This window comes from Taurulus bubalis (genome assembly GCF_910589615.1).
Source record: "Taurulus bubalis genome assembly, chromosome: 21".
NCBI classification, from domain to species: domain Eukaryota; kingdom Metazoa; phylum Chordata; class Actinopteri; order Perciformes; family Cottidae; genus Taurulus; species Taurulus bubalis.
Window position 1 is genome coordinate 9,913,389 of NC_136609.1, and position 139,840 is coordinate 10,053,228.

The 139,840-nt window shown below is 45.2% G+C and overlaps 15 protein-coding genes across 21 annotated transcripts in view; 4 read left to right on the forward strand and 11 right to left on the reverse strand.

Moving 5' to 3' along the window:
- Positions 1–525: 525 nt before the first annotated feature.
- On the reverse strand, positions 526–27,962 carry LOC306752829 (mitogen-activated protein kinase kinase kinase kinase 4-like; the record flags this gene model as incomplete). Of its 6 annotated transcripts, none has more annotated exons than XM_079236639.1 (32): positions 526–954; positions 1,066–1,205; positions 1,304–1,463; positions 1,550–1,699; positions 1,794–1,894; positions 2,029–2,163; positions 2,311–2,454; positions 2,604–2,774; positions 3,139–3,256; positions 4,494–4,772; positions 5,135–5,243; positions 5,417–5,595; positions 6,650–6,744; positions 6,890–7,029; positions 7,160–7,260; positions 7,853–8,125; positions 8,741–8,893; positions 10,072–10,503; positions 10,979–11,065; positions 11,286–11,447; positions 11,553–11,763; positions 11,868–11,940; positions 12,056–12,231; positions 13,029–13,107; positions 13,202–13,256; positions 13,333–13,463; positions 13,554–13,644; positions 13,727–13,837; positions 14,066–14,191; positions 17,464–17,520; positions 27,486–27,551; positions 27,906–27,962. In XM_079236639.1, the coding sequence occupies 32 exons, from the start codon at positions 27,960–27,962 to the stop codon at positions 871–873; spliced, it is 4,446 nt and encodes a 1,481-aa protein (XP_079092765.1). In that variant the 3' UTR covers positions 526–870. The 6 variants fall into 6 exon arrangements, with proteins under 6 accessions (XP_079092765.1, XP_079092764.1, XP_079092767.1 ...); XM_079236638.1 differs by having other exon boundaries at positions 5,135–5,264; XM_079236641.1 differs by lacking the exon at positions 10,072–10,503 and having other exon boundaries at positions 6,902–7,029.
- Positions 27,963–31,497: 3,535 nt separating this feature from the next.
- Positions 31,498–34,543, reverse strand: chst10 (carbohydrate sulfotransferase 10). The gene is made up of 6 exons (XM_079236964.1): positions 34,491–34,543; positions 34,030–34,173; positions 33,837–33,946; positions 33,512–33,737; positions 33,325–33,430; positions 31,498–33,224 (listed from the first exon to the last, which is right to left on the reverse strand). Exons 2-6 carry the CDS (start codon positions 34,121–34,123, stop codon positions 32,672–32,674), a joined length of 1,089 nt encoding a protein of 362 aa, XP_079093090.1. The 5' UTR covers positions 34,124–34,173; positions 34,491–34,543; the 3' UTR covers positions 31,498–32,671.
- Positions 34,544–35,305: 762 nt separating this feature from the next.
- Positions 35,306–37,255, reverse strand: rpl31 (ribosomal protein L31). Its single transcript, XM_079236902.1, has 5 exons — positions 37,227–37,255; positions 36,573–36,676; positions 36,255–36,380; positions 35,455–35,567; positions 35,306–35,366 (listed from the first exon to the last, which is right to left on the reverse strand). The coding sequence occupies exons 2-5, from the start codon at positions 36,674–36,676 to the stop codon at positions 35,335–35,337; spliced, it is 375 nt and encodes a 124-aa protein (XP_079093028.1). The 5' UTR covers positions 37,227–37,255; the 3' UTR covers positions 35,306–35,334.
- An 856-nt stretch (positions 37,256–38,111) lies between these two features.
- zc3h13 (zinc finger CCCH-type containing 13) lies at positions 38,112–48,731 on the reverse strand. Its single transcript, XM_079236549.1, has 20 exons — positions 48,613–48,731; positions 47,666–47,842; positions 47,337–47,440; positions 47,038–47,152; positions 46,686–46,797; positions 46,345–46,511; positions 46,054–46,202; positions 45,728–45,928; positions 45,469–45,636; positions 45,027–45,373; positions 44,173–44,679; positions 43,794–44,042; positions 43,152–43,653; positions 42,847–43,043; positions 41,394–42,608; positions 40,612–41,277; positions 40,387–40,530; positions 40,056–40,256; positions 39,711–39,874; positions 38,112–39,573 (listed from the first exon to the last, which is right to left on the reverse strand). The coding sequence occupies exons 2-20, from the start codon at positions 47,831–47,833 to the stop codon at positions 39,373–39,375; spliced, it is 5,577 nt and encodes a 1,858-aa protein (XP_079092675.1). The 5' UTR covers positions 47,834–47,842; positions 48,613–48,731; the 3' UTR covers positions 38,112–39,372.
- A 4,998-nt stretch (positions 48,732–53,729) lies between these two features.
- Positions 53,730–56,388, reverse strand: cpb2 (carboxypeptidase B2 (plasma); the record flags this gene model as incomplete). The annotated part of the gene is made up of 11 exons (XM_079236965.1): positions 53,730–53,944; positions 54,046–54,130; positions 54,218–54,420; positions 54,537–54,627; positions 54,701–54,811; positions 54,930–55,034; positions 55,241–55,342; positions 55,525–55,633; positions 55,711–55,835; positions 55,919–55,994; positions 56,312–56,388. 11 exons carry the CDS (start codon positions 56,386–56,388, stop codon positions 53,730–53,732), a joined length of 1,299 nt encoding a protein of 432 aa, XP_079093091.1.
- Positions 56,389–56,736: 348 nt separating this feature from the next.
- alg11 (ALG11 alpha-1,2-mannosyltransferase) lies at positions 56,737–59,988 on the forward strand. Its single transcript, XM_079237029.1, has 5 exons — positions 56,737–56,826; positions 57,302–57,523; positions 57,810–58,181; positions 58,461–59,026; positions 59,124–59,988. Exons 1-5 carry the CDS (start codon positions 56,780–56,782, stop codon positions 59,405–59,407), a joined length of 1,491 nt encoding a protein of 496 aa, XP_079093155.1. The 5' UTR covers positions 56,737–56,779; the 3' UTR covers positions 59,408–59,988.
- Positions 59,989–60,491: 503 nt separating this feature from the next.
- On the forward strand, positions 60,492–62,113 carry spp2 (secreted phosphoprotein 2; the record flags this gene model as incomplete). Its single annotated transcript, XM_079236854.1, has 5 exons — positions 60,492–60,543; positions 60,617–60,738; positions 60,900–61,022; positions 61,354–61,464; positions 62,036–62,113. 5 exons carry the CDS (start codon positions 60,492–60,494, stop codon positions 62,111–62,113), a joined length of 486 nt encoding a protein of 161 aa, XP_079092980.1.
- A 419-nt stretch (positions 62,114–62,532) lies between these two features.
- Positions 62,533–78,680, reverse strand: raph1b (Ras association (RalGDS/AF-6) and pleckstrin homology domains 1b; the record flags this gene model as incomplete). Its single annotated transcript, XM_079236855.1, is given in 17 exon segments — positions 62,533–66,610; positions 66,612–67,129; positions 67,228–67,364; positions 67,682–67,802; positions 67,893–67,991; positions 68,442–68,552; positions 69,192–69,335; positions 69,431–69,496; positions 69,801–69,922; positions 70,197–70,356; positions 72,082–72,159; positions 75,626–75,700; positions 76,193–76,264; positions 76,845–77,272; positions 77,831–78,013; positions 78,108–78,213; positions 78,561–78,680. Coding segments are annotated over 17 exon segments (4,791 nt in total). The 3' UTR covers positions 62,533–64,359.
- A 21,265-nt stretch (positions 78,681–99,945) lies between these two features.
- On the forward strand, positions 99,946–101,905 carry LOC306753025 (uncharacterized protein; the record flags this gene model as incomplete). Its single annotated transcript, XM_079236856.1, has 4 exons — positions 99,946–100,078; positions 100,811–101,140; positions 101,231–101,367; positions 101,683–101,905. 4 exons carry the CDS (start codon positions 99,946–99,948, stop codon positions 101,794–101,796), a joined length of 714 nt encoding a protein of 237 aa, XP_079092982.1. The 3' UTR covers positions 101,797–101,905.
- A 799-nt stretch (positions 101,906–102,704) lies between these two features.
- On the reverse strand, positions 102,705–106,958 carry fastkd2 (FAST kinase domains 2; the record flags this gene model as incomplete). Its single annotated transcript, XM_079236858.1, has 11 exons — positions 102,705–102,944; positions 103,084–103,198; positions 104,061–104,157; positions 104,309–104,545; positions 104,633–104,796; positions 104,937–105,109; positions 105,259–105,398; positions 105,544–105,667; positions 105,890–105,998; positions 106,142–106,245; positions 106,347–106,958. 11 exons carry the CDS (start codon positions 106,956–106,958, stop codon positions 102,804–102,806), a joined length of 2,016 nt encoding a protein of 671 aa, XP_079092984.1. The 3' UTR covers positions 102,705–102,803.
- A 692-nt stretch (positions 106,959–107,650) lies between these two features.
- mdh1b (malate dehydrogenase 1B, NAD (soluble)) lies at positions 107,651–110,080 on the forward strand (the record flags this gene model as incomplete). Its single annotated transcript, XM_079236576.1, is given in 11 exon segments — positions 107,651–107,672; positions 107,764–107,876; positions 107,983–108,117; positions 108,203–108,345; positions 108,419–108,587; positions 108,662–108,995; positions 109,080–109,226; positions 109,399–109,461; positions 109,464–109,646; positions 109,724–109,863; positions 109,972–110,080. Coding segments are annotated over 11 exon segments (1,506 nt in total). The 3' UTR covers positions 110,029–110,080.
- Positions 110,081–112,114: 2,034 nt separating this feature from the next.
- On the reverse strand, positions 112,115–116,532 carry retreg2 (reticulophagy regulator family member 2; the record flags this gene model as incomplete). The annotated part of the gene is made up of 9 exons (XM_079236575.1): positions 112,115–112,951; positions 113,166–113,301; positions 113,488–113,576; positions 114,022–114,159; positions 114,464–114,548; positions 114,731–114,860; positions 115,292–115,322; positions 115,708–115,811; positions 116,279–116,532. 9 exons carry the CDS (start codon positions 116,530–116,532, stop codon positions 112,158–112,160), a joined length of 1,761 nt encoding a protein of 586 aa, XP_079092701.1. The 3' UTR covers positions 112,115–112,157.
- A 742-nt stretch (positions 116,533–117,274) lies between these two features.
- On the reverse strand, positions 117,275–119,969 carry prkag3a (protein kinase, AMP-activated, gamma 3a non-catalytic subunit). 2 transcript variants are annotated; one of them, XM_079236685.1, is made up of 12 exons: positions 119,722–119,969; positions 119,499–119,617; positions 119,328–119,409; positions 119,184–119,242; positions 118,936–118,981; positions 118,777–118,831; positions 118,561–118,687; positions 118,306–118,471; positions 118,150–118,187; positions 117,846–117,992; positions 117,551–117,735; positions 117,275–117,458 (listed from the first exon to the last, which is right to left on the reverse strand). In XM_079236685.1, exons 1-11 carry the CDS (start codon positions 119,741–119,743, stop codon positions 117,619–117,621), a joined length of 978 nt encoding a protein of 325 aa, XP_079092811.1. In that variant the 5' UTR covers positions 119,744–119,969; the 3' UTR covers positions 117,275–117,458; positions 117,551–117,618. The 2 variants fall into 2 exon arrangements, with proteins under 2 accessions (XP_079092811.1, XP_079092810.1); XM_079236684.1 differs by having other exon boundaries at positions 118,921–118,981.
- Positions 119,970–120,449: 480 nt separating this feature from the next.
- Positions 120,450–124,292, reverse strand: cnppd1 (cyclin Pas1/PHO80 domain containing 1; the record flags this gene model as incomplete). Its single annotated transcript, XM_079236891.1, has 8 exons — positions 120,450–122,433; positions 122,591–122,708; positions 122,796–122,857; positions 122,951–123,079; positions 123,252–123,372; positions 123,481–123,562; positions 123,825–123,927; positions 124,209–124,292. The coding sequence occupies 8 exons, from the start codon at positions 124,290–124,292 to the stop codon at positions 121,789–121,791; spliced, it is 1,344 nt and encodes a 447-aa protein (XP_079093017.1). The 3' UTR covers positions 120,450–121,788.
- A 9,643-nt stretch (positions 124,293–133,935) lies between these two features.
- The window catches only part of LOC306752734 (radixin), an 18,488-nt gene continuing 12,583 nt past the window's right edge, over positions 133,936–139,840 (reverse strand). The window contains exons 11-16 of the mRNA XM_079236528.1: positions 139,033–139,163; positions 138,651–138,811; positions 138,367–138,459; positions 138,006–138,242; positions 136,267–136,573; positions 133,936–134,728 (exon numbers count right to left, since the gene is read on the reverse strand). Coding sequence (XP_079092654.1) covers positions 136,409–136,573; positions 138,006–138,242; positions 138,367–138,459; positions 138,651–138,811; positions 139,033–139,163 — 787 coding nt within the window. The 3' untranslated portion in view covers positions 133,936–134,728; positions 136,267–136,408. The remainder of the gene's footprint in view (positions 134,729–136,266; positions 136,574–138,005; positions 138,243–138,366; positions 138,460–138,650; positions 138,812–139,032; positions 139,164–139,840) is intronic.

Sequence of the window (139,840 nt, forward strand, 5' to 3'; positions counted from 1 at the left end):
AAGTCGAGATAGTGTCTGTAAAACCTGGGAGAGTCTGAAGCCTACAAGGTAGATGTAGTTAGTTTGTACACGCTGATATCCAGTACCCTGTATTTAATGGATATATCAAGAAGGTCCCTTAAAAAAAAATCTTCACTTTAATTAAGGAAGAGAAGGCAAAAAAAGTGAAGATACAGAGGCAGATTTACATGTCAAGCGTTATCTATGTGGCGGTGAACTTGTGTTTAATGGCATGCTTGACGTGGAAATCTACCGTGGTGGGAGTAGGGAGTTAATTTCACCTGAACAGGACTAAACTACAGCTACAGACGGCGACACTCGAGGTGTGGCACATAAAGTATTCGCCTTCTTTGATACAGTGACAGCCGCGTTGAGCCTCTAATCGTCCCTTCAGTCATTCACATGCTCAGTGTCTCCTCCATTCACACACATACACGATGCAAAGTTTTACTATGACACATAAAGATTTACCATCAACTGGCAACAGATCCCGCGTCCCGCAGTGGAAGAGGAGGAGGAGGAGGAGGAGGGGATCGGCTCAAAGGTTGGGTGAGGGAAAACCTGGAGGCTTCGAGGGGGAGGAGGGCGGGTTTCTGTTGTTGTAATATAGTTTACTAGTACACTCAGTGGACACGAACAGAACGCGCCTCCTCGCCTCCAAACACACGCCGGTCCCTAGCTTCTTTTCATGATTACAGTCCAATCCGTTGTTTGTTTTTTCGCCCGAGCGGCTGAGAGGAAGCCGCTCCCTCCATCGAAGACGCTCGAGGATTCTTCTTCTTCGTCGTCGTCGGTCGTAGTCACAATCGTCATCTGTTGGTCACTGCTTAGGTGTGGTCGTCGTGTGGGCTGGTGTGGTTGGGATGTCGACTACCAGCTCATGAGGGAAGTGCGTCCCAGGGTCATGAAGTACACCTGGCTGGCACCTCCAGCGCGCACGGAGGCGAAGAAGACCTGGTGGACAGCGGACGAAGGGGACACATGTCAGCCTCAACATTTTCTTTGACAACCACTTGCCATAGTTAGAAACCAGAAAAAGCAGGAAGGAAAGAGTGGTGTTCTCACCTTGTCGTTCCTCTCACAAAGGAACTTGAGTCTTTGGGCTCTCTTGTGCATGAAGACGCCGTCCAGGTGGCCCGTCTCCACTGAGCGGATCTCTATGGCCTTCTCACCCCAGCCCATGATCTGGTTTGACCTAATGTAGGCTGCTCGGACACAGAGGGGGAGGGATTCATGAGGCAAAACGTCCCTCGTTAGCACTCAATGTGCACAGTGAAGAATCGCTACAATGTCTCCCACTTACCCACTGAAGTCGGCATTTCTCCCCACTGCAGCACCACGTCCTTGGTGATGCGCCCGTAGGTGTTGACGTAGACGCCTTCGTCCTCGTAACACACCAGCAGCTCGATGCCGTCGGTGTTGGGCAAGATGATGATGGCGTGGCACAGAATGCTGGTCTGGATCTGAGGGAGAAAAGTGGCGAGGGAAGAGTTAGGAGAGCGGGGAGCAGGGGAAACCGAGGTGGGACCAGACTGCGCTCAGCGCTCACATGTGTGGGCAGGTAGATGTCATAGACGGCACCGGAGTCCACGTCCACAGCATGGAAGCCTGAACAGGAGCCGTAGATGACCTTTAACCTCTGTCCTTCCTCCACCGTCAGGTCAACCAGCAGAGGCTTGTGCACCAGATCACCAAAAGACTGAAGACAATCATGGAGAGATGAGTTAGTAGAGTCAACTCGCATCTTTGAGAAGGGGGGGGGGGGTACTATATAACAGAATGACAACGCTTACCTTAAAGGCCATGAATTTGTGGTAAGGTTTGGGTGCCCAGGCGTACACCTCCACAGCGTTCTTCAAGGCCAGCACCAAGAACTTAATCCTCTCATATTTCACTGGAATGAGAAGGGAGTCATTCATGAGTTATGGTGTTGCTTAAAGTAGGCCGTATCAACAAATCGTGGTCAGTTTTAAACCCCCTTTTTTTTGGTTTTATTCATTTGAGGTTCAGGAATCTTTGTAGACGTACCGACTTTGTAGTGGACGCAACCCTCCAGTTCGCCTACATTAACCCAACCCTGCTTCTTCTCCACCTCAGGGTCGTTGTGCAAAATCTTGTTTCTCAGCCACGACAGGTAGTACACTCGCAGCTTGTTCTTTTTGCCTGTTGGAGGAGAGAAAGAAATGTCACAAATAATACAATGCAGACTGCATTTAACCTGGAGGTTTAGACAGTGAGATTGACATGATTGAGAATGAATCAAAAGCCAATATCTGAGTTCAGTGGCCAAAGGCAGAGCTTGCACTGTACCCGATATGGTGACCAGGACGTTGAGTCCCTCCAGGACGTCCATCTGCTGGATGCGTCTCCGGTTGATCAGAGGGTAGACCTTCCCCTGGCCGCTCCGGTCCAGCAGCATCAGACCGCTCTCCGTTCCCACCAGCAGGTTGACTCCTGGAGAAAAACACGTGAATGAAACAGCCAGAGTTAGTAGCGCTTTGATGGGTACCAGAGTAGAATAATTAAGTTTAACAAGCGACCGCCCTCGATGAGGTGTTTCTGAGCAACACCATGATTACCGCGGCTGAAAGAAGCACACTTACCCCAGAGCGCAGCACACAGGATCTCAGAGTTGAACCTCTTCTTGTACTTGCGAATCTCTGGCGTGTCGCTCGGCGGGCGCGTGTTGACCGGGTTGACGTTGACCACCGAGCCTTTACGGGACGGGTCGGCTTTCAGCGGGTCGGCAAGCCGTCCGTCCGGCCCAAAAGCTGCTGGAGGGGGCACATAGAGGTCAGGCTGGATGCCATCGTGTATTCAAATTATTATTGAACAACCCGCGGCCTGGTTTGAACACACGGTGCCGTGTCTGTTCATCTTCACCCATCTCTTCAGTTTCATTCTTGTAGATATTACAAGTATACGGGTTGATACTGACAATCCCCCCCATGCATAACACTGGACTGTGTCGAACTCGACTCATCGCTTCAGCGCAGATGTTTCAGCATAATTTCTTTATCAGTGCGGTAAAAAATGTTGTGGGAGAAGCTATTGCTTATAAACTCCCTCAAGGGAAACTGAGGCGGTTCAACCGTTTTTAATTACTGAGCTTGCATCATAAACCCATTCGCTACCTACCCATGTTGTTGAGGGAGCTGCCGCTGGATGGAGAGATCTGGAGAAGACGAGGGTCGATGAAGGGAGTGAAGGAGGAGGAAGACTTGTGTTTGGACATGGAGTTGCTTTCTGACTGGGACTGAATGAGATTTAGAGACATTTAGAAAACGTTCAACTTAACCTGCATAGAAAGCAATGGTACTTGTTTGCTGAGTAAACTGTATTTAATCATGAAAGTAATCTTAGGGCCTTATCTCTGATTTGCCCTAACAAAATCAGAGATAAGGCCCATAAATTCTTGTTACACTGATTTGCTTGATTGCGGGCCTTGAGTTACACCCTCTCGGGTCTCAAAAAACTGACACAAACAACTGCGATTTTAATTGGTTGGCACTGCAATTCAAATTTATGACAAATCAAATGAAGAAAAAAAGAGATGACGTGCAGTTATGTTAGTTGTTTTGAAGCCAACGAAGACAGAAATGTTTGAGAGTGGGAAAACAACATGTGCGACAAGAAGAAATGTGTTGAGGGAGACGAGAAACCATCCACCGGCTGGCTGCTGTGAAGTGTTAGAGGAAAGATCTGCTCCTATTAAAGCACAGAGGAAGATTGTAATTCCACCACCAGAGATGCGTGTTGTTAGCAATGCATGTGTCACACCACGAAAGAGGCGGTAATCTATGACAATAAAGATTAAAAATAAATGAGATTTCTTCTCTGTATGTAGGTCATGTGTGCTTGAGGACTTGCAGTCCAATACATATTTAAAAACCTAAATATATAGCCCCATTTCACCCCTACCATCACACCAGGCATGCCATCACCCAACACTGCTAGGACTACTCCAAGAGGTCAATCCACTGCTAAGCGATGCTTGTTCATAGTTTAGTTTCCTCAATGCCACGACCATGCTCTACCACCAGGAGGCACCAGTGTTAGCAGCGACACGGTGCGATGCAGTGAATTGCAGGAGGGAAGCAGGTTGCAGATCGGAGGTGTCAGCCAAGCCAGAAGGGGGCAGAGGCGAGCCAGAGTGAAGGCAGGAGGACACAGCGTAGACCCAGAGAGGCTCCGACCAACAATAGAGGACGGGACGGCGAGGTGTGTACAGGCTTTGAGATGGAGAAGTGTTTGCAATCCTGCACAAAATAGCTAGATGAAAAGGAGCATTTGCTACTAATTTATTGTACCGAGCTTCACATCAAAGGAGAGGACGGCCATTTAAAAAATCTCCTCTATAGTAGTGCTGGAGCAGTAACTCCTCTAGACAACTGCTATTTGAGTAAATCCGCTTTGCCGCATGTCGAAGCCTGTAGCACCCTGCGACAATCCATTCCTCAGTCGTTTGTCTCGCTGATGTGAGGGTGACATACCTCTATGGCAGTGAGCTCGTCCAGAGGGTTCTGTGGGGACATGGCCGGACTGGCATAGCTAGATGATGAGGGGAAGGAGGAAGAGGAGGAGGAGGAAGGGATGGTTGTGGAAGAGGAAGGCGAGTGATGGCTCTGCTGGATAAGGTCTGGTAGGTGGTGTATGCGGCCGGCAAAGCCGTTTTTCTCGGCGAGGCTGGGGGTTTGGGGCTGGCCGTGGACGTGAACAAGGCCAGCCGAGGGAGAGGAGAGATTGACCAACTGCTTTATGTCAACGGTGCTCTGGAAGCAAGAACAGGCACACTTGGGCTCGAGCAAGCAGGTGGAGAGGCGCATGTTTGGCTGCTAGTCTGCTGCTTCGTATCAAGATTTTACTATTCGTTCGATTCATCTTTGGAGATCATCGTGTGCATGTTAAATGCAACCTATAACAATCTGAGGTGTTAGATCTGTAAATGTGAAACGAGAAGCAGCAAGTCTGTAATGACTAAAACATAAAAAAGGCATGGTAATATACAGTAGCACAGAAGAAATGATGGAGAATGTGTGGATAAACAACACCGACACTGGACAAAGACAGATGAAAATGACATTTCTAACAACTATATACAAGCAAGTAGATATTCTCATTTTCCCCTTCTTACCTGTCTGATGACCAGCGTGCCATCCTTGGAGGGCGTGATGGCTTGGTCGCTCTCAGAGTCTTCCAGCAGCATGGTCTTAGCCGACTCCGTCTCCCCGTTGCTCATCCTCCTGCGGAAGCCATGGGAAAATCTGACGTCCGTAACCAGACCAGTGTTATCACCCATGCAGAAAAGCCATGCAGCACTTGAGAAGTGACTGAATGTTGTTTTTTGTTGCAAAGAAAGATGAAGGCAACAGACAGTAAGGACTGTGGGCCAACACATCATTGCAGGTCGACCTACCCAGCCCTGGAGTCCTCAGCTCCCGAGGTGGACTCCTCTCCCGCCTCCTGGTCCACCTCCTCATCGTCTTCCTCGTCGGTGGTGCCCGAATCCTCGCTGGAGGAGGAATAGTCGGTGACCTTGTGGGGAGGCCTCACGTCGTCTACCGCACGAAGCTCCTTGGCCAGAGCGGTCAGATCCTAAGAGGGACAGTAAGGAAGACATAAGTAGGGTATCTTGGTGAAACTCTAGAATTATGCCAATTTAAAAATGTGTGCACTGACGAAATCAAAAAGCTTTCAATCCGAACAGCATGTGAGCAAATTTGATGCCACGCTTTTACAAACTTTAAAATGAAATAACCCATCTTAGGTATAACACTGGGGATTCCCAGTGTACGTGTTTTGCTAACCAAATAGCTGTCCTTTAGTTGACATGTTTCAAAACTATGTGAGCCCTGGGCTAAGATCCCAGTTACTCTAAGTTCTGGGATGTGGTGAGTTAAGCGGCATATTGTTTGGATAAATCAGATCAAGTTTTCTGATTTCCTTGATTAGTGTTACATCCTCTAAAGTGCATGTCTTGTAACCCTGTTGCCCTCGGCTTGTTCCTTGCAGACTCTTAAAAATGCAGTCTTGTAAGGTCAGAGACAAGCAAGAAGAAGGAGGAGGGACACTTCTCAGGCATGCTCAACAAAGCCAATGTGCCACATTTTATCCAACAACAACGCAATGTGAGATTGGGAGCAACTCTGGGAGTTACAAGGGAACAGGAGGAGTGTGGTTGCATTCAAATCAAGGCTGGGGAAGCTGCTGCGGAGGGTTAACCCTTCTTTTGCAACGTGTCGACTGCAAGCAATAAAGTGAGAAAGAACTGTGCAGGCACGAGGAAAGAGGCCAGCAGGAGGCAAACAAATCACAGGCACAACGCACAGTATCCAGTGACAGAGGTAAGACTTATTGCATTAATCCTCACAGAGGAGAGACAGCTCTTTTAGCACAAGCCGCTATCACATAATGCAATGAATGGGGCAAGGATGCAAGCATAGCATAGGTGTGATTATGTAATCTCGTTTAATAGGCTTACCGCATCACCCTAAGAGGTTCCCCAACAATCACGAACCATCGGATTCATGAGCAGTTGCACCAGGTGATTGAATAATTAAAGTAGTAGAAAGTAGAGAAAAACACAAAACGGTTTTCACCTATTCAGCATTAAACAAGTTCAACCAGCACTTGGTAACAGTGGACTTACAGCTGGTCGAGTTGGCCGGGCAAGGTTCTTTTCATCTTGTTTTTTGGGAACATTTTCAGGCCGCTGGAGAGGCGATCCTTCAGATTTGGAGGAAGCTTTGAGGGAACAAAAGGAGGTTGAGTTAGTGAGGGGGAAACCGAGAGCTGGCTCTCAAACGATCTTCAATCGTTTAAAACGTATTGGAGCAGATAGCATTCTAACAAGAATGGTGTTATTATAGTATGTAGCCGAGTACAGTACCGGGTGACTCACAGCGTGGTCGGAAGCGGTCACCGGGACTGGCCTGGGCGCTGGAGTTGGAGGACCCGGAAGAGCTGCCGCTGCCCGGCCGAGGCTGCAGCTTCTCCACTCGGTCCCACAGCGGCCGCTGCTCCACATTACTGCCACAGAGAACAACGCCGCATTAACGAGCATTACTCCTATAATACACTTAGATAATTTAAACGTGTGCAACTGCCTCTCAACCTTAGAAATCCAGGTCTCTCTCTCTCTCTCTCTCTCTCTACTTACCCTCCAGCGCTCCTCTGTCCACCCGGGATGCCGGGCTGAGATGGCAGAGGTGACTCTCGGCGCGACAGTACCGGAGACCTGGATGTTGTCCTCACCGGGACCTGGAGGAAACAGAGTCAAAAGGTCCTCACATGGTGGCAGGTTTGTGTGTGACATCAATTTCTTAGGTATTAAAAGAATTATAGTTGAACTCAAATTGAAAATCCAATATGAGAAAACAGTTTTATGTCAAATAAAAAAAGACAGAAACCAGAGAGGAGCAACATATCCGCTATAATTGCATAAACCCAATAATGCGTGTATGGACATCATCTTTGAATTGATGTATCAAAACCCGAGATGGAAATACAGGACAAAAACATCTCTTTACCCACAACAACTGAGTGCTCAGTGAAAGCTGGACAGGGGATTTCCAGCACCAGCAGCCCCACTAGGCCCGGTCGCTTATTGATATATTAAATCATTACTCAATGTGCAAAGTAATTTCAAGGCCGAGAAGTGCGACGTTTCCTCGTTTTTACACAACCAGTACGACACAGTGGTCAATGTTGATGAAAAAGAGACTGAACACATCAAGGCCAACACAAACAGACAGCATGACAAGTGAAGTGAGTGGCATGAAGAGGAAGTGAATGAGGGAGTTAAGGGCAGGAAGGGGATGGGGAGGTAGGGGGGCCCTCATCAGCTCCTTACCTTGGGAGGTGCCTCCTCGCCGCTGGCCCTATTGTGGGCCTGAGGGTGGTGGAGGGGAGGTTGGGGATCAGTGCGTGCGGGCGATGGGTGGTGATGGTGGGGGTCCTGGGAACGCAGGTGGAGTTGTGCAAAGTTAGAGGTCACGCCGCCGGGCTCGCTGAAGGACTGGGAGCGAGAGACCACGGGCGGAGGAGGAGGAGGAAGAGGAGGAGGAGGAGGAGAGGGGGCGGCGCTGTTGCTGCTTTTTAGAGCAGCCAGGTGGGACCACTGGACCTTTTAGGGGGTGAGGGAGGAGGAAGGAAAGGGAGGAGGAGGAGGAGGAGGAGGGAAGGAGGTGAAACAAGCAGACAACACAGTGAGACATGAGGGAAGATGCGTGTGGTTTTGCACATACATGTGCTGAGATACATAGCATATACATGCATGCAGCAGACAACGCACAACACTACATGATGATGTGATTCACTGTCTGGGCTGTGGGTTGATGCAACGGCTTAAAGGAACAGTTCAACATTTGGGGAAATAGGTCTATTTAGTTCCAGAAGATCGCTATCATGTCGCTAAATATGAAGCCACAACTTAGCTTAATATTTAAGTAATGATATGAGAGTGGTAGTGAAAAAGCAGATCTCCTATAAACCCTTCCTTTAACATGACTAATGGATGTAGTTGCAGAAAATTCTTCTGTTTCCGTGCAGATGACTTGCTCCGCCTCCGACTGTCTCTGTCCAGAAGGAAGATGAACACACTTCACCGCCCTTCTGACCAGGAACTGACCCCGCTGTTACTCCACTGATTCACAAAACCGTGCGAGTACACAAACTTAGCAGTGAGGGAGGAAGAGAGAGAGTCGGGAAGGAGAGGAACAGGCGAGGGTGGGGGAGTTACCTGAGGCTCCATGGGCCGGTGCATGGCGGCGGCCTCGGAGGAGGAGCCGCCATTGGAGAACGGTTCAGAGGAGCGGGGAGGCAGAGGGGGCTGCTTGGAAGGAGGGGCAATCTGAGGGGAGCCCTGAATGTTCTTACGGTACCGCTCGTCGGCCTGGGATGAGGGAATCGTACAGGACAGACACGGAATGAGGGTCAGGGGAAATGTTTCAATGATTGACCAAACAGAAATTAATAAAAATCAAGCAGAAGGGAACCACAAAAGAAAGAGTGACGGATAAAAATGTGTGCATAGAAAAATGGTTCCCGTCTGCTTGTTTTTTTTTCTAATTCTACTGTCTGTTAAGAGTCTTCTTCAGATGTGACGGACAAACATCTGATGACATCGAACATGCTTGAAGCCCATTTGAGGCAGCCGTACAGACACGGGTATATGTGCACAGACAGAGGTGGAGACTGGACTGTTTCCAACAAATACATCTTTGTAATTACGCTTGCATGATAAATGATGGGAAAAAAATCATTGTTAATGACGGAACAGCTCTGTTGACGACAAAAGACACTGCTTGGGGTGTCCTGCATGTTAGTCTGGGCCTCAGCCATCCACATGCAACGGCCCTGATACACACACATTGAGAGTCAAAACAGCATTGTTGAAGAATTTCACAGGTGGCCATCCAAGATCAAGAGAAATTCCTATATCTTGTTGGTCTGAGGAAAAATACCCTCAAAGAGAAAAGGATGAAAGGAGTACTTGGACTCAAATGAAAGAAGATAAAAGTAAAAAATATATATATATCAAAGATGTAAGCATGAAATTAATCATCTTTGTCTTTATGGGGAAATGAAAAAAACATGATTTGAAAATGGAGTCGTGCTTATTTTTCCAACAAATTGATTATTTCTCTTTCCCTTGCTCAGCCTGTGAAAATGAAGACACAAATATGTCAGACATCCTGACGGTTTTAGTAGTCAAGGAGACTAGCAGTGCCAAGAGAGTGGAGGAGAACAGCTCCGTTTTATTCGGGACATAAAAAGACCGGTTGCTGCCAGCCTGTGAGTTTCTATTCTCTCTCTTCCCCTCCCAAACTCCCTCACACTTGTTGAATTCAAAAGGTCTGGCTGAGAGGGCCTGTGTTGTAACTAATTAGCTATTGCTTTGGAATAACACCACCGCTTCCAAAACAGACGGTGCCAAATACATGTAACTATTTGGGCTAAAGGAAACCATGATTTGCTGCTCGCACCACCTCTGTTATTATGGTCACTGAGTCTGTGTGAGGATAAGCAAGAAGAAGCTGGAAAGAGCAGACAGCAGGGTAGGAGGTTCACCTCTCTGATAGGCTGAGGAGGATCGCTGACAGGCTCCGAACTTTCTGCCTGGGGAGGTTCAGAGTCAGTGGGGGTTTCAGTCTGTGGGGGGTCGGGGGCGTTTGAGAGCTGGCTGGGACGGGTTTCATCAGAGTCAGACTTCTCTGGCGCTGCTGGCTGGGTTTTATGGCTGTCTGAGGGGACTGTCTGAAGGGCTCTGGAGGAAACGGTGCTTTCAAGGACCTGCGCTATAGGGGTTGCTGTGAGGACCATGCCGGGGGGCAGGGTGGAGGTCTGTGGAGGTGTGCTATAGTCTGACGGGAGTTTGGTCTTGTTGCCAGGCGGCTGTTTGGATTCGTGCTGGAGCGACAGCAGGTAGGCCTGCTCCTGCTGCAGGCGCTTATGGAGTCGCTCGGCCTTGCGCTGCTCCTCGAGCTCCCGCCACTTCAACTCCTATTGCAGAGCGTGGGGTTGATTTAAGGTGGAGAGAAGAGACGGGAGAGCTGGCAGCCTGACTAACAGACTAAAAATGAGTGCCATCCTTTATATAGGCAGGCGTTGGCAGCATTTGCTGTTGGCATTTACCAGTTTAATCCTTATTACAAGGAGAATACACTGCAGACGGAATGAAATATAACAAAATGCAGAAGAAGAGTTTAGAGTTCAAATCATTTGGCAAATTATTGATTTGGTTAACATTACAAAATGAGTGCAAAATGAAAAAGAAAGAGAGGATGCATTAACAACATGACACAATGGAGGAACACAACATTTCTTTGTCATGTAAATGATTTGATGATCTGAAGATGACTCTAAAAAGTCAATTAACAACACACCTGAAATCATTCTTGCAACTTGGATGCACAAGTTGCTGTTAAATACTTTGTTTACTGTAACGGGCAGCATGTGGTGCATGTGTGTGACTGACCAGCAGCATGGCCTGTTCACGGAGCAGCTGCTCCTGCAGCATCTCCAGGTGTCTCTGCTCCTCCTCCAGCTGACGCCTGATGTACTCCTGTCAATCGAAGAAAAGAAAAACAAGCCAATGTGGTAAGTGGGCGTCGACAGAGTGGAAATAAAATGTCCAGCTTCACGTCCAGTAAGTTGTCTCTAATCAGATTTTTATTCAGCTCCCAATCGTAGGAGTCTCAAATTGGTTCGCCAGAGCCGTAAGCGAGGCCTCACTTGATCCATGCATTGAAGACATTCTACGTAAAATAGGTTTTAAAGCTGACCTGTTCGCGATCGTTCCTCCTCTTCTCATCGTCAGCCCGCCGGCGTTCCTCCTCTTCTTTACGTCTACGATCCATTTCTTCGACGCGCCTCTTGTCCTCTTGTTCGCGCCGGCGCTGCTCGCGCTCCTGCTGCCTCCTCATCTCCCGTTCACGGCGCTGTTGCTGTGGGGGCAGAAGACAGAGAAATGTCAACATTTCCCAACAAAAACTCATGTCTTCGGAGCTCGATGACAGAAAAAAAAATAAAAAATCAATCAATCATCCTACCTCCTCCAGCCGCCTCCTCTGCTCCTTCTGTTGCTCAATGCGTTTCTGCCTCTCGGCCAGTAGTTGGCGCTTGTACTCCTCCTGCTCCCGGAGCTGCTGCTCCTGGAGGAGCTGCTGGCGGCGGAGCGCCTCCGATCGCTCCTTGTTCTCCTGCTGCAGGCGGATGAAGTCGCGCCGCAGCGTCGACTCACCTGGCACATTGACGATGGAGCTGGACGATGGGAGGAATCCGGACACAACGGTTAGATGAGAGAGACACTGGGTTTGGATTGTTATGCTTTCCAATAAGTTACACTGGTTTTTAAGTAGTCATACCTTGGCTCTCCCTCCTGCTCTGGAGGATCCTCTTCCTCCTCCTCGCTGCCACTGTACTCATACTCCGTCTCATCTATATGTGATAAAATGAAGTCAGAATCACATCAGAAACTGGCTTGAGAAATGACATTGTCTCTCTTTTTTGTCTTCACTTTGCCTATTCACAGAAATGAGACAGACAGACGTACCTTTCTCCCCCCTCTTCTTCTTGGTACGGTCGATGTGGTCTTTGAGCTGGATGCGGACTTGCCTCTCGTTGGGCTGGTCTCGGATAAAGGGGTGCTTCAGCAGCTGGTCTGTCGGGGGGCGCTGTGTGTAGTTCTTCACCAGACAGCCCTCGATGAAACTGAAAAACTTTTTGGACCTGTGGGGATTGTGGAGAACGCGCACGGGAGAAGAGTCAACAGAGAGAAGCGGTGCATGACAGAGAGGGTGGCGCATAAGAAGAGACAGCAGGTGCCAGAGATATATTTCAGCCATTAGAGCAAAGATCCTAAGTAAAACCGACATTTCTGAAAACAAGCTTAGATTACAATTTACCCATCAGTCCTTGCAACACTCCCTCAAGTTATGTCTTGGGAACACAACAGCCTCAGTGTAAATTGAGGTTTATACATGTGGACAGGTAGCAGCAACCCTTTCATCACAGATATGCCATGAAAGCTCTGATATACGGGACACAGTACAATTAAATTATCATCACCATTGCAGCTGCTGCCATTAAGAGGTGGGTTCAATTAACTTCCAATTAAACAGCAAAACAACCATTTATACTATTTATTATTGAATGCAAGATGGGATCCATAATCGTGTCGAGGCCCAGCCATACCACAACGTATGTTAAAAAAAGGGACTAATTCATCTCAGCTCTAGTGCCAGAAAAAGAAAGTGCACTGCAGTGCGTTCAGAGCGGCGCTGCAGTGCGTGCCAGAGAGGCTGAGCCTGCCGGAGCAGGTGTACCACAGATGTTCAACTCGGCAGCGAAGCACAGAGGAAAAGGCCAATTCAAGCCTCTGTGGCTGCCTGGTCAGAGATAAAATAAAAACACACTAAAGTACTCACAAAGGGACCAGGAAGGAAATCTACAATAATCCTGCATCCATAAATAGGATTGAATGGGATAGAAATGCACAAAGAACATCCTTTCTGGGTGGTACTCACCATTTTTTAGACTTGAGCCTGGGCGGAGGGTTTCTTGGAATGAGGAAGAGCGCACGCATTGGGTGCATGTCACAAAGTGCTGGAAGAAAATGCACACATGCAGAGCATCAATAAGAATTCAAGGGATTGAACCGGCGTGAAAATCACTGATATTAAGAAAAGCTGGCACTCACGTGGTGCTCCTTCAGCCATTTCAATAGCTGTGATTCCACAAGACCACAGATCACTCTGCAAGGAAAGGCGGCCATTAATCACAGCACACACACAAATCAATCAACGCACCTTTTGCAGCGGTGGCTCTTACTCTGTAATCATATGTAGCGTCTGGGTTCTCGTCACAAGCAATGACCTCAGGGGCCATCCAATAAGGGGTCCCGATGAAGGTGTTTCTCCTCCCCACTGTCCGGTCGAGCTGAGCACTCACGCCGAAGTCGACTAGAGAGAGAAAGGTGACCAGTCAACAAGGTGTTGTACGCCTCAGACATCGATCTGAGGAAAAGTTAGCAAACCTGTGTTGCAACTCACCTAGTTTGACTTCGGCATTCTCCGTCAACAGGACGTTCTGGCCCTTGATGTCACGGTGGATGACGTGGTGGGCATGAAGGTGGGCCAGACCCTGAGGAGGAGGAGGAGAAACACAGGACATGAGTGACTGTTGAGATAGGAGAGGAGACAAGGAGGAGAGGAGAGGAACTCACCCTGAGGATCTCTCTGGAGATGTAGCCGATCCAGTCTTCCTTCAGCTGGTTCCCCTTGGTGTTCTTCACCAAGTCTGTGATTGAACCAGCTCCACAGAACTCCATCACCAACTAGAAACAGGTACGAATCATCAGAGGATAAGTTTGTGATATTTGAGGAACACATGGCCCTTGTAAACATTGCACAAATGTAAATGAAAATACCACAGAGCTATCAGAAGATCATAGAGTTTAGGATGACTGAAAAGGGAAAGTTGGTGTATGAAATAATAATGGCAACTACATATTTCTCGCAGTTCTTTGTCAACCTTAATATCTTTAATGGATTTGGGGACTTACCCATAGCTGGTCATCGTGCCCCGGGGGGCTCTTCTTAATGAAAGCACCGTAGTAGGTGGCTATGTTTCTGTGGTGGGAATACTTCTTCAGCATATTGATCTCCAGTTTAATTTCCTCTTCTTCATCCTAGCCACACAAACACACACATGTTACAGAGGTATAAACAGACAAGAGGGTGATTGTCCTTCATTTAAACAATAATGACTGTGTGGCAACGGCCTTAAATCATCATTTGGCCTTGAGTGACATTTCATTTCAGATGAATTCACTTTCATACTTAGGAGTAAGTGTCGCGCTATGTGACGACGCCCTGGTTTTATTTCAGCCTGGCCTCATTCATCTTTCGGCTGGGACTCGGCTATGAAACAATGCAGAAGCAGTCGTCCGTCTACTGCCAAATGATTCCTTTGTTTAGGGATTAATTATGCATGAGTGAGTCTAATAGTGATCTGATGAGTACAGTAGCCCTTATTGCTAATCCTGTGTAAAAACTAAAACAAACTAAAACTAAATATACATTAGATCAATGGATAATCCCTGACAGTTAATCCATAAGTATCAGGCAGACATTATCCTGAATAGAGTTGCTTAGAGCTGTGAAGAAAGCTAAGGCTCCATTGACCTGCAAAAACACTGTAAACATCATGCATAATTTGTGTAAAATCACTTGATGGAAGAGTATTAAATCCGCAGGAAATGAATGCCTTTTAAACATACAATACAACCTAGAAAACAGACATGATCATGACACAAAGACCATGTAGATACAGAACACCAACGGGAAATCAGTGAGTTTAAGAAAAGCTCATTCAACTGCCAGATGCAGCTCTAATGCCGTGTTTATAGTCTCTGTTGGAAGTGGCCTTTAGTGGAAGACAGAAGCAAACCTGTCCAGTGTCACATCTTGATGAATAAAAAAAAATAAAAAGGTCAACTAGCAAAAGCGCTAACTCTCTGCTTGCACCCAGTAGCATCTTGACAATGATTAACAGTGACACACTAATTGAACACATGCAGGGGTTAGCCCGCGAGTGCTTTGCTTTATGGTTGCATGGCCTCTCCTATAGAAAGTACAGTGGGAGGAGGGGGACAGAAACAACAGCAGTATCACTGCAGACTGTGCCTTGTTATACGAATAGTGATTTTAATAAATGATCACAAGGCTGCATAGCGCCACAATATGGTGAAATCAAGAGAAATGTGATGCTATGTGTGCATATTTCTCCACTGTGTCGTGCATGACCTATAGCAAAATGGCAGTTGGCTGCCTGTGCAGGCGGCCATACTGCTGCTGCATGACTCGTTTGAGTTGACGTAAGCCTTTCTGTTGTGCGCAACCCCCCTCCAGCCCTCCCTCTCCTGTCAACCCCCCTCTCTGCCGTGCAGCTGTTGGATTATCAGACTGCCGACTGCGAAGGCCTCGCTGCCACAAGTCACAGGGTGATGGAAAGACTGACACAATCACATGGTGATGAGTGAGAGACCGAGAGGAGAGGAGGACTGGAGGTTTGTCAAATGACAGCACGGAGGATTTGAGGGGAAACCATGTCTCAAAGTACAATCTACAAACAAGGGAGTGTCGTACTAGGTCATGCATAACATTCCAACATTGTGCTTGAAGATACAACTCAAGACGATATAATACAAGGCATGAATATTGTTCTTTAAGTCGTGGACTGTTTGGAATTTTTATAGTCCAGCAAATGGAAGAAAATCTGTTTGCTTTCATGTCTTTTCCAACATTACAATTTTAAACAAATCGATTTAATACAGTCCAGATAGACAAAGACAGCATTATGCTGCTACACGAGAACAAAGCCACTATCTGCCCAAATCCCCCCAGTCAGGTCTATACCAGGATGATTGGAAATGCTTTTTAATCATGTAAAGCCAAAGTAGAAAAGGCGTCCATTTTTATCTCCGAGGCTATAAGGCAGCACAGAAAGAGCAGTTGAGGAGTGCTTGGATTTGAGAATGTGGAGCAGGGAGGAGAATGTGGGTCAGAGTGACACGGGACAGGCCGCCGTGCCTGTGGATGAGCTCTCCAGCCGGGGCGGAGGAGAGAGTGCAACATGGCCTCCCTAAACCACAGGGAAGATGATCAGGTAACCGAGGAAGATGAGGAAGACCACTTGCTTTCTTCTCGTGAGAGACTGTGATTAAGATAAAGTGACGTCAAGTCCAAAACCAGGTACTTCCTTTTAAGGAGTGCCCATGAGGTTTAGGCCTGCAACCAACAATTGTCTTGTTATGACTAATGATTTGCTTGATTGATGTAATTGTCGTTTGGGCTAAATAATTGCATTAGCACACTGTGCACAAATTAAAATCACATCAGATTAATGCTGGAGACAATACACGTTGAATCAGGCAATTGTGTGCAGGTCATAAAAACCTGGTTTATGATCACATACTTGCAGCACAAGCAGGTGAGTAAAACAGGTTAAGCCTCAGCGTGCACCTGCTTCATGTGAAAATCTATCCGTTCAGCGTAGTTTTCTATAAGCCCCGACATGTCTAGAAGGCACACCTACAGTAGCGTCCTGCCACACGGAACGGGAAACGGTTGAGCAATGTTCTCTACACCAGGAACACATGATAACACAAGTGTGTCACTCATGACTCATCGTGACATCGGCTGATGCGAGGAGCGGCAGCAGGCAAGTCGGGGCACACGGGCTCTCTGCTGCTGCATCAGTAGCCTCTCAGGGTTTGTGTATGTGGCACTCAAATAGCGGTAAATGTGTCCTTATATAAAAAAGGTAGGGATGCTTGGGTGTAATCCAGCTGATGACTTTAGACTTTGCTCCCCCAGGGGAAGGCGATGGACGCCGCAAGTGCGACTCATTCAACAGAATTCGCCAGCAAAGCCTGTTATTGGTGCAACTTGCGTGTACGGTATCATTACACCAGTATTCCTCCGTCATCATTATGTCCGTGTGGGTGGTTGGCCCGGCTGGCCTTCGCTGGGACTCTGAAACCTTCTGCTTTGTGTTTCAGCAAATGTGCATGTGTGGTTGTGTGCGTTCTCTCATCTGCAGACGGGACCTCCCAGGGCTGAGGGCAGCCCGCTGGCCGCCAAATGACGCACTTCACTCAATAAGCATCCTGTTGCCTCTACCCCACCCCTGCTGTTTATTATTTGGGGTGGAGGGAGGACTCATTACAGAGCGTGACATTTTCTCCCCTGCAAGCTCAAAAACATTTCGACGTCAGATCCAAAGGAATGTCGACTGATTTAAATATTAACCAGACAATGAGAGCAAACACACAAATACATCCAACTTCTTTGGTACACTTTAGTTCATTTTGTAGCGAGCATGTCATCGCTATGACTACTAACTGCACATGATTGCATTGGGATGTCGAAGCTGAAACAATATCACGGTGAGCCTTACCTCCGTGACATCCATGACTTTGATGGCAGCCAGCTGTCCAGTCTTGACATGTCGTCCCTGCGAAGAGACAAAACAACAAGGTGAGCATCCACTCATTGCACTCTTATTATCAAGTGGGTGATGATTAAGGAAATACAGAAGTGTGTGGACGTGTGTGACTGATAAAAACACAAAATACAATACGAATTGACACATTTATAGAGACCTGGAACAAATTACTTAAGATTTTGCTGTTCAAAATCAGCACCAGGTCTCGGCTGTCATCTGCATGTCAAATCCTAATAATTGATTAATCACGTTTCCAGTAAAAATGCCAAACATTCGGTGGTTCCAGCTCCTAAAATGTGATCCTTTTCATGTCATTGTAATATGAATAACTCTGGGTTTTGGACTGCAATCAATTAACTGCAATGAAGTTGTTCCCATGAAAGATTACAATTTCAAGACGGACACATAAATACATCTACTGTATACAGTGCGAACCGCAGATGAGCATTTTATTCCCAAGCTATATCGTCCCAACATTCCCAGACTTCTCTGCTCTCCTAACACCCCACTGCCACTCCTTACATAAACAAAGGACCAAAATAGAGGCCTCTGTACGACCCCTCCCTCCCACCCTCAACCCAGAGAGGAGATAAAACACGGGACATTTTTGGGAGCTGGCCCAGTTGGGTATTCCCCTTCTGGCTCTTTAGGATCCCACTGCAGTGATAGTGTTGCAGAGCCTCTGCTGGTCAACGCAGTGTGGGAGGGACACGCACATCGACACGCTGTACAGGCCTCATGCACGGTTACAGGTCAAGTAAAGGCACATATGGACACAACCGCCAGCAACACATCATCATCTTAGCCAGTGCATTCCATAGTCAATTGAAACTGTATGGATTATGACAATAAAAGCCATGCAGGCTTAGGGGCCCTCTCTTTTCACTGGGCAAGAGTAAGGGGGGTGGGGGGGGGGGGGGCACTTTACAATGCCTTTAATCCTCTCCACTTTGATCCCAGGGGTCACCACTACAAAAAAAACAGTGACGCTGACATTATGGCCGCCAGCTCCCCGTGTTCTAGCTGCTAGCGCTGATGAGTCCTGCTTTACTGGGTCCACTGGTCACAGGTGTTACCAGGAGAAACTCATGCCTTCATCCCTTCGCCTTAAATGCGCTTGTATTGTTCGTCAGTAGAAAGTCGACTAGGATTTATGAATTAAACAAAGCAATAAGTCGATCTAGAAGAGGAAAATGTTTCTTGAAGTATTCAGGGTAATATCTTAAAGTCTGGTGCTAAAACAGACCAAAGCATGATGTGAATTAGGTGATGCAACAGTGTATGATAACATGTATGTGATTATAGTTAAATTACTATTGAGCTTCAACGATTAAGTCATTTAATTGATCGACTGGTTGAACGATAATTCATATACAAGCGAGACGATGTAACTATTTGAAGGAAGAAATATACCATTCTTCCTCTTACAGATAACAGTGAGAGTTCAAAGGCAATAAAACACCTCCCCGCTTATTTCTATGCACTCACTGAACGTTTATTACAGAATAACTAATGTTAGAATTTGAGGAAGGTTTGCAAATTCTAAGCAACATGTAACTGCATTAATCACCATTTGGTTTACACCTACAATCCCCAAACAGAGTCAACGCTGACTCTCTTATTACAGGAAGCATTGTGGTTTAAAGCCCTCCAGATGTAAACACTCCACCTGCAGAGGGTAGATGATGTCAATATATGATGACTGCTTTCTCTTTCTCAGTCTTCCAAATCAGCAGAAAGAAAAGAGGTTGGGAATTAAAGAATAAAGACTCCAATTGTGTCTCAGCGCTCCAGAAAGCCTCCTCTATTAGCATGACAGCTGACTCTGAATTTAATACTTTTTTGAGACAATGCTTGCTTTGATCCAAGGATACAGTTACAGAGAGGCCATCCATTTAGTTGTGGGACAGCCACTTCAACAACAATGCCTCTTTTTGGCTGATAACAAACTAAAGCTGTTAATTCTTACAATTGTACAGCTGACAGTGCCGAGATAAATGTGTGTAGAACTATGACAGCCTAAGAAAAATGGCTGTTTGGTTTATTAATGATTTAAAGACGTGATTTTGGAAGTGACACCAGGAGGTGAGGATTTGAACGTGAGCCTGAAGAATTTATGGCCATATAAACCAAAACATCTCTCAGCTCGTGGGTGGAGATAATGTTATGTAGGCCACATGGTAATTGCACTTTGATATCACAAAACAACTGGGTTGGTTGCGCAGCATTAGCATACGAGTACCGATGAGTTTGATCTCCTTATTGCATACATCCTTTGTCCTTGAAACAAGGAAACTGAGCAATTACTTTGGGGTTGACACTAAACTGGCATCACTACAAATGAAAAGTTTTTTTGGAAGCTGTATTTAGAGAATGGATGCTGTCAAATATGCTCAATAGATCTTAGAAATCTACAATTACCTAGATTATTCAAAGAAAGACTGGCGAACAAAATGATGGAGGGCGGCAAAATCAAGAGATTCAGCATATTTAAAAAGCTACAGCAACGGCTGTAGATTACCGCTATGACGGTTATTTCCATTATCCATAAATATGCAGGATATTAAGCAGCTAGCCAAGTGATGCTTAGTATTTTAGCATGAAATGTCACATAAATGACACAGCTTTGGCTCCAAATGTAGTTTTGTATGCTTTTAGTCTTAAAGTCTTTTCATGTTGATTATTATTACGCATCCTTTTGTTTACAATACAAAATACCGATATTAGAGTTTAACTAATCCAATAGTGTGTGTCCAATATCAAAACATTTTTGTAGTGCAATAAAAAATAGTTATATAATGGCGGACATAACTGTCTTATCTGTGATTAGCTCAAATTAGCGATGACAGCATCATGAATACTGGATTTTTGAGGCCGATTCCAAGAAAATATTATTCAATATTATTAACAAACACAATCATTAAACATGATACTTTAATAAGGATTCATTTATACTATTACTACTTTTTTAGAAAGGCCAGCTGTTCTATTTTAGGCTTCAAATAATGATTATATAATTTTTTGATATTGATTCTTTTTACAATTATCTGAGCAATAGTTTAGTCTAAAAATGAGAAATGTTTAGTTCAAAGAGCCAAAGAACCAGGTCTTTAAATGTCTTGTTTTGTCCAAAACAAATCACATTATTTGCAATTATATTAAACAGAAAAGATTTTCCTTGATAAGCAACTTAAACAATTATCAATTATAAAACTGTTTTATTTGTTTTACATTTTCGGACGATGGACTAATTGCTAATGGACTGATGGTTTTAGCGCTAGTCCTGTGGTTGGGCCCCTGGTACAAGTCTGGGTTGATCACAGGAGGGCCGCGGCCCTAAAGGGCCCCTTGAAGCGGCCAGCTAGGCGTGGCAGTGGAGGGGTTATCCGAGGCACTGAGCGATCACTCAGCCCTCCCTGGCCTCCATCTCCACTCCTCCATCGCAGCTCCTCTTAACCATGGCCAGATGTGCTGCTGGCCTCTCTCCAGCTCAGCACTAAACCACTGACTGACTTACTGCCTTTAGAGCCAGAGACATTAAGTCAAAATCTACCCTAAAACAAGATACACCAGTCTGTTGACACCGCAGTGGAGACGTAAATCTCACCCAGCGCTAGACACTCGATAAGCGAGGCTCTAACCGGCTGTTCTGCCGACATAATGCGGATGAAATGAGAATTATTTCATTACCAATCACATCGGCTCAAGATCACCGTTAGGAAACTCAATGAATTGGGTTTTAGGGTGGATTTTCACTTAACAGAAGTGAGCAGTAATGCTCAGCAGTCGGTGTGGAGCATGGGGGAGTGCAGCTTCCCATACACTCTTCACAAAGCTCTGCATCCTGACTGACCAGAACACAAAGGACCTCCCTACACCGCTCACATTAATGTAAGATCAATCCCACTTAGCGGCTATTTCAAAATGCCGGCTGGCTTTGTAACCAGGTCGACCACACCGACAACAACATTGCACAACATAGTGCTGAAATTGAGTGACATGCTTTTTAACTAGCCATGTAGATGCAAAGGAAACTCGGTTTCATATTATTAGTTCACACAGCGAGGGAGGGAGGGAACTGCTGGGTGCCATGGTTTGGTTCTTCAAAAGGTCACTGGTAGAGCTGTGGTAATGAGGGTCACGTGACGATCTAAGGCGACATTTGAACTGGCAGAGTGAGTAGGTGGGTCGACATCTACCTCCATCTGCCTTGGGAAGTCCTGTGTACACGCATGAGATACACACTTCTGCCCACGACTTCCCTGACACGTATCAGATGAATGCAGAGGGAAGAAATGATCAATCAGCAGTAAACAGCAGCGCATGACATTCAGGGCGATGCCTCTGCCTCGCTGGGCTCTTCCACTTTACACTGCTGCTGCATACCACCACACTGACCCAATTCACACACACATGCACACACACACACTCTGCCTTGCTGCCTCCACTCTCCAGAGAAGTAAGGATTGATGGCAAAGACAGATAAAGAAACAGTGGTGTGCCTGTACGTCTATTGATCACAGTGCAGTAGTTGGCTGCTGTAAGGGATCAAAGCTGCTTGGTGGAGACTTTGCACAGGTCTAAACAGGAATTTTAATACTACACTTGAAGAGTGTAAAAGCACAAAATCAGCCAGAGACGAAATGCCAGAAAGTATAGCTGTATATTCTGTAAAGTATGTCTACTTTACTTGCTAGTTTGCTGGTTTTTAAAAGATGGGAAAGATGCACATGGGATTCTAGATGTGAGAAAACAGCCCTGGTGTGATGTCATTAAAATAACATAAAAACCAGAGGATGAGCTGCTGTGTCGGAAATGTATTTTGCCTGCATGTGGTAGGAATGAGAGCGAAGTTGAGTGGGTCTTAAAAAAATAATTGGAATTTACTCTGAAGAAAATCCCATCCCTGATTTGGACTGGGAAATGAGAGAATCTACTCGTCCCAGCGCATTAAAACAAGAAGTGTCTTGAGGAGATGTGGTCTGCAAGAGGAAAGCACCGTCAAGTGAAGGCAGCGGCGCGGCGGAAGAGACAGGCAAGACACTGTCTCGTCAGCCGGCGCCTTTGTGTCTCATCTCAACACCACTCGGGTAATGAGGTTTCTCAATGAGCTTCACACAGACAGTTGCATGAACGACCAGACACACACACACACACACACACGGACACACACACACGGACACAGAGAGGTCTGTTCAGGCAGCGTGGCCAGTCAGGGGACGTTGTGGGTCTTGTGACACCCATTAGGGAGACGGTCACTGTGGAGGACAAAAGAGATGCCCACTGTCGGTTAGAGAGGATGCAGAGTGGAGGAGTGTGCGTTTGCTTCGACTTTAGCTCGAAAAAAAATCACGCGCACCTTTCAGCCATTTAGTAACGAGCGCAAACGAATGCACTTGCTGGCCTGCATGCTGACACAGCGTGTGGTTTAAAGATAAAGGAGCGAGAGAGTGACACGTTCCACAAAGCTGCAGAGCCAATCAGCACGCAGCACCTTTAGCAATGATCTCTACACAAGAGTCGTTCTTACAAACCTGGCAATGGCGTCTAATCCTCTTCATGTAACAAGTCAGAAATATATATTCATGAAAGACAATTTCCTGCTTCTGCGTGGTTCGACAATTAGGATCTTTTATTGGGGAGCAATTTTTTCACTTTCGCCTTTTCCACCCACATGTTCAACTACGGTCGTCAATGCAGATTTCATTTTTAATATTAAAGCGATGCCAACATCTTACAAATGGTCTTTTTGGAAACACGAAACCACTGAATTGCACATAACCTCGGCTCACGGCATTGAATCGTACAAAAACATTAAGTAGGTGCTAAGTTCAGCGCAATTTCTCCCACATGGTCCGTAAATCTGTCAAAGTGTGACCAAATTAAGTTGCAGCAGCCGTTCCAAATATATCATTTATTGCAACTCTGATAACGTTCATTGTTCAACTGTAAAAAATCTGCTAAATAAAAACCAAACTAGAGGGATCCATGCCGAAAATGTTTGTTTTGTGCACTTCCAATATTGATAACGAGTTCACTGATGTAATAACCTTGTATTAGTCGCGCTGTGCCACATGACTGAGGCCCGATACTCTGCAGGCAGTGGCATGGGGGTCCATGTGCATTAAACTGAAGTCAGACAACATCTCCCGCCTCGTCTCCGGTGAGCCAAGCGCCCTACATGGCATCACCGATTCAAAGTGCCACCCGGAAGCGTTTTTAACTTGTTTGCAAACTGCATTCATAATCCGCCACCCGCTTATTTTATAAAATCCACAGCTTCAACAAACAATCGGAGCACCTCCGCTGCTTTGGTCGCTGGCAACCACTGCTCTGAGGTAAAGAACAGTCTCGCCCGGCACCATATGGCGCTGGTGGGCATTTGACAGATTGTACCAGCTTTCTCTGCAGCTGCGGCTCCCATCGGGCATAGCTAGCACCCCGAGGAGGGAGCTTCTTGTCCTGAGGGCAGGGGCGAGGCTGCCCCCGAAGGCTGGAGGAGAAAACAAAAAGGAAGGAGATGGAGGACAGCGCTGAAGCTAAGCTGCTCCTGAATTGTCTTGTTTGAGGAAATTTGTCGTTAGCATATGATATCACCGGATGGGAAGTAAGGCAACGAGTTAAAGAAGAAGTAAAATCATCTTTCCATTTGGTGCTCTGGTGAGGACTCAGCCACATGACCTTGCTAGTGATTATAAGTAAGTGCACCAAATTGACCACTGGACATACACACATGAAACACAGGGACGTGACGGTTGAAAGCACTAGTGGCACAGCCGTGGCACACCCATGGATGCATAGCAGGCAGGGAGCAGGTCAGCAGGGGCTCTGCTGCCTCAGGCCTGACTATATAAGGCCATTCTGTAGAGCAGAGGGAATCTTCCCCGCATACCACGCACAATTTGAGGAATTATGTCCTTTCCTATGTTATCATTACTCGCTCTCTCCCTTTTTTTTTATTTTGTATTCCTATATCCACAGTGAGGCACCTGAGATGGTCTCCAGAGCCAGCTGGTTCAGTGCCAACTGATAACGAGTGAAGAAGCAGGGAGCGTCTCTTGTGCGAGAGCCGAGTGATGACACAAACACATTATTATAAAATACCTTCAGACCAAGTGTACGTGGCAAACATACACAACGTCATCTTCTACCCAATAGTTACTTGCAAAAAACTCAACAAAGAGCATCTGCTGGTTTATAACGCAACATAATGTTGTTAAAACACTGGTAGAGGTTGCAATCAATTCTCTTTGCAGCCCATTTCTTTTTAGCATTTAACGACAATACTTCTCACATCCATTAATCATTTGATGATAATGCTGCACAAGTGTGTTCAATCTGCATATAGACCCAGGATTACATCAAGCCAGCTGGCTAAAGCTAAATGAAATGATTTAAAAAGAGGGCTTTTTAGCCATAGCATAATTTTCATTATGGGCGTCAGTCAAATTGTGCTGTGCTGTGTTTTCAGAAGTTGACTGTAATCTGGCACCTCTCCAGGGGCAACGGCTGCCCTCTTGGCAGAGAGCGCAGTAAGAACGCCTGCAGCACAGCATGGCCACAAGAACCTTGACATGGCATTTTGGGTCTTGAGAACAGCTTGGTTCTTTAATTTTCTGTAAATCTGCAAGTAGTGCAACACAGAAAAGGTATGGAAATAGACTTTTGGTGGGATCTGATCATAACCCAGCAGCGATTGGTCTTAATCAGGTCTGTCATTGAGTGTTGGAATATTTTTTTGACAAACCTCTTTGCTAAAATTGTTATTATAATATAATACATGTAAATTATAGTATAAATCAGGAACACATCAAAGAATAAGACGCCCAATCTGACCAGGCATTCAAAGGCAACTTCTGGTGCTTGCCAGGTCCAAGAAGCAGGGAAATGTATCATTGCACTCTGTTGTGTTTTTAAATCATTTTCAAACAGAGAGCAATGCACCAAAAACTATTTGGAGCACAAATCAGCGAAAAGCTCGCAAAACAAACATAGCGTTATAGCGAGTAATAAACGCAAGAACAGCACTAATACACTTGACATTTGTTGCGGAAATGCAACTTTAAAGTCAACATCCAACCAGATCACAAAAACAGCCAAAAGGAAAACGTCTCAAAGGGAATCAAAAGTCACCACAAATCAAAGAGCAGAGCAGCTCGGCCACATTGTGTGATCTTAAAAGGGCCTCGCACTCTGTGACCAAGTGCTTGACAAAGCAGAAAAGGCCTCAGAGGGAGAAGAAACTCCACCCCGTTTTCGGTTGGGGGGCTTTTGGGATTATTCACTCGGTTGGCGTTTGAAACCCTGCAGACAAACTCCTCCTTTCTGTGGACCCAACCGACGGACGCACTGAGGGACCCCAAAGAGCGAGGAAACAAACTCAGCTTTGTGAGAGCGGTGGGCAGGGTCCGTCTGGAACTGGGCAGCTGCTTCTTCTGCCAGTTGCAGCCGACCCGCTCCCCCCCTCCGCCCCCCGCCCCCCGCCCCCCCCCCAACCCAACCCCATCAGGCCACATGCTCATTCAACTGGTTAACATGACAGTCAATGCAGCGACCGACAGCTGATCGAAAAAGGAGGCTACTGCATCGGGCTCCGGCTTCGCTGCAGACAGTTGGGCTTATCTCGTGCAGGCTGTGAGGACCGTGTCTTTGTGTTGACTGCAGGCTAATCTGACAGCCCGCTCTCGTACAAGCTCCATTCCCACACAGCAGCGCTCGCAAATAGAATTAGCACTGGACAGTGAATGGAAACAGAGATTTAAAAAGGGACAAAAAAAAAAAGAAGGGAGAAGCGGTAATTCTCTGTCCCATGCGCCCCGACTCGAAACCCATCTGGTGGCAAGATAGCAAGCGGGCGTTACACTTCCCCATGACAGCCATCCGCTTCACCCCCCTCACACACACACACACACACACACTGCTGATTTCAGGTGTGGCAGTCAGGCAAGCACATGCACACATGTGGGTTCGCTCTGTGAGTTTTTAGGAGAGAGGGGGGAGATCTTGGAAGTTCACCGCACTAGGGGATTGAATGCAGGTCACTGGAGCACTGTGGGCTGTCAGAACTAAATACTCAGCTAAGCTTGCTGCTCCGTGCACGAGCAAATTTATGTTTTTTGTTTGTTTTTGGGGCTAGCCTGCTACCGCCAGCTTATTAACAGCCATGCTTAGGAAACTAGAGGTCTGCTTAACATATAGGCATGTGGTTAAATGTCATCCTTCAGTGTAGCAGCAGGGAACAAAATGGAGCCTTGCTAGCTGCAGCGACAACAACACAAGGAGGCCCATTGCAACACTGCTAGGACAGATGTGCCTCCAATCCAAGGCCATCCCTGCATCAAAACACGGCGAGCACATCCCCGACTTCAACGCCGTCCCCCTCTCCCTCCTTGGCCGTGTCTTTCAACAGCCGCAATGTTCATTTTCAACGGAGAAATGTGACACCAAGAGCAGATGGCCCACAGAGTGGGATTCCCATCCAGTGAACTGAGGGGTGGGGGGGGAACAATCCTGATTTTAAACAGGATATGAAATCTGGTTTTGTTAAAAATAACCAATGAGCTCTGCAGACGGAGACGTGAGGTCAGCAGGATGAGACTTGTGACAGCGATTCTCCATCCTCGCCTCCTCACCCACTCTTTCAGGAAGGCAGGTGATGCAAGATAGGTGATGCATCAGACTGCAGACGGTCTGATTCACTCTTCACACACACCTCCCAGCGGAACAATGAACTGTGATCACACTGATAATCAGAAGCAAACTAGCACTAGAAACTCTGAGCATTGCATTTTGTTTAGCTTAGTCATCCATGATGTGGCCTGATAGCCAGGATCTGAACAGGATGTTTTTTTTCCTTTTATTCCCAGGTTTGGTTCGTGGGGGAGAAAAGCAAAAGGAGAAAAACACACATGATCTATGCTGAGCAGTCACAGTGAAAACAGGACAGGCCATGCACTGCGCCTCCCACCACCAACCTTGTATACTTGTCCATAGGTGCCATTTCCAACTACCTCCACCAATTCAAAAATCCCAGCTGGATCCTGAAAAGAACAAGACAGAAAGGCGAGTCAGTGAGAAGGAACAGCAATGTTATTATTATTTTTATTTCACACACAAACACAACAGGGTCCAGTGTGAGCCAGCTGTTGCGCCCTGGTCTCCCCTACATGCCAAATGCATCTCGAACAAAGGAAAACCAGACACTGGCAACACCTCGCTGTGGCTCAGCGGTCATTTTCTATACTTCAGCTCCGACAACAAGAGGGGCATTAGTTTAAACTCGGACTGGAGGACGTGTGTTTTGGTCGAGCGACGTGAAATAAAAGATAAGCTACAACAACGTAAGAAAAAAATAAAATAAAAAAAAAACATGGGTTCGGTTCGGCAGCACTCACCCGCAACGAAGCCAAGTCTATGTCTACTAGACTTTTAGCTGGGGAGTCGTTCGCCATCTTTCAAATAAAAGCCGAGCTTTCCTGCGCGTTTACGAAAGAAATGTCGCTGCTGTCTCATTTGCGGGGACTTCGGCGGATGAATTAAACAGAGGCCGTCGCGTATTCCTCTCTGTGGGATCCGCTTCTTAGCAGTACGCGCTGGGGGTCTCGCTACTCCATGTTGAGGTGGCAGCAGCGGGCTCCCTGTCCGCTCTCTCTGAGCTCGTGCCACTGGCATCAAGCTTCGCTCAAACGCGAGGCTTCCGGTTCGGAGTTTCAAAGTAAAAGCCCAGTGGATACTGATTCATGTTTTTATTGTTTTCGACCAAAATCAGAATATTACATTAAAGTAAATCTGCATTTAAACAATATAATGATGGTTATATTGCCAGTTTATACTCAGATTCCATTTATTTCATGGTTGATAAGGTATTAATGTTGTAATTACTGCACGCTTTTCGACCACATTCAATTCTATATAATTTTATGTTATATTGTATCCTTATATGTCAACTTATGCACTATGCTATGTCATTAAATCTTTTTTCTTAATACCGTAAAAGTCGGGTTACAAGCCGCTTCTACCTCCGGTGGGTGTACCCGCTGTAGCAAGCTAGCAGCAAGCGCGAGCTAGCAGCTGCTGCTGCTACTGCCCGTGTCCCCTCTGCCCGAGTCGGGTGTCGAGTCGGGGCTGGTCCCGCTACCTTCGGTGGTTGTCGGGGAACTAGCAAGAGCGCTAGCGGGATCGCTAGCTGGCTACAGCGGGGAGCTAACAGGGACACTGACCGAAGGTAGTAGCGGCTTGTAACCCGACTTTTACGATATACATAATTATTGGAACATTATTAGACGGAGCCTGAGATCCAAGAGTTGCATTGCCAACGGCTGCTTCTCTGTAATATTTGTGCATATGATAATGCATAACTATAACCTTCACAGGCCTATGTTTGGCCATGGGTCTTATCAAAGTGTGCTTACATTAGCCAATGGTTGAAGAAGTATAATCAGATCTTCAACCTAAGTAGAGGTAGCAATACTGGAGTGTAAACATAATCTTGTAAGTAAAGTAAGTAAAAGTCCAGCAAAAGAACTTTGTAGGAAGAAATACCCATTCATAAACAGTACAAATAATCCACAATAGCACTATTATAGTGCTATTGTGGATAATTTGTTACTGTTTTACTGTTTACTTATATGTATTACTTGCTGTAATCCTGCAATTTCCCCAATGCAGGACTAATAAAGGATCATTTTATCTTATTTTATGTACATTATGATGCTCAATAATCTGCTTTCCTTGTAAAACATTTGTTTAAATAAAATTACGTCATTCAGTTATTACCTAGTTGTGTTTTCTACAACTTGATATGTTTTATCTTTTATGTTGAAGGAAAAGTCGACTCATTTCCGTTTTTGTCCTGCCTGCTTCTGTCTAACTTGACGCAGTCTCTGCTCGAGAACCGCACAAACACAGGAAGCCGGTCGGCTTCACACAGAAAGAAAAGGGCTGGGCCTCAAAACGTCGAGCATGGATGGTTTTTAATGCACTGTGCACACACACTCGAGTTACCACGCTTATAACAACCTGCATGTTTGCATATAAACAGTTCACACGAGCAGGTGCGATAGAGGCCGAGAGGAGCGGAGCCCCATCCCGCCCCACCACACAGCATCCTTGTGGACATGCGCATGATCGAGTGTCAATATTGGTAATCATGGGTGTGGCAAGTGAGCAATCTCAGGAGTGATGCTGGGTATTTAATGCATGGTTCCTAAAGCAAACATGAGGGACACACAGCATTACTTCATTATAAATGTATCACACTGGCTTTTAAAATCAGAGGTCTTACTCCCTTCTTCAAATATATACTGTATCGCTACATAACAGTACTTCATTACGTCATGGTTCTCAATTGAGTGTTGTGACAGTGATGTTTGGCAGAGTCAACCTCTGTAATGGTTTTTGGTAATTACCTCCTTTTAAATATGTAATTTGTTAGAGTTCAGTCAACGCAGGCGGTCTGTATTCTGCCTGTAGTCGTGTATATGCTGAACCCTTAAAGGCCTGTGCACTCAAAGGTGGTGCTACTACTTCATCGTTCTGTACGCAGATTTAAGTTGAATATAAAGCAGCTACATAGTGGAATAAATGCAAAAAAAAATACACTAGTTACATTAATGCACACTTTCATAAATATATATTGATACTACTCGATATGGATCTTCACTATCAATACCAAAATTAGAGAAAGTGTGTCAATTGGGTTGCGTTAAATTATTATTATTAAGTCCACTGCAGAGAGGACAGACGTTCAGCTGTAGCTTTCCAGTTATCCATCACAAACCCACAATGAATCTTCCAAAACAGAAAAGATAAGCTTTTGGTTAAACAGACTTCGACTCAACGTTTAAACAACGGGGCAAGACGAACCAGTCCGACAGGGTGAGAGAGGCCACCTGGCGTGGGGAGTCACTTATATATATATATATACATACATATAGAGAATATACATACATACATACATACATATATACACTACCATTCAAAAGTTTGGGGTCACTTAGAAATTTCCTTATTTTTCAAAGAAAAACACTGTTTTTTTCAATGAAGATAACATTCAATTAATCAGAAATACACTATACATTGTTAATGTGGTAAATGACTATTCTAGGTGGAAACGTCTGGTTTTTAATGAAATATCTACATAGGTGTATAGAAGCCCATTTCCAGCAACTATCACTCAGTGTTCTAATGGTACATTGTGTTTGTTCATTGCATAGAAGACTAATGGATGATTAGAAAACCTTTGTGCATTATGTTAGCACAGCTTAAAACAGTTATGCTGGTGAGAAGCTATACAACTGGCCTTACTATGAGCTAGTTGAGTATCTGGAGAATCACATTTGTGGGTTCGATTATACTCTCAAAATGGCCAGAAAAAGAGAACTTTCATGTGAAACTCTCCAGTCTGTTCTTGTTCTTAGAGATGAAGGCTATTCCATGCAGGAAATTGCGAAGAAACTGAAAATTTGTCTGGGTGACCCCAAACTTTTAAACGGTTGTGTACATACATGCATATGTATGTATGTATGTATATATACACACATACACATACCAAGCCAGATTCACAGTTAAGACACTTAGCTAATGCTTATGCGCCGTAAAGCAAATTAAATCCCTCTGACAAGGTAAGCTTGAGCGGAGGACACCGATACTGTAAACACTGCTCCACCCCGCACTGTCTTGAGATGTTTGTTGCCGACATATGGCTATGAAGTCATTGTTTTGCCCTGATTCCCATGGTTCAACGGTCAATATCAACAACCCTGTGTGGTGGAGACATTCATTTCTTAACTAAGCAGTCAAATGGGAGATGTTGTACTGCCCCCTTGTGGATATTTTATAGTATTGCAGCAACAAACAGAACATGTGGACCACATCCAGATGCCTGACTTGATGGTAAACTGCTTTCTCAGTTTGTGTGACACACACACACACGCACGCATGCACACGCACACACAGTCTTAGAATTGAGACACTGTCGCCTTCAGATTAATAATGATGTATTATAAATAGCAACATGTAGTACAAATGTTGAGTTGCAAGACATGTTAAGAACATTTACACAGTACATTTCTGATAGAAAAATTATCCTCTAAAATCCAGTGCCAATTTTCCTTCAATGTCCCAGTACGGTTAACAGCTGAATAAATGAAAAACATTGGATATCTTTCATGAGTTTCAGCAAAGGCAGAAGAACCAAAACAAATGGACACACTGAGGACTGGAGCCTTTATTTCAGTGTGCAAGTATTTTCATGATATTTGAAAAGTAATTTCCTGTCTTTCAAGACATTTAATGGATAGTTTGGGTGTATGGCGTGTCCACCATCATCTACTGTGGGTAATAAACTGACCATGAACCCAAAACACCCAAACTATCCATTTCATATGCCTTTAATATGCTTTTGCAGGTAAAAATATATAAAAAGGTAACACTGATTTGTAGCTCTTGTCAATGAAAAATACTGAAATAGTTTGTCAAATATTCTTAGCGTTCACACTCCTTGTCCAAAAAGTTAGAATCCCTGATACAGACTAGCTTCGCCTACGTTTAGCATGATAGCGAGAGGTACAGAAAAGACAGAACATGTCAAAACGCATAGCATTGTCTATAGCCTTCCTTTGAACCGGTGCCCCATACGGTGCAGTGCAGTAGCTACAATACAGGGTAACAGGCCTGTGTCCCTGGCATTACAGAGAACGCCTCTCTCTCTGAGGATAAGTCATTCATGGACATTAAATAGAAGATAGCAAATGGGTTCTGTACCTGTATTTCATCTTCATATTGACTTTTTCCCTCCCACACAAAATTATAAATTCTGTCATTACGTGATACTACGTTGCCTGTTCTCACATCCTTCTTTTGCAGCGACACTTTCTTTTCTCTTTACTGTATTTTGAGACGCCGGGTTTGCGGACACCCACTTGCCTGTCTCAGCTCCTCCATTCAAAAAAAATAGTTAAATACATGACCATTAGGCAGCACCTTTCAATCACAACCTTTCAGTTATTTCTAAAATAAGAATATTACAGCGTGTCTCCTGCGTACCAGGCTTTGAGGTCTGCCAGTGAGGTCAGCTACAATACACCCCTGTCTCAGTAAACCAAGGATGTTGAGAGGATTTCATATGAAAACATGTCTTTTAGTCAGTGTTAATCATTATTTAGTTCAGTAGAAAGTCTGGGCTTGGGTACCCAAACAGCTGAAAGTCCCCCTGGTATCGTGCGTAGAGGCGCCGGACGTCCCGCTTGCTGAGGCCTGAGAAGTATTGCTCCACCTTGGTCCTGTTGTAGCGGGTGATGCCTGGAGGAATGGCCGGGTAGGACACCTTATGGTCGATGCCTGCTGCTTTGAGGATGTGGGGTGCGTCCTGCTCCAGTGTCTCATGGTGGCCCACCACACTGTAGTGTATTTCACACGGCGCGCATAAATCTGCATAAGTCACCCAGTGGATGATGTGCTCACCGAACTGCCGGTCCACGCTGTGGCGGCCGTCCACGTCACCCAGGTAACGGACAAAGTCCTCAAAGTGCAGGCCAGAGGCGGCGTGGTCGCTGTCGCGGTGGAACTTGCGGTACTTACGGATGATGGCTGGGGCGATGTCATGCTTGTACCAAGGCTCGAAGCGCGGGTTCTTCACAAACTTGTCCTTGAAGGCGGAAATGAGGCGCTCAAAGGGGTCTCTCACGATGAAAAATTTAAAGTACGTGTTTAATCTGTTGAGACAAACAAGGGATTAGGGGAAAAAACGGTTGTGAGGGTGGATCCTGCTCCCTGCAGACAGGTCTGTATTCATCACAGTGAGTCTTAACCAACCTGTGAGTAATCTCTTGCGGCGTGAGTGAGGAGAGACGGGGGAGGCCGTTCTTCTCGTGGTCATGAACAAGGTTTTCTGGGATCTCCTCCACAGTGGGGAACGCTCCTGCCAATGTTGATAACACAAGTCATCGACTGAAGGAATAATAGTAAACACCGTTATTACCCTCAAGCAACCCACACTCACCATTGAGCACAATGAGGACCTTCTTCCATTGTGTGTTGCCCACTTTGGGCGTCTGGCAGAACAAGATCTTCTGCTTGTCGCAGACAAAGATGCGGTCCAGGACAAACTTGCTGATGGCGACGTGAGTCAAATTCCTGAGGCTGCTGTTATTGCACACAGTTGAGAGCAACTCGCTTCGCCTGTCCACGACTGACTGCCAATCGGTCACTGTAGGTCCCGCTGAGGTCTGACACACACAACACTAATGTGACTGATAGACTTTTTAATGACAGTGTTATTACAGAGCAAAACATGTGTATGTTTAGTAATCAGCTGCTCTCGTCACCTGATCGTATGGCTTTGGGGCTGGTTTCACTGGGCTGGAGACAGGAATGGGTTTCACCCCCTTGGTGCCCGGCACTGTCCAGCTCTGACCACCGACCCTCTCTCCATAGTCTAAAGAACACATGTAAAAGAGGGTTGATCACATTCAACCCTGTAACTGCCTGTAGTAATCAATACCAGGCATGACAGCTTACCATCTACAGCTCTGAAGCTGATGAACTTGCTGACAAACATCAGGATGAGCAGCACCCAGCCGCAAGCCCCGAGGAGCAGCCAGTGGTGCCGCATCGCTTCGCCCGTCAGCTGACGGCCATGGAAACACAGAGCGACGCTCCCACCTGGACACACGGAAGAGCCGTTAGCTTGAATATGTGTTGGCAACACGGCTGCTGAGACTAAAAGGTGTTGCAAGTGAACGACCCCTGTTGTCGGAAGTGACGTTGACCCTTCTAGCTGGAGGAGTCTCTATTATTGTTATAGGTAGCGTAGTTAGTTGCTAGCTAGTTAGCTTGTCAGTTAGCTAGCTTGTCGGTTGGTTAGCCAAACAGCTAGCCACACCTGTCCCTCCCAGATATGAAGCAGACAACTGGATCCATTCTCGTCTTTCTTCCAATGTCACAAACTGAGAGAGCACCAGAGCCGCCTCGCGTCTTACCTTCTTATTGAGTTACAGCAACTTCACAAACTCTGGAGGAAATGTAATGCGACGCCATCGTCTCTCGCCTGCTGCGTCCCTGTTCGTCACAACATCCGACTGCTAATAAACAAGTAGCTCCCTCTAGTGGCAGCATGGCGCTCATGCTTATTTACTGCTGCCATCGGTTTTCATTTCATGTATACATCGGTTTTAATTTGGGGATTTTATCCAGTCCAATATATAAGGAATAATGGATCTATTAAGAAATATTACCATTTCTGCAGTCTTAAGTTTCATTGCTGTTTCACTTTGCATGAAGCAGCTGTATGTGTAGCGCTTAATGTTTTTAACCTTAAATGCATTATTTTAACAGCCAGCATATCCACGTAGAATTTTTACTAACATTTAACTATGACTCAATTTAATGAGTACTGACTAAATTGTATACTACACAAAGGGATATTGTTTAGTGTCTTGTTGAACAGAGTCAGGCCTGACTGGTTTTGTGTCATCTGTATTACCGGGCTTTTTAATAAACATACAAATGGGTTGGTAGCAAAAGGTTCCTTGTCGCTGAGATGCTATGGATAGAAAGGGACATGGTTTGTCTGTATATTAGACACTATGCTCTTTACTGTTAAAAAAAAAAAAGATAGTTGCAGTCCAGTGAGCCTTCTTACAAAGCATGGAATAACAATTTACCTTTTTAAGAATACTAGTTTAGTACAATATTTACAGAAATAAATTATAAACATTAACGCAAATCTAAAAACACTCCAAATATAAGATTCAGTTAAGTGCAGAAACAAAAAAAAACACAAGACAAGAGGTCGTTTTATTTTATTTATTCGACTCGCAGAGTTTAGTTCTCATCAACGTTGACTGTCTGCAGACCTGTTGAGAAAAAGAGAGGGAAAAGATTAATTAAATGTCTTTACTGCTTTAGTAGGCGAATGGCAGTGTCAGCTAGTGGCGTATTTACCTTTGCATGTAGTGACAGGAACGTATGTGACCAGGGTGTACAGTTTGTTCGGGGAGTCCTCGTCCTCGTTACGTTTCCTGGACAGTCGCACGCGCATCCTGTAGGGCACATTTCTGCACAGCACACACACAACATGAAGTTACCATCTTAACTAAATCCAATCTAACTCATATGTTGACACAAAGCAGATGTTTCATGGCCTTGTATCAGAGAAGAGCGACTACAACTCCTGCAATAATCTTGTATATTCATTTTACACAGCGTTCAGAGTATGTTGACTTTTTAAAACCACTCTGACGTCTCAGTCCTTGGTACAAAAGGCACTTCTTGTCTGAGCTGACAGAAGGGTGGAGAAATCAGCATTTTACAAATTTCTTTTTTGCAAGATAGATCAAATCGAACTGCCTGTCGTTGGCAAAAAGAGCCCGTAAAAACATTGTGAGAATTATGCAATATTTAGAATTACAATGACATAAGTTCTCAGCAATTATTTTGTTGTGTCTTTTAACATATGTCCCCTTGATGAAATTCAAGCCGGTGGCGGACACTTGAACACTAATTGAACACTTCAAGTAGTAGTCAGACAAAAACACACCCTTTTCCTTTTCTATATTATGCAGTCTCACAGAAACCCTATACAAACTGTGCCCTTTCCCTGCACCACAAACTAACACGAGCAAGAGAATGCAAAGTGAGAGTAGGTGTGATGAAAAAAATAAACAGGTCTATCACAAATTGTTTTTACCAAGTTTGCTGTGCATTTTTGCTCAGACGTGAGTATCAACAGAGTATCAGCTCACCTGATACCCTTGCTCCACACTGCCTTGTTGAGGCGAGTGTCAATGCGGACATCAGGGGTTCCCATCTCCTTCATGGCGAACTTGCGGATCTCCTTGATGGCGCGGGGAGCCCTCTTCTTGAAACCACTGAAGAGGAGATGACACCATTGATCAAATCCAATACATTCCAGTTTTACAGTTGAATGTATCTGGGTAAACAATGTTTAGGCTTGCAAAATGTGATGGGCATGTGCCATAATACAACAAACGCCAACTGCTGTGCACAAGTGTCAGTTAAACACACATTTCCAGGGCCTAATGTGTCTTTGCAGTACTCACATTCCATGGATGCGCTTGTGGACATTGATGGTGTACTCTCTGGTCACTACCTCGTTGATGGCTGAACGCCCCTTCTTTTTCTCTCCTTTCTTGGTTGGGGCCATCTAGAAACAACATACAAGGATCACTGCGTTAGCATATGAATGCTACATTAATTGTGAACGTTACAAAGACTTAAATACATTGGAGGAACAGCACAGCTTAACTTAAAAGGTGTTTTGGAAGACTTTAGCTCTGCATTTATTTCATAACTCATTGAAGTGTCTAACGTTAGCATAGAGCTAGCTTGCTCTCATTTACGTAACTTTACGTCAGCTGGCCTGCAGGCTAAAGGGGAGATGAACAGCATTTACGCTACAAAAGCAATGTAAATAACTACCAGTGCTTTGAGCGAGAAACAGTATCACACTGTTTCTAGCGCCAAGTGGGCGCTGGACAGGCAGGCTAACTGAAGCCAATACGGTCGAAATCAACGCTGTAACGTTCTTCGGCTTTAAATGTATTTAAATACGTTAATCCACATAAAAAAACACACACAAAAAGGACAACCCACGGCTAATGTGTATATTTGGGGGAAATACGCGGTCAGATTTGTCTTTATTGGCCCAGGATGGTGATAGATTGTAGAAATAAAATTTCCGAAAAAATACTCACTTCGGCTTGTAGTTGAGGCGGAAGTCGGAAGGACGGACCAAAAGCAGAGAATTGTGGGTAAAGGAAATCGGTCCGTTTTATATGATGTTCGTGTACAACAAATGTAGGACTAAAGGTTCCGAGTTAGACGTGAGCGGTTCATGAAGATATTTGAGATAATGAAGACAAGGGGATGTAAATCTTTGTATTATCAGACTTTATAAAGAAACATGGAATATAACATGTTTATGTTCTCCATAAATATTATACTTATGTCACGTATAGAATTTATGCAACAAATGTTTTTCTTTTGAACAAGAATGTCAGCTTCCCTCAGTGTGGTATTATAGTGAATAACATAAACACACGTACAAGGCTTGGAATCAGTTAAGAACAGAAAATAAGACCATTCACAAAAAAATAGATGCTTTATTTTGTGCGTGAGGCTTTTCAGGTCTGCAACCAGCTATGAGACACCTGCTCTATTCTTGTCTCAAGTCTTCGTAAAAACACGTGTAATAAACCTTAAAGATAACACAAGTGTAAAAGTTATAAAATTGTGCATTTCCTCAGACTGTCAAAATGTAGGCAAAAAACAGCAACCGTAAGAGGATGTGGTCATATGTTAAATTCAGCACTTACCTCAAAATGCAAAAGATTGCATCTCTAGCTGCCCTCGTAGCTCACTGGGGTAATATATTGTTACACTCCTGATAAACTTGCTCTACATTTATGTCCTCCAGGTCCAAAATTGCCCTCATTTGGTAATATGTCATTACAATGTGAAAACGTCATTCTACATTTATTTTTCAGTAAAAAAAAAACAAAAATACAGCGTTAAATCAGATATCACTTTCACATCTCAAAATGTACCTTCTACCTTAGACAAAATAAATATGCAGTAGGAAAAGAGTTAAGGTCAGACTTAAGACAGGGGGCTACTTCAGACCCCACTCTCTCCATGTCTGTAGTGTCACTTTCAAGTCACAGTTGCATGGCCGGGAGGAGGTGTCATGTTGAATCCAGGTCTCTAAGATAACAGCGTTTCCCCGTTCCAATTATGTTCTTTAAGCTGTTCAGTGAAACACTGAAGCTGGTTCGTCCATTGATTTGTATCCAAGCACTCAAAGCATGCATGACCTGCACTTTTCAAGTGTCAATTGTGGAACTAAGAGTGATGATACAATCACACTCCAGGGGTTCAGCTTATCCACCTGTAAGTCTTTTTATTGTGACTCTGGCTGGTCAACAGCTGGAAAAACAGAAACGTGACGTGAAACTCAAACTATTTATGCTTTCTTAAAAAAAATTAAGCAGTCTAGTGTCTTTTCCTATCGGGGGCCATTTTGGCTGCTTTTTTTTGATGGTGTGGGCTGGTGAACGTTATGGAGAGGAAATCCACATGGCAGTGTTGGAGGTCTGGAACGCTGCAGTCTATAGTGTACGCTGCACTCACTTCAGTTCATAGGTAGACATTGCCAAACCATTCAAAACAAATACATCAAGCAAAAAACAATAATGTCTCCCAAGACTAACATTTGTAACAAATTACATTCAATAAAGGAATAGTTTGGCAGTGCTTATTTGTGAGAAACGTTCATTCAAGTCCCTGCAGGATGTTTCAGTGTTGTTGGTCAGTAACACTCTGCAGCAAACGCTTTAGATTTGCTCTGCAGATATTTTGTTATTACGACCTAAACAAAAATAGTAATACATCAAGCGTCACATGATTTGAAGGCTGAACAGTCACTTCATACAAAGCAAAAGACCCGTTCCAAAAATCAACATCTAACCATTTTAATGCACAGTCGTAGTAACCAATGCACAATAAACAAAAACAAAATAGTCATTCGAACTTGGTTAGGCAGGTGAAACTGACAGTTAAAAAGCTGCTCTAAAACATTGCAATGCACAAAAAGCTAAGTCATTTTAGGTGGGTTTTATGCCTCTGATACATGGTTCATGACACAGATCCATAGGCTTGAAGGTCCAGTAGTCTATGGCACAGTACTTGCAGATCATCCAAAACATGTAAAGCATAATGGAGTAAGATTCACAATTTTGCCGTTGTCTTTTATTTCCTCATGACTAAAAATGCTATGTATGAAATGGGACAGAGTCAGACCTGTTCACTTTCATGTGTTTGACTAATAAAAAAACATTTCTCCTAGGACACACACACCTCAGGCTGTGCCGCGCTGAGCTTACTACTACCAGCTGGAGCGACCACGGCCGCTGGTGCCGACCCACTTTCGGGCCGCTCTGGGCCCGCGGGTGGGCCGGCCATGGTCCTTCTGAAGAGACGCATGCTCATCTGCAGCAGCTCGGTGTCTACCACGGGCGCAGCGGGGTACTGCTTGGTCAGGCCCTGAGGAAGGAGAAGCAGATTAAAAACACATCTCTCTCTCAACAATGCAGTTGTATAAATGACGTCCAGACCAACGCCATGCCGATTGACACAAAGTAACCGCAGGATCCGTTGTCCCGTCAGTGATTGACATCTACCTTGTCATTTTTTAACAGCTGCCGGCGGATGGCGAAGTCCCTGCGGGCACACAGGGCCTTGCAGCAGGGCCCGAGGTTTCTCAGCAAACCTGCCCTCTCCACCCGCCTGTTCAGGGCCGCCATATTCAGAGCCCCCAGATCATGCTCAAACAGCTTGTCTGCATCTGGCAGGACGGAGTTAAAAAAATGGTTGAGGCGAATAGATCACACAATGATGTCTGTTATCATTAATAATAAGTTGTGATCTTAGAAAACTTCCCGTGTCCAATTTCAAATAAAAGGAACATAAGCAAGGCAGAAACAATAAGCATTGTTGTCACATGCTAAAGATGTCTAAACTCTCACCTTTGGGGTCGTCCAGCTCAGACTTGCACACCTCTCTGACTTGCTCCAGGAGCTCAGGCCCAGCGAGACGCTTGGAGATTCCCGCCCGAAGAAGCACGGCGCCTGGGGTGAACCGGAGCAACGCTGCTCCTGCTGCCCGGGGTTCCGGCTTCGTTTTGGGCATCAGGCTGGACCAGTCCACATCAATTACATCCAGAGGACCTGTCGACAAATGGCATTGATTTAAAAAGGAGTAGTGTACTTACCAAATAAATCGGTAAAGCAGAAATAAATAAACACATTTTCAAATTTAATAAAAGGACGGACAAAACATTTGTGCGTTTCCTGGTACCTGTAATTTTTTCATCGTCCTGCTGATCCTCTTTTTTCTGGCTGTCAGCCAAGATTTCATCCAGCTCATCGTCACTGATTGGTTCATACTCCTCTCCCACAGATGCAACTGACTGGCCATCGTCTTCTTTCCCATCATCGTCTCCTGAAAACACAAACATTCCATTAAATCCATGTTGGAAATTCAGAAAGAAAGGGACAAAATAAAGAATAAGTGTCTTCTTACCATCGACGCTGTCAGTCTTCTCCAGCTCCCGTTGCTCTCCCGTGAGATGGTGACTGTTGCTTGGTTTCTCCGGCTCTGGAGGGCTGAAGGCTTCTCTTGGCAGCAGAGGCTCATATTCGCTCCTCTCCGGTCTCATCATGTCCCCTCGCAGGTCTCCCCTCATGTCGCCCCTCAGGTCACCTCGTCCTGGGGCCCTGGGGTCCCCGTGGGGCGGCAGGTCCATCATCATTATCCTCTCCCTCTCTCGGTCACCTCGACTGTCTCTCTCCCGCTCCCTCTCTCGCTCTCTTTCCCGCTCCCGCTCGTGCTGCTGGATGAGTCCTTCAGGGAGTAAGCGTTCCCTGTCCCTGATGTCCCGCTCCCTCAGGAGAGGTTCCCGGCCAGGACGCATCAGTAGGGGCTCCCGTCCCCTGCTAGGCCAGTCCCTAGGTTCAGGCTCCCAATCTCTCTGCTGTTGGAGGGGCTGTTGGAGGAGCAGGGGCTGCTGCTGCTGCGGTTGCTGCTGCGGAGGCCGGAGGTCCTTTCGGTCTCGTTCCCGCTCAAACGGCTCCCTGTCTCTCTCCCGTTCTCGACTGTCGTAGGAGCCGGCGCGGGACCCTGACTTAGCCTGCCTCTCAGAGTCGGGGGAGCTACGCCTGGAGCTGTGGCTGCGGGAATCCTGCCGGTCTGTAAGACAGCAGAGACAGATATGAGTTAAACTGGGATCAGACTTCAGTGTTATAATTAAGCATGATCCTGTCAGTAGCATTTAGTTAAATGTAGTGTCAAGAGTGTTTTTCTACCTGAGGAGGTGCTGCGGCTCGGCTCTCCTCTTCTCAACTGGTCAATTCGAGACTTCCTCTCGGCCCCAGGAGGCTCAGTCACGACCGGCCTCTCTCTTTCCCTCTCTCGGTCCCGAGAGTTGGCGCCCTGCAGCCTGCCCCGGCGGGGTCGTGGACCTTGGGGGTCATCTCGGTGGGCCGGCTCGTTGGAGGGTGATCGCAGGCGTCTGGATGATGTGCGGCTCTGGTTGCTCCCCATGCTGCTGCTGCGCGTCTGCTCCGGGGGAAGTTTGCGGAGCAGCGGCTGGGACATGAGGGGCTGCGGAGTCAGAGACGGCAGCAGCATCGGGGGGTCTTGGGGGAGCAGAGGGGCGATGGGAAGAGGGTGGCACCGCTCCCTGTCTCTGCCCACTCTGGGACCACCACCTCTCTTAAGAGGCTCAGCCGGAACAAGGGGAGCTTGCGTTTCCAGTGGTGCTGCTCGGTCTGTGACATCATCATCTGACCAGTCACTGAAGTTGTCCATTTTGGACTGAGGAGGGGGATCTGTGTTGGCTCCAGTACCACGATGATCCGGCCTCATTGACGGCGGTGGCGTCCTGGGCCCTCGCTTCTTCTTATTAAGAGGCTGAGGGGCAGATAAATCCTCATCGGACACATCTGATTCTCCTTCTCGGGAGCGTTTCCTCTTTCGTTCAAGCGCCTTCTTCTTGGCTCCTTTCTTGGGCGAGTGTATGGGTGGAGGTCCCTCTATCGCACCGCTGGTTGGGGGCTCGGACTTGAAACGATCTCCCGCAGCTGCCAGAACGTTGCCACCGCCAACCTCTTCCTTACGACCCTTCTTCAGTCCCTTCCTCTGCAACTTTGTCTTCTTTTTACCCTCCTCATGGGACTGGGAACCAGCAGTGTCTCTGTCTTCGCTGCCAGTGGAAAGAGCTGAAGGAGGGGGGGGCGGAGTAGGCGGCGGAGGCGTGGACTCTCGCTGGTCTCTGACTCTGCTACGGGAGTCGGACGGGGTTTCTGCAAGGGGCTCTCCTCGTCTGTCGCCTGCTCTGCTCCGTTCCACGCGAGGCTCCAGGTCCTCATGGCGGCTGCGTGCTTCCCTTTTGTCCCCGGCTCCTCGGCGCTCCTCATCCTTCTTGGGCTTCTCATCGGTTGGCGCAGCCCTCGGCGGAGAACGCAACAAGAGCTCCTGGGGCCGCACCACCTGGCTCAGCATGCGGTTTTTGTCAGCACCTGCATATGAACAGTCACATGCCACGCTCAGTACTTTTCAAGCATTAAAGCAATCATTCTCATATCAGCTTTGACAACAGGCCTTTTTTCTGTGGCTACCATTTGATGGTCTTCATTGGAGGCAACTGCCATAACATGATGAACAGTTTGTTTCCATTGACTTATTATTTTTTGGTACTTGCAGTATCTGAGCAGTGCAATAAACACGAGTGTGTCCTCGCAAAATTAATTCCCTTACTGTCAGGTGGATGCAGACACACTGGGCTGGGGAGGAGAGGCTGGGGGTGGAGCTTGGCCGGCCCTCGGCCAATCGGGCGCTCACTTTTCTCTTCTGCACTGTTGTACCCGTCGCTGTCTGCAGGACTGAGGTCCCGAGTCGCTCGCTTAGGCGAGGCTCTGGGGCTCGGGCTGCTCTCCACCCTGGGCCTCTTGCGACTAAAAGGGAGAAAGGAGGAGAATTATCACCAAAAAACTGCATACAACCTGGTATTGGAGAAGCACAGTAAAGAGCAACACTAATAAATTGTGTAGGCTTCTACTTGCCTCGTCTTGCGGTCATCCCGGGTGTCTCTGACGGTCCGGTCGTCCCTGGTGTCATCTCTCCTCTCCCGCCTTTCCTCTCGTCCTCTCTCTCTCTCCCGCTCCTCCCATTCCCGCTGCCTCTCTCTCTCCCGCTGCTCGCGCTGCTCCCTCTCTCGCTCTCTCTCCCTTTCCCTCTCTCGCTCCTTCCTCTCCCGCTCCCTCTCCCGTTCCTCCCTCTCTCGCTCCCTCTCCTCCCGCTCCCTTTCCCTCTCTCGTTCTCTCTCCCTCTCTCGTTCCCGCTCCCTCTCCCTGGCCCGCTCCCTCTCCGCCTCCTTCTCTCGCTCCTTTTCCCTCTCCCTCTCCCTCTCCTTCTCCTTCTCCCTTTCCCTCTCTCGCTCCCGGTCACGGGTCCTGTCATCTCTTCTCTCCTCGGGTCTATCTGTCCTGCGGTCCTCCCTCCTCTCTTCCCTCTCAGACTCCTCTGATCTCCCCTGGTGTCTATTTGGAGAAGCTGCTCGTTGATCTGGGAAAACAGAAAGTAAAAAAAGCTTAGCCCCCAAAAATGTTTATAAAAAAAAAAAAAAAAAAAAACTGTACAACTAAAACATTCAACATGTTTTTTATTTTGCGCAGGCTTATTATAAAACAAATCCTCACCGCCACCTCGCTCTCGGTTGTCTCTGCGATCGCGCTCTGCGTGCCCTCCTCTCCTGTCGTATGAGGAGTCTCTGGCCTGCTCTCCTCTCCGGTCACCCTCGTAGCGATCTCTGTCTGAGCCCCTCTCAGAGCTCCTTTCGGTAGCACTGCGATCGGTGCTCCTCTCTACACTCCGCTCACGCACCGCGCTGCTACGCGACTCCCAGTTGTCATGGCTGCTCTCCAGTTGGGAACCCCGGGAGTTCCTGTTTGAGCCTTAAAGGAAATAAAAAAATGTCTTCAAAAAGGAAAAGAGACAGGAACTTGTGCTGTAAAGATTACCTTTGTCCATACTAAACATTTCCTTATGACCACAAACAAAACACAGTACGGAAATAAACCTTACCTTTATCAGAAGTTTCATTAGCACGCCCTCTCCCTCGTCCGTTTCTCTCAGTTCTGTCTGTCCTGTTCTCCGTCCTTACTTCAGCTCTCCCTCCATCTTCCCGTCCATGACCTCTCCCATAACTCCTGTCCTCCTGAGCCGGTTCCTCCTTCCTGTGGGTGTCAGTCCTCTCCCTCTCCTTTTCTCGCTCTCTGTCCTTCTCCTTCTCCCTCTCCTTTTCCTTCTCCCTCTCCTTCTCCCGGTCCCTCTCTCGTTCCCGTTCGCGGTCACGACGCTCCAGCGACTCTCGACTGGAGCGGGTCTCCGCTCTGCTCTCTCTGGAGTCCTTTAAGTCCCTGGTGTCTCGATGGTCACGAGAGTCTCGGGTCGTTTCCCTTCCTCGTTCGCGAGCGTCCCGTCGCTCACGAGCCTCTCTGGTCTCCCGGTCATCGCGACCGTCCCGTGATGAAACCTGTTCAGAGTCATAGTCCCGATCATCGCGCTCTTTTTCTCGCTTGCTGCGGCTTTCTGTTTGTAAGAGAGACAAAGTTGAACAACTGATGAAAGAAATAATTTGCAATGCAATTGCTTAATAGATCAGAATGGTTGCAGTTTAGTTTTTCATTTTCTGGGAGGATGTGAAAGGTAATAATCCAAGTTTGATTATTTATATTTTTACCTTTATTCACTAACAGACACTTAACACTAAATAAAAATCACAATGAAGTTTGATAACGCATAGTTAACCATTACCTATTATAACCGTATTTCATAAGAAACCTTGTGTTCAAAGTGTTAACTTGATGTTAAATATGGTAAAAAAAAGATCAACTATGAGAGAAACCAGAGAACACAGTACTAGAACATAAAGTTACCATCTCTGCGCTCCTGCCTGCGCTCCTGAGCAGGTGGACTTCTCTCTCTTTCGCCGCGGCTCCTCTCGCGGCCCCTGGAGTGGCGCTGGCTGGGGCTCGATCGGTCAGATCGGCGGTGGGGAGAGGAGGCGCTTTGGGAGGCGAGGGGTGATCGGGAGCGCCGGGAGCTCGGAGGAGAGGAGGCAGACGCCGGGGCCGCCGCGCTGCTCCGGTGGTAGGTGGGAGAGGACGAGCGGCGGCGGCGAGGAGACGAAGAGTGCCTCTGGGCAGAGGAACCCGAGTGGGAGGAGGGGGAGTGGTGGCGTGGAGGGGTGGGGGTGCGCTGGTGCCGTGGAGGAGAGGGTGACCTGAAGTGACAAAGGATCGTTATTTACCGAATAAATACTGTTATGATCATTACCAAACAATAACGACACACAGCAAAATAAAAAGGTGTGCTTACCTGCGAGGAGGGGAGACCAGTGTGGGGGTCTTATGGGACGAAGCTTTAGGAGAAGTGGATTTCTTCCTGGCGGGGGGTGAAGTGCACCTGGAGGGAGATGACATGCTACCGGAACGCTCCTCAGATGTCAACGACCGCTTGGCCTTGTGGGAACTGTCGGATCGGTCCCTGTGTTCAAGAAGAGGAATCCTGAGATAAATGGCCGCCCAGAACACTCATAAGAAGATTTAGCTTAATGTTGATTACACCATTACTTTACCTGCGTTTCTCCTTCTTCTCTTTGTGTTTTTCTGTATCTCGCCCCCGATCTTTCGCCTCCTTCTGCTTCTCCTCAGATTTCTCCTTGTTCTTGTGCTTGCCTTTGTGTTTCTTCCCAACCACAGGAATATCTAGAGGGACTGGGGGAGGAGGACTGGGGGTCCTGGGCCCTTTCTTCTTACTGTGGCTCCCTTTTGAAGGCCTGGACGTAAGAGGATAGAATAATTCTCAATCAGTTCTTGCTTCCCAAATGTCAGTAAAAAAAATTGTGGAGTCGTTTATGAGACATCCGTGAATCTAAAAAACAAGTGCAACCCAGACTCTTACCTGGTAGATTCTGCAACGGGTGAGGGCACTAGTGCCTTCTTCTCTTTCTTCCCAGAGCCTGGGCCTTTGGTTCCACTTTTGTGTTTTGGGGATCCACTTGACTTCCTGGATGAGGGTGAGTCTTGCTTGCTTAACGGCTCCGGGGAGGCCTGAGGGACAGATTCGACAAGACCAAATTCAAACCAGAGTCCATCCTACACTCAGCTGCTCTCCTGGAAGTAGACATCCTTAAAATAAAATTAAAAATGATCTTCTTTGAATTTCAAAGAAAGGCAGAAACAAGTTATTTACTTTAGGCATGGCGGCGGCTCTTGTTTTGGTGGGGGTCTCTTCTTTCTTTATGACAATCTCCTCCCTCTTATCCAAGTTCTCCTGCTCCAATTTCATCAGCTCCCGCTGAATCTTCTGTCGCTTCATCTCGAGGGATAACTCGTAGTCGTAGTCACCGATATCAGAGTCTTTTTAAGTCAAACAAAGAAAACAGAGGTTTCTGTAGAAAACTCTCAATCTTAGAACCTGTCATGTCAAAGCCCACGTTGATAATAATTACTTCATTTCGAATGTGAAAATCAAACGGAAATTACCAAATCCTCAGGCCACTTGTTCTTAAAACTTGAACAAAACAAGCTAACCTTCGCGGTTGGTTTCCCACTCTGTGGGCTCTTCTTCACTGGCTGGGGTGCGCTCCTTTGTGATCTTTATATCCTCCTTTTCCCGGTGTCGGCCTCTGGAGGAGTCTCTCTGCTGTAGATAGATATGGACACGGATGTTAGAACGACACCCACATGTTGCGTCACTTCCTGTGCTTATTCTATACGGGCACTGTGTGTTGTAGTTCCAGGTTCAAATTCCAAGTCAAAAACAGCTTCAGAATCAGGGTCCGTGGTGGCACCAGAACCTTTTACTTTATTTTATCATCATTTACACAGTTTGACAATATATTACTTCTTAAAATATTAGAGACTGAAGGAGCAGAGAACTCACTCTCGCTGTGGGGGATGTGGGCTCGTCTAGATCTCGCTTCAAGTTTTCTGGGTCAACATCCTGTCTTTTATTCTTCATCCTCTCCCGCAGATCACCTGTGGGTCTCTCGGCTGACCTGCTCCGTTAAGACATACACAGACATAAATGCACAACGTATGCGTCAACAACACTATGGATAATAAGACTTTTGTTTTTACGCGAGCAAGACCAAAAAGTAACAGCAATAAGATTGAATAGGGTCTCAAAACTAACATCCTGATAGTCATACACCAAAGTAAATTTAAAACAAGCCACCTTACCGGCTGAAGCTAAATCCTTTGCCTCGTGGCTGAGTTCCATGTGTGTAGCGACAAGTGTTGCCGTAACTGCAATTACCGGTCTTCAGCCAATTTCTGCAGTGACTCTGAAAGACACATACAAATGAGCCTGATGAGATACAGGAACATCTACTGAAACGAGACAAACATCCCAGCAGGGATACGAAGTTCAGTAAAACACATATTTCATGAGGCTGTTAAAAAGGTGCTTAAGTGGTCCCTAAGCGGGCAAGTGGATCACAATCTCTGCAAAAGGAGCACAGGTTTGTCCCAATGAAGTATTATGCTCATAAGTATGAGGTGACACATACATCAGCAGCATTACTCCCAGTGCTGGGGCCAAGTCTTTCAAACACACTGGGCCGGCGGGACGGGGCGGCGGGGTTGCTGGTGCTGCTGGTCGTGGTACTGCTGCTGCTGCTGCTATCAGATATGGTTTTTGAATTCTCCACTGTTACCTTCCGCCTGATCTTGGACATTCTGCAGGACTGGAAAAAATGACAAACAATGCTTTATGAAATGTCAATGATTAATCATCTGCATCAAAACTACACAGAATAAATAAGTATGTAACATTGTATAAAGAGTTAATGAGCTCATGGAGTAAAATCCAAGCAGAATAAATCAGTGTCCCATATTTAATAACAGTTATTGATCTCGAGCCTATTAAGGATATATCACAGTTAAAAACAAATGACAATTATCTTTTTTTTTAAATACAACTTTGCTCCACCAAAATATATTTGCAGTGTGACTACACTTCCTAGTCTGATTTCATTCATTCTGCATCAGGTATAACATTTAATATGTTAGCAACGTAAATTGCCCACCAATAATCCCTGTACGAGTGTAATACACACGTGGCGCCCTGCAGTTATACTATAGGTGGCAACACATTCAAAACATAAACACATGCAAATGTCTTGGCCTCTTGACGTCTGTGCAGCTGCTTCTCGCTTCCTTCTAACGAGTCTTGCTGTTAGCTTAATGTTAGCTCTAAGTTTCTCGCGAACTACACTTTTGTTTAAATGTTTTACATTCAAAAACGTGTGTGTGAGAGATTTGACTGCTTCGCCCGTTAAAGACTGACTACCTCATGCTGAAAAAACACTCAAATGAAGGAAGGCTAATGATAAAGTTAGGTTAGTTAACTAACGAAGAGCTAATGACTTAATGTTGCATCTTAGCGCGAGGCCTTCAAACGAGCTTCAGTCGCGTGCTTGATGGATATTATAGCAACAAAAAAAAGCCGTCTCACCCAAGATATTTATTTGGCGTCGCATCTACTTAAGTCCAGGAAGTGGATTCAGCCCTTGTAGAAATAGCAAGGCTTATTCTTTAAAGGCAGAGGCAGAAACTGCCATTGGTCCCTTCATGGTGGCGGAGGGTGAGCGTTTGTCTTTCTTCTTCGGTGGTTTTTTTGAGACGTTCGCACTCCAGGGTGTTGTTGCATTACCGCCATTCACCGAACGTTCGCCGTCTTCTTCTTCTTTGGGGTTAATTGGCGGTTGACAAACAACGAATCGGTGCATTACCGCCACCAATTGGTGTGGAGTATGAACTAGGACTAGGACATCTGGTACTTACATTATTAAAACTAAATAAAAACACAAAATATGAGTTAGTCTAAGATACTGAAATAGTAACTGATAACATCTTCTTTAGAAGTTATTTCAAGCCGTACAGTTTGGATAACTGAGTCTATATTAAGACCAAACACACTATCAACATCATCAATAACATTACTATGACCTTATATCCACTCACCAAGAATAAGAGCAACCATTATTAATATTTGTGTATGTATATATGCATGATGGTGTAGTTTGTGTGCAATTTTTTTTTATTAAACCTGCCGGGGCGTGAATCTAAGCTCCAGTCTTACTTCAATCTCTGTTGCTGTTAATCCAGATCTTTTATTGACATGCTTAAAACAAACAAAATACAGATTCAAAGTAACAACTTCAAACCACAAAAATAGGAAAATGTAATGACTAAAGACTGAAATTAATTGCAGTTACTGATCAGAATCAGAATCAACTTTATTTACACACACGTGGAATTAGGACCGATATACAAACATAAACTAGACAGAATATTGGAAACATCTGTCTACATGTGGAATGTTATGTTGATGTTATGTGGTTCATGGAGGTGGCAGGACACCGTCTGCCTTGTAGAGCAGGGGTTCTTAGCCTTTTGGACCTAATTGATCTCACTCTGTTTGATTGGTATTTAATAACTAAAATCAAATACACCTTCAGTTTAAAAAGCAAAGACAGTGTCAAATAGATCACATGATACAATGTGATTTTCACAAAGACGTTTATTTATCATGTGTATATAAACCTGCCCATACAACCAAACACCCAACAGGCTAACAATTTATGGAACAAGAACAATACAATTACTCATTTAAAAAGGGTTAAGTCAGGAGTATTAACCCAAAAATAACTAATAATTAGATTTGACAACAAAAACAAAAGAGGGGCTCTAAAAAAAATTAACAATGATTGGTCAGCTATTAGTGTTCAGAATTATTATACAACCATCTGAAAAACGAAAATGTTCTTGTTTTTTTGTTAAAGTGGAAAATAATAAACAAACTCAAAATGTACAAACAAACATTTGACAGTTCAAAAACAGAAATTCGTGACCAATATAGCCACCCTTCTTGTTAATATCAGCAATAAGCCTCTGTTCATGGATTCTGTCGGTTTCCTGATCTGTTTACGATCTATTGTTCTTGCACAGCCTCCCAGACTCTGTTCAGAGAGCTGGACTGTTCTCCTTCCCCGTAAACATCCGATTTAAGAAGGGCCCACAAGTCCTCAGTGGGGTTTATGTCAGGTGAGGAAGGGGCCATGTCATGATTCTTCCATCTTTACTGGCTAGACATGCAGGGGAGGACTTCTATGCATGCGATGGAGCATTGTCCTGTATACAAATCACGGCCTTCTTGAAAGATGCAGCATTTTCCCTGGACCACCGCTTCAACCCTAAAACGTCCAGCTGGCCCATGCCTGTAACCCACCTCCCCCTTGCTGGCGTCTTGGCCCGGTCTCGACGTTTCAACTTGTGGGTCTTGTTCCGTGGTGGTCGGGGTTCATCCTTCTTCGCCGTGGTAATGTCTCTGAGCACTGAACACCTCGTGCTCCTGGGCACTCCAGGTAGGCTGCAGTTCTGGAATACAACAGCACTGGAGGATGACGGGTTTCTGGAAGCTTCACCTGTGACTCCGGGTCTCTTTAACTCTTTGGAAGGTCTTTTTACCTCAACACGTTTCTTGCGTTGACCATTTGCAATGAAATGTTTGATGGTTCTGTGATCACGTCCCAATATCTTAGAAATTTCAAGAGGGCTGGATCCCTCTGAAAGACACTTCATAATTTGTGACTTTTCAGAGTCAGTTAAATCTCTTTTCTGGCCCATTTTGCCTGAGGAAAAGAAGCGGCCTATTACTTACGCACACCTTGATATAGGGTTTTGATCTCCTTAGGCCAAATATAAAAATCACAGTTGGAGTTGCCAGTCAGTTACACGACAGACCTTTTCAGCATCTGTAGTCCATTTTCCTTTCTCTTTGGAAAAAAAACACCGGCGAGCGCTGGATGTTTGGTTTCTAGATGCCGCTTTTGTTCTGACGCCTTCGGTGCTGCGTTAGCTAGCGAGGCTAGCGTTAGCACACACTCCACACACGGCTCTGCCTCGTCACCCCCTTTCACAAAGCCCAACTTAATGAAGTCAGGATTATACTTGCACGACCACTTATACGTTTGGGGGAGTTCGGCACCACTTTCGTCTTCACGTCTTCGCTTTAAATACTTCTCTATAACTTTAGCTACATGCTAGAGTCTGGCTGAGTGTCTTCTTCTGCCTATTGGATACTTGTTAACTGACTGACGCATTACCGCCACCAAGTGGTGGCAAGCTATATTGTAACTGAGCGTCTCATTGATACCAGCAATGTCTCTGGGGCGGTCCCGCGGCCCACAGGTGAAACACGGAAAGTTGTTTGCGGTCCTCTAGGTTAGTAATAGATAGTAATTAATATGAACTGGAACAGGCTGGTTATAAATACATAAAATCACGAGATGTACACTCTACGGTGATTCTTAACCTAGAGGGCCGCAAAAAACTTTTCGTGTTTCACCTGTGGGCCGCGGGACCGCCCCAGAGACATTGCTGGTATCAATGAGACGCTCAGTTACAATATAGCTTCCCACCACTTGGTGGCGGTAATGCGTCAGTCAGTTTTTAACAAGTATCCAATAGGCAGAAGAAGACACTCAGCCAGACTCTAGCATGTAGCGAAAGTTATAGAGAAGTATTTAAAGCGAAGACGTGAAGACCAAAGTGGTGCCGAACCCCCCCAAACGTATAACGTTAAGTGGTCGTGCAAGTATAATCCTGATTTTAAGTTGGGTTTTGTGAACGGAGGTGACGAGGCAGAGCCGAGAGCCGTGTGTGCTAACGCTAGCCTCGCTAGCTAACGCAGCACCGAAGGCTTCAGGACAAAAGCGGCATCTAGAAACCAAACATCCAGCGCTCGTACGAAAGCCGGTGGGATTTTTTTCAAGAGAAAGGAAAATTAACTACAGACGCAGAAAAGGTCTGTCGTGTAACTGACTGGCAACTCCAAATGTGCTTTTTAAATTTGGCCTAAGGAGATCAAAAACCAGTTATATCAAGGTGTGCGTAAGTAATAGGCCGCTTCTTTTCCTCAGGCAAAATGGGCCAAAAAATAGATTTAACTGACTCTGAAAAGTCACAAATTATAAAGTGTCTTTCAGAGGGATCCAGCCCTCTGAAAATTTCTAAGATATTGGGGCGTGATCACAGAACCATCAAACATTTCATTGCAAAAGGTCAACGCAAGAAACGTGTTGAGGTAAAAAGACGCAAATTAACTGCCAAAGAGTTAAAGAGAATCAAAGGTGAAGCTACCAGGAACCCGTCATCCTCCAGTGCTGTTGTATTCCAGAACTGCAGCCTACCTGGAGTGCCCAGGAGCACGAGGTGTTCAGTGCTCAGAGACATTGCCACGGCGAAGAAGGATGAACCCCGACCACCACGGAACAAGACCCACAAGTTGAAACGTCGAGACCGGGCCAAGGCGCCAGCAAGGGGGAGGTGGGTTACTGGCATGGGCCAGCTGGACGTTTTAGGGTTGAAGATGGACTCAAAACCAACTCCCAAACCTACTGCTCGTTTTTAGAAGATACTTTCTTCAAGCAGTGGTCCAGGAAAAAGTCTGCATCTTTTTCAAGAAGACCATGATTTGTATGCAGGACAATACTCCATCATGCATGGAAGTCCTCCCCTGCAGGTTTAGCCAGTAAAGGCCTTAAAGATGGAAGAATCATGACATGGCCCCTTCCTCACCTGACATAAACCCCACTGAGGACTTGTGGGCCCTTACATGGGATGTTTATGGGGAAGGAGAACAGTCCAGCTCTCTGAACAGACTGTGCAAGAACAATAGATTGTCAACAGATCAGGAAACCCTATTGCTGTTATTAACAAGAAGGGTGGCTATATTGGTCACGGATTTTGAGTTTGTTTATTATTCTCACTTCAACAGATAAAAAAGTGAGATGGGAACGTTTTCGTTTTTTGTTGTATAATAATTCTGAACACTAATAGTTGACCAATCATTGTTAATTTTTTAGAGCTCCTCTTTTGTTTTTCTAGTCAAATCTAATTATTAGTTATTTTTGTGTGTATTTTTTTTTAGCCTTTAAATTAGTTATTGTACTAGCTTGATTTGTTCCATGAATTGTTAGCCTGTTGGGTGTCTTTTTGTATGGGCAGGTTTATATACACGTGATAAATAAATATATTTGTGATGATCACATTGTGTCATGTCATTTATTTGACACGGTTTTTGCTTCTTAAACTTCCTTGCAGACGGTGTCCTGCCACCTCCATGAACAACATAACATTCCACATGTAGACAGATGTTTCCAATATTCTGTCTAGTTTATGTTTGTATATCGGCCGTGGACTTGATATTCACAGAGAAAGTTTATTTTGTTTACTTTTTATTTATCTTCAATGCAGAGCTGCTGTATTAGATTGCATTACATCGTACATGGGTTCACATTGTTTGGATAACTGAATGACACAATATGACTACAACCATAATATTGATATCTACAAGAATAATTTAAATCAATGTATTATCTTCGTGATGGTATATCTTTCATTTGAGCTACTTTCTAACATACACTACATGTGCTCAGTAAGTAACAAATAAACAGAAGAAAGACATTGACACTTCATCTTTTTTTTAATACAGTTTTTATGTCCTCATGTAGTTATGTTCACTAAAAGGACTTTAAATATTGAGCTCTCAGCTTTAATTGTAACTGCTCAGTCAGTTTGACCTGGACTTGTTGAAGCTTCGGTTTTCTTAATAACCTTGAGAGCAATGGTCTTCACAGCAATCAGAGCTTCGTTGCAGGCCCTGGAAATGTGCGATGGCGGCAGGAGGAAGCCATAACGCCCGCGGTCCTGGAGCTCAAACGTGAAGGAGTATTTGATGCCAAGGTCGTACGCCCAATCGTCAGAACCGCCAGGAGCCAAGTCTGGAGAACGGACAAAGACATCCAAACCTTGTGAGTGACTGAATCAAGCTAAGCAGATTTTGCTCTCTTTTTATTTTATTTTTTAAAGAAGCCTTTCTTACATATAGTCTTTGCTCCAGAACCATATGTGTAGGTGTTCCTGTAATGTCTTCTGATTACATGGGCAGCTTCTTGTACCATCTCAAGCTTTAAAAAAAAAACACATAAGAGTTTCTATGATTGATCTGAAATGACAGAATCTGATCCTTTCTGTGGAAACGACTGTCCACTCACCAGGTCTTGGTGGTTCTCTGCTTCATCTAGAGTGCAGGAGTACGGGAAGAGCAGCATCTGAGAGTAAGAGTGCATGCTGAAGTAGAGCTGAACCGAGTCCTTGTGACTTCGCAGGAAGTCAGCCACGGCCCGCGTCTCTGGTTCCGACTCCGGAAACGCACCGCAGTAGATCTCAGTGCAGGGCTCATTAGAGGCCCCCTCCGCTGGAAGATACAGAATCACTTCACCTTACAGATGCTACCGAGACTCATATGACAGAAGAAAGAGTTCAATGTGTTCCTCAGAAAGAAGGAGACTGTGATGCCAGAGGAAGACTTACTGCACCAGTTGGCATCAAAGTTTCTGTTGAGGTCGACCCCGATGCAGTTGCTGCTCTTGCTCACGGAGCGGTTTTTCCTCCACATCCGGTCCTGAGAGAAATAAATCAATGGAAATCACGAATCCAGTAGAAATTGCTATCTTTACAAAAAGATGTATTCTTACTGTTGCCCATGTGTAATGGTATCCATCAGGGTTCATAACAGGCAGGATGTAGACATCTATGTTGTCCAGGATGTGTGTAATTTCTTGGTTTACCTTGTAAAATGACAACGCCTGTGCAAGAAGGGACATTGATTTTAGTGCTAGACCAGTCTCAAACTGACCTGACAGAAAGCAAACAAACCCATGTACTATAAGACATTCACACACTATTGATACTAAATGTACTCACATATTGCACAAACCATAAGCAGAAAGCAGGAGCGATCCACTCTCTGGCATGGATCCCACAGTCAATCCACATTGCTGTCTTATTCATACTGTTATTTAGAGACAACTGAGAGAGAGTTGGAGTGTGACTGTTAAAAAAATCATTGAATTTATCTCACATGTCAGCTCTATGACTGGAAAACAAAAGTCTTTCAACACTTTTCAGATGAAATTCTAAAGGGGGAAAATGCTGATTAGCTTGTGATTAATGCGTGCCACACATACAATAATCTTTATCCTCATTGCAGCATATTAGCTGATGGATTGGTGTACCTTCATAACGTAGAGTGGTCGCTTCTCATATGAGGAGCCAATGAGAATGGCTTTAACTGTGTCCGGGTTGTCCTGTTGGGTCTTGTTTATCCAATGGTAGATCTACAAAGGACACATGTTTGGATGTAAACTGTGGTATTTACATGAAGTGCAATACAGCAATACACAAATAGTCCTGCAATAAAGCCTGTCTGTGAAGCTTAAGATGGGAAATCTGACACAAAATCAACAAAAACTGAATGTTATGAAGGTGGAATCCGACAGTTAAAAGAGGAAAAGCATACATCCTCAAGACTGTGATATCTCTCGTAGAAATTTGAGCTGCTTCGTGGGTCAGTGGAGTCGTTCCTCGTTTGCATTTCAATCAACTCGTTGGGGTTGGCCAGTAACACCCTAAAATAAACATACAAGTCATTTAAAAAAAAGCACCAAACTAATTGCACGACTCTGTTTTCAGACGAGCCACATACGTGTGTATTATGCCGTGCTTCTGCAGCAGAGCCTTGACGGTCTGTGAGCTGTTTGAAGGAACAAACAGGTGGACCTCGGTTTCTTCTTTGATGTAGTGGGATGACACAGGCTGCCATAAAGCTGTCTGGGAGAAAATGGAACGCGTTGATTCACAGACAATATAAATAGAGGGATGCAATCACTGGTTGAACAAAATCCTACTTCTACCTCATATTGAGTGGAAATAGTCTTCAAGATGTCCACTTGTTTCTGTGTTTTCGGGGTGATTGTTAGAATTTGGTCTCTTGATGAAAGGAAAACAAGACATTAGTCAAATTCAGTGTCTCCAGTGAACGATGCATATTCCTCTGGTCGAAACATAGACATGTCACAACGTTGCCATCTTTATTATTGACAGTGCCAGAATACAAAGGTGAGGTGTGTACATTTTCCGACACTTTGCTCAAATTGTGTTAATGACCTGTAGAGTTTACATCTGTGTTCAGGCACCACAACATACATGGTAGGAGGGTGCGTGTTTGCATAACTGTGTCATAACCTATTTGAGGAAAACCATAACCTCACAGGTAACAAATACTTTTTTTTTTTAAATGTACTTACTGGGTTTCTTTGCAGTGTCCTGTCTTCAGGAGTTTGTCCAAATTCATTAAAAAAAACAAAAGCAAAAGAGCCCTCATGTTGTCAGGATAAAACTGAAATGGCCGAGGTTTATTCCAACCATGGGGGTTAGGACACGATATTGATTAGAACCGTGTTTATTTAGAAGTTAAACATTACTTTATTTTTAAAGATAAAGAGCATAGATCAAACATAGTGGCCGAGAGGGAGCAGGTTAGTATACTTCTGGTGCCATGAAGCCAGCAGTTGAAATATTGGTATAGTTTACAAAAGACTAAATTCATATTTAAGCTTTACAATACGACTCTTCATCCATAGAAGCTGGAAAATGTAGTGCAGTAATACCTCCTCACCGGCAGGTGGAGCCACATAAACGACAGTTGGACAAACGGGGAGGAGAGCGACGACTGGGAAGAAGTCGATGTGTTGTTAGATTTCTCTCGAGGCAAGATGTCGGGCCACGATCAGCTGGTCCTCTGTTTGTGTGAATTAACGAGGTAAGACGTTGTACTAGGCTTCTAACTTAGTATTTCAGAAATAAATAATATTTGTATTTAAAATCTTGAAAGCGTGGTGAGCTTTTTTCGTTTCCTTTATGATGGCTGCGCCTCTGGTGACGTATTAATGATACAGCACTCACTTCCTTAGTCCTAGTCTGTAGTCTAACTATATATTGTAATGTTATTCTTACAATATGTGTCTTTAGTTAATGTTCATTAAAACCTGGGCTAATGTACATAAGTCACAACAATGTTCCTGTAACTCTACACATAATAACCTTTAATCTTCACAGTACAGACTCTGTGCACATCTTTACAAAGCATCAATTAGTTTCCTTTCCTTTTATGAGTTGTTTCTTAATTAATCCCACTAGCTTGTATACACTCTCTCCCCCTTTCTCGTTGTATTCTTCCTCAGAAAACTGCCGTATTAATATAATCTGCTTGATCAACTCTCTGTGTTGTGCCTCAGGTTGCTGTGGAAGTTGCTGCTGCCCCTGGTGTTTCTGTGTGTGCTGCTGATCGCTGTCCTGGTCCTGCTGGTGCTGGCCGTGCGCTTCTGGCTTCAAAGCAGCAGGAACGCTCGGAGGGCGAGGGACGGCCGTCCCACGGTGGCCTTCTTCCACCCCTACTGCAACGCTGGTGGTGGGGGAGAACGGGTGCTGTGGTGTGCCATCAGGGCGCTGCAGAGCAGGTAAAGCTGATTTAATAAGTTTGTTACAAAGTTGCATTAGTTGCCAGTTTCGCGTGTCAACTTTCCCTAACCTATGTGCTTCCTAGTTACATATTTACTGCATTTTCCAAGATGTAGTCACAATTAAAACGGTGTCTTTTCATACAAATTTCTTTTGACAGCATTATATGCAGCTAAATAGTCAACCATACTGACTTAGAGTGGAAAAGGAAATGTGAGTCAGGAATACAATCAAAACAACATGTCACGTAGGTAAAACTTCAGCATTTAATCTACTTCTGCTCAGGTACGTGGACATCAACTTCGTGGTGTACACAGGGGACCTGGGTGTGACGGGACAGCAGATTCTGGATGGGGCGCGACGGCGTTTCAACATCGCGCTCCCCCGCCCGGTTCAGTTTGTGTTCCTGAGGCACAGACTGCTTGTTGAGCCCGGCCTTTTTCCTCACTTCACCCTGCTGGGACAGAGTGTGGGCTCCATCTTCCTGGGATGGGAGGCGCTGACGGAGTTTGTCCCAGACCTTTACATCGACTCCATGGGCTACACCTTCACGCTGCCCCTTTTCCGCTTCTTGGGAGGCTGCAGCGTGGGGAGTTACGTTCACTACCCCACCATCAGCACTGACATGCTGTCTATAGTGAGAGAGAGGAACCCCAGGTAATGACTGTCTTTACCAAATAGATGTGTCACAATGGCTATGTGGAGAACATAGCATTCCGGGTATTTAAAAAAATCTTAAAAATACCCCAGTGAATAATATAACATTCCATGCACATGCATATAGAAAAGGCAATGTAGAATGACCTTTATTGACCTCTATTGGTGACCAGAAGTAACTGTAGCAACATTTACAGACCAGCGATTGACTGGTCATTGGATTCTTAACTAAAACCTGCTCTTTGCTAACCCCTCAAATAACAAACTGTACTGTCCTAGGATCAACAACCCAGATTACGTCTCCAACAGTCTCTTCCTGAGTGCCTTCAAGGTGGTCTACTACTGTCTCCTCGCCCTTCTCTACGGCATGGCCGGCTCCTGCAGCGACCTCATCATGGTCAACTCCACCTGGACCCTGGATCATATTCTGTCACTGTGGCGCGCTCCCAACCGCACCAGTGTGGTGTACCCGCCCTGCGACGTCAGCGCGTTCTTGGATGTACCGCTGGAGGAGGACGGGGACAGGAAGTGCCACTCGATCGTTTCCATCGGGCAGTTCAGGCCGGAGAAGGACCACCGGCTGCAGATCAGGGCTTTCAAGAAAGTGTTAGACAGGAGGAGGGAGGGGGCCGGGGGCAGGGAGGCGCTGAAGCTGGTTCTGATTGGCGGATGCAGGAACCAGGAAGACGAGGACAGGGTGCTCATGTTGAGGGGGCTGTGCCAGGAGCTGGGTGTGGCCGACAGAGTGGCGTTTAAACTGAACGTGCCCTTCGAGGAGCTGAAGACAGAGATAGCAGAAGCCACCATCGGACTGCATACCATGTGGAACGAACACTTTGGAATAGGTAATTCATCTGAGTGAGGTTTTGTTTAGATTGTCTAATTTGATTTCTATGATTTTAAAAGTGCATCTTGGCTTTTCTTCCCCCCCCACCCCTGTAGGCATTGTGGAGTGTATGGCAGCAGGGAAGGTCATTCTGGCGCACAAGTCCGGCGGACCCAAGCTGGACATTGTGGTGCCTTTCGAGGGAGGCCAGACCGGCTTCCTGGCTGATGACGAGGACAGTTACGCGGAGGCCATAGAGAGGATCCTGGCGCTGCCGCCCGCCAGCCGGCTGCACATCAGACGCAACGCACGGCAGTCCGTGGCTCGCTTCTCAGATCAGGAGTTCGAAGCCTGCTTCCTTGCTGCTATGGAGCCCCTGATGGGAACACTTGAACGATAAGAGGACTCATTCTTTGTGTGTGTTTGCATGTACAGTTACGTGATATTTGACACTTGGAGCACCTTTTACTTTGATGCACTTAAGTTGACAAAGTCTGATTAAAACTGATGCAGAGATCACTCACACAGGAGGGTGTTGACATCACAAACACTGGCTTCTTCTTTTCGCTGAAATGAATCAAGAAGGTTTGTAATAATTCTTCTCAGTACAGTTTAGATACATGTCCCTACAACAGACATGTTTTGAAGGTGAAACCAGGTACAGATATAGTCATGTTCTGTCTCAGCAGCAGTGAATATATCAGATATTTGCCTCCTCATGTGTTCAGAGAGAATCCTGCCACAGAAAAATTGTATAGTTCACTTAGTTGTATTTGTAAATCCCATTATCGTGAGCAATGACATTTTTTTGCAGGATGCATTCCTTTGTCTGTGTGAGTTTACTTAAAACAAATAAGTCTTTTAGACAGCTGAATAATTTGCTGTAAAATGTAACGGAACATATTTATTGTTGACAAGAACTCGAATTATGTACATGCCCAAAATGTGAAGCATTTTTGATATTGATGATGAATGTAATAAAGATATAACAAAAGTAAGGGATAGTCTCATTGACGTAGTTTCTCAAAGGATGGATTAATAGTAATAAACGTCTTTTAGTCCAAAAAGTAAAGCAAATATTCACATTTGAGCTAAATTAATTAATGAATATATATCATAATGAATAAACATTGTCTCAGATAAGGCCTTTAATTTCCAAGGCACATTGTATTTATGGATTTAAACTGATTAAAATACTTGATGAAAAGGCCTATAGTGCTGTAAGAAGCTGCTAAATGAATCAGATTCGAGCCGTATACAATAGTGTGAAGCAAAGCGGTCTGATCCGAACTCTTATCATAGTGCTCATTTAATTTGGGGCATCGCCATGAGATCAATAATGCTGAACAAAGGTTAACAGCTGTTGCGTGAAGGGAGTTTTTAGGGGTTATGGAGGGTAAGGGGTGGCGCATAGCGGCGCTAGGACAAACCTTTAGAGGGAGGTAAATGAAGAACGGAGGGATTTTGGTCTGGTGCTCATCAAGATGAAGTCATACGTGCTCCTCTTGGCCCTGCTGCAGTGTCTGGGATGCTCAGGTGAGTCGCTCTCTCTTGATTACTTCATCAGTGGATACAGCGACTGACCGTCTCCACGTCTTTGTCCTCGCAGGAATCCCACTGCACGACTCAGAGCTGACGTCTCTGGCAGACAGGGGTCTGGAAGCAGCCGTGGCTCAGGTCAACTCTGATGTCAGATACCTTTACCGGGTAACCCGAGGCTCTGTCAAACAGGTGAGTACGCACACACAGAAGTCTGCAGGATTATGTTAATTTGCAGCAGCTATACCCATTTTTATTATTTATTTGTATTGCAGGTTGTAATACAGTATAACAGCAGTACTCGGCATATGTTCTTTGTGGGATTATGACAAATATCACATTATTTCTGCCAGATTCTGCCCGTTAGCCTGAACACCACTGACCTGCTGATGGTGTTCGGCATTAAAGAGACAGAGTGTGTGAAGGCTTCCGGAAACGACCCCCAGACATGCGCCTTCAGAACTGGCTTCTTTGTGGTGAGACGTTCAATGTCATTGAAATTGATAAGGGTTTGTTTTAATCACACCTGGAGTGACATTAACGATGTGTGAAATAAAGTAAATTCTCTCTTTTCTGTAACTACCACTCACCGGTTAATTCATAAATAGGATCAGTGTTAAAGGTACACAACTCTTATCTCAATTCTGGGTAGGACACATGTTGACTGACTGGTGCAGCCCACTGTTTGCGTTGGCACGGCTTTACTGGGACAGAGTGTGTCGATCAAATCAGCTCCTGCATGATGCAGTGACGAGATATGTGCATTAAGCAGACTATTAAAAACACCATCCTCTCCTTCCCCTTCAGCCATCCTTGTCCTGCTCCAGTCGGGTTCGAATGTCGGCCACCTCGGCCCAGGTTTTGTCTCTCAGATGTGACCACGACTCCTCGAGCTCCAGCTCAGAGTCTAGTGAGGAGGTGAGGACACCAGAGGGGAGCAGGGCTGCCATTTTGCTTTTTTTTCTTCTTATTTCTCAAGCTTATTTGGTGTTTTGAGTCAAAGCAAATGACAATATACTGGCTCCAAAAAAGTGGAAAAAACTGCTAGTCACTAATTGTTGCATTTATTTAGGCGTTTTCCAATGAGTTAATACAGCCTTAACTTGAATAAACCCACACCCTAAAGAAATGTAAGCTTTCCAATCAATTTAATCAACAATATGTCCTGAACTATATAGTGAATGTGAGTAATATCAAGGCTTTGATTCCACAGATGGTCTTAAAAGGGAGACACCAGTTCAACGTCCCATTTGTAAATAGAGGTAAACTCGTTTTCACCAGTTATTGTACACTACAATCAGTTGCTGAAGTATCTCAATACACATTCATCAGTGTGATATTCAATGCATGAAACTAACCAGGGCCCCAATACCTTTCAGCAGTACCGGCTCCTCCTGCAAACCCTGCACCCCCTGCACCCCCTGCTCCTCCTGCACCCCCTGCACCTCCTGCTCCTCCTGCAACCCGTGCACCTCCTCCGCACCTCCAGCCCAGTCACACTCTCCATGGCCAGACGGCGGAGGAAGCCTGGCCCAGAGGCGACACTTTCAGCAACTTCCTGGTGTGAAAGTTCAGCTCACTCTGGAAATATTTAGGTGCTGATGAGAAGACAAGCTTGAATTAAAAAAAAGAATTTACACATTATGAATGTTGTCCCTTTTTGTGCCATTACATTGGGAAACACATTCTGCTTCACTACATTTTAGAGTTCAATCCCTTCAATTTAAATGATTCTATTTGGCTATAAAAGGCTCTTAAATGCTGTGTTACTCTTTCTTAGTGTAGGACAACAAAAGACCACTAGAGGGAGTCTAAGCTCCACTGACCAACAAACACTGTTCCCATTTTAATCATTTGTACTTGGATAAAGAATGCGTGGTGCTTACATGCATTACATTAAGTGCATCACGACATAGCTCTTCCCCAGCTACATCTTACTCAAACCATTTGAACAAATGAGGACTCGGAGGCGGATTGTGGTCTGGTTTGAACATTTATATTGTGATTTTCAGTTTATATGCAGGAGGACACATCTGCAACCATTTTTCTTCATTTCACTTGGGCCCACATGTTCACATCAGCACATCAATAACTTACATACTGCACTGTATCAAACATCCTGTTAAGACAATGGTAATCAGTTATAAGAAATGTAATGCTGCCTTCAAGCGAAGGAATAGCATGTTAAACAGCGCCCGTGTGGAAACAACCATCTTAATGACACTTCAAGCACACATTTCCACACTAAAGCCAATTTAAAACCAGTTTAAACGGTCTGAAATATGAATGATATGTCATCCTTGCAAACAAGGACATGTTGATGATGAGTTCCTTGAAAAAGGACAGCATTTGCACCCCAAAAATAAAAAGGCATTGCTGCAAGAAATGAAAACCCTTCATGATCCAATCTGCAGGTACAAAACCAGGAGATAACAACAGACAAGCAACATTCAGTCTAAAAGTCAGATGTTTTCTGTGATCGACTACATGATTTAACGCTTTGTACATTAACCAGACACATGTATCCTTTCCAACTGGGTCACCTTGTGTGGATGAGTATACTTCACAGGACTGAATCCAACCTGTACATTCTACTTCCCGAATTGTGATGCCATGTAGCTTTAGAAGGCGACGGGGACCGACATTAAGGGAGTAGCAGCTACGACTGTACAGATATGAACTGTAGGATAAGGTCCAAAATCAAGCCAACGCACAGGGAACTCACACAGTCCACGAAGATACAGTCACAGGCCTCCTCCTCCATTTATAGTCTATTAAATAAAAAACAATGTTCCTCTCCCCCCCTCAGCTGCACAGTCCAGACGCTGTTGAACCTTTGGAAGAAATCTCCACTTTGCTTTAGACCTCTGTGCAAGACTTTGGGGATAAGGCTTCCTTCTGATTTGCGTTTTCTAAGTGGTCTCGAAATGTTTGAGTCGACAGATTTGAAAGTTTTAATGTTTTTTTAGTGTTTATCTCATTGCCTTCATGTGTGTAATTCATGTTATTAATCACACCGTCCCATATACATTCCATTGTGCCCTCATGTTTTCTTCCTCTCTAGACTTTGTTGAACAGCTATTAAAAGACAGACTTATACAAAAAAAAAAATCCTTCCGTTTATCGCTCATTAAATAATTTTATATAAAACCAAACCGTCCCCGCTCCACGAAGGCCTTCTCAAATGGTTAACTACTTCACCACCATACAATCATACACACATGCATGCATGTATGTATGCATCTCCAGTCTCAGATTCTCTCTCCCACTCATGCACACACACACCAGAACAGCTGCATGTTTTACGGCTTGTTCTTACATGAAGTCCATGCAGTACCAAAGCAGAAAGATCCTGATGTGTTTTCTTTTTTTTTTTTTAGTTTGTCTTCAGTACGTGGCACAAACTTATGGCAAAAAAGCGGATAACATGGTTTGGCTCGGACCTGGATCCAATCATATTTGCACAATTCTTATTAATGTACATTTAAATCTGCTTGGTGTGCCAGATGGGTGGGGTTTACCATAATACAATGTCTCCCAGAGAGTTTAGACAATCGCAGAAAATTAAACCAACTTTTCTGTGACCCCAAACTTACCTGCTCCAGCCTAAATTGTCCCAATATTATAAACCCCACTGATCCAGAATGCCAAGCATGTTAAAAAACTGCAATCATTAGCAAACACTAACTGACACGGGTCTGGTCTGGGTTTTAGTATATACACAGCAATTCAGAGTTGACTCCCAACAAGTGTTCAGTTCCATATATTCTTTCATTGTCTATTCACCCATCTTCATAATGTCCTGTCCAAGTTTCAACACTCGCCAGTAAGTTTGGTCGTGTCCCCTCGTTTGGGTGGTGCAGGTGGGGGTCCTCGTCGTATTGTTGCATAGCCTGAGATGTTTCCGGACATGTAGGCACCATTTCCTCCGTTGCTTTGCTTTCCCTGGTCCAGGAGCAGCTCAGGGGGCGGCGGAGGCAGCGCCATGTCGTCCATAGTTCCCACAGGGTCCAGCTTTCCCGTGAGGCCGGCCGAGTTGAGAGAACCTTGGCGACCCACTGACTTTCGCTTCAGTGTCCGGTGGAGATCATCCAGGAAATTGGGCTGGCCTGAGCTGCCCTTTGGGGAGGTGGGTGGTGGTGACAGCGGAGGGGGCTCCGGGGTGGCGTTACTACGCCGCACAAGCGTGGGTGGAGGAGCCTTCTTCAGCGAGCTCTTCCCCCATGTAGAGTTGCTGACGAGGGAGACAGGCGGGGGAGGAGGGGGAGCCTGGGGCTGGGGGTTGACCACGGCTACCCTAGGAGGTCCTCCGCTATGGGCGTCACTACCAGGAAGTGGAGGAGGAGGGAAGAGCTCAGAGGCTGGGGGAGGAGGTGGGAAGTAGGCGCACTCAGGTGGTGGGGAAGGGAAGTCACCACTGGGTTGCTTTATCTGGCTCACTTTAGCCTGGAGGGCCATGGGCAGGTTGCCAAGGTTGAGCTTGCCTGGTTTTGGGGGAGCAGGTGGTCCAGTTGAAGGGTCCTTGGAAGGGGATCCACTGGAAGAGGTGAGTCCTGGTGAGGAAGATGGGGCGTTATTCTGGGGAGCAAACTTGCAGAGCAAGTTTTTCCTGGATTCTTCATAAGAAGCTGATGCGTTGAACTTGGTGCCGGAGTTCCTCTGCGGGGCGGGAGGGGGTTTCTTGCCTCCGAAATTCGAGGACCCAGGGGACGACCTCCGCAGAGAGGAGCCCAGGTTTCCAGGAGGGAGGGGAGGAGGAGGTGGAGTCGGGCCCGTGACAGGGGCTAGGGGAGGTGGTGGAGGAGGAGGAGGAGGAGGAGGAGGTGGAGGTGGAGTCGGGCCCGTAACAGGGGCTAGGGGAGGTGGTGGAGGAGGAGGTGGAGGAGGAGGAGGGGCGGCGGCCGCGGCAGGGAAGCCAACGTTGCTGTCTGGCGGAGGAGGAGGGAACTCTGGAGATTGCAGCTGCTGGCCGCCGCCCGGCTGCCATCTTGGTTTGGTCTTGACTGCAGGTGGGGAAAGGGGGGCTTTGGGGTTCTCTGCCTGATTGGATCCATGGGATGAAGCTCCTGGAAACTGACTTGCTAGTTGTTTCACCAAAGACATGGTAGGAGCGGCTCCCGTAGAGACCGCTGTTTGTTTAGACAGGCTGTGCTGCTTGGGGAGAGTCGGAGGGGGATGGCTGGAGATGTGGCCTGCTTGGAGGCTGAACTGCTTCTTGAAGAGCGCAGGTGGAGGAGGAGGTGGAGGGGGCGGTGGGGCCGGGCCCCCCATGGCAGCAGGAGGTGGGGCGGGGGGAAAGGGAGAGACAGGTGACACAGGTTTGGGGGCAGTGTGAGGGAAAAAGCCCGGGTTGAAGGTTTTGGGTGCCGCTGGTGGCGGAGCAGGGGGGGGCGGGAACTGGGCTGGCACTGGGAACTGCTGGGGAGGAGGAGGAGGTGGCGGCGGAGGTGGGGGTGGAGGAGGCGGAGGTGCTGGAGCAGGGGCAGGCGGCGGGGACTCCTCAAGGACTCCATTTGGAGGGAAGAGGTCCCGCGGCGGGCTGGGAAACCTTTCCTTCAGTACTTGCTTCCGCCCGTTGGGGTAAACCGACTGGCTCATGGGAGCAGGTGCAAAAGTTGGTGGAGGAGAAGGAGGGGGAGGGGGAGGAAATGTTACTCCGTTTGTCTGTGGAGCAGGAGGTGGCGGGGGTGGGGGAATGAAGGCAGGCAGGCCGGCCGGGCTCGGAGGGCCCAGCCTCAACATCGCCATGGCTGACCCAGGGGCTGGCATGGATGGTGGAGGGGGAGGAGGAGGGGGAGGCGGGACATTAGTCCTCGCCGCAATGTGATTCACGTTGGGTTTGACGGGCACCGGTGCTGCAGGTGGGGTCGAACCGTGGGGCAGAACTTGGTGCCCTATTGCATGGAGGTGACTGGGCAACCTGTGGTGATTGGCAGACTGAGCGGCCATCTGGTTCTGCAGCCTGGTGATGGTGCTGTACTTGTACATGGTGGGAGCCGCCGAGTGGTGCGACACCGTTTGAGCTGGGGGCGGGGGAGGTAGGGGAGGCGGCGGAGGGGGGGGGCGGGGGCGGCGGAGCCAGCTGTTGCTGCTCCGGGGGCACGTGGTTGTAGCTGCTGATGGGCTGCGGCTGTTGCGGAGACTGTGGTGACTGCTGAGGGCGCTGGGGAAACTGGGGAGGTGGCTGCAGGGCCTGTTGAGGGGGCTGATACTGTGGGGGCTGATACTGTGGGGGCTGATGCTGAGGGGGCTGATGCTGAGGGGGCTGATGCTGAGGGGGCTGATGCTGAGGGGGCTGATGCTGAGGAGGCAGGTGCTGGGGAGGCAGGTGCTGGGGAGACAGGTGCTGAGGAGACAGGTGCTGGGGAGGTAGTTGCTGGTGTAGCGTTGGTGCCTGGGTCGGTGTCTGGGGGTGCGTCGGCGTGTGCTGATGCTGCGGCGGGGGCTGTTGGAGGGGCTGAGCCTGAACCTGAAGTTGGGGAGGAGGCGTCAGGGCCGGGTGATCAGCTGAATGCTGGCTGTGATGCCGGTGAGTGTGGGAAGGGTGCGGCAGGGTGGCCCCTCTGGTTGCCTCCATTCTCATATGCTGAAAAGAGACAAGGCGTTAGCTCCGTGAAGTTCATGACAGATTCTGTAACATATTTTTGTTGAATCCCTTCCGTCTTTGAAAGAAAGCCATACCTTGGAGCTTTCCTCGATCTGGGTACCTCTCTTCCAGGCCTCAGAAAAAATGGAGCTCACCACACTCTGGGACCGGCCATGAGAAGAGCCAGTGTCCACTCCACTGTCTGAATGGCCCGAGTGATTAGACTGGGACTCTGGAAGCAAACACAAATGACAGAAAGACATTTTGAGAGAAGAATATTATAGAGAAAAAATTATGACGTATGATCAATATAGCTGTTTAGCTAATTATGACACGATATTAGTAAGACAGTAAGATAGTATACTTCTATTTGGGAAGTGGTGTTTGACAGATCTAATGTTCTTGGAGCTTGCCACCATATTAAGATATAAAAATCTGGATATATCTGCCTCTGATACGTCAATTATGGCTTTTTTCTTTTTCTTTTTGAAATGCGTCTACCTTGAAAGCCCAGACTTTAAATATTTTGTACGGATGGATTCAACTTACCAGGAATGCTGGCAGAGCTGGAGCCTGATCGGATGCTGGAGGTAGAGATGGAGGACCAATCGTAGGCCGCCTCTGTCCTCTTCATGGCCTCCTGGTAGTTCACATATAGTTGCTTGCCATACTACACACAAACACACAATAATATATACAACTTTTTAACATAATGTATCTTAGAGAACTATTCTTTTTTGCCTTTTTCGCAGAAATTCACCTTGGCAATGCGAATTCCATTCACCCATTGGTGCAGAGTCCTGACGTCATCACAGCACAAATACTTGATGTACTGGGACTTCTTCTGGATTTGGGGATGCTGCAAAAAGAAGTGAATCATGTTTTACTGTCCAGCGATGAGTCGCACATCCACTGAAAAATTATGCAAATTTTCGTCTTTTTTCTTTTGCCTAATCTTCTGGGCATTTATGAGACACTTTCTTCAGTTTTACATAAAATACAGCGAGTAATAACATGCAAGCAATCAAATCAAATTAAATAATTATAATTTACTTGTTTGGAAGCGATTTTCCATTTAAAAAAAAAAAGTAAATGTATTTTCTAATTCTGAATGCTTTTCTGAGAAGCTGAGAAAAATGTTCACGCGGCCGTTTTACATTCGCACATGAGAAAAGAAATTCACACTCCGTCCGTGTCAACATGCTACACATGTGTTATTTCCATGACATTTGCAGATGGTTTCAGATAGTCACGTCACACAACACAAAGGTCTCCACTCAGCAGGAAGACAGAGGGACGGGGCCCTCACCTTCAGGGCCAGGCAGTAGTCGGTAGGAGCCTTGTATTTGCTGCGGTAGTCCTGGCCGTAATACACGTTCACATGGTCCAGCTGCAGGAAGCACACGAGATCTCTGGATGCCTGCAGAGGGCGAGACAGAGGAGGGTGGATTGACTTCGCTAAGAGACCCGAGGTTGAATGAAGCTGCTGCTCTGTGCTGCCTACAGTATCTACAACATTTGGTGAATGTTTGGACCGACTAAACGTATAGAAATAGGAAAAGCAAAAGTCCTAATTACATTTTAATAGCCTTAAAGTATTTTTAGAGGACACGCGGTTTGTATGCTTGAGTGAAGTTGCTCTAAATGCTTTAAATAATTATGCTAAGAGGATCAAAGTCCCACTTTAGTCAAAGTGCTCATGTTTTGAGGGTAATTACACAGATCTAAGATGAGTGCTCTATTCAATGCTCAAGCTGAAACTTGAATGTATTTTTTAGCTCACACAAGGTTGCAGCATTTGAATAAGGCAACAAAACAATCAACAGCATTGGTCTCTGGTAGCACAGCCAGTGAATGCTGCTGTCACAGAAAAGGATAGGGCTAAAAATAGAGCACATGTTGTTTCTGTTGTGTTCATCTCGATCAACAGGAAATACCACAGCAGACTGTGTGAATCTGTTCCTTCTAACCCCAACCTCACATCTCTATTCTCCGGCTTCATTTTGTTTGAGCAGCTTGACTGTGGGCCTGAAGTTCTCCCGTCCCGAGTCTCACTGACCTTGGCTTTGCCTTTGGGAACGTAGTAGATCCCCGAAGCTCTGAGGAGGAAGTAGCGTTTCTTCCACGACTTCTTCCCGTCCTCCTTCAGCCACAAGATGCCCTCGATCTCTGGCACCGACACCGAGCCGCCACAGAAGCACTCCTGACGGACGCACAGGAGTTGATGTCAAAGTTAGAGATCCTCCCGTGGAAAGTGTCGGAAACGACAGGAAAGTTTGTGCTCGTACATAAGCTCACCTCTAGTAAAGCCTCTTTATTCCTGTCAGCCATTTCGGATGTCTCCTTCCGCCCCAGCAAGTAGTTCTGGAGATGATCGAGAGGAACAGTGAGGGAAGGAAGGGGGAAGAGTAAAGTCAGCGGCTCACCTCATCTTATGTTAAATAAATTATTCACCTTTACTCGCTTTAGAGCTTTGACCTACTTCCAGCTCTCCTCCACAAACACACTCCCCTGTTCACTCTCTGGGCCGTGCCGGCACTCCGCATGCATAAACAATGGTTTGTGTGTACGGCATACGCTGTCAGCATTCATACACTGAATGCAGAGCAGGATATTGATGAGATGATCGGTCCCCTCTCCTCTATGTGTGTGTGTAATGGACGGTCACCTGAGGGTTCTTGAAGAGAGCATATTTCTCGATGCGTTCGATGAACATGAGCTTGTTGTGGCTGTCCCGGGTCCAGTTTAATAGATTCTCCACCAAGTTCTCATGATCCTCGAAAATACGCTCTGAGAGAGGGAGGAGAGACAAGAGGGAGCAATGAAGATAAGATGCAAGATGTGCAATGTTTTTTGCTGACACGCACTTAATTTCCTCCCTCTGGGGATTTCAGTTTTTTTTGGGTGAGGCAGAGCTTTTAACGGTTAGCCCGAGGTCGCGAGCATTGACTATTTTTAGTCACAGATAATAATAATAATATACATGTTACCGTTAGTGCCTCCTATCCATATGCCAACAGTGCAGACGAAGGCAAACCATAAACAATGATTATTTCTCTCTTACCCATCTGTAGCTCGTTGATGGTTTCCACCAGAGACCAGTCAGGGCTGTAGCCACAGTGCGACTTATCCAGCAGGCTGTCCAGCACCTGCCTGACCGTCTGCCGCTCGTCCACCATCATGGTCTTGGAGCTCTCGTCCGACATGTGGACCCTGATGACCAGCTGAGGAAGAGGAGGAGAAAGGAGAGTGATCACTGAAGATCGACTTGTTGTGGAACGTAATGCACAAAAGATGGGACAAAAGACGAAATGGCATCTTCATTTGAAGTAAGTCTTAAATAGGTGCTTTTAAATTGGATTGTAGATTATTTTACTCAAATGTAAAATCAATCATTCTTTAAGAAAGAGGTTATTGCGTTATCTTTTTTAAACTATTTCAGGCTTCCAATTATATATGTATGCACTCTAAAGTAATCTTTTAATCTCTATGATCTACAGGCCAGCATATTCAAATCCAATGGAAAGAAACGACCCTATTCAAAGTTCAAAGACGTGTTTTTGGCATTTTCAACAATACACGCCAGAATCTTTGGGAACAAATAGATGATTACTGTCTATAATCACTTAGCAAGATTAACCGAAGGAACAATAACCTTCAACGTTCATATAATTACTCTTTTCTTGGAACAACTTGCAATAAATTCATTATGAAGGCACATGTCCTCATATTAAGCCACCGAATCTGCTTTAAAAAGATGTAGGGCGGTCATGTGCTTACAAAGCTTGTTCTAATACTTCAAAACTATTCATGGGGCATAAGCATTTACAACCACTAATGACTCAAATCCAATAATCTGAAAGTTTTGCATCGATAGGCAATAAAAAGCCTTCCATAACAAGCAATCTTAAACTAACCTGACCGAGACAAACGCGTGCCAAATCCAGCCCAACACTCGCAGCGACATAAAACTTGTCCTGGTGTGAAATGGAATAAAGCTCCCTCAATTCCTTGACCCCCTGTTCCCCCCCCCTGTCCCTCCCCCCCCCCCCCCCACAAGGGACCCTGACATCCAATCAGAGGGTGGGTACAGTTGATCGAAGGGATACTTGGACCAATGAGAATGCAGAGTGTGCTGCGAGACAAAGACACGGGGAGTCTGACCTACATTTCTCACAGGAGCGACCCCTAAAACCTCAAACCAAAAACCCTAGTCTGGCAGAAAAAAATCTAAATTGAATCAAACCAAAAATCCAGACGCAATCAAACTGCGTCCATGTCATAAATCCAAATCATAGTAAATTGTGAGTCATAGCTGTGTAGACTGCTGACAGCCACATGACTAATAATTTAGCACATCGCAGCATTCTCCTACGCTGGCCGAGGGTTTTTTCTTGATGTGCCGACTGTACCAGCGCTCTTCATCTTGTCATATCGTATTCACTTGGCAGTGAAGTCGAGCGCCGCTCTCTGGAACACTGTTGGGTCTCAACTATTCATTGCATGTAAAAAGGACACCATTATGTTGCTCTCATTCACAGAAACAATTCATTCACTGGTGGAGAGACACTGGTATACAAAATAAATACGGACTTCCCAATGGAGACATGCACGCGCCGCGGCTTTCATCGCGCCCCGATGTTCACCGAAAACCAGCCCTTGTTTGGTTGGACGTGGTGAATGAGACTATTTGTGTGGAACGCGTCTGCATTGTCCTGCAGCGCTGGCTTTCCTGAAGCCCGCTTCTGATGTCTTGCTCCCTCCCCGGCAGACACACACACATAATCAAACACCGCAATGACCTATTTTTCTCTGCGCTTCGCCGTGAATGAAGTTCACAAAGAAAATGCAGCGTGCAGCGAACACGACCAGACGGCAATTTATTGCACGAGTCAGAACGGTCTTTTTCGACATTAGTGTGCGTGTACAAAGGAAAGAAGTGGACCTACCTTTTTGACCTGTGCCTCCTTGATCTTTTCCAGGGCGACTCTGATCTTCTCTGCCTTCAATTTGGCAGCTTGTTCCTCCTGGATGGACATGGAGGAGCATGGTTAACACGGTGATGATTAGAACAACAACACACATTAAAAACCCTGAGAAAAACCCAACAGCGCCCTCGGATTTCAAAGCCTTGCCTCATCTTCTTCACCCATGCCTTTCATTATTCCTCTGGTACGAACAAGACATCATGCACACACACACACAACTTCATTAAATAGTAAGCAGCCTTCTAAACCATTTAACCGCACAAAGCCTCTGGCATGATGGCGCATGGTGTCATGGGCAAAACGAAATCCAATTTTTCCAAGCCTTGGGTTGCTTACCTGCCCCCTCCAACAAGATGCCATCACCTCCATTCCGGAGGTTGCGTATGCTTCCACGTGTGTGTTTGTGTGTGTGTTATTACTCGCGTGTGAATATTTGATCGACTAAAGCGCGTTGCTAAAATCGCTGCTATCGTGACATTGGTCCGGCGTTCCCTCAAATATGGCGCTCCATTTGCAGTCTAAGGCTCCATATTGGATTCATATGGAGCTGCAGAGGGTTCCTTTGATCTCGCTATACAGCAGAAGAGAAACAATAGTAGAAGATCCCCGAAGGGTGCGAGGCTGCGGATGAGTGTGGGATCAGTTCAGAAAGCCTCTATGCCCTCCAACTCAAAATACACAGTGATCTCCTGCAAAGATCATATTCGGAATTCGAGGGGAAAAAAACAAAAACAAAATATCCAGATGCGTCGATAATTAAATTACACGAATTTAAAAAACAAACAATTTCTTTCTCTTTTGTCTTTAAATTGCAAGCAAAAAAAAAACAAGAAATAAAAAAAAAGTCTTTTTTGTCCGCTTGCCACCTTTCAGTCAGCTACTGGCGTGTAAAAACTTACTCCACAACGGTCCTCAGTGGGTGAAAGTCAGCCGTGCATCCAGATCTCCCATCACTCAAAGCGAGACGCAGTTCCACTGACATGTGCACCCCGAGATGAGCACAACTTGACTAAAACCCCCAAATGAGACGGTCGGGAGGAGGATGCCCCTCCCCCTTCTCCCCTTCTACTCTCCTACTCCCTCTTCCTCCCCTCCCCTCTTACACTCTCTCTCTCTTTATAACTGATGCAGGGGTTTGGGAGCGTGCCCAATCAATGGAGCATAATCCCAACAAAAATAGTAGAACGAGGGGGCGGCCAACCAGCGAGCCCCCCTATTGCAGGACCCTCCACCCTTTAGCCAATCAGGACGAGCGGGGAGACCGTGACCGACACTGGCCCTTGCAGCTAAACCACAGTGACAACGACGGAGAGCAGAATTTGGGTGAATGAGTCGCTGAAGGTGCTGAATATTTCAAGTGTGTGTCCACAGGCATGTGAACACACACAAGAGAAGGGTTGAGGGGTCTTAACAGCCTCTTATCTTAAGACCACCCCCTCCTCCTTGACCCAGGCTGCCTTTTCCAAATGACCAGCTCCAGGGCTCCAGCTCCTACATTCATGCAATAAAGCCAACACTATGTTTGGCTTAGTCAGCCAAGTGTGAGCGTGAGAGAAACGGCGAGGGAGGAGAGGTCACGGAGGCTGTGGAGATTACAGTCCAGAGTCAATCTGTGTCACACTGTAGGTTTAGCTCCATAATTGTCAGCCTAACTCCGACTCCCCTCCATTATTTCTTCCCCACATGACACCTACACCCTGCTTTTTATTAGACATTAATCTGATTCCTATTCCACAGGCGTTTTCCCTTCCACTTTCACACTCAGCCACACCAGAGCCAACTTTAAAAGGCTCTTCTGCCTAGCATGAACCCAAAGAAAAAAAAATCTTGGCACCCTCTCCCTTTGATGTCTCTCCCCGCTTGTTCCCAAACAGCCCACGCTCATTCAGTATTCTGATTTGCGGGCGAGGACCGAGAGAGAGTTTGTGAGTCCGGGGCGACCGCGGCTCCCTCTCTCCGGTGAAAAGTGGAACACTAACACATAAACCCCCTCACAGCCTGTACGCCACGGCCAATAAATCCTCTCCATTCAAATGCTTTCTGCATTCAGACACCGAGAGCCGATATGTCACAAGCATACAGCCGAGATACCATCGTTTTGTAATAGAAAGAGAAAAAGTAAATCGACCCTCCAGGATTTGGGCTGTGACATTTCAAGGAGGATGAATTGTGTGGATATTACTGCGAGAGCCAGTCAGCTTCACTCTTGGCATCCATTATATTCAAATGAATGGAAATAACTGAAAGGGTTTTGGAGAGAAATCCGCATCGCAATGCCAATGGCCGCTAATGGAGCGATTTCAGTTTACCCTTACATGAAGAGGACAAGGCTGTCTGCTGTTCAAAAGAGTTTCAACGTGCCGAAAATAAACAAAACAATTCTCCAGAGTTTTCCAGACCCATTGAAGACCCCCTACGCTGCCTCAGATCAACACGATTTGCCGTTTGCTCTTGGTCTATTAAATCTTTGCACTCGGCTATGTGTCGTGTAGCGATGGCAGAATAAATCACAATCAGCAGCTGCCAACTTTGAACCACAAATCTGCACACATCTGATCGGCATGAGCTTTGCACGGGAGCCGATGGCTGCAACGAATGCAAGCGCTGTGGAAACTAACTGCTGCCAAGATGTTTACAGTCAGCGTCGAGAGAGATTGGGAATTTCGGAGGGCCGACACATGATGGATTAACAGATGTGAGAGATTCTGTATATTAAACAGTGGAGCAAAAAGAAACGCATGGCGTTGAGATTAAATACAGGGCTGCAACTAACCGAGGGTCCTTTGAAAATGTCTGAGAAAACTAATCTAAAAGAAAAGGTTTTCTGGTTTGCAGATTTACTTTGCATGTCTTGTTTTGTCTGAGAAACGAGTCATAAATCCGGAGACGCTCCATTTCTGAGAAGAGTGGCAAATCCTTGACTGACTCGATTTATCGCTGTAGCTCTATCAATAAATTCATAAACAGTGCAAATCAAAAAAGGCAGCTACATGGAGAAAGAAGGAAAGTGACGGAAACCCAGAGACAAAAGATCACATGCCAATGAAAGAAAAACGTGGAAGCGAGTAGGACAAAAATATCAAGTGTATTCAATCTTAGCATGGAACAGTGTGTGAGAATGGTAAATGATGCAAAATGATGCAAAATGATGCAAGGGAAAAATCCATTCAGATGCACAGATACTCTCACCCTGTTAGATGTTCATTACTTAAGATACGGTCTTGTCATTTCTCTCAATTTGCCTCTTCTTCTGTGCATTCCTAAATTTCCAAGATTACCGTTTGGCAGCACTCACAGCTGGAGACGGTGAGAGTGCAGTTCAGAAAAGCTGACATCGGCTGCCTGTTCTTTTAATTAAGTGAAATAAATAAATTTGGTCTGATTTCTGGCAGCTGTTGGATTTTTCCATGCAAAGCAGAAGAGAGGAACAGTGCGCGCACACACACTCACACACACACACGGGAGAAAAAAACAAAAAAAAGAAGCGAGTGTATGAGGAAGTCACCTTGGTCAGGAGGTGAGAAGGCTTTCCTGCTATGCTTTTCAGAATGAGCGAGGTTTCTCGGTCCAGATAGGAGTGCTTGGGTGAAGAGAGGATAAACAGGAGGAACAGACAAAATATAAAAGAAGTCAGTGCAAGATGATTCTCGGAGGCTTATTAATCGCAGGTGTTTTGATCTTTTTGTATGAAAGAAGCGTGGAAGCGAGAGGAAGGTTCCATAAACGGAGCGCTCAGCAGTCGTGGTTGTCATTAGCTGCAGCTGTGGGTGAGGAGGCAATGACTGTGAGAAGCACTGTAGACATATGCACAAAGCAAACATGACTGCAATAGGTTGGAGTGTGTGAATCCGCCGTATACTGTGCATTCTGTGCTAGCTACCAGTAGCTAACACCTATCGTCTACAGCTACTTTCACAGACACACAATCGCTCTTTCACACTTTTATACTGACATGTGCATGCACACTGCATGGGATTCAATTAAAATAGTTGGTTGAAACTAAAATAATGTGTGTTTACCTGCAGCTTTAAAATACATGCATGCACACATGCTCACACACACACACACTTACAGTGGCCCGATCCACTTCACCGTCCCGTGAGGTGAAGTCAAGCTCCCGTCTGGCCCGTCGCAGTGTGACATGCTGGGAATTTCAGGAGGTGCAGGCAAGGTGTGTGTGTGTGGATCGAGACCACAGATATAGAAAAGGATGCAAACACAGATAACATGATGACATGCAGGGGGACAGGGGACATGCACTGTTTCTTCTGAACTGAAATATACCTCTCTGTCACTGTTTCCCCTAAACATAGCATCCGTTTTAGCATATTAGCTCAGATCTTTGTCTCTGAAACAGGTTAAACTTGAGAGGATATTCTACTTTTGTTACAGAGCCAAGAAGCTTGGTGAGTGAGCGAAAGAATTCAGGATGTTAACATTGTAATCCTCACTTAAGGGAGCTTTATAGGAGATTACAATGTGTTGGTCAATGCACGTCCGTATTGTGGATTGACTCTGAACATGCAGTTTTCTCCAAACGTCACGCTGTGTGTGTGGTCAAGCATGCAGGATGAGAGCTGTCCTTGTTATTACATGGGGAAACGTGCACGCAGTCTTTCACGCTGTGGCTCACGCACACTTTGTCCTGAGCTGATAATTCTACGTCTACCTCTTGGATATCCTCGGTGTGTGTTGTTCTGTGTGTGTTTCAGTGGCAGCCGTACCTCTGTGCTGGTCTGGTTCTGTCCTTGTGTGCTCGGGCTGCTCTGGCCCTCCACCTCTCCACCCGTCATCACTTTATCAATGTCCAGGGAGTCCATGCTGGACGCTGAGGCACACGCTGAATTCACACTGGACCGCTGGGACGGAGCTTCCTGCTCGCTGACCGCGCCCACCGAGCCCGTCCTCCTGTGCTGCCCGCCGCCGGACGACCCCGATGAGGGCCGCCGCAGCGTGGTGGAGGAGAAAGAGGAGGAGGAGGAGGAAGAAGAGGAAGAGGTCTGACGTGCCGCTTCGTCCATGCTGAGAGAGGCCTTCTCCAGCTGAGAGGTGATGTCATCCAGGGAGATGTTGGCGGCCGCGGGGCGGGCGTTGAGGCTGCCGCCGCGCACCGTGTTGGCCGGCGACGCCCGGGTGCTGCTACTGGCGCTCCCTGTTGGGGATTTCAAGAACAGCTCAGAGGGGCCGCTTTCTACAGGATATGTGGTCTATTAACGGTGCTTTTTCCTAATTAATATATTTGCTAATATTACAACTAGGTGAGGTTGTTAATAAAACACTTTTACGATTACTGATAACAAAATGAGACAATAAAAACCACTGGTTGCATCTATATGATACCAGTGTGGTGAAGTTGTGGCTTGTGTTTGCGAATGACTACATTTCCCTGTTGCAAACAGGAAGCTGCTAATTGTCCCCTCTTTCCTCCACTATATCATTAATCTGCATGCATTTGTTTTTGTCTATCGCTTTAGTAAAATGAAGAGATTTTTTTGCAGATTCTTCAGCACCAGAAGAAGAGTGACATCTTCCTGTTTTACTCCAAACATTATCCAAGCCAAAGTGGGGGCATTATGTAAAAAGAGTTTTGCAGAAACATTATTTACTTACAATGATTACATACATTTTTAGAGGTGGAGTAATGATTTCTATTGTCGCTAAATGACGACATGAAGCGCCATTGTAAATGCAAATTGTGTAACAGGGCTACCTCCGCTGCTTCCCCCTCCACTGGTGCCTGTGTGCTTGGTGCTGGCACTGCGGCCCCCAGGGGCCCGCTGCTGGCCGCGAGACGACGTGTTTGGTTTGGAAATGGTATTGAGCTCCTGTTCAATGGTGCACAAGTCAGCCATCAGGGCATCCAGGTCCACTGTGTCGCCCTGGTTCAACGCCTCTGCAGGGAGCACAGAGAAGGGGGAGGGGTTTCATGATTTTCTTTCATCTGTACTGTTATCAAACGGATCTGGATCAGATGAGTGAAGACTCACCGTTTATGTTATACATTGAGAAGCGGTAGGAGAAGTTGGCCATGTTCGTCTCCTGCCTGAGAGGAGGCTTCTGCAGTGGTTTCTGAGGCCTGCCGTCATCCAGACTCTACAGAGCGCACACACACACACACACACAAAAAGCATGAGCACATATGCAAAAAACACGCACATTCTGACATCACAGTCAAAGCAAAGGATCTAAGCAACCATGTCTGCCTGCTAGTGTGTACACACACACACACACACTGACACAAACCTGCACGAATACACAATACAAAGTAGTGGTGGGAGGGGAGTTGCTAGGATACAGGAAAGGGAGACAGGATTAGCAGTGTTAAGGTTGCTATGGATACAGCCCTTTTCTCCCTGCTCCTCTACCTGTGTGAGTCTGTATCTATGGAACCAAACGCCCTCTCATAGTGTGTGTGTGTGCGTGTGCGTGTGTGTGTTAACCTGCGTCAGCTTGTCCAGCTCTCCAAGCCAAGCTCCAAACATCTTGTCCAGGTCCTGGTCCTCCTTATCGCTGTCCTCCTCCGCTCCGTGGTCCAGCTCATCGTCCGATACCTGCTCCATCTACACACACACACACACACACACACACACACACACACACACACACACACACACACACACACACACACACACACACACACACACACACACACACACAGAGGTGGATGATTACACACATGTATACAAATTCACACACCATCAGATGAGACCCACATAGCAGGAATGTTCTAAAGAAGGAGAGAAAAAAAAAAAAACCTTCAGCTTAGCTCATGCCAACCTCACTGCCTGTTACCATGACAACCACTCACGGACCCCTAGCGGGCACCCGGTGCAGTCTGATCGGTGGAGTGCACCGTGGCGTCTTTTCGGTGCCGTTCACCGCGGACACACCCAACACCGCTACTGCCAGCTCAGGATCCGAAACAGAGGGATGCTGAAGGGAGGACGGGAGGAGCAGAGCGCCATCCAATAATCGCCTAAATTGACATACTCAGCTCTTTTGGGATCCATAAACCTGCAGTGAAACCATTACACTAGAAGATATCAATCAAAGCACACTTAACATCACTGGCAGGTGGCTCTTAATGGCTGTTTGGGGCAGTGCGAGTGAAGGAAGGGACAGCAGGTTGTTGTGTCAAAGGTGAGGACAGAGCTCCCTCTGCTGGACACACAGGGAAGTGGCGTGAACTGCAACATGCAGCCGTGTGGCTGTTGACTCGGTTCCAGCAGCTCAAATCCAGTAATGCCACAGACCGGTTGATGGCCTCAGAAAGTCATCTTAATATTGATATTTGACGACATGAGAACACGACAAGACGACACATCTAACCTAATAAGACTGCGCTGAAAGAAAATGGAGTGAATAGACGAGACAACAGCATACTACCCACCCCTTTTCAGTGTATACAAGGACACTATTCACTAATCAAAACATGACAATCAAGGAAACACAGAATAGCAGATGAAACCTCAGAAACAGTGCAGACATGAGTCCATTCTACAGTATTCAACAATATGTAGCATCAATAACTGCAGATGTCCCTCCCCCTCCCTTCATATCATTTCTAGGTCAGCTGGGCTGTCAAACTGTTTAAATAATCTGATATTACCTAACCCCCGGCTTGGTACAGTCCAGTTCCCCCTAATACCGTGCAATCAGATGGAATATTCCCGGGTAACCCCATTGATGTTTTCAGGGGGCGTCATCCCCTCCTGCTAACGACGCTGTATGGTGTCAGTCACCAGTGGGGACCGCACCACAGCGGGATTAACCCCTCTGATGACCCCGCGTTTGATCCAGCAGAATGTGTGCGGCTTAATGTACGTGTGTGTTTTCTGTGCGTGTCGAACCCTTTGTGGTTCCACAGAGTGCTCACGAGCAATCAGAAAGTCATGCTTTGTTGTGAGGAGGCGATAGAAGCAGGTAATAAAAACAGGCACTAGGTGAGAAGCAATAAAACCGTCTGCGTTTGGCAAAGCAAATAGGAATATGATAGCAACGGCATTGAAAATCGGTCAGCTGAACGCAAACACACACACACACACACACGAGTCGAGGGGCGCTTGTTTCAGAAGCGGTCACATTCCAGACTGCACACGTGTTCTGCTCCCTTAAGTCCCTGTATGCAGTGCTTGAACAAAATCGCTACAGCTGCCTCTGCTGTGTGTGTGTGTGTGTGTGTGTGTGTGTGTGTGTGTGTGTGTGTGTGTGTGTGTGTGTGTGTGTGTGTATTACAGTATTGATGATGGATAGTTTCCTGTTTTGGCACGCATATCAAACACACATGGACTTGTCATCTTGTCGTGAAAGATGGAGTATGTCAACAACAACAAGTCCACCGTGTGTGTGTGTGTGTGTGTGTGTGTGTGTGTGTGTGTGTGAATATCCATGCACTCATGAACGTGTGTGGGAGTCAGAACAGGAAATGGCCAGGATGTGCAGAATTCCTAATTTCCCCCATGGCCTGTTTCTGGGCAGGAAACACCAGCTGTCTTTCGGTTCATTGTGCCACTTATTGGGGACGGGAGGGACTGCTTCCTTTAGGACGACCTCATGGTTTAGAGTACAGAAAGTATACAACAGTTTGCCATAATTTAATTTACACAGAGCCATGTCACCACCAATTAATGTGGCTACCCTCAAATGTGTCGCACATCTATTTGGGGATCCCTCGGTAGGAAAAGAGTTGAGTGTCCTCGCGTTAAGGCGTGACATCATGGCTGGCTAGAGGCAGACAGGAAGAGGAAATGGCTCAAATCAAATGAGCTTGCATTGCATTTGCAAATACACTCTGAGGTGCTTTCATATGGAAATGCTCAAGCAAGAAACGAGTCGAACGGCAGGACACTTTAAAAACAGCTGTGTTTAAACAGCAATAAGCCTGCGGGTCTTCACAATGGTTCACAACACACATATTTGCACACACAGAAATATACACAAGCTGTAGGTACATAATCAATGTGCCTGCAAAAAAACAACTAAAAAAAAAAAGAATACAAATGATGCACACACTTAAAAACAAAGAGCACTTTCAAAATAGCTCTGCAGCCGTCAGTCTAATGGAATCATCGCCTCAGTTGCAGACGATGCTGCAGGTTTAAGTGAATTACCACCTGAGGCCCTGCTTTTAAGCTTATGGAGCATGGCCTGAGAGAGATGGGAGGAAGCTGTGTGTGTGCGTGCATATGCACTTCTACAGGCATCATCACAAAGCAAACAACAGCCTTGGCCCCTCTTTCTGAGCATGACCAGCACTCATCTGTGTCCTGTGAGGGTTGGGTGGCTGAGAGGTCCAGGGTGAAAGGCTAAAACGGTCAAATGGTCCGCCCAGTGGAGTCTCCCTCTGCAGCCTCTTCTCGGGGAAGCACTATCAGTTCCTGCTGATGCTGCAGCGCCAACAGATGAGGAGTGAAGGGAAGATGAAAAGTGTGTTCTGGGAAATCGGATCGCTCTAAATCTCAGAGAAAGAGCAGCAAAGCACCCGGTGCTGAGGAGGATGAAGAGTTGGAGGAGGAGGACATGTCTATCTTTAGACTAAGTTGCTCGCATCAGAGTGACAAGAGGATTGGAAAAGGGAGCGGTATGAAGACTCGATGCTAAGTCGGTGAACAAAGAGAAGTTTTTCAATAGTTCCTACTCCCAACTACTAACGACCAACTCTAAGACAACTGGGATCCTTCTCCATGTTCATAAGAATTAGGCTTTAGGTTTCAGACTGGCGGGTTTGGAGCATCCAAAGACTATACAAACTCCTCACATAGAAAAGGGGCCAGCTGGAGACCCTGGACTGCAACCCACGACCCAAAAACAAGATCCAGAAAGAAGGCGAGAATGAGAGGGGTTGAGGAAAACGGCCAGCGAGAAAGAAACACAAGGGTGTGACTGGCAGAGTACAACATGACATCATAGGTCAGCTGAGGTTATTCTTATACAAGTCACTAGCTTGAGGAATAATACTGATGCTTTTGGGTAGTTTGTCCGTTGTTTAATACGATTTCTTCTGTTTAATAAAAGCATCTCAGATATTTATCCCAGTTGAGGGCCTCAAGACATTGATAATGCTATATGAAACAGCCAAATTATCATTCTGTGTGTCTCCATATTGTTCATATGAATGTTCAAATCCTGTTTATTGGACCGGACAGAATTACTTTTTGTGAAACCACTAATTAAATCCATACAATCTATAAAGAAACGGAAAAAAGGTCTCTACTATAATAGCAAAGCCATTCACTGCCTGTTTCAGCACCACCTGCTCTGTTCCCAGCTGACATTCAGACGATGAATTGCCTCCAACATTTAAGTTACAAATAAAAGCCTTTCATATTTCAATGACACAGGAAATAGGAGGGCTAGGGCGTGGAACATGACCGTAGCTGTGTCAACACTATTGTGGCCAGATACTCCTGCTGCGATGACGACCGCGTGGCTGGATCCATCCAAAACCCTCAATACTGTGAGTTAGTGTTGTAATGATGCAATGAGGACTGTGGAGGCTAATGAAACCGAGCATCGGCCCTTTGGCTTTCATGAAATAAATAAAACAAACAAACGGAATGACACACACATTTCCAAAGCCATCGTGTCCTCACAGCTTTTTCCTCTCAAATTATCTGCACAGAAATAACTGGAGGCAAATGTCTGACACCTCTGTTCTTAAAATAATCTCAACACATCATATAATCACACGAAAGAAAGCCAAACTTGAGAAGAAAGGGAGCGAGGAAGGACTGGGCATGGGGCTAGAAAAACAGCTCGGCAATTACAGAAACTCGGTCAACTCGTATGCGGCTTCTGAGCGCCGTGGAGCTCGGCTGCAAATGCAGAGTGGGAATCCTTGAGAGTTCCATCGGACACAAATGCTCACACCGAGACGAGTCCACGGGGGAAAGACCCAGACAAAGCTCAAACAGAAGGGACAAGTAAAACATGATTATGATTTTTATGTGATTATGCGTGTTTAAGGGCCGTTTTTAATGAGAAACTAGCAGGCACAACCTAGCTACACGATATATTTAAATAGCAAAGCTGGCGTGCGTCCCAGTGCGGTTGTGCATAAAAGATATGTAAATACAAGCACAGATATTTCCATGTAAATTCCCTGGTGACTAACTTCTTGGTTTAAATCCAGCAAATGCGAGCCGAGACGTTCTGCAGCTAATTTGAAAACTAAACTTAAACTACATGCTTTTCAAATAATGCAACATATTAATATATGGTAATATCCCCCCCGAGCATAACGTAAAACAAGAACGTATACATTAAACCTCTTCCCTTCTCCCGTTCTCATATGAACCAATCATCTGCTCCGAGCGAGCCTCCAGCCTGGCAGACTGTGAATCACCTCTCACACATACATGTGTCTGATTGTCATCAGAGCCATAAAATCCGGCCATAAAACACAGGTACACTGGAGTGTCGAGATATCGTAATGCCATCCTGTGTCAAAGTGAAACCTTTTAAAAGCGTGTGTGTGTGTGTGTGTGTGTGTCTAGACAGCCAGAAGAAAGCATCCGTCAGGAGCGAGCAAAGCCTTTATTGGTGCTATCAAAATGTTTCCGCACCGATGAGACACGAAGTGTTCTCATTGTAAATGTGCGAGCATGAAGTAATGGTTATTTCCAGGCGCAGTCTGTGGTTAATTGCTCACTCCTCCATCCCTTGGTCCACTCCCTTCATGCACAGATGGGACACCAGGAGACCCGAAACAAACGTCACCAAACATACGTTACGTTAAAAGAGTAAATGTGGCGGAAAGCTGGAGCTAGCAGTGCCAGTAAAATAACTCTTTGAATGAGGAATCGGCTACTGTCCAAAGTCAAACCGGGTGTGGTCCACTGACCTGTAGTGACCACTGATGTCTGACTCTAAGAATGACATAACACTGTGTGCATGCATCCTCTCGAAGGATGAGACATGTTTGGTCGATGCAGCCTTAAAAAGGTTAAAGGATCAAGGGCGTGACAAGGAGATTGTAGGGTTTAATTAGAGAGAGGATGATACAGAATGGATGGGGAGTGTCGTCTCCTCTAATTGAAATGTGCACCAATGTCGAGACAATCCAGTCCTATAAAATCAGAAAGGCAAACATAAAAGAGGGGAAGGAGTGATGGGGAAAGAGAGGGGGGGGGAGATGATGAATAGGTTCAATAATGGAGAGAGGGAGCCGGCTATTAGATCGTGAATAAAGGGGATGCCCTGATGGCCAAAACAACTGCTTCAGTATCATTAGTCAAGCACGACCGACAGGAGGAACTCGCATACAAACACACACACAAACTCACTGAAGCACACAGCGCGACACAGTGAGACACTCTGGCTTATACAGCCAATTAGGAAGGAGGAGCAGAGGAAGAGAGGAGAAAGATGAGGAGGATGTCAGAGGTGGACAGATGGAGAGTGAGTCAGGGGGGAGGGAGAGAGAGAGGGAGAGAGAGAGACAAGGCAAAACTGAGACGAGGGAAGAGAGGAAAGTGTGAAAATGCATGGTCACACTGGTGGGCGGCATCGGAGCGAGCCAAACTTTCGGCTGCCCCGCATCTAGTCGAGCAGCCATCGCCATGGCAACACTCATGCACATCTCCCCGCCGCCGCGCTCCGCAGACCGACACGCGGCTTCCACTGGATCTCCACGCAATAACTGACGCGCACTGTAATGTAAATGTCAATGTAGATTCAGGCTACAATTCAAGTCTTATTTGTGTCTCTGCGTCCCCGTTTCCTACAGTCACTCTCTTCCCCCCACTCTCTCCCTTGCACACAAACACGCCAACCGAGTGTCAGCCTCCCTGCTCCCCTCCAGGGCAGCGGTCCAAATGTGAAATCAATAGTCTTGTCCCTGCCATTGGGAGATTGGGTTACATCCACACACCTAGAAATGTGCACATGCATACATACAGGGGGGCTCAGGTGGTCCGCAGTGGGCTCGCATAGTTTTAAACATGATGCAGCACTGCAGCAGCAGACAGACAGAACTAGCCAGACATTAAATGCAGCACTCCTTAGAAAAGATGAGACCCAGTGCCCCTAGGAAGCACACGGGCAGAAAGAGCTGCAATGCTGTGAAGTCAATCCACAACTTGGTGTTTTCATGTGTAGTTGCTTAGTAATGCTCAATGTGTGGGACAATAAGAACCTGCAGTAACTGATTTAGATAAATGGGTCGTGGTTGTATCTGGGACACCGGATAACATGGTTAAAGACTGCAGAGCAGGGTTTCTGCAAGGTTCAATGTGAGACCTTTTAAATACCACATGCAATGTGGTTAAAATATGAAAGTATGATGGAAAACCAGTAGGGACCTTGAATTATTTAGTGTTATTACATTCCATTTGTTATGTACTTCCCAGCAGTATAATATATATATATAAAACTCCTAATGATGTTTCATAGCCCTCTCATCTACTGTAGATAAATAAAATCATTACGAGGCCAACAGCAAAACAGGAGGTTTACATCTGCCACCTGTTAGGGAATACAAAGCACAGTAGTAGCACACATGCCCCAAAACACACACACACACACACACACACACGCACACACACACGCACATATATATATATCATCTGAACAACGCCAGCATGCTGCACCTAAAGGCAGAGAGAAATGCACAGACGGCTGCACACATGCCGCGAGCAGCTGGGAATGCCGTCCTCTGTTAGCGTACTACGTTTCCCATCTCCCCCTTTTGCTCGCCCCATAACCCCTGCAGCTGGCCACTGATTGGCTACTGATGAAAAGGTTCTTGTTATCTGAATTCAAAGCAACTGTCCCAAGTGGTGGTTTGTGTTTCTCATCCAGACAGACACCCGCCTACGCCACCTCCAGCATTCCTGCCGTGCCAATGTTGCCATCTTTTGGATTGCACACACACACACACAAGTATTTTTTTTATTTCCCAAAGGTCTTCGTGTTTACAACTTGCATGTTTTCAGTAACACCCGGGGGAGATTGTTTCAAGGACGAACTATCTGCAAGACTGCCCGGTGCATGACTGAAACGGTTAACATGACAACCACGTCACGTAAAGAACGATGGCATATTAGCCGTGGCCCTGCATGTACATGTTGAATAATATCGACAGCTGAGTGCCAAAGACAGCACGCACCTCCGCATGACACTGACAATGACACACACACACACATAGCGCACACCCCCGCCGGCACATGGCCATAAACCTCTCTGACACACAAGGATCCTGACTTCCTGGCACAGTTAAAGTCCAGGGGTGCAGGCTTCCTCCTCTCAGCCTCGGGCTCCATCGCCGCTGCCGGGGTTCCAGTTCAAAACCCGGCTTCCTTCCACATCCGCACCGCTGTTTATACACATAGTCCAGATGTGCATTTTCCAACTGACAATCAATGGTTTTAAACTTACATGAATAAGGAAACTATATTCATTCCCCATCACAATATGGAAGTCATGCACGGTATTAATCAGGAAAGGGTAGATTCATCTTTTACTCCTTGGATACTGTTCAATAAAATATCCACTCAAATATATACAGACTGCCAATGAACTAAATATCATGTGAAATGCCACCCAGGAAGCCGTTTCATTTGTCGAGAGGTTCTGCTTCTGTTCATCAGGCTGCTTCCGCTCCGAGTCGTCTGTACTCTGTTGTTCTGCCCTGGACCACTTAAGTCATAACTCTCTACAGCAGTAATGATGCACTTTTCCTTTTCCAATTTCTGATTTGTGAGATCTTGGCATCAAATGCGACAGAAAGGCAGAAATATTAACAGTAAAAAAAAACATTAAAACAAAATTATTGATGTGTGTGCGCCATGTGTGCATTTGATATTGCCGGAGTCACACAGCCAAGACTGCACTCTAGAAAATGACTCGGTTGCCATCCCTTGTGTAAATACAAGTGGAAATACTGAGCCTCTGAGTTGCAAATTCAACGCAGATCTGTGATAGTGAGAGAATAAAGGCTCAGTGTAAGGGAGCAGCTCTGTGCAACCGACCACAGTCGACCTCACATGGATCCACTTTAGTCAGGAATTATCTCCTTCGGCGAGGAAGACTCTCCCCAGACAAGATCCTCAGACGCTCGACTACTCTTTCATTTGGCTTTGATTTACAAGGCCCTCTGACGAAGGTTTTTAAAGAGGGGGGGGGCTCCCTCTCTCCACCCGGCTCTGGATTTACCTCTTTTTTTTTAATACAACAAACACACAAATTCCCAGTCTACTGTGGCAGTGAGACGACAGACGATAGCTGCTTTGAGCAGACATGCATGTCAGAGGGGCTGCGCTTAAAACTAGCATTATGAGACCACCTTAAATATAACTTCCCTGGCAGCTTGCTGCAGCAGCTCGTCAAAATAAGAGTCTCTGTGGCATTTGAGCACGACTATTGCAAAGCTTACTGGCAGCAACGTCAATACTGCTTTTCCTTTATCCCTCTGCCCAGAGGTTATAACCCACAGAAAGTAGCAATGGCACCATTAACTCACTCCAGTTTACAGGAACTCTTACCTCTGAAGTGGCTTTCTCTCCTTCCCACTGAGGTCAAAGGTCAGACGAAACCACCACTCCACTCTGTGTCGGGGCTTTTATCCTCTGGAAATGAGACACACACACACAAAAAAAAAGGAAGAAGAAAATCTATCAGATGTGATTAAGTGTATATTTTTGTGACTAAAACACAATCCCTGCTTCGGTCCCGCCATCCAGGGCCATTAGCCGGTGAAATTCCAAACTTATAGATCGTTTGTTCTCGCTGCACTGCGGTAGAAAAGACCTGGCAGCCGGCAGCTAGAGGAAGGCAGACCGATTTCACTGTCACAAGAATGCAGAGGATTAACTCTGGAGTGTGCTTGAGCGGGAGACTTAACTAGACACAGACAAAAACGACTCGCACAGCCAGAGAGACACTTATCGCACAGCTCTGAAAGCAATCAAGCGCGGTTCTTCCTCCACTATAAACCCGCCGGCGTCATTACTGCGAGGGATTAAGAACGTGACATTTGAGCCCGCGGAGGCCGTCTTTATTCCACGACGGAGTCCGTCACACCCGCACACGCAGCCAACTTAACGAGCAGGCCAATCACTAAAGGCTAATCATTCCTCAACAGGAGTCAGAGCCGAAATCCCCAAACCTCTTCAAAACAGTTCACCGACTCATCGGCCTCAACAATGCTGAGCGGGCGTTTAAACTTTTCAACGAATCATCAGCTCATCAGTGCTGACTCATGACAGCCGAACCTTATTTGATCCAAAACAATGGAAGCTGAATCACAGTCTGGTTGTAGAGAATACTGTCACGCAGCCTGTTGGGTGTAGTTTTCAACATGCTGAGCAGGCCGGGAAATTTCAATGCTATAATTTGGTCACAGTGTGCATTTACTGCGCGTGCGTGTGTGTGTGTGTGTGTGTTTGTGTGTGTGGTAGGCAGCTGATGTTGTGGCTGCCTACTGGGAAGCGCTGCCCGCTGGCTTCAGCTGTTCCTTCATTTTTATTTTTTTCCCTACACACCAACTGTTGTTCAGCCACAGCATGTGGCCCCTATTCTTGGTTTGAAGAGTGCGCACGCGTGTGTTTTCACAGCAAACAGACCCCTAGCCCCAACTTTTCGTGCTCGTCATCCAAATGCGTGCCAAAAACACACACAATTGCCTTCTCGGATTACGGGTCCCCCCCCCTCATCATCATCATCATCTCCGTGGTGTAATTTGCACATGGTTAACGTGTGATATCACTCAGTCAACACAAGGCCATTGAGCAGGTGTGGCAGTGACACACGGATCCGTGCAGCTGCAGGGAACACAGACGCTCCAGTCACAACAGCACACGGGCCGGTGGGGGCAGCTGCTCCGATGCCGAGGACAAAGGCCGGCCCGCGGCACATGCAGACAAACGTTAGCAACCTGTGATCAAAGAGGGGGAAAATCCCTTAAAGAGCAACAAATGCCAGACATAAAAATGGCAAACATATGCACCGTCAAACCGCTTGATGTACTGCATTTGCTCTCGTATCACCTGATGCAACACACTTATACGTGTGTGTGAATCTAGCAAGGGTTGGGTTAACGAAAGACAACGATTTAATGTATTTATGAAGCCTGTGCATTAAACTATATAGAGCAAGAAGCCCCTCATTACTGCATACTGAGGCGACTCCTTGGACACTTTGAAAACACACAACTGCCCAAGAAGGGTGCACTGTTTATCGCTGCCCTACCTACACTTCGTTTCAATAGACTTTATGTGGCCGAGATCAGTGCCCCACTTCAACAACAGACCAAGGGGAAACACGGGGTCCAATGTGGTGGACACAGGTGTGTCCTTGTCCACCCACACTCTCTCCCATTAACAGTAATCCTTTGGGGCAGCGCTTTTCCTGTCCGGCCAGGAAGTGGGAAGCAGGGCAGGGCACTGTACAAGCAGGGGTGATGATGTCAGAGCAGGAAAAGAAAGACGGGACTGTTGTCAGGGGAAGTACATCAAATGAGTAAGCGAGCAGAGCTAAAAGCACCGTACAGTGCATGTTGGAGTAGCCCAATGCCAAATATGTGACCTCTACTAATAACCCTGTGAGAAGCCTTTCCTGTGACGGGAATTTAGCGTGATAGACTAGTCTATAATCAGGGTTTTACACGACCACATGACAGACGGGACCCGACCTGGCATTAAAAAACAGCAGATATGACACACAAGCAAATATACAGTGTCTTTGTTACTAAGGATGACGCACCACATCAACGGAGGAGACTGTGTACATTATGCCCCTCAGCCACTTGTGTCCGCCTCATTAAAAGAGCAACAGGACCTAATTTTCGTCTCATTCGTTCTCAAGGATTCCAGTTCTAGAAAGAGAATGTTACGATCCAATAAACACCATAAGAAAAACACAAGTACAGTCCTAGTTGCTAAAAGTTTGTTTTATTCTTTGGACGCGACGCGGACAGGAATCATTTACAGTAGAATACGATCCAGTCTAACACCAACAACTATGGCCTTAATTACCCGACTGTACAGTTGAATCCACACATCTCTTCACAAGGTCCCGCATGGTAGTCGGGATGGATTGCATTAAATGGTATGAATGTCATGTTGTGAGATAATAAAAACTACTCAGAATTCAAGATTAAAATAATAACCATTTTATAAACCGAGAGGGAAGTCTGATCTTTATCTTTCCTGCACAAAAGAAAAAGCAGAAACACCCCGAGTGGAACAACAGAGACGACAGATTAATGACTGAAGACGCACTGCACTCATTCTTATGTTCTGCAAATGTGATACATTACGACATTGTAAAAGACACCGAAAAGACAGTTCAGTGCTTTAATCTGACGGTGACCTCTGATTCACGACACTAAATAGATACACTCTCCTAATTCTCTAATGGTCTGTACAACAATGGCTGGAGCCAGAGAGACGTATCGATCAGAAACACCCAACAGCATCGTAGTCTGGTCTCAGAACAAGATAAGGCCTTAGCAGTGACCCTGAGCGGTTTCCCTGGAAGGGCATTGAGGGAAAGCATCAGTCAGCTGATTGAGGCCTCCCTGGGAAGACGCATTAGTATTGATCAAGACGAGACGTGAAACTTTGCATCGCGACCACTTGGCCAGTTTGATAGAAAATCACCTCAATAGTTGTCAATGTCAAATTCTAATTTTGCGCATTGGATACAGACATGACATCATCTGGTGAACACCGGATTATTCTGCTCAAGTGACTCACGTGGACTCCTGTTTTATGAAGTGTACACAACATCTACAGGAGCCAGAGTGCCTCTTGGTCACATGATAGGTGCGTCTTTGATCCGAGGCCAAACAAACAATTTGCTTTTACCTAAACGGTGAAGGTTGTTGTTGAACCGACCTTCCACCATCATCACAGGCTACTTCTGCCTGGCACACGGCGATGTCTGGTTGCGATTACAAGGAGCTGATCTCCGCTCCTCGGGGGGATTCTCCGCGGCCCGTGCAGGCGAGGCACTCAGCTCGGGAGAAACCACACATGGTGGGAATTATGGAATAATGCTGCGTCAGGAATGTTCCCACGATGGCCAGTGGGATCTGATGGAGGTCCCACTGGCTGGCTGGCTGCCAGTGGGGTTTATGGGGGTAATGTAACACACACATACAGATTTACATGCTCAAATGCCTCTCGCGTTCGTCTACACTTGGACCCGTTCCCCCTGTGTTGGATTAAAATAGTCCTTTGTGTGCACTGGCTTCGCTCGACTGAAACCCTCGGACCTCATCGTCAGCGCAGCTTGCTCACAGCTGACGAGGTCAAAGACAGGAATCTCACTTGTCGTTCACGGCGGTTCATTCCCATAATCTCAGAAGGGGGGGGGGGGGATCACCAACAGCAGTGAGGGTCGGGCTGATTGACCTCAAATATGCCAGTGATCATCCCCGGAGCCTCAAAGCCCAACTCTGGATCCCGTCACCAAGCGGAGATGCCCGTGTGGCACGTGGGCCAAAATAATCAGGAATCACTAGAGAGTGAAGATCAGCGGAGCAGAGAGAGATTAGCAAGCTACTCAGCGTCCAGCTTTACCCAGAGACTCATTCAATGGAGGCTCGTGCTCCCTCGCGGAGCTGCCAGGGTATTTAGTCAATGAGAATTGGCAAAAGGCAGCCACACAAGCGCACGCACACACAACGCTATTTTGTGAGATTAAGCCTGCAGGTTTGAGTGACTGCCAAGGGATCCTCTTGCGAAAATGTGTCACTTGGGTTCTCTCTCCGTTGTAGTCACTGACCGAAACTTCCTTCTTCAGTGTCCTTCATGAACACTGCTGTAAAAGAAAGAAGAAGAAAAAAGGAGCTGTCTGCCAACACCATGCTGTACAGTAAATGCAGAGCACTAGCTCTGTGGAAAACAAAAAAGTGTGACTTCCAGGATTTGGCAGCGGGAACCGAAGAATGATCTCAGTGTTTCCAAGCAGTCGTATTTCACATGACATCAGCTGCACTGAAGAACATTGTATTGGTTCTCATGAGCCTCGCTCTCCTTCTCCTTCTCCGCATCCTCCATCTTTCCCGTTACATCGTGCGCCCTCATCCTCACAGGTCTGTTTAGGCAGACAGCTCAGTTGTGGATTCCCTGGTGATGTGCGGCGACCCCGTGGCTCTTTGCCTCGAGATGTCATGACAAGGGGCGGCCTTCTCGTTCCCCGTCCCAGAGGTTTCACCGCGCGCCGAAAGTACCGCCCGGGTAGTGTAGCTACTTCTAACAGACATGAGCCAGGGTAGCTTTCATGATTATGGAAGGGAGTGTGGGAGAAAGTAGGCTACAGTGCATATTTAAATGGCAAAAACAAGCCATTTCAGCCCCAGTTTTCGGGTGTACCGCTAGTTCGTGGCTTGAACGGAGCACGGAAACACTTGAAACACTTGGAACATTTAAATAATATAAGAGCGAGCCTGTTTTCGCCTTCAGTTCAGTGCCTGTATGCAGTGCAGCTGAATCCCGACAAACTGCTACAGTTCAAGAGGATGACAAGTGAAATCCAGTGCACCCTCAGGTCAGGAATACATTTTTTATGCGCGGCAAGATATTCTCTGATAGTCTTCTAAACGCTGCAATTGTTAGTGTATTCTAAGTGGTATATAACACTGAATCCTCTGGATTTGACTGGAATGTAGCCCCGGATGTCAATGATTAGAAAGCAACTTTACAAGCAGAAACACTTTGGGCCAAGCGGCAGGCATTTCACAGCAGGGTGAGGGGAAAACCGTGCAGTTCACTTTTCTCACATCTGTGTTTGTATGATGGACTGGAAGCGTTTTCCAGAGGCTGCAAAAAGGCAAACAAACAGCGGCGGCCCGGCCCTGTGAACACACAGACACGCGCAACCGCTGCTCTGGTTTCATGAGAACTGGCTGGAGAGGCGACACAGTAAGTGGCCGTGCACGAAGTTCATCCCAGGGTACAAAGAACTGGCCATTTGATATAATTAAATTAGGGATGCAAAAGTGCATGTGAAAGAAAGCAATACAGAGAGTGGGAAATAGATTCCACGTTCTCATTTCCAAATCTACGTCTTACACCAGACAGATGATACATCACCCAGTCGACAGTGCATGTTTTTTAAAACAGCAGTCAGACAGCACATGCATTTTTCCTCCGAGTTAGCACTTTGTGTGCTCTTACTCTCTCCGAAGCACTCTGCTTGCCTTCAGCATTTTGTGTTCTCCCCATGTCAAAGACCCATTATCCATGGCCTCAGACGGGACGCCACATCCATCAAGGCATCCCGTGACTGCGGCGCTTTGACTGGACTTGGTGGCGGATTACATGGGCAGGTGGGGTGGGGAGAGAAAACACGATACCATAAATCACCGCCTCGCTCTGCGTTCTACTCGCCGATACCTGACGCGGCAGCTGGAACTCCAGCTGACAATTCCCATTGGGATGAGATTCCTCGTTCCAGCCTCGGATGCTCAGATCCGTTTCAGGGTGATTGCCCAACTTAACTTCAGAGACGGGTGTGCAAAATAAAAAAAACACAGCAAAGGGCTTGAGGGCTTTGTGACGGTCACAGGTGTTGATCTGCACGTGATAGAGAGTAACAATCATTTCCTGTCACGTGCACTTTTTACATTAACAAAGACTGACCCTCTGCAACAGTGAATGGAGCGGACCATCTGTAATACAGAATGGGGGTGGGGGGGAGAACCAGCCACCTGCTATTGTCAAAGTCACACTGATTAATAGCTGCCTAAGCTGCTTAAACACACTGTACAGTGAATGAGGTGGCACACAAAAGGGACAATTAACGACTGAACAATAATGTATCATAGCAGATAGAAATACAGTGTAGGAAAATAGGTCACAAAAGAAGTGGTGTGGAGATAAAAATGGACAGTTATGTAGTTTAATAACTGCATCGCGACCCGATAAATGACATCTGAGAGAAAATACATATATGTCCATAAGAACAATAACTGTTTTTGGTGTCTGTCCCTCTGAATCCAAAAGAAAGTGCTTATTTCCAAACCCACAGTTTTGTACAGATATTTTGTGCATATATATTTTTGGAAGAATCCATTCAAGCAGAAGCAGTGGTATCAGTTTATCCAATTACAGTAGCCTCACTAGACCAGAATGCAATGCAAACAACACATGTTGTGATGAGAGTTAGGGTGTTTTTATCCACTTGAAAGCTCACACTCTCTCTCTCATCTACAAATTATAACTCACAGCTCAATGCAACAAGTGCAGGCCCGTTCATCTCTGATGAAATAACTCCCGGAACAGACTGGGGACTGTGAATGAATAGCATCCAGTAATGTCAAACTACCCAAAAGGGGACTTTTGGGTAGTTTGTCCCACCAGGACTGACCAGTACTAAACATATAAACACTTGTGAAAGTGCCCGGGGGGAGAAAACGTTCACCCAGTGGCCCAGATTTAAAAAACCAACATGGCATCCAACTGTGGAACAAGTTTCACCGTTTGTATTTTCTAGCCGTCTTTATACAGCGGTGTGCATGCGCTTGAGTGCACCTGCTGAGCCAAGACCAAGGCCGTGCATTGCCCTGAGAAGAGAGGAGAGTGCCCTCCTTCTGCCGGCTCCAATCAGCGGCTGCATTGTCCAGACATCAGCGTGACACACCTTGATCTCTACGCCTTCCACTCAAGCGAGTACAAATGCATGTTTTATTTCAGGCTCCACGACCTTATCCTCTCTGTTGACCTTGTCAAACGAAAAAGGCTGCATGTGGATTTAAAACAATTCCTTTCCTGCCATAGAGGAGCGATGATAAAAGTCTGCAAGTGTGTACGAAAAGGCCAACAGGAAGAGCAGGTCTCCGTCGGGAACAGTGGAGAATTTGCAGGCCACAGGCGGGCGGGTTAGCCATTTGTCTTTGTTTCCAAATGGCAGGGGCAGCTGCCACCAAAGGTCAGCAAAATGTTACCAGAACAAGGCCCTATAGAGGCTGGGGACCACGTGCTCGTGACAAGAAGAGGGGGTGGGGGGACACACCCAGGTGGAACGAGACACACTTTCTCTCTCGTACGTGTCGTAATGTGTGGCATCTCGTTCGGCATCAAGGAGCTGGGCGCTGACGCAGCTGGTGGAAGTTTATTCGCAACTCCCCGAACCTCCCATCAGTGGAAATATCAGGTTACACCCTCCCGTCTCCGGGTCTCCATCAGAATGCGTGTGTTGAAGGCTGCGTTTGAAGTGCCATCCTTTACCCACCTACACCGCTGGCTGTAACCCAAACTGGGTAAACGTACACCAACCTCCATCGCCACCCTCTAACCACCGTCTCTGGAGCTTTTGTGCAGATCAGTCTTCTGCCCAGAGACATGGGTGGGTGGGTGTATGGGTGGGTGTATGGAGGTCAGACGTGGCCCATTGCAACTCACACGACAGAGCCAGTAAAGCGCGGACGGATGGATGGACGGGTCAGCATGCAAGGAGCTGCTGGCAAACACACACTGACACAAATCGGTCTTCTCCAACACACACGGTCTCGTGGGATCATTCCTCAAACCCGAAATGTATGTGACAACTGTTTTTCTCCTCTAATCAACTACATCTAGAAGAAATCAAGCATGCACAGAAAAGAAGGATGAAAGGCAGCAGAGAGATAGATAGATGGAGGAAAGCAGAGCCCAACACACACCCCCCCCCCCCCCCCCCCCCCCTTGGATGAATGAGAAAACCATGTTTCTGGTTATGTATTTTGAGCTCTTCCAAAATATATATACCCCCTCTCTCCTCTCGGTTCTCTTTCCAACAGCCTCCAGACAGAAAGCTGACAGAGAAGAATTCCTTACATGCGCTTTAAAACAGGAGCAGTGAAATGACACGCTCTCTTCTAACATGTGTTTTACCTCTGTGGCTGGAAATGTAATCCGTGACTGAGCTGTATGCCATACTGCCTGGCTATTAAATCTACTGAGTGAATGTCTTGTATGAGCCGACCACACGACGTCCACCGTTACTTGTGTTTTGCGCCAAAGCCATTGGAAAAAAATCTAAAATCTGGTTCTCTGAGTCAATAAATCGTGACGCTGGAATCGTGAACGCTACAATGACAATGGTCCAAATTGAGCCTAAAATGTGCCACAAAAAAGTTGCCTCTCACATTTAATCCTAACCGGTTGATGGTTAAAGTTTTTCCATTCATAATGAGACACAATTACAAAAACACAAAAGGACTTTACTGGGTTATCCAGGTGGACCAGATGTCCTTTCACACATGACTGGATACTAAGTGACATCCGACTCCACCAAACTTGTGCTATATTTCTCTCTTGCAACAAAAACACAACACAAGACAACCTCAAAGGCAACTGCCTGAGGGGGAAGCGACCAGAAGGCCAGTTATTTTCATCCCATTAACTAAACGCACTATAAGCGAACGGGCTACATTGTTACTGAACTGTCTCCATGCCCAGAATAATGTGCTTCTAGTCTGGTGCTTTGTGGATACAAATCAAGCGTGCCTTAAGGACACAGACAGCCTATTATAATGCCTCTGTGGGGGAATAAAAGGCCGGGCCAAGAGGCTTCTTCTTCGTGGCTTTTTTTTGTGTTGAGTTTGTTTGTTTTGTGTATTCACCCCTGAACAGAAGAGATACAGTTTAAAATAAAATAAAAACTGCCCTCGCTTGGCGTAAATAACGCTCACAGGGGATGTTTACTGGATGAAAACCCTGGGCCCATATGGTAGCCAGCCCGGCTGTGGGCATGGTGTGCAGCCCCCTCTCCACAAATGACCTTTGAACCCTGCTGTCAATGAGGGGGTCATTATCTCTCCAATGTTAATGTCTGACTGCAAGTCTGTGAAAGACTAGAGAGAGAGAGAGAGAGAGAGGGGGGGGAAACAGCTTGGTTTTTAATGGGAGCTGCTGTGCGTTTCTGCCAGTAAAGCAGCAGCAAAGTAAGAAAAACACACAAAACATGTCGGAGCTGTAACTTTCCCACCAGGCTGAACAAACAGCGCTGCTAATTCTACTGGCAGAAGTGGATGCTGGCTTTGAATATGATAATAGCCGCTGGTCAGCCCGGCGACATGGTATCCAGCCGGCTGCCCAACAAAGGGAATTAAAACAGTGTTCACGAGCTGCAGCGGAGAAGGAACCCCGGACACACCCGACACCTTTTGACAATCATTGCACAGGTTTCTGACCGACAATACAATGACTTAGAAATAATAATGCACCAGCAGGATATGAAACATTAGCGCGACAAAAAAAACACACACACACATCGGCCATTACCAGCAGCTGGCAGCCTCTCCTCCCGTTAAACAGGGTGGAGGCAGCACATCTCCACCCTCTGGCACGGCCGCACGCACAGGAGGGGAAACGGGTAAAACATATGTGGAGAATAGCTCGTCGTAACGAAAACAACCACAACACAACAATGGGCTCGCGTTCACGCGCCTCTCTCTCTCTCCCCGTGAAGAGCTGCGGCTCTTTTCCCAGCCGGCCCAAACGCCCTTTCTCCCCCAAGAAAGGGCTCGTTCAATGGCCGCAAAGGGGGGCGGCATTTAGACACCCTGCCGCACAACACACACACACACACACAGACACGGTTTTATTCTACACACATGTCTTCTAAATAGTGCTCGTCTATAAGAAAGGAGGTACACAAGCAGTCTATTTTTCCCGAGGACACAATCTAGGATGGGCTGGCTTGATGAACTGTCATATTTATGATTGGCATTAGTCTCTATGGATGTGTATTCAAGGGGGGAGGAGAGGGGACAAGGGTGTTGGATTATTTAAACATGCAGGAATAGAAAAGGAAAAATTCTACTTACAGTCACAAAAGAGGATCCTCTCTTCTCCTGTGTTCTCCAAAGGGAGAGCAAATAGCACTGCCCTCAAAGGGGAGGGGGGATAAAAAGAAGAAAACCTCTTAAATGTTTAACTATCTGCTTAAAAGATGAATCTCGCTAAAAAAGAAACTGCCCGTTATCCTCATGTTTCCACACGTTGCCTCGTCTACAGACACTATCCCATTCCCGTTCCCATTCTTCTCTCCCGGAGCAGCCGAGGAGACACGCTGAGCGTCTCCGTCGTTTCCTGTCCAGCCCAGATCCCGGCGCTGCCTTCAGGGCCGGTGGGAAATATCTTATTCCACAGTTGATCTCAGAGAAGAGGGATTACTGAGATAAAACGGCAGATACGGAAAAGAAAAAGACACATTGCGGTGTTGCCAGAGAAAGCCCCATTTTAGCATAATTTTCTGAATATTAATTGGTAAAAAATAAAGAAATTATATATATATATATAAATATATATATAAATATATATCCACCAAAAGAAGGAGTCCTAGAGGAACAGTGAAGGCAGCATCAGTTATAGTAGCTATTCTCTCCAGTCAGTGGCAGTAGATAATGATAATAATAATAATAATAATAATAATAACATCATAGAGGAGAAGAAGAACAATGACGATGATGTTAATAATGAGAACTATAAAACATGAATAATTAGGGAAACTATTATATATATTTACTATTATTATTGCTATTATTACAATACAACTATAAATAATAATACTATGTTAACAGGGGTTCTTGCTGATGCTCTCCTAAAGCTGCCGCCAGACAAAAGGGACTTCCAGATTAGGAGATTATTGCATGTTATCCATATGGACACATGGCATTACTAACCCGTCAATCCCCCATCATCCATTTTCTGAATCAGAATTACAGACAACATTTTAGAAATGCTATAATCCCCACTTCACAATCCCATGAATCCGACACCATGTGTTGCCCAACAAAGTCAGCATTTTCCACCCTTGTATGGTCTCTAATCCCTGCTCTGGCCAGTTAAACCTGGAAATACAGGAAATGCATTGAAACAAAGTGATATATTGTTGCAATTACGATACATTTGTATCTGAAAAGCTATTTTACTGGTTTGTAGCAGCAGAAAACTGCTAAAAACGGTCTGATCCAAATATAGCACTTTGTCGCCACCTAGTGGACATATGACGTTACTGCACCTTATACTCAACCCCATTTTGTGGACACAGCCGTGGGGTTTTTAATCAATCAAAAATAATTCAAACTTGTGGTATGGTATTAACTTCTTATACAGCTGATATTGCACTATTTTATCACTAGCATATGTTAACTGTGCCAGTGACTCATACAGTATAGAGACAGTTTCTTCGCTTTTTCTCTGCCAGTCTCCTTTTGTGAAGTAATGGCACTTTGGCAGTCACACAAATGTCAGTTCAAACTTGCTCGATACCTGTTTTGTGCCTCTCCTTGTGTTCAGTAAACCTTGGCACATGATACACTGGGTCATTGCCCTTTCAGTCACTCACTCCACCTCAAACTGTGGCTGCAACATAACAGTACACAGCAGAAAATACACATATTTACACAACATGTTCTCATAATCTGCTTCAATGTGCCTATTGGCATTCATGCCAGTATTGATACTGTCTGTACTTTCATGCAAAAGCTTTTAAATGTCTTTTAACAAAAGGGAATACAAGGCTTTTTGTGTGCTTTTCATCTCCCTCATTCTCAATAAAACAAACAACCAGTCCACTAGGTTGGAACAGGACTGTCTAAATGAACTCATGATCGTAGTTCTACATTAATTAAATGCTTAAGTCATCAAAGGTCACAAACTCTGGGAGAAGGAGCGGAAACTTCAGAAGAGGGAGTGTTTACTGCCACAGGATGTTTTCCTTCATGAGAGGATGTGTGAGGCTCAGTCACTGCAGCACCGTGGGAGTGCTTCAATCAGAGGCACAGTGAGAATGTGATGCGTTAAAGTGCATGGAACCGAGCTTGACGATATCGGAGTAGCAGATCAGCATACAGTCAATGCAGTTTGCAGAAAGAGCTTAAAGTTTTAGGTGATGAGGGAGCGCCTGGAGGCGAGTTCAGTCTTGTTGCAGAAGATCAAGATGAGAGCTTGCTGGATGTTCATGATGCTCCTGAGCTGCAGGTCATCTCATGCCACCAAGCCCCAGGGCAGCTGCATCTGCAAAGGTAAGGAGGAGATTTTATTGCAACACGTACATTTGAGCTTTTAGTCATTTATATACCTATAATTATTAGTATTCAGATGGTTGTGGAATGCAATGCTGGTTCCTAAAATGAACCTTGTAGTCTCCTAATGGCTGGACTTGTGGGGTAAGACATCTTAATGTACACCAGCAGCTACCAGTCAACAGAGGAACTTCAAAATAACTTGTTGCCTCAACTTTAGGATCGTTGCTGTTTAGCAACTTCAATTCAACACTTTTCCATGGAACAAATAGCACAAAAAAACAAAAAACATGAAACCACCTCCTCGTGAGTGGCACACTTGAGTCAGGCAGTGGTTGACTCAAGTGTGCCACTCACTTGGGTAAATATCAGTTTTTCTTGTGAAAAGAGAAAATGTAGAGATACTGAACAAATTGCGTGCGGGGGTGGAGTGGCTGTGAAGGGACGAGACGAGAATCAAAACCTGAATTTCAGTTGGGGGAACCAGATGCAGATAAATGAATCTTTGCAGGAGTTGTAGCCGTGAGAAGCCACTTCCTTTTTAAAAGATGTTTGGTTTTGGTTGCAGGATCCTGACTCGTTTTTTGATTGCATCATAAAAACACCATGATGGGCTCCTCTAGCTCTCTGCTGTGCACACCGTTTATATTTCCTTTGATCTGACATCATACTGTGTGTGTAAGAGACAAAAGTACAATCACCCCTGAATCATTATCACGCCTTTCTCACCAGACCAGATCAAAATAGTCTGTGAGCCTGCTGGAGCCGATGTGCCTGTGCCATGCCCGAAGTTGACCGCCGAACCCGTGATAATCAGCCTTCTCAAGGACGATGAAGTGATTTACAACCACAGGAGCATCAGTGACAAGCAGCCCCCAAACTGGAAACCACTGTACACCAGGGCTGGCGTGGAGCTGCTTGACAACGCAGACAATAAATCATTCAGTTTCATGCTCACCGGGGTGAATGCAAGCAGCTACGGCATCTACGGATGCGAGCGCATAAAGGAGTATCCTCCTCCCTGGGAAAAAAGTACTCTGTGGATCCTGCTGCTCATAGACGGTAAATGTTCCCAAGAGGTTTCAAAGGGGCACATCTTCGATTGTGTGCGCCCAGTGCACTGACTTCTTTCTTCCTGACTCTTTCTTCCAGGACACCAATGCAACTTCCACAAAGACGACGGGACGCCTGGAAAACAAGAAGATGGAATTCTCTGGATTTGGATTCTGGGGCTGGCACTTCTGTGCACCTACAGCCTCATCATCACCATCATTGCCGGCATCATCTGGGTAAGATATTCCTCAATTGTGAATTATATTTTTACCCAGTTCGTTGGGAGTTAGAAAGTCCTCACATGACGAGTGTTTTACAGCTGGAGAGTAAACGCGCGGCCTAAAACACAGGCACAGCAAAAAGGGCACATATACAGTTTCCGCTCAGTAACACATTTTCAGATGAACTTTACTTTCTATGTCCCAGATTTCCACGAACTGTTCTGCAAGAGCGTTCTAACCGTCACAATTTAATTATCAGTGGGAAATTTGTATCGTATTTCTCGGGTAATAATTTTGTCAGCCTTAAAAAGTCCCTCAATCTTCCTGCAGGTCAAGTGGTGGAGGTCGGATATCCAGAGCGACTACATGAACACCAAACCCAAAGCACACAAGGACTGCAAGAAGAAAAGAGGGGTGCAAATTCCTATACAACGTCACTTCTGATCCCCATTTGTACAGCCATTAGTTTAGATGCAAACACACAGTTCCTTGCAGCAGCTCGCTCTGACCAGCAAAATATTATGAGTGAAGTTTTGTGCCTTTTTATTGTCAGTACGAGTTGTTATTTGTCTACACAGCAAAAGTAGCAGTTCTTCCTTTGGCAGTTGTGGTTTTTATAACACTTTTTTTTTTTTTTTTTTTTTTAAATGTACCCAACTTTCTGTGTCACTCACTGTTTAACACAGATCTTCAGCTGGAATCCCTCTTTGTGGTCGAAATACAAGGGGTTGTCTGAGAGCATCTAACCACATTCAAAGGTTTTACTCTGCTCGTAAACCTGCGTGGTCGATATATGAATCACGAGTGACCACAATTTTAAAATGTAAAAAAAAAGCCGTTTCAGGTACCTAAAGAAAAATAAAGTCTAAATACACACATTTCCTTCCGCGCTTTTATTTCTAAGAAGGCAGAAATAGTTTCGTGAAAGTTTCGCTGAGGTTGATGAGAACCAGATATACAACAAGGAGAGGCAAACACTTCAAGCAATAACAACCTGCACCGTTTCCTGTCTTCCTCCCTCTACCGTTGTTTTTTCTACTCTAATCCTTCGTCTTTCTGCAGATGTGGCTTCTTCAAAGGGTAAAGCTTTATCTCGCTCACCTTGCAGTTTATGTGCACTTATTGCAAGCGCACACACTGCTTTTATTGGTTTCATTTAGCAGCACGGTCTTACTCATCAACCTCCGCAAGCATCAGCAGGATTAACACATTGTTTCTGTTAGCTTTTAGAGCCATTTTGGGCCAGATGGCATAAAAAACAAAAACAATAAAAAATAATTTTTCCTCCACCACAGTCACTCCTACGATGAAGAATGTCACCCTTTTACAAACTGCGAATTCATCCAGATCACGTTTATTTAAGTACTTTAATTTCTTTCTTATTAACTGTTTACAAGCCTTTGAATAGCACAACGAAATCTGTGTGTTCATGATGATTGCACGGGTTGAGACTACTGAACCAGATGTGGCTCTTGGCGTCCGTCCTCAAGATCCACTTTGGGTTGTGCGTCTGAGCTGAGGTGTTCTGGAAAAATCCGTCCCCGGAGGAAGTCCGTCCTCTTTTCCTCCGACTGCAGCTCCTGCTCGGTTACCTGGAGAACAGGATCATGTCAATCTGGCCGTCGCTGATGCACTCAACACGGTTCCTTTTTAATTTAGTGGTCATAATTTGTTGAAGGCGGGATGTATTTTAGCGTCTCCAACAAATTCATAAATAAATATTATTCTCACCAGGACAGGGTCATATCCCAGTATCTTCAGATGGCGAATCTTGACAGCCAGAGGGCCGCGGGGATTGGACGTGCCAAAGCAAAAGCCAGAGTGTGATGTGCAAATTACTGCAATTCTAGGAGATCAAGACAAGGAGTTTCTCAGCTTTATAAAAAGGTCAACATTTGAATTCAGGTACAGGCATGACAGGGTGAAAGTGGCGGTTTGCTTCAAAGACAAAAATCTGAAATGTGAGAAACAGACAGAGCAGATTGTGGCTTTCCTTTAACCGAGAAATTGACTTCCTTTGACATATTTTAACTGCATATCTTCATTAAGTTATTATAGTTTGGGATTTGTAATTTGATTTTTTTAATTCCATTTTTTTGTCGTGCAAAATGCATTTCTACTACGACGTAGGACACTCCCTGTGTAGAGCTGGACAAAAATATATAATAAACACAATAAAAAAGGCACCAAGAAGACATAAAAAGTGCACAACAAATAAAACAGTCAATGCAAAGTTATATCCAAACGATTTAAAGGTTGTAAATAAACGTATATTGTTTAGTTGAATATGTTTTTTTCAGTTTCTGTTTATTTTTTAAACACATAATTATCAACCATGTCTGAAGAAATAAAACTGTGTTGCTCTGATAAGACCAGTGACTGAAAGAAGTACTTTCCCATCTCAAACATTTAAATTAGTTCTAAATCCAATTTAAAGCTTCATCACCATCATTGTGGTCTTAAATAAAACAGTCCTGCTTTTATAACACTATTTCATGATATTTTACAAAAGCGAAGTGGTGGAATCCGATATTGGGTGTATGCAATCGTGCGTCAATGCCCGACATTACTAGAACAAAACGCCCAAACATCCTCTCCACCTGCTCTCACGTCAGCAAACTCCACCAAACATGACATCAGCACATTAGATCGCAAAACAACAACTAAACGAGTCTGGTGATGTTATCGACTGCACACTGGCATCTTACCTTTGACTGCTCTCTGCTGGAGGACGCTCTTCTTCTGCACAACGGCTGGCTCCTGTCACAGAGGTTTGGTCTGGCAGAGGTTTGGTTATCAAACCATCTTAGAGTCGACGCACACAGACACAGGCGCTTGGTTGAATTAACAGAACTTAAAATGTATTAAAGCATTTCATAGAGAAGCTATGAAAAGCACTCATTATCACAAACCACTCGATCAACTTAACGTCTTTCCTCTGATATTCGGTCTTTACCTATGAGGTAGAAGTTCTCCACCACCACCATCTCCTGCAGCGTTGTGTCCGCCTGGTCCGCCAACACACTTTGCAGGCTCTGCGAGAGCCACGGGTTGACTGGTGGACTGCTGGGGATGGGGTCTCCCAGGACAGACGGGGGCACCGCCACGAGCCGAGGGAGCAGAGGACGCTCAAGACCGAGGCACAAGTTCACCGTCTGAAACATCCTCTCCTGGTTAGGGAGAAACCTGGGTGCTGAGGGGACATAGAAGAAGTTCAGATGGATGAGTAGAAGACATCGGAGACAGAGTAAGACTGTCCAATGTGAGTCCGTTGTCTTACCTGTCGTGTTAAACTTCTCCAGTGTTCTGCTCTCCAGAAGTTGCTCCAGTGGTGCAGAGGGGAAGTGGCCCAGGAGACAAAGATGGTATACAGCCTTTAGCAACTCAAATCCGGACATCTTGGGCAGATAGGAGTCCAGAGCCCGGCTCAGACTCTCCAGGAACCTGGAGCAGCAAGATGAAACCCAACGAAGACATCAATACTGGAAACCAATAGTCATGTGTGTTAATAACACCGTTTAATAATATTACATGACTGGCTGGCGGAGTCAAATCAGACGGATGAAGACACGCGAGTGACCTACTGCTGTCTTTGCTGCTGCAGATCATAGTTCAGAGAGGAGTACACCTTGAGGACACAGAGGAGGTCTTTCAGTGTCAGAGCGTCAGGATTGGCGATGACCTTCTTTGCAAACGCCTCCATTAAGGCGGCGGGACAGAAGGCGAGGCTCTCAAACACGGACAGGAAGAGGACCACCTGCACAACGACATGTAAATGACGACTTATGAGTTTGTTTATAAAATAGATCGTAAAGGATATTTGACGATATACAAATAAACTGCTTATTGATAGCATTGAGAGTAAACATTTCACAAAAGGAGTAAGAAAACAGTTCGTTGCAGCACCTGTTTTTTGGTCCATACGTCTATTATAGAGGTGACGTATTCAGAAATGTCAGTGAGCAGATCTAAGTCTCTGTAGTGCAGCTCCCTACAGGACTGCAGGACTGTATACAATCTGTTGAAGGGGATTCCATGGAGGTTTTCTACCAGAGAAGACAGAGTAGGTTATGAAAACTTTTTTAAAGTATAGTATTATATTCCAGGCTCTTTCAATTTAATTAGTGCTCACGACTTTGCGAAATTAGACTACAATTCAAAGGTCTCATCTTGTGGAGAATAGGTTCCTACCTTTAATCGTTTTGCTGCAGACATCCAGCAGTGGTTTGGAGTAGAAGCCCATTGTGGCCATAGTGGAGATCATGTATTGGGTGTTGGGAAGGCTGAACTGGTCCGTCATTGATAGAGCCTTTCTCTGGAGAAGGCCGTGGACAGAATGAGTGTCAACATATAATGGATTCAGTTACAGGTAAAAGAAAACACTGAACCTTTCGGTCAGGCCCGATAGTTCAAAAGTATTAAAATGTGAAAGCTCATATGAGAGAACGCTGAGCAGCCTGCACAAGAGCTGGCAATAATAAACTAAAAACAAGATAGGAATACCAAATTCGGTCAAAACCAAGATTCATAAACCAACCTCGAGTTTCCGTTTGAGGTCCAGTGGGGCGTCTTTACCCAACAGACGCATCATGGTCTGGAGAGCCATTACATTCTTGATCCCGGGGAGACGGGCCTCAACTACCAGCCTAGGACAAAGCCACAATAAACTTCAATGTAAGCTGATCTGAAAAAGAAGTGGTAAAACTCTATATAATTCTGCAACTGGAAGGTTGTATCTTTGAATGGTTCTATCATGGAGTAAGCAAATGCATCTTCTGATAATCCTGACCTCATGCCCTCCTTTAGTGCACCGACGTTGGCGCTGCCCTCCATATTTTCCAGACAGGAGGCCAGGATGGACAGGGCCTTCTCATCGAAGTCATTCAGATTCTCCTGTTCGAGGGAAATGAAATGTATTTGGATCAACACAAAACAAAAATAATCCCAATATGAAAACATCTCTGCTTGCTGCTCGACAATCTCTCGCTGCCTACCTGACAGGTTCGGAGGAAAGTCTGGACAACACGGCTACCTTGGGGAACACCCAGTTTGACCATGCCCAGGAGGGAATACGCCAGGTCCTCGTTGCGCATCTGCCCCACTCTCTTCATGGCCATTTGCAGAAGCTTGTCAAATGCAGGGTGCTCAAACATCAGCTGCAGCTCGGAGCGCCGCTGCTCATCCGACATCTTCTTGGTGGTGGACCACATGTGGGTCAGGCAGTTGCTGAACTGTCGCACGCTGGGGGAGTATTGTGAGGTGAGGTCGAGCACGTCGGATGGGGAGCCACAGTGCTGCAGGCCGTCCAAGAAAGGCGACCTCCTCTGTGTCTGCTCCAAGCCCGTCTCATCGGGCAACGAAGAGTCTCCCACAGGAGAGGAGAGACGCTTCTCCTCCTCCAAGTCCTGACTGTGAACCCCACCCTGTGAGTAAAACCTCACTGAACCGACAGGACTTTTATCCAACAGGCATGTCTGGCTTCTGCTCCCTGGGCCCCAAATGTGTGCCAACTGCTGATTGGGGAAAGATGGGGCTTTGATGGCTTTTGCCGACAAGAAAAAGCGCAGGCCCCATCTCACGACCTCCTCTGACACCCGGACAGACATTTGCCAGCAAATTAAATAGATGTTTTTGTTGTTGTTTTGTTTAGAGGCAACGCTAACTGAATAGAGGTTAAGTTAACATTATCTGACGGTCACCATTTACACTCTTGAAACACATTGGCAGTTAAATTATGTAAAATAGTTCGCACAAATGATGCACTCCATGGTATGACTGAGCTGCCTACAAGGTCAACAGACTGTTATAGTTCGCAGCTAACGACGTGACGCCCAACAACGTACCGCTATAACCGGGGAAACATACAACTAACGGTGCCCAAATAACACGTGGCGCTTGCGAGACCATTTAAAAGTTGATATTAAAAGTTGTTCAGCAAAGAGACAGAGATCTACCTGACACTAAAAACATGCCCAGTCAAACCCATGTCAGCTAGCATGCTCATGTGCTGCTGCTTCGAGGAGTTGTGTGCGACGCCATATTTAGTCCCCCGGTCAACTTGGGAGGCTGCACCGCGTACTCGTCAGAATACAATACATATTTTTTATTGTGAATGTAATATATCACAAGTAAAATATTTAGTACTGTTTATACAAGTTTTGACCATTTTAAAACATAGGTTTCACTGTTATCGTAACACGTCTTGATCTTTTTGTGTGTGTTTTTGTGGTTGTTCCTACACGGACTCGAATGAGTGCAGCATCCAAGGTTTCCTAGCAACCAACGCCACGCTGATAGAATGGCAAAATTTGTGCTCGCTGGTAAAGTCTGATTTTACTCATTATTATCTGATATCATGTCACTGTATGTCAAATAATATCACCTTTCTGATTTAAATGTTTACCCGTACAGGCCAAACAGACTGTCCGCATTACGCCACAGCGGAACTATTAGCAGACCGTCTGCAGAGATCTCTTCCAGACTTCCGGATCCAGAAGATCTCCATCCTCCCACATGAGTGGCAGGTGGTTTTTCTTATTTTTAAAACTCTGTTCAGTCTCTTTTAACTCACAAATCATTCGTGTTTTTTTATTTGTCACCTCAATGTGACCTTTCACTGGTCTCTGACAGGATTGGCTGGAGTCCACCTGCAAGAGAAATGGCTGGAAACACGAGGAGTCCCCTCTGGTTTGGAGGGAACTGGTGGACCAAGGGGGGAAAGGGATGCTCTTAGGGGGCTTCAGTGACTTCCTAGAGCATTGCCAGGTAGACATACGTTATATGTTATCTTAATTAAAATGACTTCTAAACTTCCATACCTGCCAATTTCTGTAATTAATTGGTTGTGCAGGACTACTACAGCATCACATCAGACTTGCCGACGGATTTAATACTGCATGTTGCAGCAGAGAATCTGGAAACCAAGATGAATCTTGTTATCGAGGAGCAGCAACGTGTCAGTCTCATCAAACCCTTTCACATATGGATCAGTAGGTGGGTTGGTCTGGGAAAAACTCAAAACTAAAGAAATGTATGTATAATAATTAAATTTCTCATACCTTTCCAGTGCTCTCAACCCGACCAGCCACTTCCTGATCCCCAATCTGCTCTCTGCCGAGATGTTTCCACATGTTTCTGTAATCAGCCTCCACCTACTGGACCTGGAGGGGAACGAGGAGGAACTGCAGTGGCTGAGGATGGAGACGGAGGACCTGGCACTCCGTCAGCTCCATCAAGTACTGGGATATTGCATTTTTTTTGTCCCCATATCTGAAGGAAAACAAAGCCATCTAACTGTATACATTCACAGGTGACTATTCACACAGATCTGGAACAGGCCTTCCAAGAAGCGGACGTCATCCTGCTGCTGGATGAGTGGTGGTCTGATGACAGTCATGAGGAGGAAAAGAGGAAGGTCAAGGGAATCTCAGACAGGTACAGAGAGTACGGACAACTGATGGACACGAGGGCCAACAAGGAGGTGAAGGTCATTGTGTCTGGTGACTCATTTGTCAACCTGAGATGCTCACTTCTTTTGGACAATGCACGCTCCATTGACAGCCACCAATTTGTCACCATGGCAACTCAGCTGGAGAATGAAGCCAAGGCCATCCTTGCAAAGAAGCTGAGAGTGAGGACTTCAGGTAGTGAACTCTCTCTCCGTACTACTGCTGTATATTCACTTTTCACGAAAGATTCAACGATCTTTCCATTTTCTTCTGCTCCAGAGGTTACAAATGTCATCGTGTGGGGAAACATCAGTGGTAGTTTCCACATTGACCTGCAGTGGGCGAAGGTTTTCAACTATGATGGGGCAATCAAAGGACCAGCTTTCTTTTCCCAACAACCTCAAAATATTGTCCATGAAAGGTTTGTTTCAACAAGAAGCTTGAGGAGGAGGCTTATCTAATTGTATTGCCTACATTGTATTCGTTAACTCTACCCACCTGGCACTTTGCAGGCCAAACAAACACACAAGGTCCAATATCAACTTACAAAACTCCCCTTCATATCTGATTTCAGTCTGTGCCAATGTTGATTGCGCAGTATATCTGACTGCACTGATCAAAAACTTCCTGGGACATGCCAAAAAACCAACAACTTCCTTCCCTTCTCCAGGAAATGGTTGGAGACAGACTTTCAAGACTTGGTAATTTGTCAGCGCGCAGCTGTGGCTTCAAAGTCCTGCCGAGCAGCTGCCATGTCGGCCGCCAATGGGATCCTCGCTGTCCTGAAGGCTTGGAATGGCATCTGTGGTCCGGATGAGGTCTTCTCTATGGGTGTACTTTGCCCAGGTGAAGACACAACACAACCTCAGACGTTGATTTGACCGGATGTATGATGAAACGTGATTGTCTTTGGCTACTTGCAGGCGACTACAATCTCCCAGATGGCATCGTCCTCTCACTCCCAGTAACTTTCACAGACGGAAAATGGTCCGCGCTGCGCAACGTGACTGTTGGAAACGGGTTGAGGAAGAGACTTCAGCTTTATGCAAGTGAACTAAGGCAGGTATGTCAAGTTACAAACACACACACGTTCATAGCTGCAGTCTGTTACCATTTAAACATAGTGTTTTAAAACATGTTATAGGTACTAACAAGTGTTTCTATTTCCCAGGAAAAGGAACTTGAATCAGAAAATGACATGACTGTCATGAAGAAGACAGTTGATTGACTTGAAAGTTGGTTAAAATGATCAAAGGAAATAATCCAGATACATCTCAGTGCCACATCTCAAGTTTGTTTCAGTTTGTTCTTTTATTCTCTTACTTTCACTTTTATTTGACCAGTTTAATGACAATAAATCTCTTTGGCTTTGTGAAACTCATCCATAGCCATTTTGTTTTTAGATGTAAAAGATCAAACTGAGTACTTTATGGAAAAAGGAGAAATTAGAAAATATATTCCTTTTCTTAAAATTGTACAGTTCAGTGAGTGCATTTTTTTTTTTATAGTTCAAGAAGCGATATTTTAAGCAGAAACCACACTACTACCATACACAAACTAGTCCATTAAGATCCCCCTCTAAATCTGATGTCATCACTTGCCTTCCATTTACAGTTGGGCAGTCTTGAAAACGAAGACGCATCAAAACTTGCCTTGCCCTCGTTGGTAATTAATTAAACAAACTGTATAATGGAATCTTTTAACCTCAAACATTCAAATAGTTTCCCCCCCACCCCCTCACAAATTGTGCAGTACTTTGTCAGTTGACAAGGAGAACTTGAACAGAGTGCTGTTTTTACATGCAGAATATACACGTTCCATTTTTAGCATTTCTACACTATACACAAGGAGACACTGACTGAAAAAAGGAACGGTTAGTACAAATACAGTGCACTACGTACGACAAGTCGGGAAATGGACACATGTTCTGCAATGATATATTCTCTTTGTACAATCCACCCCTGAGATTTGGATGCTGAGTGGTTCACGAAAGCAAAATCGGCCTTTTAAGAGTCAAGCACAGTGCGAGCTTTCTTTTTGTCACGTCAAAGGTTTTCCGCAAATCCCCAGCAGATATGTCTTTAAACTATCATGTCTTTCCAGAAACAGAAACTAAATCTGCTCTGATAAAAGCAAGACTCCGTTGAAAATGTATCTCAAATATTGATCATGGTAAATACATGCGTGGTGCATGGCATGCATGGACTTGTCGTGGCACAAAGGAGGTTATTTGGTAAATATACATATCCCAGTGATGACTAACAAAGAGGTACAGACAGGCCAATCAAACAAGAAATGTGTGTTGTAGCTAAAGAATAAATTCCATTACATATGGGCCAACTACATACGGGTGTGTTACGTCAAATTCATTCTGCAAATTTGAATATAAATGGAGGCATCAATCACAGAGGAAATTCAGGAACATTTCTTTTATCTTGCTACATCAAAGTCACTGGTGTGTATGGGTAAAGATCTACTACCTGTCAACATCCAACAATGTCAAAGATTAAGTTTCCATTTCCAGGCAACAAGTGAAAGACCACTAATGACTGAATGTTTCTGTCAAAACTGTTACCGTGGAGACTTTGGAAGTAAGGATAAAGTGAAGGATAACTATTGATTTACTAAGTCTAACTCTGGGAACACGCAACTACATTTTAAACCCAGACGTTCATGGTGTCATAATGAAAACAATTATCATACAATCGTTATGGGCAACTGAGGGGATTCAATTTGCTTTTAAACTCCCCCTTAATAGAACTATAAAGTTTAATCGACTGACAGTTAAATAAAATAATTTATAGCATATATTAATAGTTATATAATCCAACATTTCAACTCTCCATTACACTATCGAGACAAACATTTGAACGAAAACAAGGTGGAAGTGTTAAGCTTATAGCCAAGGTTGAAAATAAAGGCATCATCATTAATCTGACGTGAGACTGAACATTTACTGGTTTTTCACTACGCAGTAAGAATTTTGCCTGCTAGTTTATCAAGCAAATTTCAATGTTAAGATGACCAAGCAAAACCACATATAACATACTTTGAAACCCCTGACAATAACCATGTCTCTATAACTGTTGAACCCAAGCCGGCTCTACCCTGAAGCTGATGTGATGAGGCAGGCCACAAAAAAAACTCTACAAAAGGCTGAACAGACACTTGTAATGAGAAGCTACGAAAGCAGAACGCACCACGTTATCTCAACCGTATGCCAAACGATCACCGACCAACTGCATTAAACGCCAAACTCTTTGATAAATGTTTTATAGCAGTATGTATGGATATAATGTAGGTCAAACGTACAAATAAAAACACGACCGTTGGGCGCAGGAGGAGGCAACGGGGAAGCTATGACTGTGGTTGATGCTGAGGAGACGGAGGCGTCTCTGGAGCTCCTGAGGCTCCTCCCACAGCCAGTCTGTCAGCGATGAGGTCCAGCCCCTCATCAAACTGCTCCAGTTCACTTTGGTCCAGAAGCTCAAAGTCCTCTTCCTCGGTCGGAACTAGTGTGTCGTCGGGCAACTCCTTGCAGGAGCCGCTTCCTGCCGTGATCGCCTCATCCAGGTCCTCGTCTGCTCCCGGCGCTCCTTGTGTAGTGTTAGCAGTGGTGTCAGTGGGCGGTGTTGGGGTGGGGATCTCCAGAGCGCCTGGTGGGGTTTTGGTGGGAAGGAACTCAGCCAGGGAGGGGTCCTCGCTGGCCTCACTGGAGCGCAGCAGAGCGGACAGAGTGTTCTGCACCACGGTGGAGATGGCTGTGCTCACAATCTCCTCGCTCAAGGCCTCCAAGGACTGTTGGGTTTCCTGGGTTACTGCGGCTTCCTTCTCCTCGCCCACTCGCGTCCCCGCTTCACCCTCTGCGCCCGGGACTTGCAACGCGCCCTCCTCACCCCCAGGTGGCCGTCCGTGTCCGTTGAAGTGTGTGTTCACAAAGTGGAGCGGAGACGCTAAGTGCTGGATGAGGAGGCTGGCGGGGCTCAGCAGTTCGCTCTCTGATTGGGCCCGGGCTGCGTCCCCTTGGCCGCGCAGAGGGAAGTGGAGCAGGTTGTGCTCGATGGATGGGAACTCCTCCACTGAGGGGAACACAGGGAGATCCCGCAAGTAGGACTCCTCCGGGTCGCTGTGTAAACTCTGCTGGTCCAGGTCTGTAGGGGAGATGAGACAGGGGAAAAAAACTGAGATTTGGCATCTCAGCCAAATATAATTTACAGATCAAGATGTTTTTGGTTGAACACTCAAGATGTAAATCACAAATATATGTTTCTTTGTTTACTTGAGCGCAGAACATCCTGCATTTACTGAATTAGAAGAAACCTACTGATGCACAGAACAGAGAAGTTGATATGAGCATTAATTTACCTTCAGAGAAGTCCGTGAGTTGAGGAGTGGTGGCCCTGGACACTGAGAACCCTCCACTCTCTAAGATGGAGGCCTCCTCATCTGATAACTCTGAGTCTGTGATGGCCATCGCCAGAGCTGTTGTCTTCGCATCCACCTGACCGACAAAACCACAGCGTTATATCACTGTCAAAACACAAATATATCATCATCCTAAACAAAAATACATACACACAGACAAACACAACCTGCTCCCCTCACTACTTCTGCTTTCTCTGTTGGCCTTTATGTGGGTGGGAGTGTATTGTGTATTAACTTTTAAAAAAAAAGTGCGTCTCCGTACCGTCGGGGCGAAACAGGACAGCTCCTCCTCACTCTCACTCTCCGTTTCAGCTCTCGGCTCATCCCCCTCCTCTACCTCCTTCTTCACCTCTGTTAAAAACACACATACTCACATTTAAAATGCAAGTGAATGAATGACGAGAACAACCGATTCAAAAACAGAATGGCACTGTGTTTTACGCCATACCTTTTAGAATGAGCACAAGTACAAGTATACGCTTAACATACTGGGATGAAAGCACAAAGGTAACCAGAGGAACTTATGACACTTCCTTAATCATTAAGACTGTTCTATTTACATATATGTAACACATGCTGTGACAAGGAGGTTGGATATCAGTAAGAGAGACAAGAAAGATGATCTCCATCGATTCAGGTTCAGGCTTATGTTACACTTCCTCCTCGCATGGTTAAGTCCCATATTAATACAAACACAAGCATGTGTTTCCGTAGCTGCAGGATTTAAAATGTGATGCGACGAACACAAGTGAGGCCAGAAGAAGAAGAAGCCCAAAGGCGCCGCAGAAGCACTCACTTCTCTTGTCGTGCTTGCGGTGCTCGGTATTTCCCTTCATGCTGTAGTCCAGTTTCATCAGGATCGGCTCAAAGCCTGTATACATCCTCTGGATCAGCTCGTGGTACACCACCAGCGGCCACAACAGCACGCTCAGGACTAAGCAGGCGCGGAAGAAAAACAAGAAAAAAACAGTGACAACTTTAAATATATGAAAAGTATGAAAGCAGGAAAATGCACACTGAGTCTGCTCTAAGAGGAGATACATTTTAACAATTGATGTGATACATATCCACTTGATACAAAATATAAAAATACAAGCCAGACCCATTAGATCGATATAAACCTGCACCATCAACAGGTTTCCTGATTTTTTTGTAAACACATCAGGGCATCCCATACCACAAGAACATTGTATTAGTACAACTGTTTCTTAATGCCAATTAGGAAAGTGTTGACTCACCAATAATATAGATCATCATGATTCCTGGTACATAATGCCCAACCAAGGCAAGCACAAAACAGCCACTGCACATCATCACACAGAACTGGGAGACAGACCAAGACAAATTAGGCGATCACACCTTAAAGCTGCACAGGGCATACTTTTACTGTTTTTATTGTGCATTTGCAATAGCACTCTTTAAACAGCAAAAATAATAATTAGGATGACTGAAACATGTGGGAATATTCCTCTAAGGTGTCAATGGGCAGAGTCAAAGGGCTGTACCTTGCCATGGTTCTGTCGCTTGTACTGCAGCGTCTCCAGCAGGTACAGGCGGTAGGTCAGATAGCTTTCAGCCAGGTGGTAGCTGAGCTCGGGAATGCTAAGCAGATGCTGCTCCACAATCATTGTGTCACTGTACACAAACAGGAAAGCACACACACACACACACACACACACACACACACACACACACACACACACACACACACACACACACACACACACGCAAATGTACACAGGAAGAGAGAACACTTGTAAAAGGACACAAATATGTACATAAAGTGCTTCAGGCTGTACTGAAATGCTTGCAGGGGTAAAGTGAGATTCCTCGTGAATGTCATGACAGTGGAGACACACACATATAAACACCTATACACTAGACTGAACTCTGGTAAGACTGGTGGTTGACAATTAGTTCTGATGATATGGTGCGACATGTGATGGAAATGTCATGAAAATAAAGACAGACTTCACACTGTTAAAATGTAACCGATGCTCTGATTTTGAATTCGTTCAGGAAAGGAAAGCACAGAGATGTCTGTTCATCATGTACACACTGCATACCGTTGTTCAAGGGGAGCCTCTGCAGGTTGAACTGCAATAAGAGCAAAACACACAATTAGCAACAGTTAGGTCACTATTGTTACCGTTTGTTTCTTTGATGGGATGTTTTAATGACAGTAAACATATTAGGGTGGAAATAGTCTAAGATTTCCAATCTGATTTTCAATAACTTTATGGTTCTTTCAGTCAGATTTCCATCCTTCACGAAGCAAAAACATAGCAGGAAAAATCGTAATCTCAGGCAAACGCAGTGTACACACACCGATAAAGGTCATGGCAGCCTGCTCCATCCAGCAAAGGTACTGTGTTCCACAAATATAGATTTAAACTGGCTCAGCAACAGTGAGCAATTGCTTTGGGTGAAGAGTGACAAAGCCTCAGGACCATATTCAAATCCCATTAAGGCCTGGGCTTACTGGTAATGATGGGCAACTTGGGCTTCCATCTCTCCAGGAGCACAAGTCCCAGCAGGGACACACTCAGCAGGAACAGAGGCCGCAGGGAGGTGGATGACAGGAGCCTGTGGAGATACAAATAAACAGCCTGACAATTGGCTTATGTTCAACACATAGAAGAAGAAGAAAATGTCACAAAACTCACTTCCAAATGAAACTTCTCATTAAATACACCGGCATAGCATCTGTTTCCTGTAACTGACAGATGGTGAACGAGGCCTGGGCCACATAGCGTGACATGCGTGTTAGTTTGGATGCAGCCGAATTAAAGCAAACAGATGGAACAACTCTAAAATGACTCTAGTTGTCCTTTATTTGTGAATATTTCCTGGTACGAATCTGCTTGTGAAACGTCAAGTTTGAACTGTCTCGCTATCTACTTTAGCATCAAGCTAAAGACGTGGGATTAGCTAACTTATCCTGACGTTGTGTCCTCGCTGCCGTTAGCTAACAGCCGATGGTGTTAGCTAACGGCTATCGAGCTGTCAACAAGGCGGAACACGTGATTAAACGTTCGAATTCGGCCGGTTACCAGAATAACGTGTTGAGTGTCAAGGCGACGGTGATGCTGTACAACGGCCTTTCCCAGACCAGCAGCCTCTGCGACCACAGCAGCAGGGACTCGTACTGCGATAGCCAACCCTGGAGACGCTCCCGCAAACGGACAAGCTCCGGGTTCGCGTCCCCGCCGGCCTGCTCCGAAGTCCCCGGAGGGAACAGAGACTCCAGGCCAACCGAAGAGGAGGTAACCGAGGGGCATCTTCTGGCCTCCTCTTCGCTCGCCATGTTTCCCCCACTTTGTTATGTTGTTTTGGATATCACGGGGTATATGGTAAGATCGTCGTCAAGTGGGACAAACTTACAAATGTGAAGCATCCGGTTGTTGATTTCAAAATAAAATCGCCTTTGGCAACAGGTGAACGGAATGGGCCTTTCTTGAATGGAGAAGTATTTGGTCAATACACGTTTTGATGAATGCAAATGTGTTTTTTTAGAACGTTAATATAATTATTTGCAATGACCTCATCATCCTACATGTTATATTAATGATTACAGAGATTGAATATCAGGTATGCTTATTTTACTTTGAAGGCAATATTAATTTCCGGCCTCATTATTAATTACTTCCGGCAACTTGATGTACTGATGACACAGATGGGCAAACGGATCACAAGGCCCGTCACACAGATGAGAAAAAAAAAAATATAGTCACGTGTTTCCTTGTTGTTAAAGCTCAAGTATACCACCGTGTGGTCAGAAATACGGCAGCATGCATTAATGTTGCATAGAGGTAAAACACTTGAGACCTGCAAAAGCTCTCTCCAACAGCTTTTACTGATAATTTATAAGGTATATATTTTGGGAGGGCTATAGCCTGTGTTTTTGATTTGATTTGTTATTTGGGGCATTATTTATATAAGTGCTCTTCAGCCATAGTCCACATAATGCATTTATCCAGGAAATACCAGACACCACTGAGTGTTGATACAAATGTTTAATACAGAAATATACAGTATTGATCAATTTGATCAAATGCAGTTTCATTGTGCTGGAGACCTATAAAGATTCAATGCAGTATCAAGGTCAGCTCACTGGTATTATTGTTTCTTGAACACAGCACATAGATCACAAAAGACATCGTAATGTAAAGTAGCACAGTAAGGGGATTATTCTTCCTCTTGTGGTCTCTCAGTTCCTTCTCAAGTTGATTTCTGAAAGTCAAAAAAGCAAAAGCTACAATCATTCTACTCAGCAGCTATCATGAGTATCGTAAAAAGAAGAAGACGAGGCTTGAGAGGCCTACCTGGCTGTGTACACGACCAGGACTACACAGGTGGTAAAGAAGGGAAGGGGACCTTCTGTCCTCTGGTGCTAGGACAGGAGGGCATCAATACCTGCGGGGGTTAAGACCATGGCCTGCAGCAGGTCAGACAGAGAGATGATGCCCTTCACCACGTCCGCCCTGTCCACCAGGACCAGCCGATGGACCTGGGGTAAGGTGGGAAAATGATAAGGAAAGAACGCTCCCCTCTATTTATCAGATCTCGCGACGTCACAAGAAATATTAGACACCAAACTCTTTGGAAGAAAACAACCACCTCAGCGTTGACTATCCGGTCTATGATGGTCTCCAAGGTTTCATCAGGGTAGCACTTGATCACTCCCTCAACAAAACTGGAGCGCCTGCGAACGGCCTCCTGCATCGGCATGTCCAGATTGTTGTAACTCTTCTGGGCTGCTAGATTCTGCCATGAAGCAAACACGGAAAAACCTCAGTGTCTGACCAGGTGCCAGTGATCAACGCTATATATGCAAGGATGGTACACTTTAGGGCTTCGTACAGTGTACTTTAAGATTCCAAATAGAGCTATAGCTCCACATAAACAGTGCAAGTGTACGTACAATCACATCAAATCTTGAGTAGAGCGACACCACTTTGCCTGAGAAAACAAATGATTGGATGCAGTAGGTCAGACTTTTTTTCTGTGTATCTATTTGGAAAACCGTAATAATAATTAATACAGCTCTATAATGCAAATCGTATTTTTAAGAGCATACCTTGTTCATCCACCACAGGCAGCGCAGACACTCGCCTTTCCACAAAGATGGCGAGGGCCTCGTAAAGCGTTGCCGTTTGCTGAACTGTGGCGATGTTCCTGAACGTTCCGATCCCGAGCTCCTGGATCTGCCTTCCCATGAATGCAGGCGTGGGAACTTTTGTTTTCTGAAAACACCGAAGCAGAAGAATGTAAATGCACGCAGACATTTAAAAAACAGGTAGGTAAATCGCATGCTGAACATGTGCTTGCTCACAAATATGTGGAGGAACTTGAGGATTCTTTTGTGGGTGAGAATGTGCAAGATGTTGCCAGACTCTGGATCCATGACTGGCAGCCGGTGGATCTTATACTTAAGTAAGGAATATATGGCATCAAAGAGGCTAAGAGGAAAGAGTAGAGGTGTACATTTACTGCTGGTAGACTAAAATGTAAATTGAGTGAAAATATTTTCATAGATTCATAGTGTTACCTGGCCTCTGGGGAAATACTAATGAGGATGTGATTGGAGCACTGTAGGTAGACATCTAGGGAGAAGAAGACAGATAGCTCTAATGCTAAGTCACCGGGGTGTGTGTGCTGAGATATTTTACCCTCATCTGTGCTGGTTATTTACTTTGAGATGAATCACCTCTCCATGTCTCGATCTTGTGGCTCTCCAGCTCATACATTTGAACCTTCAGCGGAAAAAAACCCAAATGCCAAGATGCGAGTCAACAATTACACATCCAGTGGGTCAAATCAAACACTGCAACCCTGCAAAACCTGGAGTTTCACACTGTGTTGCTGTATCTGCGACATATATGTTGTAATAAAAAGAGAATAATGATCTTATGATATGAGCTATTGGAGTTGTATATTTAGTGCAGTTATTCTCACCAAAGGGGACCTGTAATAGCAATGGAGGATGTTGATGAAATCTGTAATAGTCAGCATACCTGTGAAAGAAAAGGATTTATGTTCCCATTATAGTCACAGGGACCAATACTCCACTATGATTATTCCATTAATCCCTCTTCTTACCCACAAATCTCTGCAACTTGCTGTCCCATAACGGGGCCGCCCTCAAGCCATTTGCCACCAGTGCAAAAAATGCCTTTTTCACCTTTAGGAAGTCATAATTTCACACAGTCAGTGATTATTTACAAGCACACAAAAAAGGGGGATTCAAGCTTCTATGTAGAGGTTTCTTACTTTTAGTTTGGTATCAAATATGACCAGTTTACAGCTGGTTGGAATGGCATCATAGCAGCTGTGACTTTTCATGAAATCCATGTAGACTGCGGCATCGGCCTCCGTGAGGATCACACTACCTGAGCGAGACATGGACACATGCAGTCACACACATACCACCAGCACAGATGCACATACTTGCACGTGTTCGTGTTCACGTGTGCGCCGATGACTGCGATCGCACCTCGTTTCTTTATCTCCTGCATCTTCTCTGGGAGTGGCACCTGCAACAGAGCAAGCGAAACATTCCCCGCATGACATTGTCAGAATAGTTCGACGTCCACAAGTCTGTTCGTTTCCCTCGGGTCCGTTAATGAAAACTAAACTTTTCTTTTAGCTACACTCAAAGTAACATTTCACCTGTGAGGGAGGCTCCATGTTTCTGTTGTGTGTCCATGAAAAAGTTGATTTCGAGGCAGCAGACGCAAAGTTCTGGCGACTCCGCTGGGTTCGTTTCCCCCTTCCCTCCAAGGCCGTTGGGTCTATATTAGGAGCTCTGTCGGGCCAGTGGCACAGGGGAGGGGTAGGAGAAGCTGGCACAGGCTCAGTGGGAGGGACACTTCAGGTTCTGCTTGCTGTCCCTTTAAAAACACACTAGTCATGGCCTCGCCTCCATGCTTGTTGAAAGGAACGCGTTGGCTTTCTTTCTAACATTTACTGCCAACTCGGATCACATAGTCGCCACCATTTACTGGCTTTGGTGGCGTAGAATGAATCCTTGAAGATGTTTTGCAAATGATTTATCTATGTCATAAATTATAATGACATGAGATCCTGGTCTATATGGAGTAAATGTCAAGGCTTCAGACAGTTAAGGTCTTCCCAAGAGCCATACGGTAAAACTTGGGACAGTAGTTACATGATTCTCCTCGGCTTCACGCTATGACGTTGACACAGACGACAATTAACAAATGTCACAAAGAAAAGCTTCCTTTATTAGTTTTTTTTTTTTTTTTTACAGATTTGTACAATATTTGCATTTTATACCATGTACAAAATTAAAAGGACTTCGTGCTTTATCAAATTCAAATGCTCCGTGCCATATTGTGAAAGGTTTGATTACAAAGTCAGTGTCTTGGGGGACCATGTGCAACTCTGTACAATAACAAATCTATTTAAAAAGACACACTTGACCCGTGCTGCAACAACGGAGTGAAATGTCCAATGTTGCACTGAAAAATACAGTCAGACTCAAAGTCCAGAAAGCATTAACAAAGAAACACTGCCGTTGGCCCAAAGCATGTTCTGTTCAGGAAGTTCACTTCAAAAACACCCACCAGAAACCAGTTAGAAATGGCAAGAAAGCCCCTGGAGCCCATCCTCTATATAAAGACCTATTCCCATTGGAGCATGGGAAATTTACAAGCTAAATGTTCACACATTACCATGTTACAGAGAAGTGCCTTTAGGATTATGTGATATCCTGTTGCTACAGAAAAGAAAAATGAGTCAAACCCTTTATGCTATAAATGACCAGAATAGGAGCAGTTGATGTTTTTTTGTGTGTGGCCAATGGCCGTTGCACTGAGGTATGAAAAGGGTGTTCTGGATTCAAACGGTCCATTTCCTTTCTTTGATGCTTTGTTTTACAAACAGTAACCTGGAGTACAAAATAAATCAGTGCTCGCTGCAGTTGTATGACCATTGCCTGATGTAAAGCCTGGCATGCATACATGAAAAATAAATGCTTACACTAAGAAAATATGGATAAGCCTGTAGGCAAAGTAAACTGGTTTAGTCCCTTCTTCATTAAAAAAACAACTCAACTTTCAGCTATGCTGTGAAACGTCCACACACTTTCATCAACTTGCCAAGCAGCTTTAATATTACAGCTGTAATATAATAAGTCAAAACAAACTCATCCCAAAGAACCTACATCGCCACCTGAAGGGTCTGAACTTTCAATGATTAAAACATGTGGCAAAACACTTGGGTTGCACCCAAGAAAACATAAACTATCTTTAAATTCCTTATGATATTCTCTGTATTTAAAAACAAGCTACAGAGCATTGAGGCATTTTATTTATGGCAAATATATTCTGAAGTGCTGAGCGACAAGTGACTTTCGCCCCCCTACCGTGTTGTTAAATTCTCACTCTGTGCACAATTACTCTCACCTTTGCACCTGTATTCCAGATCTGGAAAAGTCAACAAAACCTGACTTGAAGCGGTCGATGAGTCACACAAATAACGCTGCTTTCATTTCCAGAGTCCATTAGTACAGGTTGACAGCAGTGGAGTTTGCCAGTCGCTAGCCGGGCATGAGCAGCGCTTGGACTTTGTCGACGGGTAACATGGACTTTGGGTGACAGGGTCCCAGCTGTATAGGGGGAAACACCCCGAGGCGAGAGTTCAGACTTGGCTCTGCCCCTCCAAGGAGGCTGGAGGCCAGCCACGGTGCATGATGTTGATGGTTCCCAATGGTGCCATGAGCGAAGACTGTTGAGGTGTTTCTAAGCCTGCACTGAAGAGGAGGGAGGGACGCAAGACAGCCAGGACAGAAGAAGGAGACAGGCGACCAGGTTCGGGGTGCATCTAGATCAGAATCAGTTTCAGGATGTATGTGACCCATTGAGGCAAGGAGGGAGCCCCAGAGACACAATACTGAGGTCTGTGAGGAAGCCGATGGAGGAGTTTGTAGGAGGTCCTGGTCGATTCCAGGTGCACCGGTCTGACGGCTCAGACTGTTGTTGGCCAGAACGCAACAGGGGAGGCGCGGGGCTGCAGAAGGCGCTTCTGCTTTCGGTTCGGCGGTCTGAAGGTCCGGGCTAATCTCAGCTGGAGGTGGGAGCAGGGACGGGCCGCTTCTGGAGAGACTGAGCTGGTGCAGCACAGCGCTGGTGGCAATAAGGCCAGCCATGCTGGTCAGATACACCAGGCCGAGCATACAGGAAACCTGAGAATGAAATGCAATTAGGTTATATTGCTATTGCAATGTTTGTGTGGTCTCAAGTTATAAATGTAGAAGGAAAATAACAAGAATATATACAGCTGAAACAGAGCAAGCATATAAATTTCCTCTCTGCTTCATTGAGCTAAAATCCCCTTCTTACCTTGGTAAAGTGCTGATAGATGGCTGTGAGGGCTTGACTCCACACCGATTGCTCCAGAAGCACACAGAGGTCAGTGTAGGTGAACCAGCCGCGTTTCATCCCCTGCCGCTCGGCAATGCTGGTGATGGAGAGTCCACGGTCAGAAATGCTTTTTTTCTTTTTCACACAAAAGTTTAGTCCAAGTTTTATATAGCCAACAACCAACCTGGTTTCCAGTTGACTCAGTATATCAAATAAGTCATTTGGCTCCGTGAAGAGGCTCCACTCCTAGAAAATATAGGCCACAATGGTTAGGACAAAGAACTTGATCCAAACATGCATGTAAGCACACATCAAAGGCAAATGCACAAACAAACTTACAATGGCATTCAAGAAGTTCATCTCCAGGTTATTGACGGTTTTGACGTCCAACTTCCCAGCTGCTCCCCACTCATCGTTGAAAACCTCTTCTTCCTCTCCTTCGTCATACAGGTACTTGCTGGCAACCATCTAATTCAGAGAGAGTAGTGCATTTTCCATTGCAATATAATTAAAGTCACTACAGAAAAAAAGCAGTATAGGACCCAACATGTGAATCAGACTTCATTCGGAAAATGAGCAGCGACCAAGCCAGAAATACCAGTGACACATTTGGATTGGCTTTTGACCCCAACACACATACCATGGAGATCAGGAAGAGGTCAGAGGAGGAGATCTTCTGAAGGTACTCAGGGTTTCTGTGTCGGAGCCTTTCTATGTAAACGAGAGCCAGCATCATGGCACACGGGGAGATGCAAGCCTCCCTGAAGCAAAACAATAGGTTTGTTTCAGACGTATGACTGGCAGTGCTACATTCAGTTCCTGAAAGAATGTAAAATTCCATACAGACGTGCACATGACAAAGTACAAACCTGGAAACATGAGCAGCATACTTCTTCTGGAGCTTGCGTATGGGGCTTGGGGCGGACTTCTGGAATATCTCAACAGCGATATCTGGAATCACAGAAAGCAAAAATTCAAAAAGTCAACTTGTGAACAATCACAATCCATCTATCCAAGATTAGTTACATTGGGGCACAACTTTTAAGTTGTCCCACACATGTTGTATTCAGCACGAAATCCTCCTTTCTTTACATTGACTAATATAGTAAGTCAGGAAGAACAACTTGCACATCCAGTATTTCCTATGAGGGTGCGTCGGGGAGGAGCTTTGTTCTCTGTACTAACCTGGTTTAAAAACTAATATTTAACTCACCTGTAACCGGGCAAGAGAGGGAATCTAAAGAGCCGTCCTTGTCCAGCCCGTAATACAGTCGCTTTCTCACTCGTTCAGTCAACTTCTGGTGTCCAGGAAGAAACTGTGGAACAATAACACTGACGTTAGCATACGTTAGCTGGGTTAGTGTATTTAAACCGTAACGCTAGTTGTGGGAAACAAACGTGAACGTTAGCCAGGTAAAATAATCTAAATTCAAACAAAGCAATATCATCCACTAACACGCATATGTGAAAACACTGTATGTAGAGGTTTACAGCAGCTGGTACGACACGTTAAGACGAAAGCTAAGCTACCGCTGGGTACAGCTAGCTTAGCTTCCGTAGTTTGTTGACCTATCGGGATCGTAACGCAGTAACATACCGTGAACTCCTTGAAGTCCGAAAACTGAAAGGTCTTTTCGTTAAATAAAGCGTCGAAATCCATATCGACTGTAAGATTGAACATGAGCCCGCCAAACGTAGAAAAGACGACTGTTCGGCTCCCGGCTGACGAATAGCGCTCAGACAGCAACACGCCCTGACCTGATACACTTCATCAGGGACTCATTACCGCCATCTACTGGAGACACTGAGCACCTACAGCATCTTCTTCTTCTCTGCGTCTCTGGCGGGTTGCAGTACCGAGGTCTATACCGCCACCTGCTGCACCGGAAGATAAAGAACGGGATCTAGTTTATCTCAGTCTGGACAAACAAAGTAACATAAAAAAACAAACCAAAAAATACATAATTATATGAAACAATTATACTAGACAAATAGTGTTCCCCGAAATATGTTGGCTATTATTGAAGCCATTTGATTCCTAGCTCTATAGAGACAAAGTCAAGTGTTAGGAATTGTAGTTTCTCTTTTATTTTTTCTTCTTCATAATTTTCTTAATTTAATGAGTTACTTAACTAAGTGGTAAATGTATCATGCACATGAAGAATGACTAGTTTATATCACACTTATAGTCAGCTGGCTGTGCAAAGGTAAACATTTATGCAGATGGAGAAATTGGACAATATGTGGGAAGATCACATCAGATTACATATCAATATGTTTTTGAGGACAGTTCAAGTCACACACACACACACACACACACACACACACACACACACACACACACACACACACACACACACACACACACACACACACACACACACACACACACACACACACACACACACAATTTTAAGTTGAGACATTGCAGGCATTACATTGTTTTTCATGCACTGATCCAGTTTGACATTTTAGGGTATTTTGTCTTCTTTCCGACTAATGAAAGAACAAATTACAAGTACACATTTAGGTGTTTATTTTAAAACTTGTAATACAAAAACAGTTGTCTTATTGTCAGTATTCCATTGAGGAAGTTTCATGGAGATATCCTTTAGTAACTAACAGTTCCACTGCCAGCAATCGCACCGTGGATACTTGGCTTTACTTAAAAAGAAGAACCAGGATAGAGGGGGTACGTTTAATGTGCATACGATTCAGACACACATCGATAGTTACCACAGTTATATCCAGGTGTACACAGACGCATCAAAGAATTCAGAAAATAAGGTAGGAATAGCAGTTATAGTGCCAGAATTTAACATAAAAATAGATACAATTATTACAGAGGGAGTATCGGTGTACACAGAGAAATGCTGGCAATAATGTTTGCACTACAGTGGATAGAGGACACAAGACCATTGATCATTTGTTCAGACTCCAGTTCATCACTAGACAGCTTACGGAACAGTCATTCAGACAGTAGACCGGACATCCTCATTGAAATGCAGCAAACACTATACAGGATTCAAATGATGGGTATGACAGTGGAGTTAGTATGGGGTCCTGCACATGTGGGGGTTAAGGGAAATTAAATGGCGACTAGAGCGGCAAAAGAAGCCGCAAAGAGTGGCTCAAAAGTTGAAGTCAACTTCAGTAAATCAGAGGCCAAGGGGATTATTAAAATGAGGTTAAAGGAAAGGTGGCAGAAGCAATGGGAGGAGGACAGAAAAGGACGGTGGTTTTACAGAGTCCAGAGGAAAGTGGGGGGGATGTGATGTGCAGGAGGGAACAGGAGAGAGGAAACCGTCATTTCAAGGCTGTGATTTGCATGCTCGGGAAAATAGGGAAACATGACAGGGGGAGATATGACTATTGTGGGCAGGTAGAAACAATCGAACATGTTATTCTACACCGTCAGAGGTGTGTGAATGAAAGGAGACAGCTAGTTGGAGGCCTCTGCAAGGATGGGGCACGGTTGGATATGGCGTGTGTTCTGCAAGGAAACTCCAGTGGGTGCTATAAAGCACTATTGCAGTATCTTAGGATAACAAGGATTATTGAGAGAATATGAGCCCTAGGTTTATTCATTTTGGTTGGTTTGTTTGATTTAGTAGTGTTATTTGTTGACAGGGCAAGTGCTAGACATACTGATCCACACTTCATGCCAGTTGGTGGCGGTAATGCACCAAACAGTTGTTTGCCAAACCTCCAATAAATCTCAAAAAAAGAAAAGGAAAAGGACAAAATGAGTCCCTGATGGAGTGTGTCTAGTCAGGGCGTGTTGCTATCTGAGCGCTGCTCGCCAGCCGGGGGCGAACAGTCGTCTTTTCTACGTTTGGCGGGCTCATTGTCAAGTAAGCAACCCTGTCTCCTAAAAATTACGTTCCCCCAGAACTAATACGCATTCCCAATTACGTTTGATCAGAATCGTATCTCCTCCCTGATTATGTTTGTGTTTGACGTATTACACATACGTTGATTATACACGTATACGTTGATTAAACACGTATACGTTGATTATACACGTATTTTTGTTTTATTGTTTATATGTTTGTGTTTGACGTATTACAAATACGTTTATAATCGTGTGTTTCGACCGTGCTGTCGACGGCGTCGCTGTGCTGAACCTCACAGCTAGGTGGAGACAAACAGCACAGAACATTCCATTTGAAACCTTTACAACATTAATAAACAGGTGATAACAGTCAGGGGTTCAAGTTGTGACTAAGTCGTACCCAGGGTGAGAGAAAGGAGGCATGGCCCAGTCACTCAGGCTGGTGGTTTGACTTTCATCAGTGGGGTTGCCACACAAGCCAGTTAGTGGTTCATCAGGTCCTGGTCAGTGAGAGAATTAACAACAAATCAATGAACTTTCAACCAAATGACAACAGCTGTCAGTCTTGAATTCTTATTTTCTTATGTAGTTTTCTGTACCTGTCACATGTGCAGTGTTCCCATCAAAATGGATTGTTATTTCAGAGGACGGTAGCTTGGCAGTAACTCCAGTCTGGTCCTTGGAGAACTCCACGCCGTAAAACAGCTGAGTCGTGGTGTTGAGCGTCAGTATTTGGTCATCAACCTACATCACGTCAGACAGGAAACAAGGATAGAAACCCTGGCTTTAACATCTCAAATGTACACTTACATGTTGCTTTGCATGTGCACTTGTTTCCACTTGTAGTGATGTTTAGATATCTTTATTCTTTACCCTTCATTGATATTTGTTGAGGGTTACTTAATTGATAAGAATGCAGGATAATAATATATACACATTATGCTTCTGCCTTTTTAGTCATATTATAAACTAGATTAAATATATGCTTTACTCATTGTATTGTGAATAAAACACTACTACTACATATCTGCACTCTTTCCTACTTTGTATTGCAACTGATGCACAACAATATTCATCCATTCATCTATCTTTGGATGATAATATAAGAAGTTTTAATTGGTAACATGAATTAACAATAAAAAGTAAATATCTGACATGCAAATAAAATGTTTTTCACAATTACTGATTTAATTCAGGAAAACCTTTCTCAGCTTCTTTATCCGTTAATAAGATCATCAGTGATTGATCAAACAAAGACAAACTCATTTACATGTTTTAAACAACCCTATGAATAAACTGTTGCTTTTAGATAGGTTGTAGCGGCTTACCCGAACTCTGCCACCTTGTTCCAGATATATCTCTACTTCTTCTGTTACCACATATATTATCAAGTGATCCAAAAACGGCACATCTTTAAGGTGTCGCTCCCGGAAACCCGCATAGACATCGAATTCTGAAAAGCCCGTCAGATAGTAACCACAGCGATCAGGGACAGAGTGGACTCTGCTGAAGAAATCGATGACAGTGGAGCCGGTCACAGTGCACACGAAAGAGGGTTGAACGCACCTGATGGAGATGGAAAGGGACAGATATTTTGACTTTTTATTTCTTTTCTTTTCTATTTCTTTTCTATTTTTTTTTCTATTTTTACTTGAAGCAAAATCCACAGACAGAAAGGTGCTTGATCTTTGTTGTTTGTTTTGTGCAACACTTCAAGAATGCTGCAGCAGCCCTTTGAGGACTTGAACATGTTTAAGTGTGGACAGTAAGTGAAAAGGACTATCTGTAGCTCTTATATTATATAAAAGCATATTTGGATGCCAAGCAGAAGTGTGCAAAGGCAAATGTTGTGACTACAACAAATAATCAGAGAGATATATCTAATTAAATACACAATATAGTCTATTGATGGACAGAAAATGTAATTCATTGGTTATCAATCAATTGGTTCCTGCTTCCTTGAAAACTTGATTAAAAATATAAAACAAACATATTTACGTGTTTCCGTTGCAAACCTGCAGAGGTTCACCTCCTCCAACAGAGAACTGTGCAGAGCTATTACAGTGAGCGGCAGTGCAGCTTTCTGGGTCGCTGATCGATGTTCCAGCTGGAAGAAAGACACCTGGAAGGTGATGGGAGGTTTATGAAATTAATTAAGTGTGGCTCAGCTGCAAGGGGTCATAGACCCCTGGAGCAAGCGCACTTCATGTTCTCCTGCGGGCTTAATAATAATCATAGTCCCACAAAAACTTTGGCGCGTATATCTCCTCCCGCAGCGTTGCCAGCACATGCGTCAAAATACATCAAAACGTGCGGAATCGTGTGCTATGACTTTTCTAAGAGATTCGACCGGACGTTTTCCCGAAAAGGGAAATTGTCCCATTCACTTGACTGGGGTTTCGGCGTGAAGAGAGCAAAAAAACATTCATCTTTGTGCCCACAGTGACTCGCCATAATTAAACGTAGAGAAATGATTTCAAGTTTAAAACGTTGACAAAGGTCTGGAGTTTCTCTGCCCAATTGGGCATTTTTTGATAGCTAGCACAGTTTTCATGTAATTATTGTTCAAGTTTAGGAAAATGTAGGGACCATTTCAGAGTTTACAATGGGTGTGTATGGCGCAGGTTAGAGTGGTGATGTCATTGCTAGAGCACGGAGGAGCTTTGTACTAACCCCTTATTTGTATTTGTATTTTGCCATTCACTCCACAATATTTACTTTTGAGGCATAATTTATATATGAAAACGTTGGAAATATTGTGCTTGTGGTACACATGCGTCGTGGAATCCAACAAACGAATACTGTTTTGTCAGCAAGCCTGAAAGCGACATGAAGTCCGGCCAACTGCTCCATCAACCTCCATGTTAAATCGGATCACAATTGTCTCTCATGAAGAAAACGTGAGCACTTTTTTCAACTGAAGCTACGCTATCATTTCTAAATCCTTACAAAATTTAAGTAGTCAGAAACGTTCTCAGAAGTCTTGTGCTTCTCAAGATTACGTTATTTTCGCGATGGGATCCACGGTTGTCTGTCAAATACAATAGTTTGAAAGGTTGTTTTCTCATTAAATCCACAGTCCTGTCTTCCTCTGTGACAGTGACACAGCTGCTTCCAGTTAGCCAATCATGGCTGTCACCACGACAACCGGTGACACAAACGCAGGAGGCACCAACTGACATCCAAGGCACTCATATTTTAAACTCTACGTAAAAAAAAAAAAATCACACACACATTCTTATATATCATACATTGTTACACACAGACACACAGACACACGCACGCACACACAGACACACACACACACACACACACACACACACACACACACACAATGCTCTTGGGGGAGAGACAAGTGAATTTAATGCCAGCAGGAAGTTAACTTATGTTACAGGAAATGGCTGACCGTGTGTGTGTCTAAGCGCGTGTGTGTAATTAAGGTCTCGTGAACATAGTGGAGAGACAGAGAAGTGAATTTGATTGCTAGCATGAAGTTAGCTAACACAAAGTTAGCTTTGTGTTAGACAAAGATAACTGACTGTGTGTGTCTATGTGTGTGTACGAACGGCCGCGTGAGTGCGCGTGCACGTGTTAATACGGTCGCGTGAATCAGGACTAACAGCTCCACTGACGCTCACGTTCACATTATTAAGTCCATCACAATATTCAAGCATATCAATCCGATCGGCTGCTTGTTTCCTCTCTGGTGAATGTACTATATTAGAGATTTGAGCATGTTTTTGCCTCAAAATCTGGGGTTTAACAGATTGTTTGGTAGAAAATCTGCACACACATGACTTGGAGATATTCAGTCAAAGGCATTGTAACGCCTCCTGTCTGTCTACCTGTCTGTCTTTCTGTCTTCCCTTTCAACATTCAAACCCCATGATTTAACTGTATCTTAACATAAAGCTCAAATGAGGATTATTGTATTAAATAGAAAATAAATACACAATTGTACACAATATTTTTTTATATAATCACGTGATATGTTGCAGCAAAGTGCTGTCCCATTCATATTTACACCATCAAGCCCTCACAGCTATTGTTGGCATGTATATATATATATATATAATGTACCTCAATAACCTCAATAACACATCTCACTACCGGTAATGTATATATATTGCGACGTCTTACGGCAGTAGTAGCCACACTTTCAAAATTTCTTGTGAAATTTTCTAGTTTAGTATTAAAACTTGACCAACTAGTGTGCAAAATTCAAGAAAAGAAAATAACAGCAATTTCTTTTTTTATATTCCAATTTTGATTTGAAGATCCAGACAGAGTCCCGGCTCATTCTTTGGTCACCACTGGGTTCTCCTACCTGCTTGTCTGCATCCGCTGATGTCCAAGAAAACGGTGCTCTTTGCTACATTGCTGTCATACGACCATGAACCCAGAGACAAGTTACCGATCTCTGTCCTCACGTCCTTGAGAAGGATTAGACAACAATCAAGGTTAATACTGAAATACTGAGTGACCAGTGTAGGACTTGGATCCCTCTTTTTATATGTATAAGTCGGACTCTGAGATCTCAGCCTTCATAACAGACTCAGGCTCATACTTACAACCATTTCCATAGTATAGTAAATAAATATAGAGAACGAGAGAAGTTGTTGAACTGAGTTCTTCTGGAGGCTACACCAGGCATCCAATAATTAGCACGCATTAACAGTGCATCTGAGTGTGCTGAACCTAGAAGTGGTTTAACCTGAAAGGTGGTTGATGTTACTACTCACAGAACACGTTTCTGTACATTTCCTACTCTAGATATTGTACATTTGGATGCTTTGGAGTTTCATATGTTTGGTTGTTCTTTAGTAACTTTAGTAACTTCAGTTTCATCGTAGAATATAAGAAGAATAAATCATCAAATTGAGAGATTGAAACTAAAAAACAAGAACAACATGAAAGCACTGTAACAATAAGTCCAAGAAAAGACAGCCTCTAGAGTAGGTTATTAAACCTGATCTAATAGTGAGGGAGACTTTATTCCACCACAAATACACATTTGGTGCAGAGTTAAAGAAATAAGAGGTGGAGGGCTTTGAAAGTAAGCAGTAGAATCTGGTTTCCGTTGAATATGTTCAGGTAGAGAGAGGAAGAGCGTGCAGCTTGCCTTACTTATCTGGAGGTCAGCAGTGATAAAGCTCTGCAGGTGGAGGGCGAGATGGAACTCTGGGATGTTTCAGCTCTCGGGCCGTTGTGTGTGCTGTGTGTCTCTCTCCATCTCTTTTTATGTAGGTCTTTCAAGTATGCTTCAAGTATGTTTCTGGCTGTGTTTCCTCTGTCAAACCGGTTATTTATGTTCTGCAACTTTATGTTCAGGTAGAGAGAGGAAGAGCGTGCAGCTTGCCTTACTTATCTGGAGGTCGGCAGATATATCTCTAATTCTTCTGTTCCCACAATTATTATCAAGTAATCCAAAAACGGCACATCTTTAAGGTGTCGCTCCCGGAAAACCGCATAGACATCGAATTCTGAAAAGCCCGTCAGATGGTAACCACAGCGATCAGGGACAGAGTGGACTCTGCTGAAGAAATCGATGACAGTGGAGCCGGTCACAGTGCACACGAAAGAGGGTTGAACGCACCTGATGGAGATGGAAAGGGACAGATATTTTGACTTTTTATTTCTGAAAGCAGAATCCACAGACAGAAAGGTGCTTGATCTTGTGAAGACGTAACTTCCAGATGACATACATTTCAGAAAATGCTCCACTTAAAAGTCAGTTTACTCATAATGGGAAACACCACTCAGCCTGTGAAACACTACGTGATTCTAAAATAATAAATGGATTGAGTTTGGCTTGTGCATTCAAAATATTTGACAGAAAACCTCCTGGGATAAAAACTTGGGTTGCATTATGGGAAATGTAGGCTCCAGTGTTTTTCTCTTCCTCTGCTGCTTTGATTCTGACCTTTGCTGTTTGTTTTGTGCAACACTTCAAGAATGCTGCAGCAGCCCTTTGAGGACTGGAACATGTTTAAGTGTGGACAGTAAGTGAAAAGAACTATCTGTAGCTCTTAGACATATTATTGTTAATCTCATAAATACTGATTAGTGTTGTTTTTATGAAATGTACATTTTGGTTCCCTGAAATATGTGTCACTGCATTATTGTTATATGACTGCATTGTATAGTATCAATGAGTTTTTGTTTCAAATATAATTCCTAAATTGCTGTTCATCTCCCAGGATGCATCATTTTGTAACTCTCTTACATGACTGTTAGATTCAAGATGCTGATGGCAGCAATTTTTTTCGACATTTCAAAATGTTTTCAAATTCCAGAGATAAAGGTGAGGCTGAAAGTCAGACTGAGATCTCAGCCTTGGTAACAGACTCAGGCTCAAACTTACAACCGTATCCAGAGTATAGTCGTATATTTGAACTTTCATAACTGTTTGTAGGCCAAAGTTGTAGAGAGTAATGACCATCTGAAAGCATACACAGATGAGATAGAAAATATTCTTCTTGCTCCCAAAATATTTTTGAAATAAACTTTGATTTGATGTTCCTTTTGCCACAAAAATAACATTTCATTTTGGACAAAAGGCTGAACAGCCAACTATCTAAAAACAGGACACTGATGATGACTCAGGTAGAAGATGTTGATACCATCCTAGGAGGATTTCGGGTTTTGATTTGTGCTACCACCACTTCTTTTGCACCACCATGATTGTCCACTGAAAGACACTCTTGTGTTGCTTCATCTGCGATATTTTTTAAACAAACTGCAAAAGAAGAATCTGGATAGAAGAACACCTACAAAAACATAAATAAATCAGAATATTATAACTTTTCATGGCAGTTTGACTCAAAAACAGTTTACTTATATCTAAAAAACAACAAAAAAACTGGATAGATTTACTCATCGTCTTATTCATCATTTCTTGATAATTTCTCAGAATTTCCTGGAAATAATTTCCATAATAATAAATCATTATAGAAATAATCACAATGTTCTGAGACGGTTGTTTTAGTTTGCTTAGTTATAGTTTTGAGTTTAATGAAATATTTAACGGGAAAATTTCTTGAAAGAACTGCTCCATTTAAAAGTACCAAATATTTGATCAACCTTTATTGATTATTATAAAAAATAAACATTTGTTGTTCAAGTTGCAATTTTTTTTTTTACTTTCTACGCATTGAAAAAAAAAAAAGGTGTGCAATGCTCCAAGATAATTGATTTGAGGTGTTCTGGTCCCAGTAAAATAACTTCAGTTTTGTCTGAGTTTAATATCAAGAAGTTGCAGGTCAGCCAGGTCTTTACAGAAGATACGTTTTCAAAGTGACTATTAGTGACTCAGGCTTGAAGCCAAACAGGTCAAATCTACATCTATACATTAATCTAGAGATGATGGTGATGCAACATCCTTTGTATATTAAAAACAGCAAAAGGGATATAATTGAATCCTGACGCGTCATCAGGATATAAATCTGTGATATCAAAGAATACACGTGCCAAAACACATGATCAAAATTTAAAACTTTTATTTGAGAACCAATGAAATTGACTGCAATCCACCTGTGCTTTCTATCTTAAAGAATACCATACCAACATGAACATATGGAGAAGAAACAAAACGGCAAAACACGACAGCTGGTGCCAGAGCAAACGTCAGACACTGGCTTCATTAAAGGGGACAGGCAGGCCGATAACAGCCCCCCCCCTCCCCTCTAATGAAGCTGGCTGGTGTAGGGTCTTTGAACACGATACAAAAATATGAGCTGGAAGCACAGGATCATCTTTTCCCCTGCTATGGCAAACACCAACAATGGACACTGTGACGTCGACACAAAAAGGCAGGCTTCAGTGTCTCGTTTAACACAAGTGCTTTAACTTTAAAACTCTGGCTATTAAAACAAAAACAAGCCCCACACCAGCTGTCAAGTATAGCGTAACAAAGACCATGACATTTTTCATCAATTTGTAAATACAAAAAAAAAAAAAAAAAAAAAGAGAAGAAAACTTTATGTTCACTCATTTCAAAAACATGCACCCTGGAACATATTCTCCACCCCACAGAAGATGGAGTCAGTTTGTAGTCTGAGCACAAATGATAAGAATTCATAATACGATTTGAAGGGAAGAGATTGGCCGACCCTCCTTTTGACTCAGGAGAGATTTGCAGAAATCACAATATAATGCATAGATAACATAATGCATCTCTTTACGTATTCACAAGTCTCTCAGTCCCATGAATCCACTGCAGGTCTGCAAATCACCGTTACACAGGAGAGCCTCCTCTTAAACCAGGTCTTGGGTGCAGAGCTCTGCAGAACACCACCAACACCACAGAACAAACGCTTCAAAAAGGACATTATGACTGAGCCTCTTCTGAAAAGCCCCTTTATGCCACACTGCACAGAAATTCTGAAATCCGCAGCGTTATTTATGTCACCTTCCTCATTGATTGGGATTTCTTCCGGGACAAAATGAATTAACCAAAACATCTGAGCAAGGCTCAGTGAGATTTTTATTTAATTTAATTTTTTACATAGACCCTTAACGTTCTCTTGAACTCCTGAACCGAACCAATGTAGCCTTCCCAGGAGCACCACGCGACGTTGTAACAGCAACCCAGTAAAAACATTCCTTTTTTGTTTAGTTTTTTGGAAAGGGAGGGAGGAGGGGGAGCTCCCCGAGTGTTCGACCGCCAGTCACCACTGCTAACATTTCTGAGGTAGAGATTTGTCCCGGGGTCGAGGACTGATGTTTTCATAAGCTCCCCAGCCAGAGAGGTGCCAGGCCTCAGCTTCCACATCTGTACACATGTGGATATGCTCCCTCACATGCACTCAAACAGCTGGACAGATAGACAAACAGCTGGGGCGCAGGGCTCCTCGCTCTGTTCCTCTGTCTGTCCGTGTTTTACGTTGACGTCCTCTGTGAGCTGGTAGGCAGAGAAAACCATCTGCAGTGACTGGGAATGAAACACGGGGGACGCAACTGGAACACACACAACGACCAATTAGCTTATCTTTATAACACTTTTAAGCTCTAGGGCAATAGCTCAGTGGCACATGCTGTCCTATCACCTCTGCACGTAAAAAACACTTTCCCTTTGTGACCTTTGCTACATTCGTTCATCGAAAACCTGCCGGGTGGCTCTTTTCCCCACGAGGGTCAATTCACTTACTGCTATTCTTGATATCAAGCCTGAAATTAAATTGTTTAAAATACTGCAGTGTCATTTTTCACACAAACCTATTCATGTAACATTCAAATAAACAGTTTGAATTGATTCATTGGAGTGAAAAGACCTCAGCTAAGCTCTCTGGTGACTCCGATGCTCAGAGAATCAGCACGACTAGCTCGAGATGTTTGGACATGATACAACACATCAGCGCCTGGACGCTGAATGAAAGTAGTGACCTTATTTATTACCAAACTCCAGGCTTAATGTGTTCAACGGACAACTAAAAAGAAGAGAATAATACATAAAAACAAGTCAAACTAAAGCAGAGGGAAGTAACTTTAAAACAAGGAGACGGGTAATATTTAACTAAAGAAAGAATCATTCTAAACCTTTGCATACAAGTTGTCAAGCAAAGCAGAAAACAAAACAAAAAGTAGCTTTCTATGGCCTGTTTGCTGAAAATAGCAAAGCAAAAGTCCAATCGCTTATGTTTTGGTTGAACAGTTTCTTTCCCCTGTGCTTTAGGATTACAGATCTCTGCAGTACAATATCTGCTTGTTCAGAGTGGCATCTAGGCAGCTCCATATGAAGGAGGACAAATCCGTAATTTTCAGAGTGGAGATGCGGGGCAGGACTTTGGCAAAGTTTGACAAGATGATTTCAAAAGATTACCTCGGGGTGTTGGGGAGGGGCTAGGTGGGACTACGAGGACGGCAGCAACTGTTGTCCGTGAAAATCGAGCAGCCGCTGAGGGGGCAGTTCTGGAGCAGGCGCCCCGGAGGGAAAGAGGGCCGAGGGGACGGAGGCGCTGTTCTCACATGGACTCAAACTCATCGATGCGCTGCTTTGTGTTGCCGGATCGGATCTGGCGCAGCGTTTTGTATTTGTCTCGGCCCGCTTTCACGTTCTCCGCGTGCAGCACGTCGTTCTGCGTCTTCTTGGTTTCATCTCTGGCCTCGGCCAACTCTGAGCTTAATGTCTGGGAGAGAAAAGAGACGGAAGGATGAGGATGAGGAAGGATAGAGATGGAGAAAAGAAGCAAAAAAGGTAGTAAGAAGAAAATAGAAAGGGGGAAAAACAACAGAGGGCAAAGAAGAGGCGTAGGGGTTGCAGAGAAGAGTGGGAAAAAAGCAAAAATAGGGAAACAACATTTAAAAATCAGACTGATGCAAAGCCACTTATAAACAGCCTCTTGCTGTGTGTGTGTGTCAACATGTGTTGATCAGGGTTCCCGCTCAGACAAGACATTTCAATCATGATCTTACTGGTATAACAGAACTGGATGGCACTAATATGTTCTCTGATTGAAGTCGGATTAAAAGACGTGTGCTACCATGTGAAGTGAGTCCACAACGTTCTCACAGAACACTCTGGTCCGTAAACACCATTTGAATGTTAATGTGCTCCTGAATAGGTTTGGCCATCAGCACTGTTCATTGGCCGCCCAACGCAGGTCAAGTCTTTTTGCTTTTGTAAATTAAGTTTCATAAAACTATTTGGTTGTTGTTTAAAATTCTTCTTGCCATAGCTTCAGTACAAGTCCTGGCTTATGCAGTAGCCCAGCGTATATCTACAGGTCCTGTAACATATTCAAAGTTAAGAAAGATAGTAAGAGATTTTATGTACTTTTATCTGATTGATCGATTCATTACCAGTAGATCTTCTTAAGAGCCGGGCTACAGTCTAAGCCAGCACTGATTCTCCTGTTAAGAGCTGGAGTTTAAAGAATGGACAGAGAAGTATGCATGATCTTACCCTTACTTGCCATTTCTTGGCTGGTGTTTCTTCTTTGCAACAAAACTGCTGTTAGAAAATAATATAATCTTGCTGTTATTTGTGTTTGTGAGATGCAAATCTCCTTTTGGTTGAATTAAAAAAGGTGAGTTTATTCCAAAAGTTATATTCAAAGGGTAAGTTTTACACTCATTTCAACCCTAGGTTGTTTATCATGTATGGTAATTTTATTTTGGGGATTTAAATCAACGGTTTATTGAGTGTAAGAGTTCATTTGACATTGGGAAAAGTAGTGACCTGGGTCATGTAACTTTGTCAAGGAACTTATAAATCAAGTGTTAATAAAACCTTTCAACGAAATGTTTCAGACTTCTTGGGAAGCAGTCTCGCCAAACTTGAACCAATTTTTAAAGCACCACTTTGTCAACCATGATACGTCAGATCGTGCACAACGAACCACTGTGACAAGATGCATACATCAGTGTTTCGCACAGGATTTTGAGAGACTGAGGACGGTCCACCCAACTCACCCGCAGCGAGAGAGGACCCGGCACTCGTTGAGGGATGCTGTGAACCTCTTTTGCTTTCCAACTGGTAGCAGCGATGTCAAAATGTGAGCCTGCTACACCAATTTTGTTCAGGCTGGCAAGTCTGGGCCCTCAAAGGTTTCCACTCACCTGCAGCTGTTTCTTCACCCTCTCGTTCTTCTGGGCTTCAGTGACGCGCGCCTCTTCACTGCGGAGGTCCAGCTGGCTGACGCCCTCATTGGAGAGCTCTGCGCTGGCTTCTGCATGGTTCTCATCCTGCTCATCGTGCTCGCTTTCAGCATTGCTGTCCGACTGTGCTGGCGCCACAGTCATGGCAGTCTTCAGCTCCTCCTTGGTCTTCTCCAGGTCCTCCTGGGCCGACAGAGCCTGCAGGTGAGGGCGTGGAGACAAGAGCGTGATCATCATTGTTAAAAGACGTGGCTGAATGTCTGGGGACATCTAAAGAAGCCAGTGTTATGCTTTGTGGGATTTGTGGAGAGTAATCCGGTACCTTATACTGCCATTCGGTGGCCTCGTCATCTTTCTTCCTCTTGGCTTCTTCCAGGAGAGCGATCTTGGCTGTGAATTCAGCCAGTTCAGCAGCCTGGGAGAAAATGTAGACCCTGCTGTTACACTTGTATTTACAGTCACACACAAGAAGGAGCTCAGCATAGATAATAAAAACACAGAGCAGAGAACTGTGTGCACAAACACTTATGAATAGCCATGTAAGCCAGCCTGTAGTTGCTCACACCGTCAGTGAAAACACACACACACACACACACACACACACACCAGTTGTTCCTGGGTCTTCTGCTGGTCTGCAGCCTGTCTGGCCAGCTCTGCCTTGGCCTCCTCAGCCGCCTGCCTATCTCTCTCCAGCCTCTCGGCCTCCTCCCTCGCTCGCCTTCTCTCTTGCTCCAGCTCCAGCGCCCGGCGAGTCTGTTCCTCCAGCTCTGTGAAGCGCAGACGCACCAACATGTTGCACGTGATTTCATCTTTCATTTCATCGTTCACACGTTTTATATTCCAGCTTCAGTATGATCTGTGCTGTCAAGTCAGATACTGTTGATTCAGGTACATAAATCTAAACTAAGGGCGCATTTACGATAATGAATGAAATATGTCATTGGCCTGGACTCACGGCCCAAGAGAGACTGAAGGAAGGAAGTGGTACCTTTCTGAGCCGTCATCGTCTGCGCTTCAATCTGTCTCAGCCTCTCCATGAGCTCGTCCTTCTCGTGCTCTATCCTCTCCTTCTCTTTCTCTGCATGCTCTCGCTTCTTCTTCTCATTCTCCAGCTGAGCCCTGAGAAGTTTTGTAATCAATTGTTTCAGATGAATGCTTGAGGATTTTTGTGTGTGAGAAACATACATTTTACTTTAATATAGTAACAAATACGGAGAAACTCAGCAAATGATCCTGACCTGAATAAATGACTCTAGCGCTCCTTCTGCCTCAGATAACGTACATAAAAGAGGCAGGGCTGCCCTCTAGTGGAGAAGCTACTTTTTGATTTCCATTTGATTTAAATACTGAAAATGTTTGGATTTACATTTACGTATTGTCAGCAGTCAGTGAAGTAGGGGGGTCTATTGCCCTAAACACAATCTACCAGTGATGAGCATTGATTTAAAGTTATCTTTTATAAATAAGAATTAGACAAAGGAATGTTATTTTAGCACAGTGTACTTATTATTTCAAATGGGAAATATAAAGCTGTTAAAAACCATAGACCCCCCTAGGGTCTAAAAACTGTATAAATGTCATCTTCATATATTCATAACTAGTAACATATAAACTTAAATTTAAACATCTGAACAAAATCTCACATTATACTCTTTTATTATAACACCAAAATGATGGTTGGTTAAAAACAATGATTTTCAATACCTAAAAAATCAAAATAAAGTGTATACATTTTATATTACCTAAAACTTTGGACAGGCATATACATAAATTAGAAACACATATGATATTTGAAC

What these genes read in the sequence shown, in the direction of transcription:
- chst10 (XM_079236964.1), bottom strand. Translation starts at nt 34,123, where the DNA reads ATGCGGCACCACTGGCTGCTCCTCGGGGCTTGCGGCTGGGTGCTGCTC. An exon ending in CAGCTTCAGAGCTGTAGATG is followed by an intron (nt 33,947 to 34,029) that starts GTAAGCTGTCAT and finishes TGTGTTCTTTAG; the next exon opens with ACTATGGAGAGAGGGTCGGT. An exon ending in GGTCCTCATTGTGCTCAATG is followed by an intron (nt 33,431 to 33,511) that starts GTGAGTGTGGGT and finishes CAACATTGGCAG; the next exon opens with GAGCGTTCCCCACTGTGGAG.
- rpl31 (XM_079236902.1), bottom strand. Translation starts at nt 36,676, where the DNA reads ATGGCCCCAACCAAGAAAGGAGAGAAAAAGAAGGGGCGTTCAGCCATC. An exon ending in CACAAGCGCATCCATGGAAT is followed by an intron (nt 36,381 to 36,572) that starts GTGAGTACTGCA and finishes TCTCCTCTTCAG; the next exon opens with TGGTTTCAAGAAGAGGGCTC. An exon ending in TCCTGTCACTACATGCAAAG is followed by an intron (nt 35,367 to 35,454) that starts GTAAATACGCCA and finishes TTTTCTCAACAG; the next exon opens with GTCTGCAGACAGTCAACGTT.
- zc3h13 (XM_079236549.1), bottom strand. Translation starts at nt 47,833, where the DNA reads ATGTCCAAGATCAGGCGGAAGGTAACAGTGGAGAATTCAAAAACCATA. An exon ending in CCCGTTGCAGAATCTACCAG is followed by an intron (nt 45,929 to 46,053) that starts GTAAGAGTCTGG and finishes TCTTACGTCCAG; the next exon opens with GCCTTCAAAAGGGAGCCACA. An exon ending in GTGTCTGCATCCACCTGACA is followed by an intron (nt 42,609 to 42,846) that starts GTAAGGGAATTA and finishes GTTCATATGCAG; the next exon opens with GTGCTGACAAAAACCGCATG.
- alg11 (XM_079237029.1), top strand. Translation starts at nt 56,780, where the DNA reads ATGTCGGGCCACGATCAGCTGGTCCTCTGTTTGTGTGAATTAACGAG. An exon ending in TGTTTGTGTGAATTAACGAG is followed by an intron (nt 56,827 to 57,301) that starts GTAAGACGTTGT and finishes GTTGTGCCTCAG; the next exon opens with GTTGCTGTGGAAGTTGCTGC. An exon ending in GTGAGAGAGAGGAACCCCAG is followed by an intron (nt 58,182 to 58,460) that starts GTAATGACTGTC and finishes GTACTGTCCTAG; the next exon opens with GATCAACAACCCAGATTACG.
- prkag3a (XM_079236684.1), bottom strand. Translation starts at nt 119,743, where the DNA reads ATGCAGGAGATAAAGAAACGAG. An exon ending in GCCTGTGGTGGATGAACAAG is followed by an intron (nt 118,188 to 118,305) that starts GTATGCTCTTAA and finishes TTGTTTTCTCAG; the next exon opens with GCAAAGTGGTGTCGCTCTAC. An exon ending in ACTCAAGATTTGATGTGATT is followed by an intron (nt 117,993 to 118,149) that starts GTACGTACACTT and finishes GCTTCATGGCAG; the next exon opens with AATCTAGCAGCCCAGAAGAG.